The sequence below is a fragment of the Toxorhynchites rutilus genome, chromosome 1 (assembly GCF_029784135.1).
Source record: "Toxorhynchites rutilus septentrionalis strain SRP chromosome 1, ASM2978413v1, whole genome shotgun sequence".
NCBI lineage: Eukaryota > Metazoa > Arthropoda > Insecta > Diptera > Culicidae > Toxorhynchites > Toxorhynchites rutilus.
The window spans coordinates 129,530,955-129,675,133 of record NC_073744.1 but is presented as its reverse complement, the minus strand read 5'-3'; the positions used below and the strand labels follow the sequence as shown (position 1 = coordinate 129,675,133).

At 38.3% G+C, this 144,179-nt stretch overlaps 2 protein-coding genes and 1 long non-coding RNA gene across 5 annotated transcripts in view; 1 reads left to right on the top strand and 2 right to left on the bottom strand.

Moving 5' to 3' along the window:
* Positions 1 to 55,022, bottom strand: part of LOC129763501 (low-density lipoprotein receptor-related protein 4) — a 99,632-nt gene extending 44,610 nt beyond the window's left edge. For 2 of the 3 annotated variants that reach the window (XM_055762625.1, XM_055762627.1), the window contains exons 1-6: positions 54,624 to 55,022; positions 44,405 to 44,990; positions 13,469 to 14,357; positions 1,460 to 1,910; positions 1,276 to 1,400; positions 1 to 1,213 (exon numbers count right to left, since the gene is read on the bottom strand). The exon at positions 1 to 1,213 is cut by the window's left edge and continues 936 nt beyond it. In XM_055762625.1, the coding sequence (XP_055618600.1) occupies positions 1 to 1,213; positions 1,276 to 1,400; positions 1,460 to 1,910; positions 13,469 to 14,357; positions 44,405 to 44,531 (2,805 nt within the window). In that variant the 5' untranslated portion in view covers positions 44,532 to 44,990; positions 54,624 to 55,022. Of the gene's footprint in view, positions 1,214 to 1,275; positions 1,401 to 1,459; positions 1,911 to 13,468; positions 14,358 to 44,404; positions 44,991 to 54,619 lie in introns of all 3 variants that reach the window. The other variant, XM_055762626.1, reaches the window with a different exon arrangement.
* Positions 55,023 to 67,500: 12,478 nt separating this feature from the next.
* On the bottom strand, positions 67,501 to 143,713 carry LOC129765058 (gamma-aminobutyric acid receptor subunit beta-like). The gene is made up of 9 exons (XM_055764893.1): positions 142,748 to 143,713; positions 127,772 to 128,460; positions 92,479 to 92,582; positions 91,832 to 91,899; positions 91,295 to 91,685; positions 81,901 to 82,016; positions 81,440 to 81,827; positions 81,151 to 81,375; positions 67,501 to 81,096 (listed from the first exon to the last, which is right to left on the bottom strand). Exons 2-9 carry the CDS (start codon positions 127,831 to 127,833, stop codon positions 80,924 to 80,926), a joined length of 1,527 nt encoding a protein of 508 aa, XP_055620868.1. The 5' UTR covers positions 127,834 to 128,460; positions 142,748 to 143,713; the 3' UTR covers positions 67,501 to 80,923.
* Positions 120,091 to 120,674, top strand: LOC129765064 (uncharacterized). Its single transcript, XR_008741347.1, has 3 exons — positions 120,091 to 120,121; positions 120,178 to 120,359; positions 120,441 to 120,674. It is a non-coding gene; the product is annotated as an uncharacterized LOC129765064 (long non-coding RNA).
* Positions 143,714 to 144,179: the final 466 nt, after the last annotated feature.

Sequence of the window (144,179 nt, the reverse complement as noted above, 5' to 3'; positions counted from 1 at the left end):
CCCAATGGGACAAGCACATCGTCTGTGGTTCCGATTTGGCAAACAAAGATGGGAACAGCCACCATGGCGGCCCTTCACATCCGGGAGACAACGATTCGGGTAATCTGGTTGGCGCGATGGATGATAGCTTTGGATATCCATCGGGAAGTGGAGGCCTTCATGCACAACGCGGAATCCTCGACCATTGATTTTGTTCGCCGTCGAAACGGTCCTCGTGTGCCAATCGGTCCAATACATGTAGTCCTCGAAAAGGGTAATCGCAAATGGATGCGGAAGATTATTGCCGAGAATCTTTCTACGTCCTTTCCCATCGAAGTTTGCACTTTCGATCACATGCTTCGCGTCCGCCCAGTAAATTCTATTAGTGGTGTAATCAATCGCCAGCCCGTTGGGCCAAAATATTGACTCGGAAACAATGGTTTGCCGTTCGGATCCGTCCATGTAAGCCTTCTCGATTCTTGGGACGGTGCCCCAATCGGTCCAAAATACAGTAGCTTTGCCCGGATGTACAGCGATTGCGCGTGGTTTGTCCAGATCATTGGCGGCGATCACTGCCCGTAGCTTCCCATCGAAGGTAGACACCTCCACCCGCCGAGTTCCCGAGTCTGTCCAGAACAACAAATTATGAATCCAATCAACCGCCAAACCACCTGGGGATTCTAGACCCCATTTGATAACATCCCTTATCCCGGTTCCATTCAGGAAAGATCGCTTGATCACATCGATCGATACATCGGTCCAAAAGAGAAGGTCTTTCTGGTAATGATAATCCAGTGCGATAGCATTCGGTAAACCCTTCACAATCGAAGTGAATTGATTGTTGCTGAGCGCTACCTGACGAATGTCGGCTCTGTTAGCCATAAGTAGTTTAACTGCTCCGCCGGTTGCTTTACAGGTTCGTTGATCCGGTCGCAGACTATAACCTGGCTTACAAGAACATCGGAAGCTTCCAATCGTGTTGACACAGTCCTGAGAGCACACAGGATTGTTTGTGATTGTACATTCGTCAATATCGGTACAATTGTAGCCATTTCCGTGCAAAAGGTATCCCGGACGACACATGCACTCCTCGCGGCCACTGTACGCGGTAACACACAGCTGTTCACACTCTGCGTGAGCATTACAGGGATGCACAATCGGACAACGGACTTCGTCTTCACCCTCGACGCAATCCTTGTGCCCATCGCAAACGTGTTTCTGGTTGATGCAGAGCCTAACAAAGAGATAATAATATACTATTTGTTTGAACTGTTACAAAATATCATGAGTACTTACGAATCACGAGAACTGTTTCGGCTACTTGATCGACAAGCGAATTGGTTGATTTCGCACTTGATGTCGCAATCCTGTTCGTCCTCTCCCCGTTTACAGTCCGCACTTCCATCGCACACCCAAGAACGCTGTGGAAAAGGAAAGATATTTTAGCTACCGAGCAATGCACCGTTGAAGCCTATCTTACCAGAATACACTTTCCGTCCTTACACGTATACTCATCCGGCGAACAGGTTCTCCCGCCCAGCTTATCCACCGGGCAGCCCTTCTCATCCTCGCCATTGTTGCAGTCCTGCTTGTCATCGCATCGCCACTGCACCGGAATGCAGTCTCCATCGTCGCACTTGAACTCGTTCGGGGTACACATGACCTGCTTCTTCGGGCATCCCTCCTCGTCACTCCAATCGCCACAATCGTTGTCCCCATCGCAACGGAATCGCATCAGCACACAGCGCCCTCCGGGTCCTCCCAGTCCACCGAGTGAACCCTTACACTTGAACTCTCCCTCCGGACAGGTCTGCATCGTGCGGTCGCAGTTCAACTCGTCCGACTCGTCTACGCAGTCCGCTCCGCCATCGCACTCGAACAGCGCCGACAGACAGGAACCATCGTTGCAGCGGAACTCGTCCTGGGTGCATCTGAAATAGTAGATTGATACGAATGAAGATGATCATTAAATCTCCAGATTTAAAAAATATGAATGATCACGATTTGGCAGTTTAGAAATTTTAAAAGCCCCAACACATTTACGTTGTTTTTAGTTCATTTAGGTTCAAACATACAACGGGTCACTCCATGATTCGTTACGCAGCGCCAGCCTTGATTTTGAGCACGTCCTGTTTGGAAAAACCACACTAGCTCATGTGGAGAACAAACGATCGATGCGTTTTCCAGTATAGGTCTCACTAAAGAATAGTATAACGTCTTCAGACAGTGGGGCCCTTGAAATCTCTGATGAACTTCGATATAAAGCTCAGTTGACAGTCTGTCTTAGAAGATTGACGGGTGATGAAGATCGAAGCTTAATTTCGAGTTTTGAAGAACACTTAAGTAGCAACGTTAATGCAATAGTCGTAAAGTATTGGATTCTTCGAGTGGTGGAATATTTTAACTGCTCTCTTTGGGACAGAGAGATTATGAGCTTATTGCCACGACACCAGTCCATGAACGAGTTCAGTAAAGCTGCAAAGACGAACAAATCCTCGACCGAGTAAACTATGACGTATAACCTGAGATCATCGGCATATACGAATTTGCTTTATATTCCCGTCGAACCTGCTGCGTTATTGAAGAATAACAGTAGGAGCCACCGATTACTTCCCCCGGATGTGCTATTGCACGCGGAAGACACGCAAGATCCAAGTCGCGTTCGAAGGGCTCTTCTGGTCAAGTATGGTCGTAACCAGTGTTTTCATCTGTACCGGAATGGGAAAAAAATCTTTCTCATCTGTACTTTTTCCTCCAAAATCTGTACCATCGATAATACTGGATGCAGAGAAGAATCTGTTTTATTAGCATGAAAAAATACTCATTTAACTTCTACAAAATATTACATTCACTTACTACAAATACTACAATTGGTGTTAATGTACATCAACATTTGCAAGGCTCGCATCACTCCTGCGTTCGATAATGGTTATACATAGTCTTTTTAAATTTGGATTACATACAGTCATTCAATAAAATTTTCGATCTGCCGCCACGATATTCAATCAAATCTTTCGATCTTAAAACGTATGTCGAGGAGTGAGGCATAGTGAGATCATTAGAAACAACAACCTTGAGAGTCGGACCATTAAAACCAAATCTTTTTGTCATTTGCTAGATCAGCTACACGAAAAAACTGCATAAAATATCTTCAAAAATTATCTACCTTCGCCAATCATTGTTCTGATAGTTTTTCCTGCTGCCATCCCAACATAAATAATATTGACGTGTTTCAACTGATGTTCAAATTCAGTAGCATTGTACATTGAAACACCGCAACATTCTTCGCGGGAATAAAGGGAATGGCATACAATTCCATCTGTTGATCTGGGGCAAAATATACTCCAAAAAAAGCAAAAGCAAAAACAAAGACAACCATTGTAGTCTGTATTCTGCAAGCGGTGTGATTTTTGTCATAGTTATATCTTCTTCATCTGTGCCATTTCTTTCAAAAAAGTGTATCACAATCTGTACCATTCAAAATATATGTCGATAGAAAAATCTGTTGAAGAAATAGCACTCAAGCCTCAAATTATTCATTTTTTTGATGATAGTTATACACACTCTTTCTAAACATTGACTGCATCAGTTGTTAAACGTTTCGAGCTACCCTATGCTGTGTGATCAATTGTTTCGAATTCAACATTGTGATCATCGTATCGTTGCTTTGTCGATTTCAATGTATAGTTTTGTTGTTCTTGTAATCAGAAAAGAAACCATCGACAGTTGCCGAGGAGTGAGGCCATCTACACACTAGGCAACCTAGGTTGGAAACCAACTTAACGAATGTCGCAAAAAAGTGAACCCTATTCCCTAAGTGTATTCAAATGGGAGCATACACACTAGGCAACTGTCAATTTAGGTCGGTCCAACTTTTTCGATTCAACCTAGCATGTCGAGTCGCGCGCGATTTGTGTCGGCAACCTTTTCGTTCAATTGCTGTTGACATTTCGATTTCTGCGTTCGTTGAGTTTTAATCATGGATGCCAGGTGGTTTTTTCAGATGTTTTCATATGGTACGAAAAAATGTATTCAAATGCCTTCACAATCATATTGAAGGAAACTAAAATGCATTACTTAATATTGAACCATGCTTGATAGGTTATTCATGGTTTATAATTATTATTTTATAAGTTCAAAGTTTAAAGTTATATTATCGAACAAATATAATGATGGCGTCAGATATATTTTTTTACCACCCCTTCAATATGGGTATCAATTGAAAGGGTTTGGCTAGTAGAACACAGTTATTTATGAAAAAGGCAAATCCAAGATGGCGGCCGCTACAAAATGGCGGATTACATATTTTCTCAGCACCCCATCATTATGGGTATCAAATGAAAGGGATTGACTAGTAGAAAACAGTTATTCATGAAAAATGCAAATCCAAAATGGCGAATTACATATTTTCTCAGAAGCCCATCAATTTGAATATCAAATGAAAAAACTCGACTAGTAGAACACAGTTATTTATGAAAATGCAAATCCAAAATGGCCGCCACCACAATATGGCGCCATATTTTTTTTCAAATCCCCATCCGTATGGGTATCAATCGAAAGTGCTCGACTGGTCCAAATCCAAGATGGTCGCAGTTGCCAAATGAACAATTACTTTTTAATGGTTTCATTCAGCTTGACCTGTTTCTATGCATGTTTGAGTGTTTATAGGGTTATCCTACATTAATTGAAATTTGAACCCGTTCCTGATCACTGATTGATATGAAATTTGGAACATACCTGTAGTTCTACTGTCGTTATAAAACTGCGTATTCCATGATCTTGAAAAATTCAATTTGGCCCCTAAAAAATGGCTGAATGGATTGACTTGGAGAATACACTATATTATGAATAACATAAATTCGAAAAGGTCACTGCCACAAAATGGTCGATTATGTATTTTTTGCAATCTCCTCAATATTGGTATCAAATGAAATGATTTGACTAATAGAATACTGTACATCATCAAAATATTCCGAAGAAAGCTGGGTAAGAAATAAAAATAAAAAAAAGTTGAATGGCTATATTGTAGAGAAGTATACTAATGATACAGATAATTTACTAAAAACTAGAAAATAAAATGAGTTAAAAAGCTTTTTAAGTTAAACGGATTAATGCTAGAAAATAATTAGGCAGTAAGTAGCAGCTAGTAGTTATCACATCCGTCAATTCATTAATCTAGCGTAATGATGAGACTAAAATTAAGTCGTGGGGTATATGATGAAACAACTAACTGTGGATAATGGAAATCCAACGTTTATTTCTTACCTAATTTTATTCGGAATATTTTCATGATGTACTGCATTCTATCAGTCAAATCATTTCATCTGTTATCGATATTGAGAGGATTGCAAAAAAAATACATAGTCGACCATTTAGTGGCAGCACCCTTTTTGAATTTATGTTGTTTATTATGTTTTGTGTTCTCCAAGTCAATCCATTCAGCCATTTTTTAGCGACGACCAAATTGAATTTTTCAAGATCATGGAATACGCAGTTTCATAATGACAGTAGAATTAAAAGTGTCTTCCAAATTTCAGATCAATCAGTCAACAGGAACGGGGTCAATTTTCTATTAATGTGGGACCATTATCGGGGATCACTAGATGCGATTGACATCGCCAACATAGATAGTGTTGCGGTTGCCCAATGTGTAGAAGGCCTGAGTCATAGTAAGATTATGAGAGCGACATAGATTTCTTCACAGAACAACGTAGGACTACGTCTTTCATTAGGTGTGACAAATCAGAAAACCGGACACCGGTGAACGGAATTTGACGATTTCCATACCAATCGAATTGGAAATTCTCTAAGATTTTTTTGATATGCTACACATTACAGTTCCATAGTCTGGAACTGGTTGAAATTGATGAAGATTGGAAGCAGTGGCGTAGCGTGACCGGGTGACACCCGGGCGGGTCACTAGGGTGTCCCCTCTTACAAACTCATCTAAACATGTAACGTATTTATTATAATATTAGATAGGACGAACAAGATTTACATTTAAGTACCTATTCTATCAAATTCCATTTAAAAATGTTATTCAAATTGAACTTTGGACTTTTTTTTGGCACAATCCCAAATGAAATGAGAAAAGAAAACAGAAAGAAATGTCTGCTCGCATACATACAAACCATTTTTAAGCTTTTAAAACAGCTCATTATTTACGCATTTGACTCTCCAGCACACGAAATGGCATTATTTCTGCCGAAGATGAAATGTTTTCTGCCAACGCTAGTTTGGGTGCAAAAAATAATAAAAAAAACCCACTCGTATTACCATAATAAGTACTATTGTCTATATCTGCCCTATATCGAGTTCAATGAAAATTCAATTTAAATTGCATGCGTCGTGTACAACTTCTTTATAATGGGTATTTCAATAGGGACGCTGCAAAAGTAGCCCGATAGGGACAGAAACGACGCCATATTTTTTCCCGCTCTCTTGTCATTTCTCTTCAGTAAGGTTTGCCATTTCAAAATGGAAAGATATACGATCCAACAACGAGTCGAGATTATTAATATTTACTGCCGAAATTCGGAGTCACTGGCCTCACTTTTAAGAGTGTAACGCCTAATTTATGCTCGTCATAATCGTCCTGCCATATCAACAATTGAGCGTCTAGTGAAAAAAATTGAATCCACAGGCACAGCACAAAATGTTCCCGTGCCAGTGAGACAAATAAGTGCCCGTAGTGTCTTGACACTAGCGCATCAATTGAGGAAGACCCAAATCAGTCTCTCACACGTCGTTCTCAAGCGTTGGACATCTCTGTGACGTCGTTGTAGCGAATTTTGCGAAAAGACTTTGGCCTACATCCTTACAAGATCAAATTGACGCAAGAGCTGCAGCCTCTTGACCACCAGAAGCGTCGTTTGTTCGTGAATTGGGCTGAGCACCAACTTGAAAATGTCGGATTTTCATCGAAAAATCATCTTCAGCGAGAAGGCTCATTTCTGGCGGAATGGCTCCGACAATTAGCAAAATATGCGTTATTGGTATGGCAGCAATCCACACGTATTCCATGAACCACCATTGTCATTGGGCCGTACTTCTTCCGTAATGATTAAGATCGGCACGTTACTGTGAATGAGAATCGCTACCGCTCAATTATAACAGAATATTTTTGGCCCGAATTGGATGATATGGACTTGGACAATATGTGGTTTCAACAGGACGGCGCCACAAGCCACACAGCGAATTTGACAATAGATTTATTGAAAACCAAGTTTGGTGAGCGTGTTATCTCACGAAATTACCCAGTCAATTGGCCGCCTCGGTCGTGCGATTTGACGCCGTTAGACTATTTCCTGTGGGGCTACGTCAAGTCTATGGTCTATGTCAACAAGCCAGCGACGATTGATGAACTTCGTACGAACATCGAACGTGAAATTGCAGCAGTATCGGCTGATTTATGCTTGAAAACCGTCGAAAATTGGGTTCAGCGTCTGGACATCTACAAGCGTGCCCGTGGGGTCCATGCAAAAGAAATCGAGTTCCATGCATGATGGCATCAAATGTACTTTCACATGAATAAAGAAATTGATATCCAAAACCGTTTTTGTTTTATTAAAAAAAAACTTTTCTAGCGCTCTGATTGAGAAAACCCGGTATAAACCTAAATTATGAGACTCTTTTATAAAAAAAACAAATTAGATCACTCCTGCAGGAAACTAAAAAAGCACAGACGTTTTAATCGTGCAATGCTTTTCATTAATAGCCATGCACGGGCGTCAAAGCATAAAATGATGGCATACAAAAATGCCACATCAAATGATGATTTTCCGTCTTTCGCCATCTCATTCACGGCTGTCGAAGGAGAATCCGTTTCGTGCGAGAGATGTTGAAGCTTTTGTGTGAGCGCGCACATAAAACATTGAACTTTGAGAGCGAACGAATCGCTCTCACTTGGTGTGTGTGTGTGTGTGTGTCCCGATTGCATACAATTTCCCTCTTGCGTGCAATTTTGGAAAAAGCTTCAGGTGAGAGAAAAATCTCGCTGAAAGAGTGAGAGGCTGCATTGTCTCAAAGCCACCGCCTATGTTTTTATTTTTGCGATAAAATGTTGATTAAATGTATTCTTGTTCCACGATTTATGCGCATTCGAGTCAACAACTGGTGGAAAAACAAATTCATAACCAATAAAATCATTGTTTTATCTTTCCCCTCATTTGTGCCAAGCAACACCCACGTAATGAAAATTTTCGTTGAGCTTCCACAGTTTGCGAGAGCACTTTTGAGGGAGGGGGGTCGAACATTCCTATCTCTCACGGTAAGCTTACTTCCTTGGGGCTGTTAGACTTAGTGCGGAGGTGGTTGAAGAAATCTCGCACCGTTTTGCACACCCATACATGCTTCCGTATATTCGAGAATGTCAGGATTACTCCGAAATTAGAACCCGCACACAGACTTTCGCTTCCAGTTCATTGAGCGTTTGGTTGGTATTGGTGTTGGTGTTGGTAAACTAACCATCCCCCCCCCCCCTTCTACACCCCTCCAAAAAGGGGCGATTGTCGTTGTGATTAAGTTGCCCCAACTCAACACATAAACTTGGGCCTGATTGCGTCTTTTTATCTTCTCTTCTGTTGAACATCATCCATCCTCCCACCCTTTTGGTGGTTGTTTGCTTCTATTATTGCATCGCAGTATTTCACGCCCACGCACTCCGAAGAAATGGTCCAGTGTCTTCGGAGTGTTATTGCGAGATCAGAAGAAGTGCGTGTGCAGCGGTGGGTGGTGGGATGATGGTGGAATGCTAGGAGACGCGCGCGCCAGTCAATCGATGGCAATTTTATGGCTTCATCGTACACAGCAAACACACTCTGAGCTATGCTACACTGTGCTGTGGAATATGGGGGGTGCGACATATGTCGTGGGAATTTTGCTGGAAGTGTGTTTGCATATCCTGAAATGTTGACGCGTTAGTACCCTTAGTTAGTGCTTATCACGAGACGCAGAGGTGGAAAGGTCAAACGTTATGAATGAAATTATCGCTAGTGGCAATCGTGGGAGAGGGTGGAACGGGAGATGGTATGTGTCACAAATAGATGACCCTTGCGTTTCACGAATTTACACATTACATTGGAAGGGAAGTTTCCCCACATAGCAACACTGGACAATAGAATTGTAGTCATAGGCAGTCTTCAGAAAACATACGCAACGCTGCGCTTGGTACGAACGCAACGTATTCTCTCTTGGTACGAAGTGCACAAAACTCATAAACACGACAGCGAAAAATGTAGGGAAAGTCCGGGCAAGACGCCCATGTTAAGCAAACCAGGATGAACCATGTATTTTTACTACATATTTCAACGTTTCTTCACATCCACAACGTAGCCACGTCTGTTTTCTTTGTAATGACATGAGCAAGAACGATTACGAATAGGTAAACCAACAACAATAACGAGAATTCTAAACGCATTCATATTACACGCCCTTAGGCCATCCATATACTAATACACAGTATTTAACTGTCACTCGAGAGAACTGCCAAACTCACAAGCTGGTGTAAATCAAAGCGCTTAACATACTGCCAGGTGGGTCAAAATGTGAAAACCACTCTATAGCCACGAATTTACAGGATGAAATTAACACACTTCTAAAATGAAAATAATTCATGCAAATTTACTTTTTGTGTATCGAATACGTATTCTATGCAATACAGTATTGCGAAATAATATTGAACTGAAATTGTGTCTGTCGAGTTTTTGTAAATGTTGTGTGTTATGAAATATATAGTCAAATGGTTAAGTAAGCGTTTTGTTTCAAGTAATCGAATAACTTAAGAATCTCCATTGAAATTTTAAGATTGCAAAACTGGCTCCTTTCAATTTTCGCGAATTTGACGATTATTTCGATTTAAATATGATTTGCGAATGGGCGCACCTTGTTCCATAGATCTGCCTTGAGCTCACCGAGTAGTTTGATAGTTTGGCAATGACAGCTAAATTTGCAACACATCTTGACTCGCGGATCATATCCTCTTGGCCGGGGCCTGATATTACACCATTCTGAACTAAGCGAGGTAAAATGCCCATAAGCGTGTCCAAAATGCATCACAACAACGGGTCAAGATGTCAAACGACATCGAAGCGTTTATTTGGGATAATTCTTTATTCGTTGCTTTTGCCTTCCGCTTCCATTATGTTCTCGAATTTTAGAGGCGTTTTTGTTGTCGAACCGAAAACGTCGAGGAATTTTGAATACAATATTCGTGTTTACAATCGTATTACTCGATTATCTGGAGTATTTTATTTTTGATTTTCGGAAATTTTGAATAATTTGTATTGAATAGCTAATATGGGTATCAAAAGAAAGGGGCTTGACTAGTAGAATGCAGTTATTTATGAAAAATGCAAATCTAAGATGGCGGCCACTACAAAATGGCGGATTACCTATTTTCTCAGAATCCCATCAATATGGGTATCAATTGGAAAGGCTTAACTAGTAGAACGAAGTTGTTTATTAAAAATGCCCAAAAATGTATCAAAAGAAAGTTCTCGACTAGTAGAACATAGCAGATAATGAAAAATCCAATTTCAAGATGGCCGCAGTTCCCAAACAACTAATTACTTTTTGAATGGTTCTTGAAAAATTCAATTGGGACGTATATAAAAAAGTATCTATCCTTTTTAACTTTTTTATCACCGATACAAATAAAAGTCCAATGTAGGGGAAGACGGGGTAAGACGGAGCACTTATAGTTTTATAAGAAATCCTCAGTATTTTGGCAAATATGCTATACAAGAAACATTAATAACACATTTTTATCATTTCCAAACACCCTGCAATTAGTGATCCCCGATAATCGTTCGATTAATCGATTAATCGAATACTTTCTACAGAAATCGATTATTAATCGAACGAATTTTACACAACCAATAATCGAAGCGAACGAATATTTCACGTCGATTAATCTATCCAAATCCAGAGCAAAAAAACCTATGGCTGCTGTGGTTTTATCCTAAAAATCAATCATTATCTTTGACGCTACCCTAAACTCCTAAACGAAGCTCAATGCCGTCAACGCGAATTGAGCTTCGTTTACGAGTTTAGGGAAGTTTTGAAGATAATAATTGATTTTCAGGCGGAATGAATCCTTTTTTGCTCCCAAATGGCTTTCTAACAAAAGAGAAATATAAGTCTAATTATTATTTCTCTCAGTGTGACAATTAATCGATTATTTGGGCGATTAATCGTATCGAATAACAAACTGCTGAAATGTATTCGATTAATGGATGAACGATTAATTTAAAAAATCGGGGATCACTACTTGTAACACTTGAGCGCATGTTGTAAAAAACCAAGTTTTCGTCCATTGCGGTTGCTAGTTTTCAAGGTAACCAAAATAAGGATTTCTCCAGCAAAAACTGTATATTCCGTTAGTTATGCTGGAATGTTTCGCGTCTGAACACAACAATAAAGTTTAAATGGCCATTCTTTTAAATGAAGATAGTTGTTATATCCTACACTATATACTTTGATTCAACCGACTTCTTACATATCTCTGGAACTCAGGAAAAATGAGTGGTTCTATAGTTGTGAAACGCAGTGTATCCGTTGGCATGGAATGACTGTATATGAATATCTTATTGTTTGGTTTTATTCTCGGTTTCATTCACTCAATATTTTTTTTAAATAGGTTGTTGTTTTGTTTTTGCGAACGTGTCCCGTTTTCAGTCCGGAACTATTTGGTCAGCCTAGTCAAATGAGTATGAAAAATCATCTTTTTCAAAAGCTTTGGAATGTTTGTATGAATGGAAGCGGACATCTCTTTATTTTTTCATCTCTTTTGGGATTGCACCCAAAAAAAAAGGCTCATACGATGTTAACGGGGATCGAACCAAGGGCGGCTAACATTCAAGGCTATTTCACAAATAACAAATGCTATACCAGTATTTGAAAGTCATGAACGGTGCCGAAAATATTCACGTTCACAACATTCAAATACGACGAATTTCAGTCTACCTGCTCAAGCGAGAGTCGATAAATACGAAACAACACTATCAGTGAACACCAGTGGAATGAACATCAACATCAACTTACCATGAAGTTCATTTTTCATTTGCTTCTTCATTTTCGTCATGATATTCGAAACGTTGAAATTGAATATCATTGCGTGTTAGTGAAAATCAAAACCTAAAATTCAACGTCAACCAGTTGAGAGTGAAATCGATTAATGGTAAAGAATGGCCATTCATCACACAAAACTCTTATTTTTAGAGAATTCGACAATGGAGTGAACAGTATAACTCTGAATATGTTTTATGAATCTACTTTCGATTGGCCGGAAATGGCATAACATCTATGGGCAATGGGTTAAAATAACAGACGAGCCGAAAACGAACATAATCTTGTTTGGATTTCTGGTTTAATGATACTGGTTCTAAATGACCAGCCATGTTATAAATCCCCTACAATATGGGCATTGGATGAAATGGCGGTAGTAAAAGAGTATAGAAAGCGGAAACGGAAATGGAAACGGGAACGAAAAAGGAATCGGTAACGGAAACGGAACGCTCAACCACACAACGGTCAACGCTCTACGAAAACCAATGTTGTCTGTTCCGGATTCCTAATCCTTTCTTTTGTTCTAAATACGGAAATCTAAATACGTTTAAAAAAAAATAATAAAAATTCACTGCAAGGGATGAAGATCGACTTAACATTCGTGATAATCACCTGAAATTATTGACAGTAATGAAAGTGCCTGAATGCAGGCTTTTCGATATTCATTCATGCTGTTTTCGTTCAATATACTAAACAAAGTTCACGCGTCTCGACTCTTGTGTTATATTAATTGTAACAGATAATGATTGTGTTTCAACAGAAGAGAATTCATCTGACACTGGGAAAAAGCTAACTCCTTCATTCGTGAATAAATTTTGATAATTTGTGGCACTGGTCATGACATTTTCTGTTATTTTTAGGCTCATGTAAGAAATCGGGACGACAAAACATGTGCTCAATTTTGGGTGTATATGTTACTCTATAGGACATGTATCCATATATAACCATTCTATACCAAACCGATGTAGTTATTCTCAGATTTTCGTGAATAGTGGTAGTTTTGCAAACACTAGATCCGTTTTTTTTATTTTTCAGTTTAGCGTGGAATGGCTGTATAACGGGTGAGTCATAAATAGCGGGGCTTGATTCATGTCACGTTTTCCGCCCCACGCGCTGGGGAGAGACAAACAGTTTTGTGAGGTTTTGTTCTCCTATTTGTGGGCGTTGTTCGTGCTAAGTGTGTTTTCGTTTGTTTGCGATGAAGGTCACAGAATCACACAAAGAACTGTTTGCGCAATCCTGCACAGATAATTTGTAAAAAGCAGCATAAGAATGAAAATATTATGGTATGGTTATTACGCCATTACGCGAAGGATTGGTTGACTGCTCATAACACAATCCCCCAAACGTACCATAGGTTTGGTCAATCGAGTAAACAAGTAAATTGAGTAAATCGATTTAAACATCTCGTGATCATACTTACTTTCTGCTACAGTTCAGCTCATCCGACAGATCGGTACAGTCGTTATCGCCATCGCAGACCCACTCCGGTGGAATACACAACTCATTCTGACACTTGTACTTTCCCTCCGTGCACTCGTGCTTGTTGCCGCAGTGCGTCTCGTCGGTGAAATCTCCACAATCGTCATCCCCGTCACAGAGCCAATCCCTTGCGATACATGTGCGAGTGGTAGCGCACAATACGTGCGTTCCGCTCGCTTCACAACTGTCCTTCATCTGCTTGGCCAGCTCCTGGTGGACAACTTCGCAGTTTTGTTCATCCTCCGAGAGAATGCAATCCGCTTGTCCATTACAGTGCAAATCAGTGTGGATGCACGCACAACTCTTGTCACAACGGAACTCCTTCGGTTCGCACTTGATGTCGCAGTTGTCTATCCCAGGCGAAGCGTCTCCATTGCCGGCGCCCTCGTTCAGCAGCTCGCCTTCCGGAATGAAAATCTTCTCCGGTGTGTACTCGTACCCATTGTGGTGGAAGCGGTAGTCCTCGGTTCGTTCACCACCCGCGAATCGAATGATTCCCATGGTGCCAAACCCGGGCGGAACGTAGATCGGGATGGGTCGTGTACGCGAACCGCTCCGCACATCGGGCACCTCCAGGCTCACATTGTACACGGGTGCTAGTGGCCCCGGTGCCAGCTTAAGTTTCCCTTGCGGCAGCGGGGTTCGGACATTTGCCTTCGCTTTGGAGTTTGATTTTGCTTTGATCAGTCTACCCTCGGAGGATTTCACCTTACCGGTGGGATAAGGCTGACGAGGTCCGGTGATTTGTGGTGCACCTGGATATTGAATTGGCTGCGAATGTCTGCGATGATTGTTCAGTGGGTTGGGCGTTATGTCTTCGTCGCACACCACTGCAATAAGAAGAATGAAAATTTGTTAGTATTTCATCATTCATTAGTATTCATGTTAACACCAGAAAATTTGTCAATAATAAAAAAATATATAAATTGAACTATTTATATATTTTTTATTCAATTAATTCTGATGATGATGATTGCAATTATGCAAAAAAACATAATTTATTCGTAAAATCTATGTAGTCGACATATAGTTATACAACATGGCTTGTAGGATAGGATAGATTAGAGCAGGGGGTTTCCGATTTTTTTTATGGCAGAGCACTATTTATAGCAAAAACATTTAACGGAGCACCTGCATTTTTTAATGAACAAAACAAATCCTATTTGCATTGACATTACCCAACTGGGAACAACTCTATTTCGATTGCTCGTCACAGTTACGAAATTAGATTAAAGATTTTTTTTTAAGGTGGGCTTTGAAGTGGGAGCATTTGCTATAACTTCGCGGAGCACCATTTGAAAACCCCTGGATTAGAGTATAAACATAGCGTAGATAGATATAAACTTTGTATTGCCTTTTCCTTAGAATATTTCCTTCGTAAACAATATAATCTTTCTTTCCCTACACATTCTTAAATAAACAAAACCAGCATAAGCAGTTATCTCCATCCTGCTGTACCTTCTTATTCAGGGTTTACATTGGTGCACCATTGGTGGAATAGAAATAAACTAGTATTATACGATCATTTGAATGCGACAGTCTTTTTTTTTATCCCATTTATTTATTTCTTAGGCTCATTAGCATTTTATCAGTAACAGAGCCGAGTTTTTATCGTGTACATGTACATATGTTTATGTTTCTATAAATTGTGAATCACACAGTAGTAGTAGTAGAGCCATTTAGGCGTTAGGTTTTTCTGTTCCATTACATTATGGTAAATTACACTGTAGTAGCCATTTAGGCGTAAGGGTATTCTATCTGTTCTTCCATTGTTCAGCAAACCGGACAGCGGAGACAGTTGATATTGATCATTGTTGGGTTATTTGTAGAAAAGCAGCCCGATGTTTCTTGCAGAGCAGAGCAGTTGTATGGATGAATCGATCTTATTTCGACTAGAGATGTGCCATCCGCTCATGAGCTGTTCCAAAGAGTCGACTCTTTAAAGTGAGTTGATACGGAACAGCTCGCAAAAAAAAACGCACAGCTCTTCAGCTCACTTTGAAAATTATGCAATGGTAGTAATGGTGATGGTTTTCGCTGGGTGTACTGTTGTAGAACTATAGTTGTGTGGCGAAGTTGTTGAGATTGTGCATCATTCGCCAAACTGATATCCATCGCTTCCTGCGCGGAACCTAAAAAAATGTATCATAACAAAAATAACAAACATAAAACATAACAATAACAAAAATAAAATACTTACCTCCGAATCGATTCCCTTCCACTAGAGAAATGACGAATAAAGAAAGAGACTAGAGAAATGACAAAAATTTACGATAATTTTGCTCCAGTACACACGCAGTAACATTTTGTTTTCCGATGAGTATAGCGTATTGACAACTGAGCTGAAGAGCTGTTCATAAAGAACAGCTCTTTTAGGTGAGCTGAACTGATCTGAACTGTTCACCATGATGAGCTGGTTTGCACATCTCTAATTTCGACCGTGGATCGTTCTCCATCGCTGATGATGGTTGCGTGGACGTAGTTATTCTATAACAACACAAAGATGGTCAATTGAGGGCCCTGAGTTTGAACTCAATCGCTTAGTAAGCGAATGCGTAACCAAGTGTTTGTCAGCAAAAGAAACTTCATTCCGCGAATGACGGTATAATTATATATGCACGTGCTTATATAATTCTTATGGCATGGACATCTTTCAATGAAAATCAGTCATAAAAACGCATATCACAATGAAATTTTTCTTTAGAATCAAGTTTTGTACCAAAGAAACAGTATTTTGGTTTGGTTTTTGCTCATTTTCTGTTAAACCGGAACTTGCCACTTAGAATACCTGCAAGTTGGTTATTTGGCATAAAAGTCTCAATCAAGTACATTTTTTTAATACAACTATAGAACTTTATGTTGGTCGTAAAATGGACGGTGAACGCGATGAGTTTCTCGAGCTGAAACAAGGTTTTCGTGAAAATTTTGCACAATTCACAAGTGTTGTGCTACTGTCAGTCTCTTCATAATGAAATGACACATCAAACCAAACAAAATGTTTAACAACATTTCTGAGCAATTAAACTCGAGAAAGGGGTTTCAGAATGTTAGAGGCCTTTTAAATGAAAAAAATTATAGAAGGTTGTATCCAAGACACGACAGTATTGTTGACGTAGAACTACGCTGTTATTTTATTCAAGTCGCTTGTTTTAAACTTCGGATATTATTTAATAATGCTGTGAAATTTTAGAACTAACTGTTTTGTAGAATGGTTTGATCGTTCTGAAATGGGTTTTTTTTTCATTGTAGAATCAATTGTCAATAGTTGATTGATGATTCATTCTTGCCCTCGCAGAATACACTAGCCCTATCGTATATCGCAATTTGTTTCTTGTCAATTCATTGAAAATTTAACTCGAACGCTATTCCGGTGGCATTTTTCGCAATTGTTGCACCAGTACCATTATTCAACATCTTATAACTACATCCATATATCTTTGGAACCGTATAGAAACAACAAACAATGACAATATTTTCAAGTATCAATTATCATGCTACCTCAGTGGAATCGCACCTCTAGGAATCGTTCGTACAACGTAAATAAAGAGCCAAACAAGCGTTTGTCATAGCATGCATACAGAACCTACATTACATACATTGGTGGCTCAAAGCTACTAGAAATATAAAAACTTCTCATCATTTTGCGCTATTCTCGAAAGAAACGCTTCTGTTAATTTTACTGGCCTCGAAAAAAGTTGCATTACTATCTCATGCTCACGATAAGCGCAGGTCATCCTTAGCGGAGAAAGTTTTGCTACTGGTGAGCGAAACCAAAACATATACAAAATTCCAGAACGAAATTTACTTTCATGGTGAATAAATAAACGAACGAATATCTTTCTGTTAATCGCAACAACCTCGAAAAGAGTAGCATTGTTTCATTATGATCAAGATTAGCGCAAATGCAATCCTAGTTGAAGTTTTGCGACTAGCACGCGAATCCAAATAACTTATAACATTCCAGCACGACATTCAAGATCCTTGGTATTCCCCAAATAATCTTTTGGTGAACAACCTTAACGCCTGCTTCGTCATGGCGTCAGTTCAATGCATTGATGCAATGTCAAAGACACCAACGAAGCGTTTATGATGACGGAAAACAAACAATGTTAATAGCTTGAAGCATCTAAATATACACACACTTATCTCCGTTTTGCGCTCTTCTCAACGAAAGCCCTTTCTATTAATATTGCCTGTTTAGATTAGCTTTGTTGTTATCCTTGGTGGAAAGAGTTTTGCTATCGCCATGCGAAACCAAATCACAGGCAGAATTCCAGAACAATTATTTTCTTGGTGAGCCGATGATAGCCTATCTAGCCTAGCAACGGTGTTTTCCAATTGATGTCCTCACGATGAATGAACGTTTACCTCAGCGAGATCCACTGTTTATACTGTAGGCAAATATTCCCATTCGTTATTCACCTTCTTTTCTTTTGGTCACGGACACTTCAAATCTTACGATTTCCTCTTCGTTGCTCGTTATTGACAGCTCTGTTCGGGAAAGCACACAAATGGACAGAACAAATGTATGGGGAAATGAGATTGCTTCCAATTTTCATCAATTTAATCCATATACAGACTATGGGATAGTAATGTATAGCATATCAAACACATCTTAGAAAATTTCAGATTCGATTGGTATGTCGTTAAAATCCGTTCACAGCAAAAATAGTTATTAACGTTAACTTTATTTTATAAAAACGTGGCCTTTTTTCTGATTTAGCACCCTTAATAAACGACGTAGTTCTACGTCAAAAAATATGGTTCCTCCTCGAAATATGGTCATGGGATGATAACATATGGTCTTTGAAAAATGTTTTGACATTCGATAACATAAAAAGCCCTGCGAAAAATATTCGCAAGAATTTACTCTCATGGGCCTTTCATATTCTTCTAGCAACTGAAACCACCTGAGACATAAACGTCAGAAACGAAGACATGTATGGAAACATTGGAACATTGTGCAACTAAATAGAAATAATGTTGTTCATATATGGTGACCCTAATCAAACTAAAGCACCAACAACGATAATGAAAGCATTCTACTTCATGTCGTCGGGAAGAATGAAACGCTATATTTTACATTCGGCAAAGTAGAATTTTTCGGTCTCAGCCAAATAAATCATGGACAAAATCGCAGTAATAGAATACTCAATTTCTATACAAAACTAAACAACTGAAAATCGATTAGTAGTATAGAGAAGTGCTGAATAAAAAGACAAAGACGGATTGAGACAGTTAAATGTAGGCTACAATCAATAAATTGACAAAATGTAATGAAATGCAAAGCGTTTAAACTGCTAAACAATTCAGAGATCCGAGAAAAACAAATTGGGATAGTTATCATTCCAGACTTCAGGAGAAAATTTTGATATCAGTGGAAGGTATTTCTTCCACTGAACAGCTTGAAATAGTTTCATCAGAATTTGAAACCAATATTAAATCCACCTTCGAAAAAAACTGTCCACTGAAGCAAAAAACTTCAAGGAAGGACGCATCTTGGTGGAATAAAAAACTTGAAAGGCTTAGAAAATTGTCTAGAAAACTTTTCAACAAAGCAAAAATTACCTCTGATTGGACAGATCACAAAAACTGTCTAACATAATATTACATAGAAATCCGTAAATCTAAGAGAAAGGATTGGAAGTTCACCTGTGAACAGGTAGAAAGTTTACCTGTTGTAGCAAGGCTTCATAAAGCCCTTTCTAAGGATCATAACAACGGACTTGGTAGTCTGAAAAAAGGAAATGGTCAATATAACATTCCCAGGAAACACTTATTATTAACACATGATGGAAACACACTTCCCAGGCTCAATCCAATTGATTTCCGGACACGCACAGGTCTTCAACACAGCTCAATCTTGTCTAATCAGAGCCGAGAATAGAGCTAATGAATTGGCTAGGGCGGTCTTCACGAAGTCAAGGGTTGAATGGGCAGTGGATTCCTTGAAGCCCTTTAAATCTCCAGGACCAGACGGGATTTATCCGGTGCTGTTACAAAAAAGCAAGGATATCACTGTCCCTCTTCTAACGGAGATGTTTAGAGCTAGTATGGTAATAAGCTACATTCCTAGTAAATGGTGAGAAGTCCGGGTTATATTTATTCCCAAGGCTGGCAAACGTGACAGGACGACTCCCAAAGCGTATAGACCAATTAGCCTAACATCTGTCATCTTAAAAATGATGGAAAAGGTCATTGATCTCCATATCAAATCATCATATTTGAACAGGAGACCATTGAGCAAATATCAATTTGCCTACCAAGCAAATAAATCAACTGAAACAGCGTTTCACACGTTAATTTCAAAAATAGAGAAGTCTTTTGATGCTAAAGAAATCTCACTTACAGCTTTTCTTGATATTGAGGGAGCATTTGACAATGCATCCTACAACTCTATAAATAAAGCTATAAAAAAATGTAGTTTTGACGGTGACCGGAATAAATCGCCACAGTAAACAACTGCAACAGAAACAACCGCTTAGAAAAAGTGTAGTAGGCTAGAAATATTTGGCGCGGGAAAAACATCATGTGCCTCACATTTCTATTATAAATTTATTCTCTTGTTCTCGTTTTTCGAAATTTATTCTGAGGACAATGTAATGGGGACGAAGTCCCCATTTGGCGAGGATAAGGAATCGAGGCGGCCCATGCCGCCAAGATGACGCAATCCGAGTCCACCGCCGACCCGCCGTCGGAAGCGGCGGTGTCTCGCACGCAAACCTGGGATCCACTGATTGCCCGGTTAGTTTGAAACATAGGATACGATCCTTTAGCAATGTCCGACCGAGCTCTAGCGAGCGTCGGACGGTATACGTCTGCCCGGGGCGTTACGTTTGCCTGGGGCGATACGTTTGCCCGGTTAATTCTTGTTTTGAAATACAATACCGCGCCACAATATTTATAGCCTACTACACATTTTATAAGCGGTGGTTTCTGTTGCAGTCGTTTTCTGTGGCGATTTATTCCGGGAACCGTTTTGACATGTGCATCTCCAACTGGATACATGCCATGTTAACCAACCGATTAATAACAGCTAAATTAGGAGGATCTACTCTAGCAACGAAACCTACTAGAGGTTGCCCTCAAGGAGGAGTTCTGTCTCCTCTGTTGTGGTCCCTAGTTGTTGACGATCTTCTTAATAACCTAGCTAATTTAGGATACGAAGTCATTGGTTTTGCTGGTGACATAATCATCTTAGTGAGGGGTAAATGTGAGTATACTGTTTCCAATAGAATGCGAACAGCCCTTAACTACACACTCAAATGGTGCAACTTGGAAGGACTTAGTGTTAATCCTTCAAAAGCAGTCATAATTCCATTTACCAGAAAAAGAAAGTATAAGATTCTACCTCTTAGATTGGGAGGTGTACAATTGGAGCTTTCAAAACGAACCAAATATTTAGATGTCATGCTTGACCAAAACTAAATTGGAACGACCAACTGGAGTATGTAATATCTGAAGCCCAGACTGCTCTCTGGAGTTGTAGTAGTATATTCGGGACTAGTGGGATTTACTCGGCAATTGTGATACCCAGACTAACATATGCTTCGCTAGTGTGGTGGCCTAAAACTACACAAATATCAGCTCAGAAAAAGCTCGATAAACTACAACGTCTGGCATGCTTATCAATAACTGGAGCAATGACTAGCGCACCTTCCAAAGCCCTAGATGCTCTTTTATACCTTCTTCCCTTGCACCAATATGTGCAACTTGAAGCGGAAAAAGGTGCTCTTAGGCTGAAACGTATAAAACATTTTCTAGAAGGAGATCTCACAGGGCATTTGCAAATCCTGAAAGATTTTCAACTGAACACTATAGTAAGCATGAATGAAGACTGGATGGAAACAAAGACTAACTTCAGTGTTCCCTTCAAAGTGATTGAATTCAATCGCAACGAATGGGAAGAAGGTGCTCCCAAAACTCGTCCAGGATTACTCTTGTTTTATACCGATGGATCTAAAATCGGTAAATCTACGGCAGCTGGTGTTACTGGACCAGGAATCGACATGTCAATTCCAATGGGACAGTGGCCTACAGTTTTTCAAGCAGAATGTACAAATATTTGTTTGACTAGAAAATACAGGTATGCCAATATCTGTATCTTCTCAGATAGCCAAGCAGCTCTTAATGCAGTAAAAGCATACACATGTCAGTCAAGGCTAGTTTGGGAATGTATTTTATCCTTAAAACAACTAGCTATTACTAACGAAGTTAACCTATACTGGGTGCCTGGTCACTGCGGTATAGAAGGTAATGAAAAAGCCGATCTCTTAGCAAGATTAGGATCTTCAACTAAATTCGTCGGGCCTGAGCCATTTTGTGGATTATCTACATCATGCATGAAATCGGAGCTCAAAACCTGGGAAATATCAATGATTGAAGCCAACTCTATCAACACCAAGACAATCCAAATTATTCATTGCACCTTGTAACAGAATAACACGCCACCTACTCAGCTTGAATAAGGCAGATTTGAGTACATTATCCTGTCTATTGACCGGACACTGTCCGAGCAGATATCACCTTAAAAAATCGAAAAACTGGCAGATGATAACTGTCGTTTCTGCAATTTCGAAGCTAAGACTTCGGAACATTCACTGTGTCAATGCAGTACACTAATTCAGCGAAGACTGCGAATTCTTGGAAAGGGCATTCTTATGCCTAACGAGATTTCGTCTGCTGAACCAAAACGGGTAAGGAACTTCATAAAGGAAGTCATACCTTCGTGGGGGGGATATGCAAAGTCCTGGTGCGACTATCACTTATTCCCTGAGTGATGGAAAGAACTGACACTGCATACATAGCAAACTGGAGTGCACTACAATAGATCAAACTAATGGTCGCAGTGGTACAATGCTCCTATAGAAGAAGAAAAAAAAACTGCTCAACCGGTATGGAGTTCATGATACGCGCAGAGATGCCAACTTTCCTGATTTTTCAGGATTTCCCAGACTTTTTCGTAAGCTCCCTGATATCCTGACGGACACTCAATTTATCCTGATTTTTCTGAAATGATCCTGGTTTTTCCTAATTTTTATACTCTTTACATTATTCGTAATAAATATACTGGTTTCCATGTCAAAGTATTCTGTCATGATAGTTCTCCGGTTCGCACTTGTAAATATATATCTAACATCAAGTTAAATTCTCTAGACGCAAAGCTGTACTTAACTTTTTTTTATCTCTACTCAATTGTTTCGAGGCTTTCCAAAACAGTGGTAGAAAATTTTATGAAACCAAATTGTCTGATGAATTTATGAAATTATAACAAGATTTGAGGAACAACATTGCTTTGTTGAAGATAATGTGTATGTAGATGTATCCCCAGAGTTATTAGTGTATGAATACATTTCAGAGTCTAAAAGAGAAAATGTTTAAATCCACAGTGAATATAGAAAGATTTTATGTGTTCTTTGTTCGTCTGATTCAAAATAGAATCAACTTTAATGATGGGACTATGGTAAATATATGTATAACCGTACTAATTATCATAAAAATTAGGAAAAATTCAATAAATCTTCCACTGCTGATATGCTTTCCTCATTTGTTGAGTAAAGATTCATTCCAAAGCATGGATGATGAATTCAGTGAAAATTTGAAAATTGATTTCTCTGCAATTGACTGTAGTGATGTTGTAGGTTTTTCGGTAAAAAACATATACGATCAAAAGGTCAGGCGAAACACTAGCATTTCCGTTTATGCGAGTATTTATACCATGCTTATTAATTCTTCTACATATCAGGTCTTCGCCCGTAGAAAGATATACTCTGTTTCTGGTAGGATTTGGAATGGATTCTGTATTATGAGCTGAAACCAAGCAACGTGTTTCTCACATGTATGGCTCGCAGCAGCTTTCGACGAGGAAGCAAACATCCTTTGGGAGGATAGAATATTTAAGCTGTGTGAAAGATGACAAAAGATTGTGAAACAGAACTGTGGATATAAAATTAAATTATAATGCTTTGATTGAAAATTATATTTTTGTTTTCCCAAAAATCGACATGAACTTTTCGGACAACCCATTATGAGCCGCACGCGCCGTATCCGTGCCAATAATCGTTCCAGGACACTTTTGTAGAAGACCACATTCACTGTTTGCCCTGGAGGCACAAAATTTGATGGCTGCTCTCTGCTCCATAATTAAAATTGTGACGCGACAAAAAATCACTGCGTTACTCTTATCAGCCAAAACTAGCTACTGAATCAAGATAACGGTTCACGGTGGAAACGGTAGCTGGTCAGAAGTTGGCGGAAGGTAGTTCGCGCATTGGAGCAGAGATAGCGCCACTTGCCGATTTGAGAGCCCGGTAGTCCCGGAACTTTTTGAATGCACTGTGTATATCCCAAGAACTACCACGCACACGAAGTCAAATCATGTCCAGAGGAGAAGCAAATGCATCTTGACGAAAATGGAGGGAATTCAGCATGCAAAAAAAATCAGTTAACTAATTGTTAGAATATGGGTTGCATTTTGAACTAATAATTCACTGTTTGTTATATTTTTACACGGATATTTAAATTTACTCGGTTTATTTTAACGCGTATTTTAGAATTGACGCGGTTTTCTTTTATGCGGTTTTCGTTTAGGCGGAACATATCCTCCGCGTAAAAAGCGACTCCCGTAAATTATCAGCTGCTGGATATCCCTCAAACGGGGATGGTAGAAAGGGCTACGCGATCAAAATACTGTTCCTTTTTCTTTGATATAGTTTTTATTTATTTGAAAGAAAAAAAGATAAATAGATAGATAGATAGATAGATAGAGTGAGAGATAGAGGGATTGACGAATTTGACTGACGATGTTTCTATCAATCTGAAATATACGGCAGGTCTGCACGTGGGTAGTTGGCCGTTTTTATGCGTCCACCCTTCTTGACGAATATCGATATGCTCCGGCACTGTTACTGTCGAAATTACCTCTGGCTCTGGGTGGTCAGAGTATTCTCGCTGCTTTTCTACAAAGTTTCATTATACCGAAGGAGGGGGAGGGGTCTTCGTAGCCATATTGGTTGCGGGTTCGCTTACTAAGCGATCGATCGTGAGTTCAAAACTCAGGGCCCTCAATTGGTCATCTTTGTGTTGTAATAGGATAACTACGTCCACGCAACAATCATCAGCGATGGAGATCGATCCACGGTCGAATGAAGATCGATTCATTCATACAACTGTTCTACTCTGCTAGAAACATCGGGCTATTGTGCTATTAATAACCCAACAATGATCACTAACTGTCTCCGCTGTCCAGTCAGCTGAACAATGGAAGAACAGAAAGATAAATGGCATAAATGGCTACTACTGTGTAATTTACCATAATATAATGGAACAGAACAAAAAACTCTTACACCTAAATGTAAAATTTATAAAAACATGTGACATGTTCACGATTAAAACCCGGCTCTGTTACAGCTAAAATGCTAATGAGCCTAAAAGAATAAATAAATTGAATGAAAGAAATACTAGGCCGAATGATGTGCCGATCAACCAGAAGCTCGTCAGTGGATCAATGAACGAATATTCAAGCTTTCATCCTTTCTACCGGACTCTTCGACAATACATTCGTCACGCCCCATGGCTTGATCTAAGGAGCCCTATTTTCAATGGCGGATTCCTTTTTGGTCGATTCTATGTAGAGCGCCTATTTTCTCCAATCTATCGATGACCCTATCTCGCAAATCTTGCGACATTCTACCTAACCTCTCAAATATTCCATTGTTCAGCGTGTCGGGAGCCTTCCGCGTGGACATTTTTACACTCTCCCTAATTGGTATAAACTTATTTGTTTTTCGCTTGATCGCTCGTTAAGTTAAGCTAAGTTAACAGAATCTTGTATATCGAATGAAATCTTATGCTTTTATTATTCAACTTCAATCTGTCACTCAACAAACTCAGAACTATATTACAGGATTACAGAATAACTTAAAGCAGATATGGCAGCAGAATAAATAAAGCTGAGAAAATTTGCCACTTCATTTTCCACAATTCGTTCTTTCAAAACAAATTTCTATCTTGACGCAATATTTTCGCAATTTTAAACCTCTCAAATTGAACCATCAAAATGATAGATCAAAGAACGAAAAGCAAAAAAAGAAATTGATAAATAATGGGGAGTAAATCATAAAACTAAAGTAATCGTGGATTTGTAATAACCATATCAGAAAAAAATAATGAAAAAACACATTCCTTTCTTAATTTCTCTTTCAAATTTTGATAAAATTGCACTGAGTGGTTAATATAAGGGCAATATAAATTTGGAATAAACTTAAGTAAAATGAACATGTATATATAAACCTTCCCATCTTATCATTCTTCATTAAATACCTTGCGTCAAGACAGCTAGAAATACATACACTCACGAATCAAGTATGCCTGAAAAAAATTTATTCTTCATGTAAACAAGGATTGAAAATGTGGACACTTTTTAGTCAGTGAATTGTATGGAGTTCCGCTGCTGTGCTATCCATCTATTATATTTGGTCGATGTTAACCCTTTAAATATGGCAGTGTGCTCGGCCGGAGTGCTACCGCTGTACTGCTGTACTGTACTGAGCACTGCGCCGAAAAGTATGCACATCGCGTTGGTGTGATCGATGTGCAGTATCACTCTCATGTCGTCTATAGACGACGCTCGTAGCGAAAGGGTTAAGTCAGAGGGAACCAAGTCGCAAAATTGAAATTTTCGAGTTATTGATTACATTTGGTTAAGCATTACGTATGCTACATACCACATTTATCAGATTTGGAAAATCACGCATACACCAGGAATAACGGATCGAAATGGTTATGATTGATAAATGAAAACCGCTCATAGTATGCAGTCAGAGCGGACCATGTGACAATCATTTGTATATTGAATTTAAACAATATCCAAGCGCCGAATTCAAACCAACTCGTTGGTGTAAAATGTGCACATTCTGAGTATATTTAAAAATAAACCTGGTCCACTCCGACTGTACGGATCAGTGAAAAATGCTGGTCTTCGGTGCGAATGATCGCAAAATGTACTATTTCAGAGAAAATTGCAAAGCAATGAACTTTATGTTCGTTTTTCTCGAAATCATATAAATGTCACATGGTCCGGTCTGACTTACCACCGGCCATTTGTCCATTCACTTTTGTTTGGTTTAGATTGGTCTTATTAAAACTGGAAGTGGGTTATATCTATGGTATAACCGCAAGGGTGACGTAGGACTATCGTTGATTTAGTGATCATTTGTTTGAAATTGAATCTGAATCCATTCTGAATGAATGAATAAATGAATATTTGAGGGACTTCGAAAACGAGAGCGTTACGTTGGAGGCACAAGATTTTAGTACACCAATATTGGATACGAAAATATTCTACTGATGGGGAAGAATAATATTCGGAAGCTTTCCTGATAACTGCACTTGATTAACCCATTTTAGGCCAAGCGTTCGAAAAATCGAACAGCAACTTTGATAATTTTTCATGTCTTTGGACAGGAACCATATGGTAATGTTTTTGCACCAAAAGATAGCTTCATTTATTAGCTACCACTTATATCGATTTCATTCAATTTTGAGTAACTTTATTGGATAATAAATTCGATTTAAAGCAAGTATGTTTTCAATTTCACTTAAAAACCTCAATAAAATACAAAAATATGTGAAGTTTTCTACAGTATTGCTTTGATAAAAGAACATACATTGTGATATAGAGCGAAAATCATTCGATTGAGCCGCATACAGGAAAATAACAGCCGGGGAAATTGAGTGTTCAAAAAATCGGACGTTGGCCATAACGAACATTTTTTTTCTGCTGAATCAACACCAACACATCTAACCTCTGCTGCGCATTTTGATTTGTTTACTTTAGAAGACGGAAGGTTTTTCATTTATTCTTGCATTTTCAGTTGTGAATGTTTGCAAATATCGATTAATTTAGCAAATATTATTGAAAATTTGTATGATTTTTTGTCCGTAACAACCTTAGGTGATGGCGGCCCGTAGAATTTCTTTTGTGGGGGAGCTGGAGGAAATGATCAGTACGTGTAGCGAGGATTCTAATGAGATTGTTTGTGTGACCTCCCAACCCTCTATGTCATTGTTTTTTAGCTCTGGTACTTTACAGGTTTTGGAAAATGTTCAATTTTTTCGGGAAATAGATAATTGGAGAGACTAGTTTTTAAGCATTGACATTTCTCCACAGTTAACAATAAAAATAACAGCATATGCTTTCGTTTGAAAGAAAAAGCCTGTCAGTAATAAGTTAAAATTACATGAAATAAAAAATGCCACATCTCACCTTAGGTGGATTAATTTGGATTTATACTTAGATACCTCCATTCTCCTGTTCTTGTTCTTCCGGGAATCCAAAATTGATGCATGTATGAACACGTATATTTGCTCATTGAAGTGACTTTTAGTTCGCAGTATGTTCGTACTTGCAAAAACAAAAAAGTGCGGGTTTCGGCCAATGTACGATTCTTCGAACAGTCATTCCCCGGAAAATGGAAGATGGGAAAAAAATAATTCTTGAACATTGGAATTCCTTCAGCGTTAATAATCGAAAATACAACAAAGGCTTTCGTCAAAAAAATAATTTTTACAGAAATTTTTCGTTAATGGGTTAAAAAATTACAAAACCAAATGTATTTGGTCGCAGTATTATATCGATAGAAAATATTAAAATAAACTCTTTCGCTTGAATGTAATTTTCAATTCCTAGGGTAACTGGCATATTATTTTGCAGCAACGATCACATCTTTCTGGATTCTGATCGATAACCAGCCAACGAAAAGAGTTGCGCGCGTGTATGTGTGTGTGCGTGTGTCGCGGCTGCTCCGATACCTCAAGCGGAACCAATTTTCGATGCTGGTACTTTCTTGGTCGCCTTTTCAGTGACATCACTCTCTTCCTAATGGATTCCCTTCTGGCCTAAGGTGCACAAAATGGCTCTTGGTGACACCGTTCATCAGCGCTTTCATGATGAACGAAGTTAGCTTCACCACAACAGCGACAACATGCTCCAATCGTTGTTCAATTATAACTGAGTGGATTTACAAGCGGCGCTCGCTAATATAACGATTGGTGATTTCAATAGCCTGTATTGAAAGCGATTTTAAGGCTATTGAAACAAGTTTTTGGATAAAAAAGTAACAACTATATAACGCGTAGACATTTTATCTTTCGAATGAAGTGTTTATCGTACCATTTCGTTCAGTTGTTTAGGAGCTATTAACGTTCAATATCTCGGTCTCCGGCGTAACGCTTTCGTTTTCGAAACTTTGATTTTACACCCCGGTATAGAAATGAAAGACGTGGTCCTACGTTAAAACCACATATCGTCTAGATCCTATGCTTGCTTTTGGAGTAAAGAATTCGATAACCTTCGACTACCATTGACTGTAGATTATTAAACTGTTTCAAAAATTAAGCGAAAGGCTCGTCCAAGAGCATTACATTTTGGCGGAATGTATCAAGGAGAGAAAATTCTAAATCGAACAGGTGTAGCGTTATATGTGGCGTCCGTCTAAGCAATAGCTCAATCCCAAATACACTGTAAAAACTGTAGAACATGAAGAAGACTGCATAATGGTGTGAGCTGCGTTTTCTTGGCATAGCGAAGATAATGGCAGAAATGAACGTATTCCTCGGGAACTTTTGGAATTCTGAAGAAAACCTACCGTTAAGACGTCAATGGTTCAAGGCATACATCCATACAGCGATAACCTTAGATCATATTGGTGCTCCACTCAGGCCACCTGATGTCCATTCCATTGAGAATGTGTGGCACGGCCTCGAGGAGCATATCAACATGAAAAAAAACCAACTATGTGACCGACCTTTGTGAACATTCCCAAAAACGATGGTATATATATATATATATATATAAATGGATTTCTGTCTGTCTGTCTGATTCTTATGGACTAGGAAACTACTGAACTGATCGACATGAAAATTGGTATGTAGGGGTTTTTGAGGTCGGGGAAGGTTCTTATGATAGTTCGAGACTTCTCCTCCCTCTGTAAGGGGAGGGGTGGGGGTGGCTTGCTGCCATACAAATGAAACACAAATTTCTGCATTACACGGGGATTAACCAAACAAACGAAATCAAATTTGGCATGTGGAGGTTTTAGGGTGCAATAGATGTTTCTATGGTGATTAGACACTCCTCCCCCCTCTCTAAGGGGAGGCTGCAATAAATAAATGCAATAAATTTTTTTTTTTCTGTATTATAGTGACTTTCAACGCTTCTGGCTGGTTCGTCACTTTTACCTTCCATTTTGGAAGAATGTCGGGAGTGAGAATTGAACTCGTGATCTTGAGCGTGAGAAGTATGGATGTTACCTCCACGCCAGATCGGCTCCCTAAATGCAATAAATGTTTCTATGGTCTATGGTGGTTCGACACACTTACCCCCTCTCTGAGGGCATGGGGACTACCATACAAATGAAACACAAACTTCTGCATAACTCGAGAACTAATCAAGCAAATGAAGCCAAATTTGGGATGTGAGAGTTTTTGGGTACGAGAAATGTTTCTATGATGGTATGACACCCCTCCCTCCTCTGGAATGGAGAGGGGGTCCCAGAAAAATAATTCACATATTTGAATATTTGAACATATTTCAATAAAACATGACAATTGAAAATTTTTCGTAAAACTCTGAAGGAAAATGGGAAAATTCGAAATGTTCTACAATTACACATTGACAAGCGTTGTTAGTCCATTTGATGTTTGTGCTAACGAAATTAATCTTCGTTCGAAAGTGGAAATGGATTTTAATGTGATAAAACGCACCTTTTTCTATCTATATAAATAAAAATGGATCACCGAATGTGTTGATAAGAGCAAAACTCGAGAAAGGAATTGTCCGATTTAGGGCTGTCTTCATTCTATCATATTTTCTGTATCAAACATTTGTTCCTTGTAACGGAGAAACATGTTATTTGCAAGTGGTTGAAAAATCTTGAACGAGAATTGTGTCTGAAAATAATCTGATATTATAATGACGAGTTTTGGTAGAAGTACAAGGAATTTTATAGTAAAAGATAATTGTAAAGGGTAGACGAGAAGATCGATCAATGAACAGTTCTGCGATTGGACTCACGAACATGCGCGTAATAAGAAAACGTGGATGTGATAACGAAAATAAATTTTTGGCGGGACTAAGTTTGCCGGGTCAGCTAGTTCCAAATGAGAGATGCCTACTACTCGTTGAAAGTCTACCGCTGCGATTGGGGGGGGGTCTAGCTCAGAAAGAATCCCACTAAGTCCTATCCATAGCAGGAAACCAACACTCAATTCTCGTTTCTTTTTCTTCATCATATTTGATTAATCAAATTTGGCTAATTTTTCTGTCTTGAAAAGGCCTCGTTATTGAGGAGTCGTTATAAAACGTCAGATAATGATAAATAATTAATACTGACACTTCTTTTATGGCTGGAAAATCTGAAAAAAAATTTGCCACATTTTTTCAAAATCGAGAGGAAAGAGAAAGGTAGAACATAATATGTTAATGAAATCTTCGGATATCAATGTCGAAATATAAACGCTAGTCCAGGCAAATATTTAACAAAATTCTCGAAAATTTCATTTTCTAACCTCCAACGTTTTCGCAAACAGAATTCGAAACATGTTTTCACGAAACGTCAAGTGTGCATACTTGAAACAGGTGATTCGGTCTGAAGTTGGAGAAAGCTCTCACCAAAGCTCTTTGGCTCCTGGTCGTGGACTTTCCATGCGGGGAAGCGAAGGAAACAGTGATCTCCGAGGGTAACCGAGCGTATGCGCAGTACGCGCGAATCATTTTCCATTCAACTCCGTATTATTGCATCCAAAATTTCATTCGAACGATATTCCGTGCACTGTGGTAATTACACCAACTCTCTGAATCTCATAATTGTTTCAATAAGCAAAATTGTTCGAATTGTTCATTTTCCATGGCGTGTGAATTTTTGCGCTACGGTCAGTTCCATGTCACGAACCGCAAGGGGGAAAACCGTGCGTGGGTGTAGTCTTCTGTGTTCATTCAGCCTGCTGACAGGATTTTTCGTTACTCCGCAGTAGGGCTCGGCACGGGTAGCGAAGGGTCACAGGAGGGAACTATTTGCGGACCGACATTGGCACAAACAACAAAATTGCAACTGAAAATTTATGCGTCCAATTTATTTTTTTCTTTGTCATTCTGAGAAAAGCAAAAGCAAACATTTATATTGATCCGATTGAAATTTGATTGGTGATTTCGTTCTTAACAAGTGAGACTAGAAACTGGAATCCCTGGATGTGATGCACAATTAAATTGAATTAAAAATTCTCTCTTCCTCACTGCTAGGCTAGTAGATTTTCATACTCGTGCATCAAGCTGCACATTAAAATAGTTTGATAATCACATTTGTACAGTGGCAAATGTCGGGTCTCTGGTCCACACCGTCACACACTGTGCGCGCTGGAACAATGCAATATAATGCACATTAGCGCACATGATGTAGTAACAGCATCCAATCAAGCTTATGCTGCGGTTTTATTTGATTGAGTGTGCAATTCTAAAATTAGCAAATTGACTTCTGGGAACACTGAGAAGAAGCGAGAGCAGCCACACCACTTGAGTCATCTAGCTCGATATGGCTAGGGTTCGCTAGTGCCAAACAGGGTGCTGCTACAGAGAGGACACTTCCGAGCGATGATAGTGATGGCCCCACGAAGGGTGGAGCGAAAGAAAGGGGGGGGGGGGAACTGGCATAGATCATGTAACACTGATGATGCCAAATTTGAATTGTTTAATATTAGATTGCAGATGATTGGCGTGTGTCTGCGTGGTTCAAGTGCAGTTGGTAAATGTACTTTGATTATTTCTACGAATAGGTGGGAAAACTGTGGTTGGTGATTTAAATATAACGAAAGCAACAGAAGTTTCCGAGTAACTAAAAGCAAACTCGGCCATGACAATTGATTGTATTTGAAGATAACTATCAGAGGAGAGAAATTTTGCCATATACTATCATGATCTTTTTAACAAATGTACAACACGATCAATAGATCTTTCAAAAATAATCGTAATCCAGAATCCAGATGTCTGATTAGAATGTGATGTTTGACAAAGTTGTTGGAAAATAAATGAATTATTTAGAAAAAAAAACATTTCAAATACACTGTTAGAAAACCTTCATTAACAAAATGATTTTAATATTAAAACATTTTATATATTAAAACTACCCTTCTTTGATATTTTTTGTATAGAAAAGTTCAATGCCAAATCAGTCAGTCGCTGACTCGAACCTCTGCGTTTTTTTTTAAACTTGATACTAATGATGGAAACTATCCAAAATCATAAATAAAAATATCATATGACCAATTACCAATTACGACCGATGTTTTCAAAGGGCATAGTCAAAATCATATTAAACATTATTTCTTTCAAAAAATTTTCAATCTCAAATTCTAGATTTAAAATATGTATGACAAAGTTTCTGGAAAACCAATGAACTATTTAGGAAATATAAAATTTTAAATACACTGTTAAAAAATCTCATTCATTTTATTTAACATTTAAAAAAAATATCTCAAAACAACACCTTCGCTATTTTTATAGATTTTGCCGGATATACTCATATCGGAAACATTTTGGCTTTTGAACCGTTTGGCCGATTTTCAATCTGTTTAAAGCAAAAGAAATGTGTGTACATGTATTTTGTAGGAAAAAAATGATAGACTGTGTCTCGAATAGATATTATAGGCTCAAAACTTTCGGATTTTTTTTATTTTAGACTTGTCTCACTTTCTTAACTAGGCCAGAGAGATGTAGGAGTACAAAAAACAGCAAAATTTGTCGCGAATTCTTCGATTTTATTGAAACTTGGTACTTATGACTTATGACGGAAGCTACCCAAAATCACAATTAATAATGAACATCATATGACCGATTTAAAATACCACTAATTTTTATAAAGACTTATTCTAAATCATTGATATTTTCAAAAAAAAATGTCATAAAAAACGTAAGACCTGAGCTTTCAAGAAAAAAAAATTAAAACATAGCGCCCTATGTCTCGAAACCATGTAAATAATAAAAACAAATCAAATCAATTATAATATATCTAATTTTTTTGCGAGTGTATGTTTTTTCAAGGAAGAGTAGCTTATTGGATGCAATGTGATATGTTGATCATCCGAACCGGTCGAGCAGTTCAAAACAGGAAAAACATATTTTTTGGACCTCCCTAATATGGAAATGGGCACCCTAATGAAAAAATAAAAAATCTCCAATCTAATGCTTTGCGATAAGGAACAAAATTAAAAATTTTCACCAAAATCTGAGGACCACTATAACGGTTTGGAATGGAATTCCAAACGTATGCGTAGAAAAATTTCAAATCAACTGATGCAAACATATTTGCGATCTATATAGAAAGGGTCGAGTTTTAAGCATTTGATATCTTCCATTATTTCTTACACTTCTTGTCAGACGTGATTCCACGTCAAAATCTGCACATTTTACAGGTGTCAGTCGATTCATGATGAAATAACAAATCGAACTGAACACAAAACGAGCGACAGCTGTGAAATAGCGCTAAAAAAGATTTTCCAGCTCAAAATTGTATATTTCTAATCTATCCTATCTTATCATGAATAAAAATGCTTCCATTACTTCTATAAAATTTTCAACTTCATTTTCAGGTTCAGAGATTCTAAGTAAATACATGATTATCCTAAAATAATCAAATAATATGGAAAAGAAATACTCTTTCTGTAAAATTTAAATGATTTTGAAAAGTTTCAGTATCAGTAAAAAGAAAAAACAAATAAACAAAAAAATATATCCATAATTGCTATTTTTTTCATAATGAATTCAGTTCATATTTTACATATTTGTTACACACATTCATATTAAATATACGTAGCGTCTACTTCCTCGGTAGTTATAATATCGCAAACTGAAAAAAAAACTTTGAAAAACTTTCGGATGTTTGTTTCGTTTACTCGTGCATTTTGAAGATTAATATTTTTTCGAAAGCTGAGACTTTTTTGTATCAAAAATTGAAGGAGGCATGTCTTTTGTTTCTGAGGTATATTTCGTGACATCATAGTTGGAAGAAATCTTTCAATCCATGTTGCTTCATTATTTCGGAATAATTTATTCACCCATTTTCGGGAACCAGATCGGATTTTAAAAACTGATCGGATTTCGTAATCCGATTGAGATTGACTTCTGCATTCTGCAATTCGTTCGAGATTCAACCCCAATGGATGTATGGAACATAGCCTTAACACAAAACCAACGTCAAAATAATTCATCCGTATTTGTGAAATAATATACTCTCTATCAAATTAGCAGGCCCATTGCGACACGAAATGCAACACGAAGATCGATGTCGTCAATGTCGAATTGTGTGGCAAGGTTGCCATATTGGCTCAAACCGATTGGATTTAACTCGATTGGATTACAGAATACAAAATTGTGCTAGTTTCAAATCCGATCGGGTTCAGGAATAAAGGTGATTTTCGTTACAGTTGAATGCGGAGTTGATTGTTTCCAACGGATGGGCTTTGCCAAATTTCTGCTCAACGATTTTTTTTTTGCAATTTTACAACGATAAAAGACGATTGTGTTCCCAAACATTATTCAAATTTATGCGAAATTTAGTTGAGTCCACGTGCAATGTGGATAAAGTAAGGATTTAATGTTTGCAATACAAAATACAATCCTTGCACAATTACATTCGTCTAAATCCAACGAAGTTCCTGTTTTCATTGAGTTTGCTAGAATTGTCACCACATAACACGTGACATGTTTGTGTGCTGGAAGTCTTCGTCTTTGTTCATTTACAGACAGGAAAACAAAAAAAGGGTGTAATTTACCACAAAGCATTTATTCATTTTCGTCAAACAAATGTAGACTACATACTTATATATTAATGTTACAATATTTTCTTAAGTTAAATATTATTTCTACGGTACTTGTTTCTTTTTAGCTGTTTTTGTTCATTGTTGTGTCAATTAATTCGCAGTGCTGATTGTATATACGCAAGAATTTACAAGGGAAATCCCGCTTTATCAGATCCCCGGCCACGACCTGCAATTGCGATCCCGAGCTCTAGCAACTGCGCAAACCCAAGCCTAATTCTAGCCAATACTTCAGGCCCATTACTTCTTCCAAGGCATGTCAAGAAAGTTTCCAACCCGAAAAAATCCTTGACCGATTAGTAATTGAACCCAATACCTATATCAACATAAGCCTTGAATTTACAAAGGAATTCCCGCTTTACTAGATACCCGACAACGACCTACTAATGCGATCATTTTCGAGACAGCTGAGCAAACCTATGCCTAATTCCAGCCGATACTTCAGGCCCTACATTCAACCTGGAGTAAAAACGTATCAACCTGAAACTGCAATGAAATCTGCCACAACACAGAAAATTTTCGTTATAGTTATTACGTGATTTACGAGTATTCCGGTTGAGCTATCCCTAGCTTCACTCTGGTTTCCACATTAAACCCCTTGGAATGCTTTTATACCATTCGCGAAGAACTGCTTTTGCTCATATATGGAAAAGTTCATTCGCTCATTTCTCCACACCATTATAAATCACTCTTGTATCTGTTTGGAATAATCATGGCGAAACGAATGCAGCAAGCGATCGTGAGATTACACGATGAATCATTTTTCACTCTCCGACCATCTTCATTCGGGACTGAGAGTGAACATAACAAAACATAGAGTGGAAAACAACATTCAATGGATGATTACTCTTGTGGAAGGATCGCACGAAACAAAATAATCAGTGAGTCAAAATAGACTCAATCTGCGTGTATGTATGATTTTATTTCCCCTTGTACTCTTTCACATGAATCTACCTCCCTGCTCACCAATAACCAATAATATGGTCTTTTGCGTTGGCTTGGATCAGGGGTTCTCAAACTATTTTGGGCGATAGACCCCTTTTCCAGAATGAAGTGATGTAGTGATCTTGTATGGTTTATATACATTGGTCTTCAATCAGAAAGTCAACGGAGTTTTTATGTTTCAGGCTGTTGAAAAACGTGAGTATTAAGAAATCGATTACTAAAAATAATAAAAATAATAAAAATGAAAATAGGCGCCGCCAATGAAGATTCAATGAAAATCGCAGTCGTGGATGCAATTCAAGACAACTGTAATTAGTTTATTTCCACTGAAACGCAGAATACACGCACGAGTAATGTCGTGAGCTCATTTGGGGAATCTCCCTCAGCAAGTGGTAGACATGATCCCATGAAACTCTAGTGCTCTAGTGCTAAGCTCTGTCCGCATATGTTTCCGGACCGTGGAATGGTACCAAAGATGCAGCTCAGCAGAACTAAAATGAGCTACCTGATCACATACGGTATTGAGCTATACTTTTTGAATGGCATCCTTCGTTTACTCGAAAATTACAAGGATATCGTTATCGGATTCGACGAAACGTTAAATGAGATTTCACAAAAGCAACAGATGGATGTTAGCGTCCGTTACTGGAATGTAACGAAGGAAACAGTGGAATCCAGGTACATTGGCTGAGATTTTCTAAGCTCAACGCGTGCACTGGACTTGTTCGACGGATTGAAGAAATATTTTGAAGCTAAACCTAGTTTGAAGTGGATTAACTCAGCATTGACAGTATGTTAAATGGAGAGTAGTGAAGCAGCTGAATGAAGAAATTCGAGAAATCCGAAGCAGCCAAAACTACGAGCTCACGAATATAGGTAGCTGCAGTTTGCAAGTTTTGACAATTCATTCAAAGAAGGAATGAAAAAGACTGTTTGGAAAATTGATGAATTCCTCCAGTGCTTGTACAGCCTGTTTGAGAACGTTCCGTGAAGATGTGCGGAGTATTCTTGAACTATTGGATCGGCTGAAGTTTTGCGGAGTAAAATGGATCGAAAACCAACCGATGGTATAAATAGCCCTTGACATGCTGCCGTACTTTAAAACCTACGTAGCCGCAGTCTAAGCACAAACAAACTTAGGTTCCTAAGTACAAAGATACACATCCAGATTTCCGTAGGAGCTTTGCTGCTGTTTTCATAGTACCTTTAGAGTAGTTGCAGAGGCTTTTGAGAATAAATTGTTGGGGGCTTTTCTTAACATCAGCTGCTGCAGTTGAACCATTTATGACGAGCTTTCAGAGTGACGAGCCTATAGCACCTTTTCTATTCGAACTGACGAACCCTTTTGAGCCAGTAATGAATAAATTGATCAAGCCAGCACGTTCGAGAGGGAATATGAAGTACCTTATAAACGTTGATCTTTCCGATGATTCGTTTCTGCTAAGCAGCGGCTGAAATTGAATTAGGATTCGCTGTAAATGTTGCAATCAACAGTGTTGTGGAAACAATCAAGTTTATAAGATAAATATCTTGATTTTTGACAGAACTGTAAAGAGTACTACATTTAATTTCTCCAAAAAATGAAGGAACGATCATCTTTGTCGTATTCACGACAGAGACACGACACGATATATTTCTTGTATCCAGCGTTTATAGTTTGCAAAAAAGCGCATGAATTTCGCTCTTGAACATTTCGTCGAGAAAAATAGAATCAGTGGTACCGTGGCGAACAAAAATAAAACAGGAATTCTTCGAGTTTTGTGATACTTTGGGTTCGTGCGATATGCTAAAAAACTATCGTCGAAAAGAAGAACGTTTGGACCTTTTGTGGGTGAAGAAAATCATAGGCGCAGCGGGATCAAAGAGATCGTCATTCTGTCGCATGGCAATGCTACATTGGAGCGAGGTCCTCCATGAACAAAGTATGTTTGGTGGTAAACCAAAATGATCCGAACTTGGTACCTCAGCGCATTGTTCACAATGAATTCATCTTATTTTGCAAACAACTTGCAACCTAAATGCAAGCTTTTTATGTTTGTTTGGACTTGAATTCGTTCGTTCTACTAAAATATTAGTCATTATTGTAACGAATTGCTTCACGTAATACAACTTATACAGTATCATGAAAGTTTCAAACAAGAACAAGTGTCAATTAATAAGGGTCGATGTTCAGACCTCGTCGAACCCCAAAATCAATTTTCGTTTGTGTCGACCCCTTGGAAACCGAGATTGACCCCAAAGGGCCTTGATCTTTCATACTAGAAACAAAAAAAAATGCCATTGCAATAGTGCACGGGAAACAACTTGATTTCAACTATCTACCTATATTTTACTGCCGCGATCGAGGCTTCATTGATTGCTATTTGAGTGAAACACGAATGATTTTACAGAGATACTCGCTGGCTCAAGCAAAAGTTTCCAATTTGATTCTATCACCATCTAACGTCATTCCGAGAGGCAAATGAGGAAATGCAAAATTTTCTGAGAATAGATGAGCGGAATCGAGACAATATTTTTCCGTTCTAATCGAGAATGAACTTAACGAAGAGGATAGGTGAGTGTTTTCTGTATCAAATAAAGTGAGGCATAAACGGAGAATAGAAGGGTGAGTTTTATCTGTGAATGAGTGTTGTTGAACGAATTTCGATGCGATTTTGCCCATACCTGCTTTTGCTTATGTTCGATCTCAAGTCTTTCTATGCATAGCAACGGGCGCGGGCTTAAACTATTACAGACTTCACTATTTTTTAAAAAAATGAATAGAAGAACTAAAATGAAATTAAAACAAAACCAATCATTACCATCATCATCATAGTCCTAACATAAGAAACACAAATATCCGTTATAAATTCTTCATCTTACATACTAACAATGGTTAACATTGATTCTATACTGGGTTAAAAATCTAAATCATACCTCAAAAACTCTTTACAAATACTACGGAACATCCGAGGGCTTGCTGCTGTCTTTGCTTCATTTGGTAATGTGTTGTATATCCTTTATAAAACAGTGAGTTTTGGGTACACGACATTCGAAAGTTCATGGTTCTGAGGTCACTTACTTGTCTTGTGTTATATCGATGCATATCTCTTTCATACGTTATCGCGTTTTGTAGATAATTCGGTGTCATGCCGTTGGTCATCTTATATTAGGCTGTCAAAAAAGTCCTGCGGTATTTCCACGAGGTGTCGTTGTAAGCGCGTAGTTCTAGTTGTATTTATTGTATCGAGTCATACTATAGCTTTTTGGAAAGGTATTTTTACGCGCTATAATATAGTCCTTGACAGTGTTTTGTTTGGTTAAGTCGTTCGTGAGTTATAGTGTCGCAAATATGGAGCAAAATAAAGAGAAAATCCGACATATTTCACAGTACTACTATGACAAAGGCAAAAATGCATCTCAAGCTGCCAATAAAATTCTGTGCAGTTGTGCAGCAGAAGCTTGGATTCACAAAGAAGCTCGATGTATGGATGCCACACACGTTGACGCAAAAAAAAACATCTTTGACCGTATCGACGCATGTGAATCGCTGCTGAATCGCAACAAAATCGACCCGTTTCTGAAGCGGATGGTGACTGGCGATGAAAAGTGGGTCACTTACGACAACGTGAAGCGCAAACGGTCGTGGTCGAAGCCCGCTGAAGCGGCTCAGACGGTGGCCAAGCCCTCATTAACGGCCAGGAAGGTTCTGCTGTGTGTTTGGTGGGATTGTCAAGGAATAATCTATTATGAGCTGCTTCCCTATGGCCAAACGCTCAATTCGGACCTGTACTGCCAACTTAATTCGAAAATTGTTTCATTCAATCAATAATCTAATCAATACAAACAAATGATTACTACGTCTACGATAGTCCCACGTCAACTTTATGGTTATATCTTAGATATAACCCACCCATTTTTTTATGCCAAATGTCTTAAAATGCATGAAATGTCGAGATCTAGTGTCATCTCGAATAATTTTTTTTCGTCAAACATCGACACTCTGGGACTTAGTTTTTTTTGGAATACGAGACGAAACGTATGGTTTTAAGTGCCAATAAAAATAGTTATCTGGATTTTTCATTGGGAACTTGTTGCGAAATGTTGATTTGCACGATAATATACCCTATGCAAAATATTAGCTAATTGGAACACGAACACGAATGACACGTCGAGATTTACAGTTATCTCAGAAAAAAATTTGTCAAAAATCGACTTTCCAGACGGAAAAACGACAAAGTGCCAGAAAAAATTTTTTTGACAACTTTTTTTTCAAGATAACAGTAAATCTCAATGAGTAATGCAATTTTAAGACATTTGGCACCAACAAGTTTTTTTTAAAACCCCGATTTTCGGTGATCTTTCGTTTTTCAAAAAACTCTAATTTTAACGTCTGTGACACTAAAAAAAGAAATTCGAATGAGCTAGTATTTTGCATAGGGTATATTATAGTGCGAATCAACATTTCGCGGCATGTTCCGAATAAAAAGTCGAGATAACTATTTTTATTGGTACCCAAAACCATACCTTTCATCTCGTATTCCGAAAAAAAAAAAAGTCCCAAAGTGTCGATTTTTGACAAAAAAAAATTCCCGAGATAACACTAGATCTCGAAGTTTCATGCAATTTTAAGATATTTGGCATAAAAACAAAAAAATGATGTGGCGAAACATCGCTTGTTGAATTTATTCAATCGGTTTCTGAAACATAATATTGTTCCGGATGATTGGAGACAAGTACGAGTTATAGCTATTCAAAAACCCGGAAAACCCGCGTCCGACTTCAATTCGTACCGCCCAATAGCAATGCTGTCTTGTATACGGAAATTGTTGGAGAAAATGATCTTGTTTCGCCTTGATCGATGGGTTGAAACAAATGGCCTACTTTCAGTTACACAATACGGGTTCCGCAGGGGCAAGAGGACGAATGATTGTCTTGCGTTGCTTTCTTCAGAAATTCAAATGGCTTACGCCGAAAAAAAACAAATGGCTTCAGTATTCTTGGACATAAAGGGGGCCTTTGATTCTGTTTCAATAGGTTTTGTCAGACAAATTACACTCTCGGGGTCTGCCGCCTCTATTGAATAATATGTTATATAACTTGCTTTGTGAGAAACATTTGAACTTTTCTCACGGATATTCGGCAGTAAGTCGGGTCTCTTACATGGGCCTCCCCCAGAGCTCATGTTTAAGCCCCCTTTTGTACAACTTCTACGTAAGCGACATTGACAATTGCCTTACACAAAATTGCAGCCTAAGACAACTTGCAGATGATGCAGTGGTGTCTGTCGTAGGATCAAACGAATCCGACCTGCAAGAACCCTTACAAGATACATTGAACAATTTTTCAACCTGGGCCATTGGGCTAGGGATCGAATTCTCCACGGAGAAAATAGAGATGGTGGTTTTTTCTAGGAAGCATAAACCAGCAAAACCAAAGCTTCAACTTTTGGGTAAACCGATCACTCATGCTATGTCATTCAAGTATCTTGGGGTCTGGTTCGACTCCAAATGCACTTGGGGGGCCCATATTAGGTATCTGAATGAAAAATGCCATCAAAGAATAAACTTTCTCCGTACAATTACCGGCACATGGTGGGGAGCCCATCCAGAAGATCTCATAATGTTGTATAGAACAACTATTCTCTCAGTGATGGAGTACGGCAGTTTCTGTTTTCAATCAGCTGCCAAAACACACTTCATTAAACTCGAGCGAATTCAGTATCTTTGTCTCCGTATTGCTCTGGGATGTATGTCCTCAACGCATACCATGAGTCTCGAGGTTTTGGCAGGCGTACTTCCACTAAAAGATCGCTTCAATTTATTATCTCTTCGGTTCCTCATCCGGTGTAAGGTTATGAACCCATTGGTGATCGGAAACTTTGAACAGCTGATCGAACTAAATTTTCAATCTGGGTTCATGAATTCATCTCCATATCATGAATTCATCTCCATGCAGGTTGATCCTTCTTCGTATATTCCCAACCGTGTTTGTTTTCCTGACTACATCAATTCCTCTGTGCATTTTGATCTGTCCATGAAGCAGGATATCCATGGAACATCAGATTATCTTCGATCGAGGATCGTTCCAACGATCTTCGATGCAAAGTATGGGGATATGAATTGTGATAATATGTACTTTACTGATGGGTCCTCTTTGAATGATTCCACAGGATTTGGAGTGTTCAGAGCATTTTTTAGCACCTCCCACAGTCTTCAGAATCCTTGCTCTGTGTATATTGCTGAATTGGCAGCGATACACTGGGCGCTGGACAGCGTCGCCTCACGACCTGTTGAACACTATTACATTGTAACGGATAGTCTTAGCTCTGTCGAAGCTATCCGTTCAGTGAGGCCGGAAAAGCACTCGCCGTACTTCCTTGAGAGAATACGAGAAATTTTGAGTGCTTTATCCAGACGCTGTTATGTCATTACCTTTGTCTGGGTCCCTTCACATTGCTCAATTCCGGGTAATGAGAGGGCTGACTCATTAGCAAAAGTAGGTGCAATTGAAGGCGATATTTATCAGCGTCAAATCGCCTTCAATGAATTTTATTCTTTAGTCCGCAAAAATACCATCGCTAACTGGCAACGCAAATGGAACGAAGATGAATTGGGCCGGTGGCTCCACTCGATTATCCCTAAGGTTAGCCTCAAACCATGGTTCAAAAGTCTGGACTTGAGTCGGGACTTTATTCGCACCTTCTCCCGACTCATGTCCAATCACTGCTCGTTAGATGCTAGATGACTCTTTCGTATTAATCTTGCCGACAACAATCTTTGTGTTTGTGGCCAAGGTTACCACGACATCGAGCACGTTGTTTGGTCGTGCGAGCTGTATCTTGTCGCCAGATCGAATTTAGAAGACACCCTTCGGGCCCGAGGAAGGCAGCCAATGGTGCCGGTGAGAGACGTGTTGGCTCGGTTAGACCTTGATTACATGTCCCAAATATATGTATTCCTTAAAGCTATCGATCTTCGTGTGTGATTGTCCTTATACCCTTAGTTTTTCCTTTTCCTTTTCCTTTGTGAGAGATCGGATCCCTTCTTAAGAATAAGATGAAATGTAAATACATATTAGATATAAGATAGGTTTAAGAATTGAGTGTGATGAGTGTGATTGAGTGTGTGAGTGAGATCATTGTCAATATATCATCATATCCCCTCCTTTTCCTGAAGAAAATATGTCACCCTTCTAAACTCGAGTCGATCGCGAGTAATCGGTTTCCTATATTATTAACATTAGAATTAAGGAAAAATGTATATATACTAGTAACAATACAGTAAGGAGTTCGGCTCCTTTAAACCTATGTAACTGAGCCTGTAAAAATAAACGATTTAAATAAAAAAAAACACTAATAAATGAAGTTCAAATGAGCTAATATTTTGAATAGGGTATATTATCGTGCAAATCAACATTTCGCAACAAGTTCCGAATGAAAAATCCAGAAAACTATTTTTATTGGCACCTTTAGTCAAATTGAGGTGATATTTGGCATAGGGTGTTTTTTCGAGGTAGTGAACATTTTTATGGGGTAACTTTTTGAAATTCATTGGCACCCCATGATGGTGCTTAAAAAAATCTTAAAAATGGTTTAGATTTTTAAGTTATAAACATCAAGCAAAATCGAAACATTTTTCTCGGTAGATCCTTTTTTATGAAATTGTTCTATTTCTAGCCCATTTTTGTTTGTGGTATCTCGTCGTCTCCCAGAAGGTGACAGATATTTATCCAATAGAACACGCATTATGATGGTTTTTAAAATGAGGAAAGTGTAGTTGACGTTTGCAATTGAACGAGACAAAACATAACGATAACATAATTCCACTCAAACAAAAATATCCCTCCGCGGAGCATCGTTCGCGCGAGAGCAATCATCACAAATCCTACGCTCTGAGAGCAGCAAATGGTACAGCAGGATGCTGAATGGCGCTGCTTTTGTACACAGTTTCTCAATTTAGAGAACGCCCTAGTTCGACCGTAATTGTGCGCTCTGAACTCGGAGAGCGAATGACAGAAACTTTCCATTGACAAATTTAGCAGCAATTGATTCAGGGGATAGTACATGTAGGACCTGGATACTTACCGACTCCGATTACGAGCAGTATGGCCGAAAGAGTGGCAACCGTACCAATGAACCGTCCCAAAACACTCCGAATAATTCCACCCCGAACGCGGTCGCTCTGCCCGTTGCTTTCGGCGTTGCTGATCATGATCGCTCGTCTGGTCTCTGGCCCAAATGTCGGTTCCACTGCCGTTCGATTGTGTGTCCTGATGGTGGTGTGCCCTGTGGTACGTTAAGTATAATCCGGGTCGGTCGTCACAGCTAGTGTGATGCTTTGCTTGATAGATTTGCTGTGATTGCCCTAGTTAGGCAAATTTCTTAGATTTTATGTTACACAAAATTTACACTATAACCTTGGCGCAAAGTTTTCTTTTTCTTCACAATACACACTAGGAAAATTACGAACACATCGCAAAATTTTCACCGATTTCCGCTTGCGGGAGCACTTTTTATTCCTGACATTCGTTTATTCTTCGCTTTCGAACTGCTCCACGAAGGACTCTCCCAATTTGCGTGTGTTGCACAATTTTCTAAACGGTGAAATCGGCGACTAGTTCCAGAAGGAATCTTCTCTTATACCCTTGCTTCATAGTTCCTGCCGTTGGGACTGTCGAAATGGGATGCAGAGTTATAACATATTGTAACACTTGAATATCCAGCTAACAGTTGCCGTTCCGTTCCGGAACGGAACAAGAGCCTCTCTGGTTCACATGTTCTCGAAGGTCTCGGTCTCGTCTCGGCATGGGTGAAAAAAATTTTCCAACAAGCGAAAAATTCGATGAATGAAAGTATTATTTGCGAAGAGAGTAGATGCTTTGGAAAGAGGATGTGACCGCGTTCGCTCGCTGATGGCAGGGAGATTGAGAGCGCACCCGAGAGAGAAAAGGAGATTCAGACTGGGACGGAGGCTGCGTTGATATGGGCTTTTTAGAGTGATGCTGGTTGAAATGACTGCATGGGTAGGTAATTTTGCGTGAATAAAATAAGGTTTTATATTCAATCTATCACATGCACGGGCTAATTTTTGTGCATTGAGTCCAATATACACTGCGTTTCACAGCTATAGAACCACTCATTTCGTCTCATTTCCAGAGATGTGTAAGAAGTCGGTTGAATTGAAGTATATAGTGTAGGATATAACAACTATCTTCATTAAAAAGACTGGCCATTTGAACTTTATTGTTGTGTTCAGGCGTGAAACATTCAAAAATGAAAAAAACCCAGTGTTTCATAACTATAGAACCAGATGGAAAACTCTCACTCCTTTACAAATATCGTCAATTTCACATGAATTACAATAAGTTTCTAATTCGTAGGTAATCTTTAGTTCTCAATCAGTTCAAATAACCCATTCGGGGTGGTTTTGACCAAGCTGCGCCATGTTATAGAGTGTGTCTTGTTCTACGCGGAGGATACTGGTCGATTAAGCTCTTCGAATAACTCATACTGCGTGTAAGCTGCATCTACTATTCTTACGATCACTCCTCATAAGTTCTTGATAGGGTTTTTATCTTGTAAACAAGCTGACCAGTCCAGGATATGAAGCCATTATTCATCAAACCATGCCATGACTTTCCGGATTGTATGAATTGATGCCAAATCAGGCGTCGTGCACAAATTACATTACGCGTTAAGGGGTGGGGGAGGGGGGTCGAGGTTGCGTTACTTTCCGTGTATTAAAGATAGGAAATAGCGTTACGTGGGGGGGAGGGGGGTTTGGTTCACAATCCGGATTTTTAGCGTCACGTAATTTATGCACGACGCCCTACCCAATTATCACATTGTTTTTGATGTAAAAACAAGAATAAATGATTCTGAAGTACTTCTTCGCACTTCTGACTGTTCATTCGTGTTGATGGTAAGCTACCCAAACCAGGCCTTTTTGAGAAAATTCTCCCCAAACCAATCTAAAGTTTTAATCTCTAAAGCTGCGGGTTCAAAACTAATGTGTAAGCTAATGCCATGGGTTTCACTACTTCAGGAGAACTTCTCTGATAAAAAGAAATCCAACTTGAATAAAATTTCTTCATGCTGGATGGAATCACGGAACACGTCATGTAATTTTTCAACTCGTAACTTTGCAGGCGGCAGTTTGATGGTTTGAGGAAAATATTTTCAAAATGGCCTGGTTCAGATAGCTTTTCATCAACACCAAATAACAGCCAGAAGTGCAATGAAGTACTTCAGAATCATTAACTTTTGTTTTTGCATGAAATACACCGTGAAAATAGGGTAATTTGCCATCAATTCATAACATCCGGAAAGTCAAGGCATGGTTTATTGAATAGGGGCTTCAGATTCTGGACTGGTAAGCTTGTTTACAAGATCAAACCCTATCAAGAACTTATGAGGAGTGAGGACGAATAGTACGAATAAGTAGATGCAGCCTACAAGCAGTATGAGTGATTTGAAGAACTTAAACGAGTAGTATTCTCTGCGTAGAACGAGATACACACAACAACATGGCATAGATTGGTCGAAACCACCCCGAATGAGTTATTTGAACTGATTGAGAGCTAAGGATGACCTACGAATCAGAAACTTATGGTAATTCATGTGAAATTGACGTTAATTTTGTAGAGGAGTGAGAGTTTTTCCATCTGCTTCTATAGTTATGAAACACTGGAATTTTAGTTTTATGAATTTTTCGCGCCTGAAAACAACAATAAAGTTCAAATGGTCAGTTTTCGAAATGGAGACAGTTATTATATCCTACACTATATACTTCAATTCAACCGACTACTTAAATATCTCTGGAAACTAAGACGAAATTTGTGATTCTATAGTTGTGAAACGCAGTATATTGTAGCTGCATATATTTGTGCAGACCGGAATGTACTTCCCTAAAGCAGACTACCAAACCGAGAAGTTTGGGTAAATGGGAAACTGGGGAATAAACAGTTGGTGCCTCAAATGCATGTATAACAGTCACATTGAACGAGTTGTTGTCTTACAGAACATAAGGTAAAGCGGAACGGTTTTCATTCATGTCAGTGTCATGGGGCCGCGTGATAATCAAAGAGGGTCGAAAGGGTGAACCTCTGAACATTGATGTTGAAACAAGATAAACAACTGTGTGGTGTATAAAAACTGAAATCTATATATATATATATATATATATATATATATATATATATATATATATATATATATATATATATATATATATATATATATATATATATATATATATATATATATATATATATATATATATATATATATATATATATATATATATATATATATATATATATATATATATATATATACTAGCTGACCAGGCAAACGTTGTTCTGCCAAATAAATTATTTCTAGTGAATATTTTGGGTGTTGAATAAAACACACTTATTTATTGTAAGTGTGTTTGAATATTTTAACGATCTTTAAAATAAATCGAATGTGACCGATAAAAAAACGATGTTTCTTGGTGTATCTCATTAACGTAACTGACATGTTTGATCTCTTAAAAGTTAAACGTCAACTGAAAAAAGTAATATAAGTTTGTCGTAAAGTAGAAAACATTAAATATAGAAAATCTATATTTTTGGCTGGCTCCTTGTTAGAAAATACTTGCATGTGATTTTCAACATGGCTTAGTTTATAACAGCTTGGTCTCGTTCATAAATTGGCTTGGTTCAAAAACAGCGATACGCCAGCTAACTTCAATGGAGCTGATTAATCGGCCTGTTTGGAATCGCGTTATTTTATCGTTGTCATTCAATCGAGGAGTATTCACATCGGTAATCTAAGTTTGAAACACAGCCATATTGCTTCCTTTATTCATGGATGTTTTTATTACTCTTCACCGATTTGCAGAACTCAATATTCGTATATGCATATGAGTGATCGGATTTTACAATTCGATCGAAATCGACTTTTACACTCTTAAATTCGTTCGCCTTGTCGCGAAACAATGGTCAAAATAAGTCATCCGTATTTGTGGTTCAATTTACTCTCTATCTGATCGGCATAATTCCGGAAATAATTCTAAATTGTTGAAATTTGAATGAAAATTATTATTCGATTTCGTTTGGATGCTAAATTTGTTTTGAATTTGTTTGAATGCTAAATTTTGCGTGTTTATTCCACCCGAGAAACCATTACTATTTTTGCTTCATAGAAATGGAACATGGAGACCAATGTTGTTTACGTCGAATTGCGTGGCAAGGTTGTCACATTTGCTCAACTCGATTGGACTTGAGCTTGAACAGAATGCAAAATTGTGCTTTTTCCATTCAACAGAATACAACCAACAATATGTGGGGACGAATACGATCGAACTTCATTTTGTGTTTGAACACACGCGCAATGTCATGACAATGCATTGCGCTTTGGCCTGGCTATAACTAAAGCTGTGTCGGCGTTGCTCATGATAGTGTCTCGCAAGTGAATGTATTATTCCTCGCACCGCTTTTGTTGATTGTGTAGTAAGAATTGCAGTCGTTCCATCTCTACTTTCGCGTATATGTCGACCATAAATTGTTGGCACAGCTTACGATATCTTGAATTGGCGTTTCTTGATCATGTCAAATCAGCATATGATAAACATAAAAATCCTTCGAGCGCGCCCTCTGTTTGTTTCGTCGCATGTTCATAAATATTAAATCAAAATGAGAAATGATGTTCATAATGAATTAAGTATCTGTGACGGGGTCTCGTTGGTCTAATGTTTATGCAAGAGATTTTTCGTTAAAGAAACCCTTCTGACTTGCACTGTAGTCACGCGTATTCTTGAGCTTGCCACTCCAGAATACATTCAAGGCGTATTGTTCGTCATAGAAATCTCAACTATTTACTAACAAAAATGACGCAAGTAGTACTACGTTGAGAAGGCAAACCTTGGGAACGTTAGTGCCATTGAAGAAGAACATAGCGAGGGTCGTATGAACGGTGTGTGTCAACGATGAATTCCAGATTATTGTTTTTTCTTCGCATTAAATTTCTCGTGTCACCGTGCTATCATGATTCCAGCAGCGCTTGTGCCTTGGATCTACACACGTGCTCTCCAGCTGATGTTTTATAAGGGTTGATGGCAATAGCGTGATTGTCATTTTGTAATCCGAGCTAATGTGATTTGAAGAATTTCGGTAACTCATTGTGCTCATTCGAAAAGGCTTCCAGCTCGTCGGAGATGCTCCCTGCTTTAGATGAATTGATGTTAATGGTGTATTTGTGGATGTTCAATAAAGCGGACGTTACGCCATCACTCATTGAACAACTTAAATGAATTCGTTCTGTTGAAAAAACGAACAACGGTTAAATTATTAGAATATTTTTGACACAAAAATAATAAAATCGCAATTAAAAATAGGGAATTATATAGAATACATGTTTGATACGATTCGAGATTCGCTTTTCTTAGATAAATACCTATAATTGTCTACAAACAAATTGCATGATTTCATTGTCTGATTTCTTGAAAACACAAACAGTCTACATTTGATAGAAATATTCGAGAGTAAATTTATAAGTGATATTTTGATATGGAGATAACGTAAATGAAATTTGGAAGAAAACAATCAGCTTCCCGGACAATGTTGAAAAAAAATCGAAGAATTTAAAACAAATCGTTTTTAATTATATGGGTATCATATTTATCAGTAAAAACATGGAATAGAAAATAGAAACAAACTCGAAATTAAATTTAAGCGAAAAATAGATTTTTTTTTCCAAAAACTGTAGGAATGTTCACGTGAACAACAGGGGGAAGGGTATAAGGAATGTCCTCCACGGTTGGGGAGGGGGCTGTCCGAAATCATACTTTTTCTGTCCACGTGGTATGTGGACAGCCCCTTATGTGAAAAATACTCAGCTTTTCAGGAAAAATATAAAAAATATAGCGCCCTTGGTTCCGAGACTATGAAAATAATAAAAAACGAATAGAATCAATAATAACAAGAACAAAATTCGAAATTGTGCACTGGTCATTTTTAGGGCCAATAAACATAATTTACATGGTCGTTTCTTTAAATTCGATAATTATTTTTTTTCCATACCTTCATTGCCTCTCAGGCCCAAAAGATCGATTTTCAGACATTTTCTTTACTCCCCCCTTGATAGATTTTCGACGCTTTGACGCACTCCTAAATCATATCCGATTGAGCTGAAAATTTGCACCGATCACGTTTTGGGCTCATAAACAAAATGAACATGGTCGGTTTTTGAAATTCGATGATGAAATTTTTCCCATACATCCATTGCCACCCTGATCTATATATTAGGCTGTCAAAAAAGTCCTGCGGTATTTTTTTTGAATTTTCATTTGTTCATAAAATTAGTTACAATCATCTGTTTTAAGTCAAATATGCGCCGTTTTGTTCGATGACTTGTTCCCAACGAGATGCCAACTTCATAATACCCCTGTTATAGAAGCTCGCTTCCTTATTGGCAAAAAACTCGGATAACCAATTTTCACAGGCCTCTTTTGTGGCTAACTTCTGACCATGTTCGCCATGGACAAAAACATGTGGTAGTCACTTAGTGCAAGGTCCGGACTATACGGCGGATGCAAAAGAACCTCCCATCCGAGCTCCCGGAGCTTCTGGCGCGTCACCAAAGAAGTGTGTGGCCTGGCGTTGTCCTGATGGAAGACAATGCGGCCTCTGTTTATCAAAGATGGCCTCTTCTTCATGAGTGCTACCTTCAAGCGGTCCAGTTGTTGGCAGTACAGGTCCGAATTGAGCGTTTGGCCATAGGGAAGCAGCTCATAATAGATTATTCCTTGACAATCCCACCAAACACACAGCAGAACCTTCCTGGCCGTTAATGAGAGCTTGGCCACCGTCTGAGCCGCTTCAGCGGGCTTCGACCACGACCGTTTGCGCTTCACGTTGTCGTAAGTGACCCACTTTTCATCGCCAGTCACCATCCGCTTCAGAAACGAGTCGATTTTGTTGCGATTCAGCAGCGATTCACATGCGTCGATACGGTCAAAGATGTTTTTTTTTGCGTCAACGTGTGTGGCATCCATACATCGAGCTTCTTTGTGAATCCAAGCTTCTTCAAATGGTTACTAACGGTTTGATGACTTATCCCCAGCTCTTGGCCAATGCTACGGCTGCTACTATGCCGGTCTTCCTCGGCTAATTCAGCGATTTTGTCGCAATTTTCGACGACAGGCCTTCCGGAGCGTGGCGCATCTTCGACGACCTCTACACCAGAACGAAAACGTTGAAACCATCGTTGTGGGGTGGAAATGGAAACTGTATCGGGTCCATAAACTGCACAAATTTTATTGGCAGCTTGAGATGCATTTTTGCCTTTGTCATAGTAGTACTGTAAAATATGTCGGATTTTCTCTTTATTTTGCTCCATATTTGCGACACTATAACTCACGAACGACTTAACCAAACAAAACACTGTCAAGGACTATATTATAGCGCGCAAAAATACCTTTCCAACAAGCTATAGTATGACTCGATACAATGAATACAACTAGAACTACGCGCTTACAACGACACCTCGCGGAAATACCGCAGGACTTTTTTGACAGCCTAATATATAAAAATGGGTTTCTGTCTGTCTGTCTGTCTGTCTGTTTGTCTGATTCTTATGGACTCGGAAACTACTGAACCGATCAACACGAAAATTGGTATGTAGGGGTTTTTGGGGTCGGGGAAGGTTTTCGTGATAGTTTGAGACCCCTCCTCCCGCTCTAAGGGAAGGCTGCCATACAAATTAAACATAAATATCTACATTACTCGGGAATTAATCAAGCAAATGAAACGAAATTTGGCATATGAAGGTTTTAGGGTGCAATGAATGATTCTATGGTGGTTAGACTCTCTACCCCCCTCTCTAAGGGGGGACTGCCATATAAATGAAAAACAAATTTCTGCATTGCTCGAGAATTATTCAAACCAAATGAAACCAAATTGGGCATATTGAGGTATTAAAGTGCAATAAATGATTCTATGGTGGTTAGTCTCCCCCCCCTCGTCTCTAAGGGGGGCTCCCATAAAAACGAAACACAAACTTCTGCATAACTCGAGAACTAATCAAGCACAATTTGGGATGTGAGGGTTTTTGGGTATGAGAAATGTTTCTATGATGGTATGACACCACTCCAAACATGACAATTGAAAATTTTCCGAAAACTCTGAAGGAAAAAGGGAAGATTTAGAAAATTAAATTCCCATATGTTCTACAATTACATAGTGACAAGTGCTGTTAGTCCATTTGATGTTTGCGCTAGCGAAATTGATCTTTGTTCGAAACCGGGAAATGGATTTTAATGTGATGAAACGCACTCCTATATCTTCTTCTATCTATACCAAAAAAAGGATCGCCGGATGTGTTGATAAGAGCAGAACTCGAGGAAGGAATTGTCCGATTTAGGGCTGTCTTTTCTCTATCATATTTTCTGTATAAAACATTTATTCCATGTAACGGAGAAACATGTTATTTGCATAGATTGAAAAATCTCGAACTAGAATTGTATCTGAAAATAATCTGATATTATAATGATGAGTTTTGTTAGAAATACTAGGAATTTTATAGTAAAAGGTAAATTCAAAGGGGTCGATTGAAAGATCAATCAATGAACAGTTCTGCGATTGGACCCATGAACTTGCTCATAGTAAGAAAACGTGAATGTTTGAAGGTATTGATAACGAAAAAACAAATTTTGGGCGGGACGAAGTTTGCCGGGTCAGCTAGTCTATATAAATAAAAATGGATCACCGAATGTGTTGATAAGAGCAAAACTCGAGAAAGGAATTATCCGATTAAGGGCTGTCTTAATTCTATCATATTTTCTGTATCAAACATTTATTCCATGCAATGGAGAAACATGTTATTTGCAAGTGGGTGAAAAATATTGAACGGGTATTGTGTCTGAAAAAAATCTGATATTATAATGACGAGTTTTGATAGAAGTACTAGGAATTTTAGAGTAAAAGGTGATGTCAAAGGGTAGATTAGAAAATCAATCAATGAACAGTTCTGCGATTAAACCCATGAACGTGCGCTTAGTAAAAAAAAACGTAGATGTGATGACGAAAAATAAGTTTTGATCTGAACGAAGTTTGCCGGGTCAGCTAGTAAGACATAATTTTCAACGAAATAAATATGGTGTGAAATTAGACAGGTTTTTTTAAAATATTATAACTCCAGATAACTCCAGTCAGATAACCTTTTTCATACATTGTAATCATTAACTCGGCATACTCCCACTATAAATTGAATGATATGGAAACGTGTGTTTTATAACATCCAACTTAAAAACATGTTTGTCTCCTAAACCAATCACAGGAAAAATATCAAAAGCTTCAGGTTCAAGTTCCCGATTGTCGTGTGGGTGTTTACCCAGCGACACAGGGCGAAAAATTGATTTTTGTCGGGCGACCAATCAATGATTCTATTGCATCGAATGGTATATCATTCAATGAAACATCGGTTGAAATACCCGTAAGCTCGATGTCTCCTCATTAGGAGCACATCCAGTTTGCATCGGGTGGCGAAAATGTTGCTCAATATGTCGCAAACTCTCTAACCAATGATCGACCATCACCACACGTTGTGTCGATGTGAATCAATCCAGTTGGATAAACTCAATGTGTGTTCTAACAGCCATCGCTAAAATAAGTTGCGACAAAATCGCAACATCGCGTTTTACCACCACGTAGCAAACCTTTTCCATTCCATATCCGAGGCCTCGCCGTAATGGCAAGTGCCAAGATGGCCGACCCTGTTCGTCAAACAAAATACAGTGGGAAAAAAATTCCTCAATGAACGAACGAAACGAGCGAAACCATCTGGGAGGGTTGGTTGCTTATTGGAGCGAGACAAGCTGGAACCTCTCCTGCTGTGTGTGCCCTCTATGTGCACACTCACTCACATGCCATGCCTCATCATGACTCGCGTGTGGTTCCGAGCGCTGCGAAGGACGAGGCTCGAAAATGCTACGACGAGAAGAGGATCTTCGATTCCTTCGAAACGGTTGGCTACGCGCTGGTCGATCAACGAGCGGACGGTTTCTCTTCGCTTTCCAAAGTCTCGCGCCATCGCTCGCAGGAAGATCTTGAGAGTGAACGCACAGAGAGCACACAGAGACAGATGAAAACTGCAACAACAAAAATTTAATGGGTGTGTTTTTCCCGAGCTAGAATATCGGATCGAAAAATTGGGTCGGAAAATTTCCATCCACCGGGCGAGGTCCCGAGATCCCGTGGAAGCCGCGACCGCGAGAGGCACATTATCCAGGGAACCAGCTTAATCGGACACGTAAATTACACACTTTATCCTTCAGGCTGGGCCGATTTTCCACGTGGGCGTGATGTTGGCTCCTCTTCACTTTGCACTAGGATTTCATCCATTTTTAAAATCCATTCGGTAGATGGTGACCTGATATGGGGACAGATTTCTAATTTTGGGGTCCATTTTGGAGCCACATTTCTACACTTTCGAAACACTTCCGGCGTGAGCCAACGATTCTTCTTTCTTTTGCAGAAAACTGCGTATGTTCACTTTGGTTTGGATTCACACTTTTCCACAGCAGCCCATAAAAGATGGTGGAACACCCTTTTTGCACTTGCACTATATTCTCTCCTGTCTCTGTGTGAGGTGAAATTGCGTTTCGCCCTATGGTTACGTGCCCGGATGCTGGATGTTACTTTTGCTGGTGCTTTTGAACGTGGCCGACTCTAGACTGTCGGGTCGGCGCGAGATGAGAATGATTTTCTGCACTGCCAGCCTGCGAGCGATTTCCAGAGTGAGCTTTCGCCCCATTTCTGGCTCAGATGTGGATGTGAATACGGGTGGAACGCGAGAAGGGGGGATGCTGTGTAGAGTTGGAATTCACAGCATCTCGGCGGAGAGTTGGCGAATTGAACGATTGCGTGTATACGAGAGATAAGAGCATAATCGCAACGTACTCTGCTAGATAATCCATTTTCGAAACGCATCATAGATGTCTATTTGAAAAATATATTTTAAAATCATTCTGTTTATTTCAATGCTGTGCTCTGGTTGAAACACTCGAGAGAATCAATTAATTAAAATTAAATTAATAACCTAAACATTTACGCAAATTCACGTTTGAAAATTCATAAGATTTTATCGAGTTGCTGAGTACCTATGTCAAAAAAGTTTTAGTTTATTTCTTTTGAAAAGATCTGATTGAAGCCTCTAAAATCAACGATGCCATGTGTCTCCGCCCAGAGAGATTTCTGAGCAGAGTTCCGAAGTGATGAAGAGTAGGGTAGACAAGATCCCTACTCCGCCAAAAATGTCTCCGCCCAGAGAGGTATCTAAGCGGAGTTCCAGAATGTTGAGATGAGGATAGACTGGTTACCCGTTGAATGAAGAGATTAAATCGAATATAGTCAAAAGCTTGATCTATACTGATCGGAGGTTTTATTACGACTGACTCTGTTCTTAACATTTTGTGCCCTATTTATATGATTGATCCAATAGTCATTTGAATAGTGCAATTGTTATATGGGTTGCGTCTGGAATATTCGCCATAAACAATTACACTTTGTATAGCGGGTTCATTTCCATCTGTTCCATCCTTCCAACGAATTGTTCGAGATATACCACAATATAGGTGCGATCTTGATTCCGAGTTTTCGATGGTAGAATTCTCACTTGCTCTGCTTTCATGTAACAATTCGGCTCCAGGATCAGAAAAAATTAAGTTCAACTTGCTGAAAAACCTCCCTGATGTGTTGAAACATCGCTTGTTGAATTTATTTAATCAGTTTCTGGAGAATAATGTTGTTCCGGATGATTGGAGACAAGAACGAGTTATAGATATTAAAAAAACCCGGAAAACCCGCGTCCAACTTCAATTCGTACCGCCTAATAGCAATGCTGTCTTGTCTTGTATTGTCTACGAAAAATGTTGGAGAAAATGATCTTGTTTCGCCTTGATCGATGGGTTGCAACGAATGGCCTCCTCTCAGATACACAATATGGGTTCCGCAGGGGCAAGGGGACGAATGATTGTCTTGCGTTGCTTTCTTCAGAAATTCAAATGACTTACGCCGAAAAAAAAACAAATGGCTTCAGTATTCTTGGACATGAAGGAGGCCTTTGATCCTGTTTCAATAGAGGTTTTGTCGAACAAATTACACTCTCGGGGTCTGCCGCCTCTATTGAATAATATGTTATATAACTTGCTTTGTGAGAAATATTTGAACTTTTCTCACGGAGATTCGGCAGTAAGCCGGGTCTCCTACATGGGACTCCCCCAGAGCTCATGTTTAAGCCCCCTTTTGTACAACTTTTATGTAAGCGACATCGACAACTGCCTTACACAAAATTGCAGCCTAAGACAACTTGCAGATGATGCAGTGGTGTCTGTCGTAGGATCAAACGAATCCGACCTGCAAGAAGCCTTACAAGATACTTTGAAAAATTGTTCAATCTGGGCCATTGGGCTAGGGATCGAATTCTACACGGAGAAAACAAAGATGATGGTTTTTCTCTAGGAACCATAAACCAGCAAAACCAAAGCTTCAACTTTTGGGTAAACCGATCACTCATGCTATGTCATTCAAGTATCTTGGGGTCTGGTTCAACTCCAAATGTACTTGGATGCCATATTAGATATCTGAGTAAAAAATGTCAACAAAGAATAAACTTTCTCCGTACAATTACCGGCACCTGGTGGGAAGCCCATCCAGAAGATCTTATCTGTTGTATCGAACAACTATTCTCTCAGTGATGGAGTATGGCAGTTTCTGTTTTCAATCAGCTGACTAAACACACCTCATTAAACTCGAGCGAATTCAGTATCTTTGTCTCCGTATTGCGTTGGGATGTATGCCCTCAACGCATACCATGAGTCTCGAGATTTTTGCAGACGTGGCCAAGGTTACCACGACATCGAGCACGTTGTTTGGTCGTGCGAGTTGTATCTCGTCGCCAGATCGAATGTAGAAAACTCCCTTCGGACTAGAGGAAGACAGCCCAATGTGCAGGTGAGAGATGTGTTGGCTCGGTTAGACCTTGATTACATGTCCCAAATCTATGTTTACCTTAAAGTTATCGATGTTAGTGTGTGATTATCCTTATATCCTTATATCCTTTGCGAGCAATTGGTCCCTTGCTATAAACAGTAGAATAAGTTGAAATGTAAATACACGATAGATAGATTATAATTGAGTGTGTGAGATCATCATTATTGTAACAATTTCCTCATATCCCATCCTTTTTCTGAAAAAAATATGTCACCCTTCTAAACTCGAGTAGACCGCGAGTAATCGGTTTTCTACATTACTTACCTTTTTTTTATAAAATAAAAATTTATTTTTTTATGTAACTTTTTAATTTAATGAAATGTTCATGTATAGTAATAAAAATATAATTAAGAATTCGGCTCCTTTAAACTCATGTAACTGAGTCTGTAAAAATAAACGAATTTAATAAAAAAAAATTAAAAGATTGATATTTTTTTTTATATGGTACAGGTAAGAAAAAGGTTATTAATAACGTCATTGCGGGAAACTTTCAACAGATTTAAAGAAAATTAATCTAAATTGCAAAATTGGATTTAACTCTTTTGCATCAATGCGTCCGAAGCATTGCAAATTTTCGAGTAGTTCAGGAATTCATTTGTGCAGTCCATGAAAATGTAAACCTAATGCTTCATAGTCTCAAAAAATATCAAAACCAAAATACTGTTACTTTCGTGAATGTAAAAAATGACCAACAATGGACGAGTCTGATAAATGGTTTCTAGAAGAGTAAAGCTCGCAACGCAATTTAATTGAAAAAAAAATTAAAATGAACAATGAATTTCTACTGATCAATGCAACATAGAAATTCTTGTAAAACCGGTTGATGAATTTTTATTGTATTTTGACGTAGAACTACGTCTTTCAATAAGGGTGCCAAATCAGAAAACAGGTCACGTTTTTATGAAATAAAATTAACGTTGATTACTATTTTTGCCGTGAACGGATTCTGGCGATATACATACCAAACGAATCGGAAATTCTCTAAGATTTGTTTGATATGCTATGCATTACAATCCCATAGTCTGTATATGGTTTAAATTGATGAAAATTGGAAGCAATCCTATTTGCTCATACATTTGTTCTGTCCATTTGTGTTCTTTCCCGAATAAGGCTGTCAATAACGGGCAACTTATCGAGCAACGAAGGAGAAATCGTAAGATGTCTCCGTGAACAAAGGAAAAGAAGAAGAACGAAGGGGAATATTTGCCTAGAGTATAAACAGTGGATCTTGCTGAGGCAAACTTCATTCTTCGTGAGGACACCGACTGGACAACACCGTTGCTGGGCGAGCTGGACGGCGGGGGATCGAATGGTTTTCTCAAGGCAATGAGGGTGGAGGAGTAATATGAGAAAAGAGTAGAGTTTTCCAAGGGCCTTTCTGAAGGCTAGAATCGAATGAACTGAAGGAGTTTAAAGTCTCTTTAATTCAACAAAGAAAAGAAGGAAAGGCAAACTTTCAGTATCGTTCTGGATACGAAACAATGAACATCGCTTGTTCTTCCTTGTTTTGCGCCATCACATGCCTTCGTTTCGGACTGAGCTGCGGACGCGACCAAATTACTTACTCGCTGATGTCTCTGGCATTGAATTCATTGCATCAAACTGACGCCATTGCATTGATGTTTTGAGATACACAATTGTATGGGGAATTATCAAGCTAGGCTATCGTCAGCTCACCAAGAAAATAAATGTTCTGGAATTTTGTCAGTGATTTGGTTTCGCATGACGGTAGGAAAACTCTCTCCACAAAGGATGACAGATAAGTCAGGGTATTAGCAATGAATCTCTGCTGAGGCAAATATTCAGCCTTTTTCCAAGCAGTTAACATTGTTTGTTTTCCGTCATCATAAAGGCTTCGTTGGTGCCTTTGACATTGCAACAATGCATTGAATTGACGCTATGGTGAAGCAGGTGTTAAGGTTGTGCACCAAAAAATTATTTGGGGTATACCAAATTATTCAATAAATTATAATAAGTCATAAGTTATCTAGTCACCAAGAAAGTAAATGTCCTTCTGGAATTTTGTATGTGAACTACAACGTAGTTCTACGTCAACAATGCGGTCGTGTCTTGAACACAACCTCCTATAATTTTTTTTGTGAAAAATTAGAAAAATTATTTACTCATGATTACATTAAAACACAACGGTCTACGTTTTTTAACAACATAAAAACTAATTTGCAAGAAAATAAGGTTGTTGTGATTTGGGATTTAAAAAAAAAATCACTTATGCATCAAGATCAAATTTCAAGTCTACACTCGAACAATGATCAAGCAATAATCGTTCTTTAATATAGAGTTGAAAAAGGTTCTCCAGCAAATTGAGGCTTTGCAGTTATATCTGAAGTTTTAAGACATCACACAATAGCTGTGCAAGTATTCATTTCTAATTTGTTTACATTTTTGAAACAACAAATGTTGTACTCTAACGACAATGCAACAAGTTATTATAATATTTATAGAAAAATAAGAAAATAATGAAAAAATTAAATGATATACAACAAAATTGTTAGTTATGGAAAAGATTTAAAAATTAAGATTAAAAATAAATGCTTAAAATTGTAGTGCTATTATTACTATTTCTTGAACTCCGAAAAATATAGGAATTATGTTAACATATTGTAGAGCTTTTTTTTTCTTTTGTAAATGTTTGTGTTCTGCTGGCGCAACATGTATAACATGTGAAATGGTCGTATATGAGATAATTTTTAACATCTTTATCATTCACATTATTTTTCTTGAATTGATTTTAAATATACTTCATTATCACCCCCCCTCCCCTTTTAAACCCCCTCCTCCACGGTAGGTGCAATAGGACATCCCATCCGAGCTCCCGTAGCATCTGGCGGGTCATCAAAGATGTGTGAGGCCGAGCGTTGTCCTGGTGGAAAACAACACCATTCCTATTGATCATTTCTGGCCGCTTCTGGTCAATCACCTGCTTCAAACGGTCAAGCTGCTCACAGTAGAGAACCGAGTTGAGGGTCTGGCCAAAGTTGAGCAGCTCATAGTGGATGATTCACTTCCAATCCCACCAAACACACAGCAAAACCTTCCTGGCCGTCAATCCGGGCTTGGCGACTACGACTTTTTTCGCTTTAGATTGTCGTACTTGATCCACTTTTCATCACCAGTCACCATCTTCTTCAAAAATGGGTCGAGTTCGTTCCGTTTCAGCAGTGCATCGCAGGCGTTGATTCGGTCTAAAAGATTTTTTTGCGTCAACTCGTGTGGCACCCATACATCCAGTTTTTTTGGAATCCATTCTTCTGCAAATGGTTCCAAACGGTTTTATGGTCTATACACAGTTCCTGGCCAATCGAGTGAGTGCTCACATGCCGGTCTACTTGGATGATTTCAACGATTTTATCGGTTTCCACGACGATTGGCCTACCAGTACGGGGTGTATCTTCGACAGCCACTACACCAGAACGAAATCGATTAAATCAACGCTGTGCTCTGCGAATCGGTTCCATAAACTACACGATTTTTTTCGACCGCCTTCGTTGCAGTTTTACCTCGCAGTTAATAAAAACGTATAATATGGCGAATTTCTTGCTTGGTGGACTCCATCTTTGAGCCGCTATAACTTGAGACTGAAATGGACAATCACAACACTGTCAAAACTACACTTGTAGCACAGATTGTCGTCTTTAAATAGCAGTATAGTATGACCCGATGCGATAAGTACAACATAATATATGTTTAAGTGTCCCCAACCCAATATATATATATATATATATATATATATATATATATATATATATATATATATATATATATATATATATAAACATATATATATATATATATATATATATATATATATATATATATATATATATATATATATATATATATATATATATATATATATATATATACACATATATATCTTTCTATATATAAAACTAGCTAATTGGCTTTTATGTCGTATTTCTGATCGAAATTTGACGCTTTATTTAACATACTTAAAATTATCAAATTTAAGTCAAATATGTGCCGTTTTGTTCGCAAACTTGTTGCCATTTAGAAGGAAACTTCATTATCCCCCCCTTTATATACCCCCCCCCCTCCTTATTTACAAAAAACTCAATTTAGAATCACCAAGAGCGTTTCGCATGGACCGGAGGAGACGATAATTACTTGGAGCCAGGTCCGGACTATACGGTGGGTGCAGTAGGATATCTCATCCGAGCTTCCGTAGCTTCTGGCGGGTCATCAAAGATGTGTGAGGCCGAGCGTTGTCTTGGTGGAAAACAACACCATTCCTATTGATCATTTCTGGTCGCTTGTGGTCAATCGCCTACTTCAAACGGTCAAGCTGCTCACAGTAGAGAACCGAGTTGAGTATCTGGTCATAGTTGAGCAGCTCATAGTGGATGATTCACTTCCAATCCCACCAAACACACAGCAAAACCTTCCTGGCCGTCAATCCGGGCTTGGTGATGGTTTGGGTCGGCTCACCGTGCTTCGACCACGACTTTTTTCGCGTTAGGTTGTCGTACGTGATCCACTTTTCATCACCAGTCACCATCTTCTTCAAAAATGGGTCGAGTTCGTTCCGTTTCGGCAGTGCATCGCAGGCGTTGATTCGGTCTAAAAGATTTTTTTGCGTCAACTCGTTTGACACTCATACATCCTACAAGAGCTACCAGTACGGGTTGTATCTTCGATATATATAAAAATATATATAAAAGGAATTTCTGTCTGTCTTTCTGATTCTTATGGACTCGGAAATCACTGAACCTATCGACGTAAAAAATTGTATGAATCGCTAAATGTGTTGGTAAGCGAAAAACTCAATTTTTTTCTATGAAATATGAACTCCATGTAACGGAGAAAAATGTCATTTGCAAGTGATTGAAGAATTTTGAACGAGAATTATGAATGTTGAGAATATTATAATGACGAATTTTGGTAGAAGTACTGGAAAATTTATAGTAAAAAGAAATTGTAAAGGGTCAATTGAATGTTTGAATTCACGTTCTATCGCATGAACCAATAAAAATACACATTTTTTAAATTGTGCTATGTTTAGAAAATTTAAATCTTTTTGAAAAACGCGTCAATAGACATTTGTTCTAGTGGCCGCCATTTTGTCAGAATTTTTTTTTAGGACTTGTTCGAGTTTCATGCCGTGGTGGCATCTTTATTGATTCAGAATCTACTCAATTGTGTTTCAGAAGGGCAGGAATCGTGTACGCCATGGCATGATTTTTTTTTTCAACTGCCACACTTTACCAGCTTGTAACTAGTCTAATTTTGAAAATATTTTTTTTTTCATTTAGTTCTTGTTGTGGTAAAGAAACATAATAAAAATAATGAAATAATGGATACTAAAAATATTCTTTGTTTTGTTTATTCAGAGCTCGAAACAACGTACGAAATTCATGCCTCCACACTAGAATAACCCTTTAATTGAGATTCCAATCTTGAATAATGCGCCCGAGGTCTTCTTAGGGTGGTATTTTCAATAAGGTGTGGTGCACAAATTACGTACCGATAAAAACGAGTATTTTGGACTAGTGAATCGTGAGTGTAGTACATATACACTACTGGTATCAAACCCAATTCTTATTTATTTCCACTACTGATGACAAGTTCCCATAATCGCTCACTCTGCTATATTCTGGAGGATACGCGTGGTTGTTAATTGCAATTTCAAATGAAATCGACAAATGATAAAACATGAGTATTTTTTATTTGAACGAAAGTTTGTATTCCGTTTGGGTTGGAGGAAATATGAGTTTTCCACAGCAATTGGGGATATTTTGACTAAAGTGTAACTTTAAGTAAGGGCATATCGATTCCAGTAGGAGAAATCTCTCATCATTTCTATCTCAAAAACTATGAGTCGTACCGAAATAGTGTCTTAGAAAGAGTTGTATAATATTTATGTTCAAATGAAATACATAAATATACAATGAAAAAAATTGTACTCTTTTTTTAATTACGAAAACAAACTTCAATTTGCAATATCTAAAATATGGATTTTTATTTTTCTTTAGATTTTTTTTTATATAAAAAAGAAGTCATGTAGAAAATTCAAAAAATAATTCAAAGATGGTAAAAGTATTTTTGACAAACGTTATGGAACATCGAAATTTTATGAATTTTTTAAGCTTAAAATTTTTGGATGTTAATAATCAATTTTAGACACAAATTATGAATCCTAATGTAATTTAAAACAAAAAAAAAACTCATTATCTCCTTTTAAATGCAGCCGTTCTCGAGATATTTAAAAAAATATTTCAAATTTATTGTATTTTTCGTAGTAAACTAGCTGACCCGTCCCACCCAGAATATATTTTTAGTTATAGGATATTTATAGTAAAAGGAAATTCTAAAGGGTAAATTAGAGCGTTGAACGTTCGCTTATTATGAAAACGTGAATTCAAACATTCAATTGACCCTTTACAATTTCTTTTTACTATAAATTTTCCAGTACTTCTACCAAAATTCGTCATTATAATATTCTCAATATTCATAATTCTCGTTCAAAATTCTTCAATCACTTGCAAATAACATTTTTCTCCGTTACATGGAGTTCATATTTCATAGAAAAAATTGAGTTTTGCGCTTACCAACACATTTAGCGATTCATTTTAATTTATGTAAACATCAAACATTAAATGGACTAACAACGCTCGAACTACCATAAAAACCTTCTCCGGCCCCAAAAATCTCTACATACAAATTTTTACATCGATAGGTTCAGTAATTTGCGAGTCCATAAGAATCAGAAAGACAGACAGAAATCCCTTTTATATATATTTTTATATATATCGAAGACACACCCCGTACTGGTAGCTCTTGTAGGATGTATGAGTGTCAAACGAGTTGACGCAAAAAAATCTTTTAGACCGAATCAACGCCTGCGATGCACTGCCGAAACGGAACGAACTCGACCCATTTTTGAAGAAGATGGTGACTGGTGATGAAAAGTGGATCACGTACGACAACTTAAAGCGAAAAAAGTCGTGGTCGAAGCGCGGTGTGCCGACCCAAATCATCGCCAAGCCCGGATTGACGGCCAGGAAGGTTTTGCTGTGTGTTTGGTGGGATTGGAAGTGAATCATCCACTATGAGCTGCTCAACTATGGCCAGATACTCAACTCGTTTCTCTACTGTGAGCTGCTTGATCGTTTGAAGCAGGCGATTGATCAGAAGCGGCCAGAAATTAATCAATAGGAATGGTGTTGTTTTCCACCAAGACAACGCTCGGCCTCACAAATCTTTGATGACCCGCCAGAAGCTAAGGAAGCTCGGATGGGAAGTCCTATTGCACCCACCGTATAGTCCGGACCTGGCTCCAAGTAATTATCGTCTCCTCCGGTCCATGCGAAACGCTCTTGGTAATACTAAATTGAGTCTTTTGTAAATAAGGAGGGGGGGGGGGGGTTATAAGGGGGGGGGGGGATAATGAAGTTGCCTTCTAAATGGCAACAATTTTGCGAACAAAACGGCACTTATTTGACTTAAATTTGATAATTTTAAGTATGTTAAATAAAGCGTCAAATTTCGATCAGAAATACAACATAAAAGCCAATTAGCTAGTTTTTTTTTTGAAAAAATTACACTTTTGCCAATTAATTGAATTCTAGTCGCATACATCAAGTCTAGTCGCATAGAAATATTGAACGAAGACTGAAAACATGTTAACTTTGAAAAATCATAACTTAAAAACGAAAAATAACACATCTCTGATTTTTGGATGTCATGTAGAAAAACCTCAGCTTTCAAGAAAAAATATAAAAAAATATAGCATCCTTGGTCCCGAAACCATGTAAACTATAAAAAAACTAATACAAACAATTTTTTTTCGCAAGTCTAATATTTTCAAAAAAATACTATCTAATTGGCTTTAATTTTATGTGTCGATCATCTGAATCTACTGGACCGATCAAAAGTTATGAATTTTTGTGTTGGAAAAATCATAACTCAAAAAGGGAAAAAAACGATTCTCCGGTTTCAACATATGTTATGTGAAAAATTCTCAGCTTTTCAGAAAAAAAATATAGAAATATATAGCGCCCTTGGTCTCGAGACTATGAAAACAACAAAAAACGAATACAATCAATAATAACGAGAGCAGAATTCGAATTTTCTGCAGGTATAGTAGTTTTTTCGAAAAAGACCAGGTGATTGGCTTTAATTTGATATGTCGATCATCTGAATCGGTCTAGTAGTTTAAAAATTATAATTTTTTGAAAAAAGTCATTTTTGGAAAAAGGAGCAAAAGTTGATTTTTTTGACAACCCTGAAATGGAAACGGTCACCCTAATGAAAAAATAAAAAAATACGGGTCAAATGTTTTGCGATAAAGAACAAAACTACCAATTTTCACGAACATCTGAGAACCACTATATCGGTTTGGCATAGAATGGCTTTATATTAGGGTGCCAATGAGTGGGAGCGATCTGGCGTATTGGTAACATCCATACCTCTCACGCAGAGATCTGGAGTTCAATTCTCACTCTCGACATTCTTCCAAAAATGGAAGTAAAAAGTGACGAACCAGCTGGAATGTGTTGAAAGTCACTATAATAGAGAAAAAAGAAAAGAGAAAGAAAAAAGGGTGCCAATGAAAATGGTCATGTCTATTTTCAAAAAGTTACCTCATAAAAAATGTTCACCACCTCAAAAAACATCCTATGCCAAATATCAGCTCAATCGGACTTAAGGGAGAGTGGCGCAAAGCGGCCAAAGTTTGAGTTTTTTGAAAATCGAAAAATTGCCCAAGGCTGGAGTAAAGGAAATCAAGGTTATCGAAAAAAAATTTTTGATGCCAAATGTCTTAAAATTGCATGAAACGTCAAGTAAATTAGAGTAGCATGAAATCGCAAATCGTATCAGATGTACAAAATCCTACGCGACTCTCACAATGTGCGATTCCTAACTTTCGTTTTAATGAGTTTGTGGGTAAAGAGTGCGTGTATGTGTGGAAATGCGTATGAATATCTATGAGTATCATCACAATATTTGTACCTAGAAATGCATGAAAACGAAAGTTACGAATCATTTCGTTCTGAGAGTCGCGTAGGATTTTATACTTCTCCTTTCATGCTCCTCTAATTTACTCCAAACTTTGAAAAAACGGCTGAACGTATCAATATGAAACGTTCACAGATGTTTACGGAATACACTAGGCTGCCTGCAAACATTAGAACTTACTGCGATATTTGCAGAATTACAGTGAATTTTGTAAAGCACTATAAAAATCCTGTTTTTGGCACTTTTTTGAAATCGATGATAAAAATTTTTAATTTTATTTTTCATCAAAGTAACAGATTGTCCTTGTGCATAATTTATTGGAGTTTTCAAAACTGCTTCTCGAATTCGGTGCGATGGTTGTTTATTGAATTATTCATCATCAAAGACGAAGGGGTAATCTTTCATTCAAACTGAATTATCTCTGTGTGGGAAGGTCCTTCAGGAACTTTCTTGGAACCAAATAAAAGCTGCTTGGTAAGGTTAATTGTATTTGCTGTTGAGTTGGTTAGCAAAAAATTGTGTTAGTCCAGAATATTCTTGAAAAAAAAATAAAAATCGATTTTTCATTTCTTCCCGATATTGTTGCCCTCTACATCTACACACACCAAGATAAAAATATGTATGTAAAATATTCTAATACCTTGTAGCTTCAAAATGATGTGCATCCCATCGAAATGAGTTGATTTTCCACGAAGTTACAGCATGTCAAAAATAACTTTACATTCCCGACTTCGCACTCTGCTCATCTAATTTTTTTGTCGAGTGTAGAATCAAGCACATCAGATTTGGAATAAATCGGTTCAGTAGAGCATGATATATCGTGTACGCTAGCATGAAAAAACCAGATTTGAGAAAAACGTATTTGAAGTTTTTTGTCAATGTCTTGCTAGATTAGATATTGTATCACTAAAATGGCTACTATTCGATAAATAATGGGATTTTTGAAAAGTCCTTTCTAAGGTATATTCTTGAAACTCAATTTCAGGAACGTGAATAAAAAATCCGTTTTTTGTTATCAATTTTCTAGACTAAGTATTTATTAAAAATAACATCAGGGCTTCTCTCCACGATGTGTAGCCTATCTGGCCGTCTCCATGGTGGTGCGGTTCATGGTGAACAGACGATATTTTGTGGAATTCATTTAGCCTTACCCATTAAGCCTGCACCGCGTTCAAGAGTACTCTGCATGATATTTTATTTGGTCAAGTTTATCTATCCTAGTCGCAGAGAGCAAATAATAACAACACAACTTAAAAACTAGTACAAGCACTACACATGTTTCAACCAACCGAAATGCGGCACTTACGAAATATAGATTATAATCGTGTATCAATAGTCCAAGTACTATTACTATTACTACTATACTTTTCGAGTCGGTCTGGTCAGTCATGAATCGGTAAGGAATGAAAGCGAATCGGTTGGAAAGGTCAAGTTGTTCGATCTCCAACTCAATAACAAGAAGTAAACTCGAATCACCGAAACTTGCACAATGAGAATGATTTGTTACTCCCAAGCATCATTCAGTGTGTTTTTGTGCAATTCCACTGGTTCAGGTCAATCACGGAGGGCAACTACGACGTGTACAGTCTCAAGCTCAAGCTCCAAATTAATAACAAGAAGTAAAAAACGGCTTCGTAAAATTCAATCATTTCATTTATTGTAATTCACAGTACGTTTACAACTATAACCCCATCTAGTTGCGAATTACTCTATCGCATTAATTCAGTTGACATGGATTTAATTTAATGGTTTACTCTATTCTTCGATTTTCTGTTGTTGATTCATCTATGGCTTCGCTTCATAGTTCCTAACTGAGTTTATTTATAATATTTGTATTCTGTTTTTTTATCTTTCCTGTCAGGTTTTCTTCCGACGAGTTTAGTGCGTATACTGTTTGAAATTATGCTACTTTTTGTTATTGTGTTAGCTACTATCCTTTGCATTTCTCAGTTTTTCTCTCATTCTCTCTCTGCCAGTGAACACTTTTCTTGAGTTGCTTAGGTATGGTTATTTTGCATGTAATTCCCAAACTGTGATAACTCATTTCAAACGGAATCCATCCACTCAGCTTAGATTTTCTTGAGCCTCATTAATATAATGGGGAATGGTCTCTGGTCTCGCTGCACTTGAGTGGATGATGAACGTAGATTAAAGACTAGGTCTTGCACCTATCTCTTTTTCTTTTTTTCTGAAACCGAATGAATTTGGATTTCCACTGTAAAAAATCTAAAATTAAAACGCAAAAAAAATTAACCACGGGAAAAACTGTTTTTGCTTGTTTCATGGTTTCTTTCGATTGTTGGAGTCTTAAATAAATTCTCATCTTAACACTTTGACGTCCGCACGGTTCGTAAAAAAATATGCGCTTGGCGCCGGCAGCGCTAACTCGGATTACTTGGCTTGTCGCCGCTCGTTCTTGACATTATCGGGAAATTAGAAATTGAAATAGAAATAGATCTAGATCTAGATCTAGAAATAGAATTTCTAATCTTATCGTTAGTTTTCATAAGTTCTCAACCCTATTCCCCTAATTTCACGAAATTTCGAAGATATACATACGTAAATATTACAAACATGTCCGTATTCCCCCACTATATGTCAATGCAGATAATCATCGAATAAATGTTCTACTTTTGGGTCTGTTTTAATTTTATTAAAAACATTGAAAAACCTTCGACCGATTATTTCGAAAAACAGTACATTGAAATGCAAGAAACTGCATTTAAGTTTGGTAAAACACGAGTTTCGAAAGATATAATAAAAGTTCTTCTTAATATGTCCATTTTTCCCTGTCTTCCCTACTTATAAAAACATTAAAATTGATAGTCTGTGTATGTTATTGTTACTTAAATCAAACCCCAACAGAATGCAAATGATACTCAATTGCCGGCCACTGAGATACTATGCGCACGTAACCACTGTGGTGTCGCCGGCAGTCAGGCGCTAGTTTGCGTGCGTAACCACTGTGGTGTCGTCGGACGCCAAAGTGTTAAGACGTGTCTCACGTGTATAGTTGAGGAATTAATAACTCCAAGTCTGCTATGCCTAGATAGTGCAAATTACGAGATCCTTTCTTTCATCAGCTATTTTCTTTCGCGACGGAATCCGTAAATTGTCAAAAAGATGCAAAACGTATCGATGGGCAATACTTTGAATAATGTATTAATTCGAACGGAATGTAAAAGAAAAACGGCTTAATTCACTTAATTGCACACCATCTACATCCTAAGATAGCTGAGTGATTCAACAAGGTTCTACGTGACGCACACTGCCTTTCTGAATCCGCCTCCCCGGGGCCTTGAAAAAATACAGACCGATAACATGCCTATCGTGTTTGTATGAACTATTTTTCGTCAAGACTGCTAAAGTTTCTGCTCACTGCGAACAGTACAACATCCCCGCAGAAGAGTAGAAAGGATGCAAGAAAAATACGCAACAGTGCAAAGACCAGGCCATCATCGACGCAGCTGTAGTCGGACAAGCAGTGCGCTGTTTGTCCTTCATGTCTTCAACCAATGGAATCTCAGTATGGGCTATATCGAAATATATCGGAAGGCTTATGGCTCTATACCGCACTGGTTTTTCGTCCGGGTATTGAAGATCCATGAAGTAGATCTCGCTGACGTGAGGTTCCTGTAGTATGCGATGGGGCAGTGTAGCATGTCTCTGCACCTCAGTAGTGGAATAAAGTGGAAGCTACGTGGTCGCCACTCCGACTGAAGACTCCTGAAGACTTTCCTGAACGCGGGGTGCAAGGTAGGCGCGATCAACACTTTCACGGTTTTCCTGCTGACCTTCGGTTTTGGAGCAGTCAAATTGAGCGAAACTGGCCTATAAGATCTTGAAAGGAGGTTTCATACAGGAATGCACTATCCTCAATCGGAGAGAGTAACACTATCACGTAAAGAAGGGAGGCTTCATGCACTGAATGATGCCCAAGTACGAAAAATGCGCGAGTACTTCGCATGATGCGTCAACCAAAGTGTGCTATACCGAGCAGTCTGCACCACGGACATAGGATACAACGCTCAGCACCTAGCGCAAACGGAGTATCAGCTTAATCACCATCATCGATTGTTCCAGTAGCCTCTCTGGAATTTTAACTGTCTCGAAGACGGTTATGGAAGTGCAAAAGGCGTTGAACATGGAGAAGGTCTCATGTTCCCCGCGCGATTGTCCGACAATTGCCTGGCCAGGATAGAAGAGAACATGACCATGGATATACACTCGTCCAAATTCTATAACACCGCCCTAATTCCATTTTGTTGCAACACAAACAGTTAGAATTTCAACAAGATACATTCATACATTGTTGAATGCTCAGAATAAAGTGCATTTAACGTCAATTTCGTTCAAAAGAGTTGTTTGTTTATTTATTGTGCTTAACCCATTAACGGCCAAGTTGTAAAAATTTTGTAAAAATTGTAATTGACGAAAGCCATTGAAGTAATTTCGATTATTGACGTTAAAGAAACCCCAATGTTCAAGAATTATTTTTTTCCCACCTTCCATTTTCCGGGAAATTACTGTTCGAAATATCGAACATTGGCCGAAACCCGCATTTTTTTTGGCAGTACAAACATACTGCTAACGAAATATCGTTTCAATTAGCAAATTAGCAAAGTTTTCTCTCCCTCTATTTTTTTTTATTTAGTTAATAACTCAACTGCAAAAACTTTCCAATTTAAGTTTGCTATAGAATCCGATAGATGAGGTTTTGACCTATTTTGGTAAATACAGCTGGGAATGTGTTATGACCCAAAGAGAGAGTCGATGTAGAGAAATCGATCAAATCACTTACACCCCTTTCATTCTAAGCCCCTCAATTGAAAGCATGTGCAATAAAAATGTTGGCCGTGGAGAATTGTCAATGCTTAAGGATTATTTCTTCTCAATTATTCATTTCCCGTAAAATCGAACATCTCCCAAAACCTGCTCTGCCATTCTACGCATAGTTATCCCATGTTACTTTTTGGTAATTTTCACTTTTCTTCATAAAACGATGTTTTTACACCTAATCTGCCGGAATAACACAAAAAAACTTTTAGTTTGTTCACAGCTTCTAAAAAAACAACAACAATCTCAATTGTCCCATGTTGATATTCTAAGCATAACTGTACCACAGTCATTTCTGGTTTGAAAGAACGAATTAATTTTCAAACAAATAAAAAAAGTTTAACAGTTTAACAGTTATGCATACTCTTTCGGAAAACACAAACGAACTTATTGTTTGTCTCCGGTATTTCAGAAAACAACATCAAGCTCAATTGTCCCATATTGATATTCTAGGCATAAGTATCCCACCATGAATTTTTAAACCCGTAGCTAAGATGGATGGATTGAGGAAATTTTATTTTATTAAACAATAGTTTTCTGCTTATAAAAAAAAACCCAGTATATTGCTAAATAGGAAAGCTTCAAGGTTTTGGTAGACAAATATGTTAGAAAATTTTGATTGCGTTTTTCTCAGTTGCTGATTTAGGAACATGGGACAACTATGCGTAGAACAGCAGTGCAAAGTACCAAAATGATGGGAAAAAACAATGGCATAGAGGGTTGGGAGGGTATCATTCGGTCTGGCGGAAGAATATTTACACCAGCAATTTCATTAGAATCCTCGTTACACGTACTGATCATTTCCTCCAGCTTCTCCACTCACGAAATTCTACGGGCCGCCATCACCTAAGGTTATTACGGACAAAAAATTATAGGAGGTTGTGTTCAAGACACGACCGCATTGTTGACGTAGAACTACGTTGTAGTTCACATACAAAATTCCAGAACGACATTTACTTTCTTGGTGACTAGATAACTTATGACTTATTATAATTTATTGAATAACTTGGTATTCCCCAAATAATTTTTTGGTGCACAACCTTAACACCTGCTTCACCATAGTGTCAATTCAATGCATTGATGCAATGTCAAAGGCACCAACGAAGCCTTTATGATGACGGAAAACAAACAATGTTAACTGCTTGGAAAAAGGCTGAATATTAGCCTCAGCAGAGATTCTAATACCCTGACGTATCTGTCATCCTTTGTGGAGAGAGTTTTCCTACCGTCATGCGAAACCAAATCACTGACAAAATTCCAGAACATTTATTTTCTTGGTGAGCTGACGATAGCCTAGCTTGACAATTCCCCAATTGTGTAGCTCAAAACATCAATGCAATGGCGTCAGTTTGATACAATGAATTCAATGCCAGAGACATCAGCGAGTAAGTAATTTGGTCGCGTCCGCAGCTCAGTCCGAAACGAAGACATGTGATGGTGCAAAACAAGGAAGAACAAGCGATGTTCATTGTTTCGTATCCAGGACGATACTGAAAGTTTGCCTTTCCTTCCTTTCTTTGTTGAATTAAAGAGGCTTTAAACTCCTTCACTTCATTCGATTCTAGCCTTCAAAAAGGCCCTTGGAAAACTCTACTCTTTTCTCATATTACTCCTCCACCCTCATTGCCTTGAGAAAACCATTCGATCCCCCGCCGTCCAGCTCGCCCAGCAACGGTGTTGTCCAGTCGGTGTCCTCACGAAGAATGAAGTTTGCCTCAGCAAGATCCACTGTTTATACTCTAGGCAAATATTCCCCTTCGTTCTTCTTCTTTTCCTTTGTTCACGGAGACATCTTACGATTTCCCCTTCGTTGCTCGATAAGTTGCCCGTTATTGAACGCCTTATTCGGGAAAGAACACAAATGGACAGAACAAATGTATGAGGAAATGGGAATGCTTCCAATTTTCATCAATTTAAACCATATACAGACTATGGGATTGTAATGCATAGCATATCAAACAAATCTTAGAGAATTTCCGATTCGTTTGGTATGTATATCGCCAGAATCCGTTCACGGCAAAAATAGTTATTAACGTTAACTTTATTTCATAAAAACGTGACCTGTTTTCTGATTTGGCACCCATAATGATAGACGTAGTTCTACGTCAAAAATCATACAGATTTTCAATAATTTTTGCTAAACCTATGAAAAACCTTCCGTCTTCCAAAGTAAACAAACCGAAATGCGCTGCGAAAGTGAGATGTGTTGGTATTGATGTAGCAGAAAAAAATGTTCGTTATGGCCAACGTTCGATTTTTCTAACACTCAATTTTTCCGGCTGTTATTTTCCTGTAGGAGACTCAATCAAATTATTTTTGACCTATATCACAATGTATGTTTTTTTAATCAAAATAATAGTGTAGAAAAGTTCACATATATTTGTATTTTATTGGGTTTTATAATTGAAATTGAACACATCTTCCAAACATACTCGCTTTATATCGAATTTATTGCCCAATAAAGTTATACAAAATTGAATGAACATGATAGTAAGTGATAGACAATTAAATTAAGCTTTTGGTGTAAAAAAAATTACCATATGGTTGCTTTCCAAAGGCATGAAAAATTATCAAAGTTGCTGTTCGATGTTTCGAACGCCTAAAATGGGTTAAATATGATAATTTCAACTGTCCAGTTTCTATAAGAACATTTCGAAATTCATAAGTATTATCAATGAAAAAATCAAAACTACACCAAAATTCCTGGTTCAAAAATACTCTGACTTCTTCCGTAAATCACGCCAGTACCCGTTGAAACCATCAGGACCCTCCAAATTGAACATTTTTTCGTCAGTGAAGATAACCTATACATTGAACAACTTTTCTTCATGGTATGTAGCATAATGTATTCTTTTGGAAACATTCTTTGTCACAACATACCATGTCCCACTGTCGGTTCATGCGAGCTTTGAAGAAACCTTAAGCCCTATTTATGTGAGGATTTTCTCACCAAAACTTGACGAATTGTCACCCGAGCAACATTTGAATTGAAATATTGCTTTATTTGCATAAGCGATTTTAAGGTATTCGAAGCTGTTCTAGCTATTTCCTGCTTATCCCGGTCAGAGAAATTCGATTATCGTGGAGCTGTCTTCTTCTTACCGTATCCTTGAGGATTCGCCAAATAATTGAGCACTACTTGATGGGATCGTCCAATCCGACGAGCAATTTCTCTGACACCAACATTTTCTTGTTGAAATGCATCGATTTGCCTTTCTTCTCTCTCCGTCAGCACTTTTCCTTCGGCTTCCATATTTATTGATCGAAACAACTAAAACAACGGAAAATGTAACTGGTCTTATAGAAACTTAACGCATGAAAAATACAAAAACATTCGTTTACGCTCAGCGCTTGCACACATACATATGAAAATCATGGAATGTATGGTAGGCACCAATACCTACACACTTGAATATAAATTGAAACATTTGCCTCCTTCATCTTCATCTTTTGCGGGACCTGGCCTCCGTCCATTACGCGAAGAAGTCGCTGGAGGAGATAAACCACTTGAAGTGTTGTTCCGAAGTCTGCCAACCCTCCGAACATAACGTAGCTGCGTTCGATCTAGAATGTTTGAACAAGCCTGAAACGGAGGGTCTACTCCAACAACTTCGTGGTGAAAACGGAAGAGGAACTAATAAATAAAGGTAAGAAAAATTTGAAAAATATGCCAACATGCAAGGGGCTGTCCACATACCACGTGGACATAAAACGCACGATTCTAGACTCCCCCATCCCCCTCCGTGGACAAGCGTGGACATTGACCACACTCCTCCCCCTGTTGTCCACGTGGACATTCCTCTTTGAAGAAAAAGACAAATTAATCAACGGATTGAGGCCTATTCATTCACGAAACTTTTAATACAAGACAACCCTCAAATATTGAAGCGACAACTAGAACATGTCATCGATGAAAACAATATTTTGAATTTGTCCAAAAATGCTCGAAAACTCATAGAAAAATATTTTCATAAAATATAAATTCCACTAGTCTTCTAGTTGCATACAACTCGTACGAAGTTATAAATTTAAATGCTTGATTAATATGGGTATTCAAACCGTGGATTTTGAGTTTACAACAAAAGATTATAGTATTACACACATATCACCGCCAAATTATGATGCATGACGACGGTTCTGATCATATTTAAGTCCCCCACCGATTATCTGAAAAATCCACATCCCATCAAGTTAATCATGTCTAAAGTACATTGCAACTCGTATTCTAGATATTCTATTTTTCATTGCAACTGAGCCCTAGATTTTGGATGAGGAATTCATACACAGTACTTCGGGTACTTCGAAGATAGCCAACATACCAGGTGTGCGAGTTGAAATTGTCGTTTTTTTTCGATGGAGAAAACAATTTCAGTAATATCACTTTCCTGTGCCGTGAGTCCATTCCAATCTTTTTTTCATCAATGCTAAGTTTTAATTTACAATTTGTTGTCAGTAGCGATCTTTATTCGCTGTTTCATCCGGTAGCTCAGGGTATACCGCACCCTTCTGGTCCAACATACACAGAGACGTATTTCGGTCGAAACATCCAAGGTCCCTCAGATCGAGATTACCTCTTTTGAACTACCGAAATCATCTCTCATATGTTTTCATTGCAAGAGCATGTTCACCAAGCTGCCAAAAGCAAATGATGTTCTTCGACCGCTTTTTCCTTGAAATTAAAAAAAAACAAAATAGCAAATACTCTTCATTCGGAACGAAACTCGACATTTTTTCTACACTGAATATGTTTTACAGAACTTTAATATCAAATTAAATCATATATATATATATATATATATATATATATATATATATATATATATACAATCGAAGGACTGTATACAACCCTGCTTGAAACATCTATAGCATGAACCGGTCAATTTCAATTTACCTATCTGGTATACCAAAAGTGATAAAATATAACAAAATTTCTCTGGGGCTGTAATTAAGAGAAACCTTGAATACAAAACGCTAAAACGATCCCTCTACTTATCTGTAAGTGATTTAAAAAAACAGACAAACTTAAACATGATACATTATTAAATTATTATTATATTAATTTTTGATGTCTTTGTCTCTGCTGTGTCAAGTTTTCCCTCACGTAGTCCAGGGCTTGGAACATATATTCAGTTTATGCGCTAATAGAAGGTTGCTCAGAAATTTACGTTGCTCGAAGTTGGAAGCCACTCAAGCGAAAGATTGGTTTTCAGTAGCCTAGCTATGTTACCTATGTAGAAAAATAAAAATATACACATCAGGTTCTAAAATCACTAAAAATCTATGCTCTCTAATGATCTGTTATGTAAATTTTCTACTTCAGCGTCAAATCTCTTCGATTTATGTGAATTAGTTTAAGGATACACATTTTAAATAAGAAGTTCAATTATGTGAAAAAAATTGGATGTTCGACCGGATAGCTAAACCCCTTTTTAAATAAATACGTATTTAGGGTGGATAGAAAATTTGAACACTCTTGAAAATGCAGAACATCATTCATTTTTGAATATAAATGTGAATGTGTTTTCCAGAATAATTCATTGAACCTGTTCCTGTAGATATCTGCAGAACATAAATGCAGAACTGATTCCATTTTGAGTATATTTTTTCGAACATATTTATTGAACGTGTCCACGTGGACTTATTCTATACCCCCTCCCCCCTCACCATGGACAAGCGTGGACATTTGCATTACCCATACCCCCCTAAAGTTGTCCACGGGGTATGTGGACAGCCCCTAAGTATTCGACAGCAATGGCGAAAGTTCTGACCAACTGTCCATTTTTTCTAATGCAAGCGTTAGTCCTCGTTTGGCATTAATCAGTACGGTGGCAGGTGAAATTTCCAGGCTAGATTTAGCTAGTTGAGAAGTGTCGAATAAACAAATAAGAGTAAATAAATAAATAATCAAAATTATATAAATTATATAATAATATATAATAACAAATAAATAAATAAATAAACCACTGTTTTTGCATTTAAAACGAACTGATGGATTATAGAAAATGTGCCTCGCCGCACCAATAATTTTACGTTTCCATCGCCATTCCCTAGTCCATAAATTATTCATTATTTGAGGACTAGGCAATAACGATGTACAGCATATCAATGTTAGAGAAATTGTAAGGGTTTACCACTTCGAATATTATTTTAGAATACATCGAAATTTTTGTAATATATTATGTTCTTCGTTACAAAAAAATTAGATGAACGTCCTTTTACCTTTGATATGATGCCTAGGACTACCAAAATATGTGAACGGAAGAATTGTCAAACGATCACATTTCCCTCTGAAATTATTGAATATCTCATGCTTACGTAGTTCTCGAACCGCGAAAGTTCATTCACCTCTAGTATCTGAAATGACGCTTTTCCCAGGCTTCTCAGTTTAGAAGTACGTTTTAGGGAAACATATTCCGGTCTGCACAACGACAAGCGAGCACAAAAGTACTCCACACCGAAAAATACTCCCGACTTGCATGTATTTGCAAAGCAGATTCCCCCAGGCATATTGATTTTGAAGTCCGTGTTAGGGATGTATATTTACAAAGCGGATTTCCACAGGTACATCGATTTTGAGATCAGTGTTGGGGAAACCGTAAATCGGTAACGTTTCACATTTTACAGTTATTCAATTGCTCATCTCATGAAGAATAACATTTTATTAATTGTGATAGACGCGTAGAAATATTTCCTATCAATTGATGCAAACATCTTTCCGATCTGTTAAGAAATGTTCGAGTTAGAAGCATTCAAAATACGAATAGGGTTAGCATACAAATCGGTATGGGAAAAATAGAAGTTCCTCCAGTTTTCATGAATTTAAACCGTTTAGAAATTAGCGAATTGTAATGTATAGCATATCAAACAAATCTTAGAGAATTCCCGATTCGATTGGTATGCAAATCATGAGAATTCGTTCACATTGAAAATAGTTATTAACGTTAACTTTATTTCATAAGAGCGTGACCTGTTTTCTGATTTGCCACTTTTTATGAAAGACGTAGTTCTACGTCAAAATTCTGATTTTTTTTGTATGCAAATAACCAAAAGCCTATTGTAAAAGTAGTTATCGTCGTTAAAACTATTTCGTATGAAAAGTAACATATTTCCTTATTTGTCACCCCCAATGAAAGATGTAGTACAGGGGTTTTCAGATTAAACACTCACGCAAAAAAATCGAATAGCTACTCTTAAAAAATTTTTTCGCCTTCGCCTACTGCTCCACCTCTATATGTACCTCATTGGGTAACACTGCATTCCACACTTCGGGACGATAATATTCGACTACTATTTCAGTCTGATAGGATGGGTTTTAGTGTCAAGATGTACAATTTACAAGAGCGTGTATTGTTAGTGCAATCGTATTACTCGTCGTCGATTACTTCCTCTGGAGGTAATGATGATGTTGAATTAAAGAGGCTTTAAACTTTTCAGTTCATTCGCCTCTACCTCTGGAGGCATTCTTCCATGTTTCACAAAAAACACTGCGTCCGGGATAAACATGTCCACGCTGCTATTTGCAGTTTTGTGTTTGAATACAAACATGATTTTTTCGTACCTATGTTTGAAAATGTGACATGTTTGTATTCGTAGTATGTTTGGACATACGATGTAATTAGCTATTTGAACAAGTACTAAAATTGGATAGAGCGTGGCGGAGATGTTTAGTTACCCACAACAAATTTTGATTACAATATTTCTATAATTTTAATCGAATATAAAGTACCAAAATTATTCAGCAGTGACATGTTAGGCGTGACGCTAATCACTCGACCACGGGAGCAACAATTTTGGCTGTATCTTTGAATACAAATGGCCAATACTGCTTGTGCGCGGCGAACGCGACCCGAGCTATAAAACGAGCGAAGAAGAGGAGAAGAAAGGATGATGCAATCACATGCACACATAGCATATGTAGTGTAGTGTAAGTGTAACTTCAAGTTTTTTCCTTCATTCAGTTTGTGATAACATCGACAAATTAGAGGTGTGTTTTAGCCGCTGAAATATATCTGCTGTGTGCCGCTGAAGGTTGCATCTAAAACTAATTTTTGGGTATTTATTTTTTTGGTCAGCATTTGTTCGACGTCGCCCGCTGTGCAGTCGGTTCCCCAGACTTCAATTGCCAACATGCACACGAAAAAATTCTCATAGAAAGCTTCTTTCTATTCAGAGAATGTTTTCTTTGCACGAAACTAAGGATTATTTAATCAGACTTGCAAAATGTGCATGAACTCATAGCCTTTTAGTACGTGCAACTTTTGTAATGCGAACTAAATTTCAAGTTCGTTTCTGTGAAAAAGTATTCTATGAAGAGATGTTTTGGGATGAATAATTTCTTTCCGTGTATGAAAAGAAACGAGACGAAAGCAATGAATACTGCGGCATCGGGTGATATGTTTGTACATGATGTTCTTGAATTATAAACATCGTGTTTGTTTTCACATGTTTATGTTTGTGAATCATTGTTTGTGTTTGGGATAGACATTCAACATTAGCGAAAATCATGTTCGAATTGAAACAAAAACATGGAATTTTCACATCGCGTGGACATGTGTAAGTGTTTTTCGGAAGACTGTCTGGAGGAACGTGAAGAGCCGTTGCTATGTTAATAAGCCACAAAATTTGGAAGAACTTAAAGAAGAAATAACTCGGATTTTCAACAGCATCGAAGTCGTAATGTTAGAGTTGTGCATGAAGAATTTTGTTCACCGTTTAAAATGCGTTATCGAAAAAAGGGGTGAGGTCACATCAAAAATGTCCTAAAATTTAGATGTTATTAAAATTTGTTGCGTGAGCGTTTAATCTGAAAGACCCTGTTCACGTCAAACAGAAAACGGAGTTCTCGAAAAAGCTCCTCGTTTGGCAAGTTGCTGTTGCTGGTAGGAAGGTATGGAGAAAGACTGAAAAGATGTGTTTATAATAAACACAGTTTTTCAAAACAAAATTTCCATAGCATTTGAGAAGTAATATGAAAAAAAGCAGTGCCAATAACGAACCAACCATATTCACATCAATTTCATCTAATTCTGACCCCTTTATGCTTATTTTCTGATGTTCTCACTATTCTTCCATCACATTTGTTTTCGTCGGTTGACTTGAAATGAGCTTACATAAAAATATCTTCAACATGATTCATAATTAGATGATGGAGCTCAACCTCAACTTCTCAATTCCTAACGTTCTTCGCTTTCCGATTCTGTCAGCCAACAAACTAAAACCTATATACTCTAAATGACTCTGAGTCTCGCATTCGGTCTCTAATTTTGTGTTAGGGTTGTAACCATTGTTATCTAAATTTGTCCTTAAAACGCAGCTACCATTAATTTATGACGGATATTTTTGTGCTTTACATGTCGACATGCTAACCATGTTTGTGATCTCTGATTTTTTTTTTCTTATGTTGGGATTTTATGTCCATGATCTCCTACCTTTGCAGGGTAGCTTATAATTTTTTCAATTGATAAAATTTGGTTTTCGACTAAATCTAAGTGTCCGAGATTCTGAACTAACCGGATTCCAAAAAACGAGGTACAAGACACTCACGAGAACTCAGAGAATAGGAGGATGTTCCGGGTCGCCGTTTTGGCTCAGCGAGGAATGGTTAAGCTTGCTACGATGCACACGATACACTTGTCATGGTAACTACGGGTGTTATCGTCGCAAACTGGATCCCATCGCGACTCGTGTTACTTCTACTGGCTTCGGTGTCTTACTACGCTTCCGGCTAGTTCACTGAAGGTCACTCCAGAACGTAGAAGATCCAGTAGCCGGCGTTAAATGCGGCAAAACTCACCGGGAAAATCACCCGCGAATATTTGTCGATCACGTTGACGTCTTTGATTTTTGGGATAGACGCCTTGAGAACCGATGCGCCACGCTTGATTGCGTGCAGCATCTTGGGTCGATTGTGACCTGGAAGGGAAAGGTGGTTAACTGATTACGATCGAAGGAAACCATTTGACAAACCTCTGTTGCCCCTGTAGCGTAGCCCACTCGATCGATTACTCGATCCGTAAGGGCGCGCGATTCGGAAGCTGGGCGGAAATTTTGCTAAGTCTACACCCTCTCCACCCGTCGAGGAAGTGGTATTGGAATAGTGGCGATTTCGTAGCGACGCGATCGGACTCATCCTTACGTCTTGTAGCTCGATAATGTCCTCGGATGAGCAACCGGCACTATTCTCCTGTTTTCCTTTGGAGACATAAAGACCTTAGATTTTGATCTCATCACTCGTGAAACAATGAGTTCTACTCACTTGAAACCTTCTTCTCCGCTTCTTTATTCTTTTTACTTTTCTTCTTGGCTCGCGCTCCCCAATAGGTGTAGTTGACAGCGGCGTATTCGAGGAGCGCCGCAAACACAAACACAAAACACATGACCAGATAAATGTCTATGGCCTTAACGTAGCTAATCCTAGGCAGCGAACTCCGCACTCCCGTGCTGATGGTGGTCATCGTGAGCACCGTTGTGATGCCCAATGCAACTCGGGCCGAGGTGGCTTCATGGTTGATCCAAAATGACACCCAGGACAGCATCACGATCAGTATGCTGGGCAGGTAGGTCTGAAACACGAAGTATCCAATGTTACGCTGCAGCTTAAACGATAGCGACAGCCGCTGGTAAACTCCGGTCGCCAATTTTTCCTGCAACCAGAATGGAGAAATAAAAACAATAAAATAAACTAAACTGAAATTTCGCACATCCAGCAATACTCACTTTCCTATCATTAGTTTCGTAACCTATTATAGTGAACTGTGGCAGTTCCGCTTCCTCCACGCCTCGGATTGGTGTTGAGCGCCAATACATCACCACGTCCGACACCGTGTAGCCATCTGTTGGGATAGGGGGAGAAGTGAGGCGAAAAGTCATAAAAATAAGCGGGTAAGAATGGGGGGGGGGAGAAAGGAGATTATTTCAAAAATTATATTTGCAAACCACATCGTATCTCAGTCAATCAATCTGAAACATGCTGCTCCCAAGGTTTTTCCCCTCTGGCAGTGGGGTGTGTTTGAGCAAGCTGACCACAATCTTTTAATTTCGATGGTTAATGACAGCGTTTGTAGGAGGGAACGAATTTCGGGGGAAATCAGTGGAATCTAATGGCATAAAAACTTCAAATTTGAATATTTACATTAAAACATAATTGTTCATCCCTTAGAAATATTTGTTTACGTAATGATGAAAGCTCGATTATCATCAATACATAAGAACTCATTACTCGTGATTTGTAAATCTCTAATTTATAATAGTGAAATATGATCTGCAATGAATTATGAGACAAGATTGATTCATGAATTGATTATCAATAACTCATTCGAGACAACTAATGTAATACATGTAATATTAGGCTGTCAAAAAAGTCCTGCGATATTTCCGCGAGGTGTCGTTGTAAGCGCGTAGTTCTAGTTGTATTCATTGTATCGAGTCATACTATAGCTTTTTGGAAAGGTATTTTTACGCGCTATAATATAGTCCTTGACAGTGTTTTGTTTGGTTATGTCGTTCGTGAGTTATAGTGTCGCAAATATGGAGCAAAATAAAGAGAAAATCCGACATATTTTACAGTACTACTATGACAAAGGCAAAAATGCATCTTAAGATGCCAATAAAATTTGTGCAGTTTATGGACCCGATACAGTTTCCATTTCCACCGCACAACGATGGTTTCAACGTTTTCGTTCTGGTGTAGAGGTCGTCGAAGATGCGCCACGCTCCGGAAGGCCTGTCGTCGAAAATTGCGACAAAATCGCTGAATTAGCCGAGAAAGACCGGCATAGTAGCAGCCGTAGCATCGGCCAAGAGCTGGGGATAAGTCATCAAACCGTTATTAACCATTTGAAGAAGCTTGGATTCACAAAAAAGCTCGATGTATGGGTGCCACACACGTTGACGCAAAAAAAACATCTTTGACCGTATCGACGCATGTGAATCGCTGCTGAATCGCAACAAAATCGACCCGTTTCTGAAGCGGATGGTGACTGGCGATGAAAAGTGGGTCACTTACGACAACGTGAAGCGCAAACGGTCGTGGTCGAAGCCCGCTGAAGCGGCTCAGACGGTGGCCAAGCCCTCATTAACGGCCAGGAAGGTTCTGCTGTGTGTTTGGTGGGATTGTCAAGGAATAATCTATTATGAGCTGCTTCCCTATGGCCAAACGCTCAATTCGGACCTGTACTGCCAACAACTGGACCGCTTGAAGGTAGCACTCATGAAGAAGAGGCCATCTTTGATAAACAGAGGCCGCATTGTCTTCCATCAGGACAACGCCAGGCCACACACTTCTTTGGTGACGCGCCAGAAGCTCCGGGAGCTCGGATAGGAGGTTCTTTTGCATCCGCCGTATACTCCGGACCTTGCACCAAGTGACTACCACCTGTTTTTATCCATGGCGAACGAGCTAGGTAGTCAGAGGTTAGCCACAAAAAAGGCCTGTGAAAATTGGCTATCCGAGTTTTTTGCCAATAAGGAAGCGAGCTTCTATAACAGGGGTATTATGAAGTTGGCATCTCGTTGGGAACAAGTCATCGAACAAAACGGCGCATATTTGACTTAAAACAGATGATTGTAACTAATTTTATGAACAAATGAAAATTCAAAAAAAATACCGCAGGACTTTTTTGACAGTCTAATATTTGATATTCCTCAATATTCTGTATTTAAACAATGGGAACTGTAACAATTAATCTACAAAGTTGAGCCAATTATTGTTGGATTTGGAAACCGTTATGCGTGATAGCATTTCAAGACACCCGGTTTCAAAAGAATGAAGTTTTCAACTTTGCGCCGGGAGGAGGTTGAGGAGATGTTCTGACCATATTTATACATCTGATACCAGAAATTGTTTCCAATAACATTTGCATTAAAAAATTATAGGAGGTTGTGTTCAAGACACGACCGCATTGTTGACATAGAACTACGCTGTAGTTTAATTGAAGTCGCTTGTTTATAACTGCGGATATTATTTTATAATGCTACGAAAATTTTGAATTAACTATTCTACCAGTTTGGTCGCCCTGAAATGTTTTTTTTTTATTGCAGAATCATTTGACGATAATTGTTTGATTCATTCTTGTGATCGCAGAACAATACATGTTCGAGATAAGCGCAGCTGTCATCCTTAGTGAAGAAAGTTTTACTACTGGCAAGCGAAACCAAATCACAAATCAAAACTCCAGAACGCCATTTACTTTCTTGGTGACTAAATAAACGAAATAAACTATATCTGTTAACCTCAACAACCTGGAAAAGAGAAGCACTGCTTCGTTAGGATCAAGATTAGCGCAAATGTAAACCCAAATAAATTAATAACTTAATATAACTTATTGAATAACTTGGTATTCCCTAAATATTTTTTGGTGCACAAACTTAACACCTGCATCATTTCAATGCATTGATGACAGGAAACAAACTGCTCGGAAAAAGGCTGAATATTTGCCTCAGCAGAGATTCATTACTAATACCCTAGCGTAAATATTTCCCTCCCGCTATCTCCCCTCCTTGTTTATATTTATCATTACGACTGCATAGTTTGCAATACCAAACAATCGTCAATCACAGCATAAAACAATTAGGCGATTGTTGCATCGTTACAGGGCCAAAGCACACGGGAGCAGATACAAATGGGGTTTCAACGTAGCAAAGATGCACTATTTTTACGTACGGGTTATAAAACACGCATGGACGCATACAAATATCCATATATCGATGGCTTGAAGCAACTTTGTGGAGAGAGTTTTTCTACCGTCATGCGGAACCAAATCACTGACCAAATTCCAGAACATTTATTTTCTTGGTGAGCTGACGATAGCCTAGCTTGATGATTCCCCCACAATTGTGTAACTCAACCCCTTAATGCAATGGCGTCAGTTTGATGCCAGAAACATCAGCGAGTAATTTGGTCGCGTCCACAACTCAATCCGAAACGAAGACATGTGATGACGCAAAACAAGGAAGAACAAACGATATCCATTGCTTTGAATACATAACGAGACTGAAAGTTTGCCTTACTTCCTTCTTCTTCTTCTTATATGGCACTAACGTTCCTAGAGGAACTTCGCCGTCTCAACGTAGTATTACTTGCGTCATTTTCATTAGTACTTAGTTGAGATTTCTATGCCAAATAACACGCCTTGAATGCATTCTGAGTGGCAAGCTCTAGAATACCCGTGACCACAGTGCAAGTCAGAGGAAATTTCTTTGAAGAAAAATTTCCCCGACTAAAACGGGAATCGAACCCGAACCCCCGGCATGTTAGGTTTGACGCTAACCACTCGGCCACGGGAGCACGCCTTACTTCCTTGCTTGAGACTTTAAACTTCTTCAATTCATTCGTCTCTAACCTTCAAAAAAGTTCTTGAAAACTTTACTTGATCCATCATATTAATCCTCCACCCCCATTGCCTTGAGAAAGGCATTCAATCCCTCGTCGTCCAGCTCGCTCAGCAACGATGTTGTTCAGTCGATTTCCTCACAATGAACGAAAGTTTGCCTCAGCGAGATCCACTGTTTATCCTCTAGGTAAATATTTCCCTTCGTTCTTCTTCTTTTCCTTTGTTCACGGAGACTTTACATCTTACGATTTCTCCTTCGTTGCTCGTCGATAAGTTGCTCGTTATTGACAGCTCTGTTCGGAAATGCACACAAATGGACAGAACAAATGTATGAGGAAATTGGAATGCTTCCAATTTTCATCAATTTAAACCATATACAGACTAAGGAATTGTAATATATAGCATATCAAACAAATCTTAGGGAATTTCCGATTCGTTTGGTATGTAAATCGCCAAAATCCGTTCGCGTAAAAAATAGTTATTAACGTTAACTTTATTACATAAAAACGTGACCTGTTTTCTGATTTGGCACCCTTTGTAGCACTAGTTTCTGCGCACTGCTCACCGCGCCCGACTGGCTCAGTACTTTGTAGTACTCTGCGCGAACCCCTGTTGTACAATCAAAACCGCTATGTTGAACTTGCCCCTGGAAATTTGGCGAATAAACAAAACTTAAGTGGGGTCGGTTCGACATAAGCGGGACTTAGAAATTAAATAAGGGCGCTACACCTTAATGAAATACGTAGTTCTACGTCGAAAATCAAAATTTTGAGAGTTTTGAGGCACCCCTAAATCATGTCCGATTGAGCTGAAATCTTGCACAGGTAATTTTTTTGGGCCAATAAACAAAATCTACATGGTCGGTTTTTGAAATTTGTCATGACCATTTTCGCTACCACCCTATAATACGTACTAAATAATCATCTGGTGGTTGATTAAAAGTTAGCTCAAATTACACCAATAGAAGGTGGATTTTATAAACCTTCAAAACATCTGAATCCGTAAAAATACCCTATAAAACTACTGCAAATCATGAAAAAGACTATTTTATTTATATGTTTGGATACATTTGAATACCTGATTTGACACAGGTGCGCTGAACTAGAGCATTCAAAAAAGTGGACAAACCAAAATCATTTACCCTATACAGGTCGGACTCGATTATCCGGAGTATTGATTTTTTTTCACTCCGGATAATCAAATCCTTCGGATAATCGAGTCAAAACAATTTTTTTTTCTTTATTTGTTTTTTTGCATGTATTTTTGGTTTTTTGAAAATAAAAGAGGAATTTGATTTTTGATTCATCCCCTTAAAGTCAGAAAACACCTTGAAACATAATTTATGAAAAAAATAATTTATCCAGATTCTCTCAGGAGGTGATAGACGATCATATTTTTTGAAAAAATCCTCCTACGCATATGTTCGAATTTCAACAATGACAGAGTTACGGAACTTTTTTTTTGTTTCGGACTCTGTTGCTTCAAACTTGCTCTACATTAAAAAGTACGCTACGGAAGACGATTCTGATGCTTTCATTTGAAAGATGAGAAAATTTAGTACAGAATATAGTAGTGGAACAACTAAATTAGTGATTTTCAATAACATTTTGGAAGTGAAACAAAAGTTAATAATTCTTAATGTGTTATTATTAATTTTATCCTAAAATTTATATTAAACTAGATTGTTTCTATCAATTAAAATGAAATTCTTTAATCGCTCCACAATTTGTTCTTTGACGCACATCTTCTATCTTTCTTAATTTGGCTGCAATATCGATATAAACAAAAATTCAAAAATCACAATTTTTACCCCACTGTACATGTAATAGCCACTTAAACTTCACCTTAACGTTGGAAGGTTACATTTATCCATGAAATAAGCCATATTTGAAATATAAAAAAAAAATATTATTTTCAAAACTGAATATAATCGAGTCCAAAATTGTATATAATCGAATCACATATAATCGAGTCCGACCTGTACTGTATTCTATTTGTCAAATCAATTCATTTGATACCAATATTGAGGGGATTGCAAAAAATACATACTCGATCATTTTGTGGCTACGACCTTTTCGAATTTATATTGTTCATAGTGTAGTGTATTCAACAAAACAAGTCATTGAGCCATTTTTTGCGGCGGCCAAATTAAATTTTTCAAGATCATGGAATACGCAGTTTTATAATGACAGTAGATTTAAAGGTATGTTCCAAATTTCAGATCAACCAGTGATCAGGAACGGGGTCAAATTTCAATTAATGTGGGACAACCCAACAAACATTCAAACACACATAGAAACAGGTCAAGCCGAATGAAACCATTAAAAAAGTAATTAGTTGTTTGGGGACTGCGGCCATCTTGAAATTGGATTTTTCATTATCTGCTATGTTCTACTAGTCAAGAACTTTCTTTTGATACATTTTTAAGCATTTTTCATAAATAACTGTGTTCTACTAGTCAAGCTCTTTCATTTGATACCCATATTGATGGGGTTCTGAGAAAATATGAAATCCGCCATTTTGTAGTGGCCGCCATCTTGGATTTGCATTTTTCATAAATAACTGTGTTCTACTAGTCAATTCCTTTCATTTGATACCCAGATTGATAGGGTTCTGAGAAAATATGCAATCTGCCATTTTGTAGTGGCCGCCATCTTAGATTTGCATTTTTCATAAATAACTGCATTCTGCTAATCAAGCCCTTTCTTTTGTTACCCATATTAGCTATTCAATATAGAATTATTATACAAATTATTCAAAATTTCCGAAAATCGAAAATAAAATACTCCGGATAATCGAGTCTAAAATTCCGGATAATCGAATCCCGGATAATCGAGTCTCCGGATAATCGAGTCCGACCTGTATAATTATTCTGCCATTCCATGCCCAACCGATATAGTGGTTCTCAGATTTTCGTCAAAAGTGGTAATTTTGTTCTTAATCGCAATACATTAGACCCGTATTTTCCTATTTTTTTCTTTGGGGTGCCCATTTCCATTTGAGGGTGGTCCGAAAAATCATTTTTTTCCACTTTTTCCTAAAAATGACTTTTTTATAAAAATCATAATTTTTGAACAACTGAACCGATTTAGATGAAGCTAACCTTCTTTGAAAAATATATCACACTTGCAGGAAGATTGAATTCTAGTCGCATAGGTCTAGTCTAGTCACATAGGAATATAGAACAAAGACACAAACAAAGAACAAAGAAACATGTTAAATTTGCAAAATAATAACTCAAAAACGAAAGAATAGCATCTCTGATATCGAGATATGTTATGTGAAAACTCCTCAGCTTTCCATAAAAAAATATAAAAAAATATTGCGCCTTCTATCTTTAACCGAGAAAACTATGAAAAACTAACTCAATCAATAATTACAAAAACAAAAATCCATATTTTTCGCAAAAGTGAAAAAGTAACTCATAAGCTCAAATTTGATATGTCGATCGTATAAATCGGTCCTTAATTTTTGTAGTGGAAAAAATGGGAAAATAATTGTTTTTTCAAACCATCGATTAACTTTGAAAAATCATAACTCAAAAACAAAAATAAAATTATATCTGATATCGAGATATGTTATGTAAAAATTCCTCAGCTTTCAAGAAAAAATATAAAAATATACAGTGCTCTCTAGTCCAAAGCCATGAAAAAAATTAAAAACGGCGCTTTTCCATCTCCTCTTGAAATCATTAATGCCATTCGCTTTCTTCTAAGTTTCGAATAGTTTCCTCTTAATCAGAGCCCAGTACTTTTCCACTGGGCGAAGTTCTGGACAGTTCGGTGGATTTTCTGTTTTTGCATAGTGACAAGAGGCCAAATCTGGCCAAAACAAGTCGTGGCTTCTTATGAATGGTAGCCACCGCTTCTGGAGACATTCCTTCTCGTAGACATCTTTGTTGATAGTGCCGGTAGAGACGAAAGATTTGGATTTTCGGCCACAACTGCATATGGCCTGCCAAACCAAGTACTTTTTTGGGGAATTTAGACTGCTTCTTGGTCCGGAAGTTTCTTGGACCCGGAAGCTGTTTGAAGCCTTCAAGAACATTAGTTTCATCGTCCATTATGGTGCATGAACATTTTTGCAAAAACTGGGTGTAGAACACCCAGTTTTTGCAACTGATTTAGTCGATCGACATATCAAATCAACTGATATATTCGATCGACATATCAAATTGAAAAATTAAAACTTATGATTTTTTTTTACTTTTGCGTTAGTATTTACTTTTGCGAAAAATGTTAATTTTCGTTTTTGTAATTATTGATTGAGTTAGTTTTTCATAGTTTTCTCGGTTAAAGATAGAAGGCGCTATATTGTTTTTATATTTGAGGGGCTGCAAGGGAAATGCAAGGGGTGTAAGTGACTTGATCGACTTTTCTACATCAACATTTTATTTATTAAATAACTCAACTGCAAAAACGTTCCAATTTAAGTTTGCTATAGAATCTGATAGATGAGGTTCTGACCTATATTCCACATTGTCAAATACAGCTGGAATGTATTTGCAGCTAAGTTATGACCAAAAGAGAGAGTCGATGTAGAGAAAACGATCAAATCACTTACACCCCTTTCATTCTAAGACCCTCATTTGTTATGGAAATTTTAGGATTAAGATTAATAATAATAGGTTTTTTTACATAACATATCTCGATATCAGAGATGCTATTCTTTCGTTTTTGAATTATTATTTTGCAAATTTAACATGTTTTAAGTTTAGAGCACGGCTTTTTGCAGTGAAATATTGCTTATCATCACGATTGGGCACCTTTTTCACTTTGTACGCCTTCAGTCCACGCCTCTGCTTCACTTTTTGTACATATGATTTTGATTTTCTGACCTTTCGAGCCATATTCTAGCTGAAAGGTTGGGATGTTCCTCAATAATAACACCTACTTTTCGGTCCAGATGTCGGGAGCATACTTTTCGATTTGTTCCGCTTCCAACCTTCCGATTCACAGTTAAGCGCTGGTCAAACAATTTGCACACACTAAACATGGTACTCTTCGGCAGTTTCAGCTTTTTGGTGAGATCGCGTACCGACAGTGCCATTCGCCATTCGCGCAAAATGCGTTTGCGTACTTCCGCTTGATTCGACGCCATTTTACCAAACTGAAGAAGAATGTAAACATGTTGGACATCGAAATAAAGAGGAGGGTTTCAGCTGTCATGTAAGTGAAATATTTCATAAACTACACTGAAAGAAAAGTGTCCTAAATTTAACGTGGACAGGCCGCCGCTTGTGTCGTCGATTTCGACCGATCAGATCAACTGGGTATTTCCGTTTGATTAAGGGTTGATATTTTTCAATGGTTCGATATTTAGTTACATGACATATATATTGTTTTCTTCAATTGTTCTGGATTGCCCAAATCGACTGACGTAGAAATCTCATCAATTCATCATCAAATGACTAAGTAATAAGCTTTTGAAATGGAACTATTTTCACGATACGCTCGATTTTTGATTTTAAATTTGTACCCCAATATGTTACCGAAAAAAGTAATCCTACGTCAAAAACGCGTGTATTAACTCGAACAATTTTTTGTTGTGTTCAACCTTATTCAGTTGCATAAAGCTAGAATTGGGCTTCACGAATTACAATTTTGAAAATTTTGTAAAGGTTCCACAGTTGTACAAATCCACATTTTTATCAATATTTCAAAATGGGCTGTTACAAATTAGTATGACAAGGAACGATGATCCACAAGAAGCTTCTGAAGTCACACAACAGTTTACTCCTGCTGAAAGGCTCATCATTTGCAATTTTTCCTCATACTCACAACTCTCGATTTCCACGGTGCAATTCTGGGAGTCCAACGGATAGTAGTGCAGATCCATCATGCAAGCGAGCGTTGTGGTGAATCGCATCCCGTAGGTGACGGCACCGTCCCCGGCCAGCCGCACCAGCTTGTTCCGCTCGGTCACATCGTGCAGGAAACTGTTCTTATCGTTAGCGAAAAACGTATCCGGCACCCAGATCTTCTCCGCAAAGTCCCCCGACAGTGTTATCACATCGTTCGCGCCATCGTCCTCAATCACGATGTCACCGTTCTGATCGTACTGATTGCCACCCGTTCCTCCCGTCCCCGTGCCGCCCCATATCGAGTAGGCGTTGAAGGCCAATCGCTCATCCTTCCAGTACTGATTTAGGTACATCGTTATCGTGTAATCCTGAAAATAGAACGGGTGGGAAACGGATCGCGAATGTAGGTGTGTGCGAAGTGAGATAAAAGCATTATATGCACGTAAATCATATTTGCGTTGGCCCATCACTCGAGCGGGCGACAATAATTGTATAACTGAATCATAAATCTCACCATATTAACTTCTGAAATTGCATCAAAACTAGCTATTGTCAGATCCATTCCTACGGTTAGTGGCTCACCTGAGAACAGAAAGACTGATTAATTCAATTTGTATGAAGGTAAATTAAAATTACACTGCCTTCCGGAATCACTCATTCATCAAACTTCAAACTTCATCCCCTAGCCTCGTCAAAAAACGTCAATTATTCTCTTGTTATCTTGCATGAGAGCACTGGAACTGATTTGCAAGTCGAGCTCTGTGCCAAAAAAACGGTGTGGTTGGGCTGCCATATGCAGCAGTGGCGAAACCGTGGGTGTCTGTCAAGTACTATGACAGCTCCGGGTTTGGGGTCAATCCAATTTCACGTGACCGGCACATGGTCCAACGGTCACGGAAACGGTGCGGAAACACGAAACAAAACAATGAACAAGAGAATATTCATAACGTCAGGTTTTCCGCCAAGAACTGTTCGTGAAATATTTCAAAATCATTATACAGTGGAAATCGATTGATCCGTCGGTCACTCTGTCGGATGGCAAGAATAGTTTGGTCATTTCGGTACAAATAACCACACAATGAGTTTTATCATTTCCTCTTTCTAATGTATGCACACATGTACCCTGTTCGGCAGCATGTGGGTGGGAAACAGAATACGTACCGCCAAAATTGGGTCGCAACCGGATGTCGTAACCTTCCAATATCCTAGATATAGTTTGTGTGACATTCTCCAATCGGCCGGCTGCCATTGATTTCGAGTGTCCGCTGTGAAGGAAAAATAAAATAAAAAAACACGTGAGCGAATGGACCGGCATAATTAATTTGAGGATTTGCCATCCGGTAAATTGGGACAGTAACACATGATTACGATGGCTGTTGCAACCGCAACGGAAGAGAAACAATTTTCCGGTTTTTTAAACGTTTATTTCAATACGCAATACAATGGCGATGGCGATGACGACGACGTTAAAAAATCCCTACCGTAGGTATAAATCAATACATTAAAATGGTTCTATTGTACATAGTAGTTTTAGGAATAGAAGTAGTTTTAAATTGTGCATATTAATTTTAAGGTTTTTTACACTATCATAAGTTTTTCTGTGTTGCAGCTAGATTTAGATTTAGAGAACTTACGTTTAGTGTCTCGTTTGTTTAGTTCGTTGGAGGTGGGGTTATTTTTAAGAATCTTCGTTCTCTCGATTTGCAGAATAATATAGGATATACAATTAAGAATAATTAGGCTTAACGCTTTTATAACAATCAATTTAGGACTTTCTTTCACTTCTGACTATTTGTTTTTGAATCATTGAATCATTGTTGTGTTTTCTTTTGATTCTCGGTGAAACACAGTAGCGCGCCGAAAGTGGGAACGTTTTATTTCTCTCAAGGTGTTTGGGAGCAGGTGCGTCGCAACCGCACGTTGCGACACTCTCCCCCAGTGCATCAGGGCCATTGATCCTATGTACTTACGCTTGCACCTACGTCCAACACAGCGATCTTCACGACTGGCCTCTCTAGCACTCCAGTCGAGGTCTGTACCAGAGCACGACGAACCTGTCCATCCTTGGACCGAATTTCGTGGACAACTCGACCTTTCGGCCAGCAGTTCCTCGGCAGAGTCTCATCAACGATGACGACGATGTCCCCTTCTGCGATTGACTTGACGTGGCTAAACCATTTCGTCCTCCGAGTGAGAGTTGATAGGTATTCAGCTACCCAGCGACGCCAAAACCGGTTTGCGTAGACTTGGGAGGATTTCCAGGTGTGTTTCAGAGCGTAACTGCTGTCGTCAAACGTGAACGGGGGCTTTGAACCATCTGATGACCCGATCAGAAAATGATTCGGAGTGAGAGCTTGGGAAAGCTCGTCATCTAATGGCAATTCCATTAGAGGTCGTGAGTTGATGATTAGTTCGATCTCTGAGAGCATGTTCTTCAATAGTTCATCGATGGGTGTGCGTGTGACTTGGAGTTGCTTCAGGGTTTTCTTCACGGATTGAACAAGGCGTTCCCAGACTCCTCCGAAATGTGGAGATGCAGGAGGGTTGAAAGACCATTTCGTATCAGTGGTGACGAAGTGCTCTATCAGCTTTTCGTGGTCCATTTTTTGCAACGCTTCTTTCAATTCTCGACTTGCTCCGATGAAGTTAGTACCGCGATCGCTTACTATCTCCAGAGGGGTACCTCTCCTGGCGATGAAGTTTCTGATGGCGAGAATGCATGAGTCGGTTGTGAGGCTGTGAGCAACTTCAAGATGTATCGCTCGCACCGTTAGGCATGTGATCAGCACTCCCCATCGTTTCTCGGTCCTCCGGCCAACAACTACATGTATTGGACCGAAGTAGTCGATACCAACGTAGGAAAATGGACGACAGAAAGCCTTCAGGCGTGCGGGTGGCAGAGCTGACATTTCCGGAGCAACTGGCTTCGCCTGGCGATTCTTGCAGTGCTGACACCGTGCTCGTACGCGTTTGTAGGCCGACCGCAGCTGAGGCACGTAAAATCTACGCCGAATCTGGTTGAGTGTAGTCTGGTGATTCATGTGACAGAAATGCTGATGAACACTGGATATAATGAGGTCGGTAACGGGATTACACTTCGGCAACAGTATTGGGCGCTTCATACAATCATCGACGTCTTCACAACCATCTATACGTCCTTTCATTCGCAGCAGCCCCTCTTCATCCAGAAACGGACTGAGTCCATACAGCGAGCTACTCTTGGGCAATGCGTTCTTCCAAGGTGCGAGCTTCGGTTTCTGTAATGCAGCTATCTCTGCAACGAATTCAGCATTCTGCACCAGTTTGAGAATTAACAACTCTGCTTTTCGAAGCTCTTCTTGTGTCAATGGGCCGGTGACGATGGGCTCCTTCGATAATTTCTTGCGCAGATTCGATGGATACCGCTGTACGAATGCAACATGACGCAGCAGCCGCTTCCATTTAGGGAAATCTTCCCACCTAAACAGGACACGCTTGACGGAATGATGTAGCACATTGGGTCGCTTCTCTTCTGCGGTGTAATCGAAGCTCGATACTGCAACAGGCCACTCTTCCTTTGCCTCCCACAAGAATTGTGGACCACGGAACCAACGACTAGCAGAAGAAAAATCCGGGAGTTTCTGCCATTTCGTCGCATCGTCAGCAACATTCAGTTTCGTCGGAATCCAATTCCATTCGTTAACCTCGGCCAACTCTAGAATTTCACTGATCCGCACTGCGACGAATTGATTGTATCTCCGGTGATCGGAATTCAACCAGCAAAGAACGTCACGCGCATCCGTCCAGAAAAACTGTTTTGTTGGTTTAAGCTGGTGAGACATCATGATACCTTTCGCCAAACGGGCACCGATAACTGCTGCCTGAAGTTCAAGTCTGGGAATCGACACGAATCGCAACGGAGCTACTCTTGTTTTCGCGCCGCCGAGCGCACATTCCACTTCGCCATCTTCTTCGAACCGGAGGTAGGCAACTGCGGCATATCCGTTTTCGGATGCATCTACGAACACATGGAGTTGGATTTCGCTTTGACCGCCTGTACTCGTTTTTATCCGGTAACACCTGGGTACACTGACGGATTCCACTTGCGGAAGAACTTGCAACCATATTTGCCATTTCTCCCACTGTTCGCTCTTAATGGGTTCGTCCCAATTTATGCCACTACGCCAAATTTCCTGGAGCAGGATTTTCAGGAACATTAGGAAATTCGCAAGTAGTCCAAGTGGGTCGTAGATCGTCATCAGCGTACTCAAAATCTGCCTTTTGGTTGGCACAATATGACCTTGCAGTAGATCGACATTTCTCCTCGAAGACACTTTGAAGGTGAAGGTGTCGGCTGCGGTGCACCACCACAATCCCAGAACTTTCTCGGTTCCCATTTCGCTCAACAGATTCAAGCTCTTCTCTCCTGGATTTGCCTTCAGCTCCTGCAGTACTCGATTCGAATTTGACAGCCAATTCCTTATTTCGAAACCTGCCTCTGTGTGAATGAATCGGACATCTACAGCTAGCTTAATCGCCTCATCTTCTGTCTCTACACTGGACAGCATATCATCCACGTAATGCTCTCTAATTATCGCCTCCGCTGCCCTCGGGAACTTATCCTGAAATCGTTGCGCATTGTGGTTCTTCACATATTGTGCACAGCTGGGTGAGCAGGTTGCCCCGAAAGTCATTACCTTTGTGACATAGACATCTGGGCTACGATTTGATTCTCCGTTCCGCCATAGAAACCTCAAACACTGTTGATCGCGCCAGTTCATCAACACCTGAAGAAACATCTCTCGAATGTCGCCCGTTATGGCAATGCGAAATTCTCGGAAGCGTTGTAAAACGGATAGAAGAGAAGTAAGTTGATCTGGTCCAGTTAGCAGGAACGAGTTCAGCGAAACACCCGCCACCTTTGCGGCTGCATCCCACACTATGCGCAACTTTCCCGGCTTATTGGGATTGACAACAGGGAATATTGGAAGGTACCACACGCGTTCGAATCTCTCGGCTAGTTGGTTCTCCGTCAGTTTTACGATGTACCCAGATCGCTCGTAATCCCTAAGTTTCTCCTTCAGAGCTTCAGCTAGATCAGGGTCCCGTTGCATTCGCTTTTCCAGACATATCAGCCGCTTCATTGACATTGATTTGCTGTCTGGCATTCGAACATCATCATACCGCCAGAGTAATCCAGTTTCATAGCGCCCCTTGTTCACATTAGTCAGAGATTTCAACAATTTCTCGGCTCGCTCGTCGTCCTTCGACATCAGTGGTTTAACGGAACTTATTGCGATGCTGTCTAACGAAAAGTACGTTTTTACTGCGTTGTGTAGCTCTGCGTCGCTCTGTTCGGTACATGGACACACATGAAGACTGTGGTGTGCGACTAAACTAGTCGCTGTTTGGGATGCTATAGAGCAAGGCCCGAATACTATCCACCCCAGGCGTGTTTTGGCAGCGATTGGTTCGTCCTTTCTTCCTTCTCTGCTGTCGAGCGCGTGGCCCAAGCGGCAATTATCCATTCCTATAAGTATCCGTGGTCGAACATTGCGATAGGAATCAGCCGGCAAGGCCGTCAAATGATGAAAATGTCGCGCTAATTCCTCCATCGCGAGAGTTTGCTGGGGTAGAGCGAGACTGTCCACGGTGTGCACTTTCGGTATCCAATATGTACTCATGTCGTGCACTCCGGAAATATCTACCGCTAACTTCACAGAATTCATTTCCTGACGTTGATAATCCCCTGTCCAGCCCAGACACAAGGGATATGATTCACCTTGAATGTCTAGCTCCTTCAGCAAACTGTGTTCCATCAGCGTCACTGACGAACCGTCGTCCAAAAAGGCGAATGTGCGTACAATCTTCCCTCGTCCGTGAAGTAGCACCGGCACGTATCGGAAGAGAATCTTGCTAACATCGTTAATGTGAAAATTACAATTCTCGGTAGGTGTAATTGCTTCCGCCTGTAGACTCGATATCTGAGGATTCTCCATTCGCTGGTATCTGGAATCGTCGTGTAGCAACCTGTGATGCATGTATGAACATCCGTTTCTACCACAGGCTTGCTTTACTGCACATGCTCCGAAATGTTTCGACAGACACTTCCGACACAATTTATTCTGTTTCAGCACTGCCCATCGCGCCCCGATATCCAATTCTTGAAACCTTTGGCACAACCCTACACTGCTGCATTCTCCGTGACAAATAACGCATTGCTTGCTGGCTGGTTTCGACATACTTTTGGAGGACATCGTAGAGTTTGGAAAATGATTTGAGTCGGACTGAATGTGGACATTAACTTCCTCCTTTCGGACACGCTTCTCAGTTCTACCAACGTACATACTGATCGTCGATGGAATCGTTACTACGCAAGCTGCTTCCACTAGCGTGCCCAACCAGCTACTGAAACCCGATAGTGTGACCGCTGACATTGTTTGACGATGCTTTGCCCAGTCGAGCTTCACAGTAGGTGGTAGTCTCTCAACGAGTTCTTGAAGGAGTGCCACGTTGCATAGATGCTCGTTCAAACCACACGCCACAATCGTTGCGCACATGTTCTGGACTGCTACGCCGAAATCTATCAGAGTTCCCAATTTCTCCGCCTTTGGCGCTGGCATTTCCCGAATCTTGCAAACTAACGAGTGAACGATGATTTCAGGACGGCCAAACAGCATACGAAGCGTATTGATGACACCATCAAGTCCTGCTGGATACAACAACCGACTACGAACTGTCTCAAGAGTCATCTGTCTGACGATTCTCAGTTCCCAACGTTGTCGAATTTGCATTCGGTGGATGAACAACTACGGGAACGCTCAACTCCTCTCGTATCTGCTGTTCTCTTTTCTCCATACGACGCTGGAACTGGGACTGCAAATCCTTAATCGCATTCTGCATTTCGCGGTCCTTTTCCCGAAGCAGCTTTTCGTATGCCTGCTGCTGTTCTTCGAACCTACTTTGCATTTGGTCCATTCTCCTCTGGAATTCCCTGAGTAGCTCAACTTGCCCCTGGTTATCCACTGGCCTAGGCTCCGCTTCACTCTGTGCATGATCTGTAGTGATGACCGATGGGATCTGGTCTGCTCGTTTCGCCTCACACTCTGAACAGCTCCAATCAACTTCTTCGATTCTCTCAGTTACACCCACGCACACGAAATGGAACCATTTACCGCATTCGTCACAACTAACCATCCGGCTGTTGTCGAGATCCTTGCACAGCACACAACTCACACCTGGTTTTGCCCGATTATTTCTCGGCATTATTGCAACCTCGATAAAGCTTCCCCGATCACGAACTAAACGGATTTTTTAAAATGTTGCAACCGCAACGGAAGAGAAACAATTTTCCGGTTTTTTAAACGTTTATTTCAATACGCAATACAATGGCGATGGCGATGACGATGACGTTAAAAAATCCCTAAATGGTTCTATTGTACATAGTAGTTTTAGGAATAGAAGTAGTTTTAAATTGTACATATTAATTTTAAGGTTTTTTACACTATCATAAGTTTTTCTGTGTTGCAGCTAGATTTAGATTTAGAGAACTTACGTTTAGTGTCTCGTTTGTTTAGTTCGTTGGAGGTGGGGTTATTTTTAAGAATCTTCGTTCTCTCGATTTGCAGAATAATATAGGATATACAATTAAGAATAATTAGGCTTAACGCTTTTATAACAATCAATTTAGGACTTTCTTTCACTTCTGACTATTTGTTTTTGAATCATTGAATCATTGTTGTGTTTTCTTTTGATTCTCGGTGAAACACAGTAGCGCGCCGAAAGTGGGAACGTTTTATTTCTCTCAAGGTGTTTGGGAGCAGGTGCGTCGCAACCGCACGTTGCGACAATGGCATTTGGTCAATGTTAAGAGTAATAAGTTGTAGGCGGAAAGAGTTTTATCCAAATGACATTTTGTTTTTACGCTTGATTAATTTCCATAGTTCTATCTCCATCATATTGAAGGTCAATTACCTAAGCCAGATGGGTGTATCCATTTATCGACCCAATCAAAGCCATCAGAACACACACAGCTTCACTTTTCCCCCGGAAGAAAGCAGGCCCAGCGCTTCTCCCCGGATGTTTTGTAACTTAATGCTCTTTAGATTTGATTAAATTTCACTGAAGAAAATGAGCTAAATTTCAATATTATGGCGTGTAGTCTTGTCATTTTTATAGGTTTCTTAGAAATTGAAATTTCAATCAGATTTCAAAACGATTGCTGTTTTCTAATAGGTAATTGGAAAAATAGATGCATAACTACACTCTGTCCAACTTATATAAGACCGGTTATAATTTCAACAAGATAAATTCATACGGTATTGAATGCTTAGAATAAAGTATATTTAACGTCAATTTCATTCAAAAGAGCTGTTTGTTTTCTCTATTGTGCTTAAATATGATAATTTCAGCTGCCCAGTTTCTATTTCATTGATAATATTTATGAATTTTGAAGACCATTTCAAAATTCATAAGTATTATCAATGAAAAACTCAAAACGATCGGCTGATTTACATGTCAATAATTGGCTATTTCGGTTATTAACCTGGAAAATTCGTGTTGAAATACTACTTACCAAATCTGCTGAACGGATTTCTCAATATTTTTACATGTTTTCGAAATTGCGACCTTGAGCTCTTCAACCTTGGGGTTCCCTCAGTGTAGATTCTGTGTACAAGGATCCCCCTAAGATTTTCAACAGGATTCAACTCTGGAGAGCGAGCCGGCGAGTCCAAAAAATTAAGTTTTTGGTCCTTAATCCATTGCTTAGTTTCCTTGCTGGTATGAATAGTAGCATTGTTTTGCAGGAATATGACAATATCCACGCAAAAACGATAGGAGGGAGGATTCCAGAACATGTATGTCATCCTTGAATGATGTGAAAGCTATCTTGAGCATTCCGGTCGCACAGAATCCCACCCAAACCATGCGCGAGCCTCCACCAAAATTCCTGGTTGAAAAATACTGTTCATTCGTCCGTAAATCACGCCAGTACTCGTTGAAACCATCAGGACCATCCAAATTGAACTTTTTTTCGTCAGTGAAGATAACCTATACATTCGTTATGGTATATACCAAAGTGGATTTTTTGGAAGCATTCTTTGTCACAACATACCATGCCCACCTGTAGGTGTTAATGTGAGCTTTGGAAGAACTCAGACGTCTTCCGATGTGAGATGGTGTAAGATCAGGAGCTTTAACCTTTTAAGCCCTCTTTATGTGAGGATTTTCTACCAAAACTTGACGAATTGTCACCCGAGTAACATTTAAATTGAAATACAGGTCGGACTCGATTATCCGGCATTCGATTATCCGGAATTTTAGACTCGATTATCCGGAGTATTTTATTTTTGATTTGGGAAATTTTGAATAATCTGTTTGGGAAATTTTGTTCTATATTAAATAGCTAATATGGGTATCTAACGAAAGGGCTTGACTAGTAGAACACAGTTATTCATGAAAAATTCAAATCCAAGATGGCGGCCACTACAAAATGGCGGATTACCTATTTTCTCAGAACCCCATCAATATGGGTATCAAATCAAAAGGCTTGCCTAGTAGAACACAGTTATTTATGAAAAATGCCCAAAAATGTATCAAAAGAATGTTCTCGATTATTAGAACATAGCAGATAATGAAAAATCCGATTTCAAGATGGCCGCAGTCCCCAAACAACTAATTACTTTTTGAATGGTTTCATTCAGCTTGACATGTTTCTATGTATGTTTGAATGTTTGTTGGGATGTCCCACATCAATTGAGATTTGACCCCGTTCCTGATCACTGGTTGATCTGAAATTTGGAACATACCTTTAATTCTACTGTCATTATAAAACTGCGTATTCCATGAGCTTGAAAAATTCAATTTGGCCGCCGCAAAAAAAATGGCTGAATGGCTTGTTTTGTAGAATACACTACACTATGAACAACATAAATTCGAAATGGACTCCGCCACAAAATGGTCGACTATGTATTTTTTGCAATCTTCTCAATATTGGTATCAAATGAAATGATTTGACTAATAGAATACAGTACAGGTCGGACTCGATTATATGTGATTCGATTATATACAATTTGGGACTCGATTATATTCAGTTTGGAAAAAAAAAATTATTATTTCAAATATGGCTTATTTCATAAAAAAGTGTAACCTTTCAACGTTAAGGTGAAGTTTAAGTAGCTACATGTACAGTGGGGTAAAAATCGTGCTTTTGAAGATTTTGCTTGAATTTTCACCAGGAATTGATTATATCGATATTGCAGCCAAATTAAGAAAGATAGAAGTTGTGCGTCAAAGAACAAATTGTGTAGTGATTAAAGAACTTCATTTTAATTGATAGAAACAATCTAGTTTAATATAAATTTTTAGGATAAAATTAATAATAACACATTAAAAATTACTAACTTTTAAGCAGTCTTCCATGTTTCACAAAAAACACTGCGTCCGGAATAAACATGTCCACGCTGCTGTTCACAGTTTTGTGTTTGAATACAAACATGATTTTTTCGTACCTATGTTTGAAAATGTGACATGTTTGCATTCGTAGTATGTTTGGACATACGATGTTTAATCCTAATGTTTCACATGATGTTCGAACATGGTGTACAGTTTCTCTTGCATTTTCACCCCAAGCACCGGCAGTGCGTAGAGTAGAAGAAGCGAATCGGAAACCACACCACCACCACTCAACGCGTGGTGTGTTGGTATGTTGACATGGAAAAAATGCTTTCCTTTCATGACAATGGGTGCTTCATCAAAAATATTGGGCAAATAAAACAAACCTCTTTTCCTGTTCTGAACAAAATAAACATCGATTGATATGAGAGTTTTTCACATTTGATATCATTATTTAGTGCACGCATCAATTTATATATTGAATTCATGTAACATTCGCTATTTGCTATTTGAACAAGTACTAAAATTGAATTATTCAGCAGTGACATGCTAGGCGTGACGCTAACCACTCGACCACGCGAGCAACAATTTGGGTGCATCTTTGAATACAAATGGCCAATACTGCTTGTTCGCGACGATCGCGACCCGAGCTATAAAACGAGCGGAGAAGAGGAGAAGAAAGGATGATGCAATCGCATGCACACATAGCATATGTAGTGCAGTGTAAGTGTAGCTTTTTGTTTTTTCCTTCATTCAGTTTGTGATAACATCGAGAAATTAATGGCGTGTTTTAGCCGCTGAAATTTCTCTGCTGGTTCTGCTGTGTGCCGCTGAAGGTTGCATCTAAATCTAATTTTTGGGTATTTATTTTTTTGGGCAGCATTTGTACGACGTCGCCCGCTATGTAGTCGGCTCCCCAGACTTTAATTGCCAACATGCACGCAAAAAAAAATAGAAAGCTTCTTTCCATTCAGAGAATGTTTTATTTGAACGAAACCAAGGATTATTTAATCAGACTTGCAAAATGTGCATGAACGATCTATAAACTTTTACTTAGTCGCGGCAATACATACACACACTCTTCACAGATACACGGGCCGAAGGTTGTGCAGTCCACTGATGATTCAACAAGAGCCAAAGGTTGTACCGCTCATGACAACTCTACACGAGCTGATGATTGCGCCGGCTAGTGATCATTCTATCCTGGATTCCTCGAGTCGAATAAGACGCACCAAGCTAGATATAGGGTGCAGACTAGGGGGTCGCTGCTGATTAACGGTCAGCTGCATCCCAATAAGAAGTATCCCATGTCGGGCACACGTACAGAGCACTGAAGACTGCAACATTCCAATTATGAGAACACTTGTAATACTAACCTCGAGCCAACCGCGAGTAATCGGTTACATATTAGGGGAGAGTGGTACAAAACGCACCATTTAAGCAAATCAGTCATTTACCGCACTTCTTGTAATTGATTCATGCTGTTTAACATCTAGAATACTTCTTCCATCACTGCCAATTATATCTCTGATGTAATTTGATATAACATACTCGAATTTGCAAGGATTTTTTAATATTTCCATCGACAGTTCAGAACATAGGGTTGGGTGAGATGCCATAATCCATGGACAGAACGCATCATAACAACTTGGTTAAACGTTTCAAAACAAACGAACACAGCGCACACAGTGGGCTTGCAGGATGCCCGAAATTTCAATATTTTTTTTTTATCGATAAGCTAATAAAAGTACTTCTATTTGTTATATTTCATAAAAAAAAACATATTCGATGCTAGACACAGCTTATTGAAAATTCATTACATGGATAAAATTTCAAATAAATTGTGTAAAACCAATAGACTTGTTGCAATTTTATCACATTATGCAATCAATTAGACCCACTATGCAACTAATATCATCAAAGCGAAGAGAGAAAGTCAGAACCAAAGGGCTGACATCCCTATCCCAACCAACACAAATTGAGCGTAGGCTGCATAGAAAGGGCTCAAGCGTACAAGTTTCTTTTGTTCTTCTCGTAATGTGATTGTGGTCAATTCAGTCGTGCTGTCAAATTCCTTTTGTTTGTTCCGTAATGTGAGTGCGGCTTGGAGTAATTACTATGCTTATGATTTTCTGTGCGAACCACAAAAAAATGGTTACATGCCAGGGCATTGGTCAAAACGAACGTTTGTTTTTATAACCTATGTAACGAATATTTTTTCCTGTGCATATTGCCCCAATTATTGCTTTCACAATTTTTGGCAAAATTCTTGTAAAATATGACATGTTGGTGTGATTTTTAAGTGTGATCATAAAGTTCAATGATTCGTTGTGGAGGTAGAGTGTAAATATCCTGATATTTAAACATTGACTAACCGCAAAATCTTACCAAGCAACCATGAATATTTATAGAAAAGGCAGATGCATTAGTTTTTCTCAATTTGTATCTTATTTTATTATGATGGGCATGTTTGTGTACTGTGAATATGTGGAAGAGATTACTGCGAACTGAAATGAGTAAAGTAATATATCATTTTACATGACTAATCTAAAGATTTTTCACAATTGATGGCTTGGGCCATTTTACCTCACCGGTGCGTTTTGTACAGTTTTGTACTAACATAGATGTAAGCAAACATTGTCAAAATATTGAACTCCCGGCCCCGTTAGGCTGACGCCATATTAGCCTTAATAAAAATATATATTTTGGTGCATGAACTTATAGCCTCTTAGTTCGTGCAATTTTTGAAATGCGAACTAAATTTCAAGTACCAAATTTTCTCATCTTTCAAATGAAAGCATCAGAATTGTCTTCCGTAGCGTACTTTTTAATGTAGAGTCAGTTTGAAGCAACAGAGTCCGAAACATAAAAAAAAAGTTCTGTAACTCTGTCATTGTTGAAATTCGAACATATGCGTAGGAGAGAATCTGGATAAAATTTTTTTTTTTCATGTGAGAAAGGTGTTTTCTGACTTTAAGAGGATGAATCAAAAATTAAATTCCTCTTTTATTTTCAAAAAACGAAAAATACATGCAAAAAAACAAATAAAGAAAAAAAAATTGTTTTGACTCGATTATCCGGAGTGAAAAAAATCAATACTCCGGATAATCGAGTCCGACCTGTATTGCTTTATTTGAATAAGCGATTTTGAGGTATTCGAAGCTGTGCTAGCTATTTCCCGCTTATCCCGATCAGAGTAAGACCGCCCCCCTAAGAAAACCAATTTTTAGTTAAATGTCCTTCAGGATTTCGCCTATGTGTTGAGCTGCATATCTTTGAGTATATAATAATATACTACTAAAAATGTGAAACTGTTGATTATATAACTTTTTTGGGTTTTTTTTTATTAATTTTTGAAATGATAAAAAAAATACATTTTATTTTGCTGGCGGGGTAAAGAGGACCACCCGCGGGGTAAAACGGACCATTATGATATAAGACGGAGCGATGCTATTTTCAAACAGTTTAGTCTAGTATAAATAACAGGAACAGTGTTGTCTAAGGTATTAAGTAGGTAGGTAGGTAGGGTTCTTCATAAACTACACACAAACTTCTGGAAAGGCCATCCATATGCCACGTGCAGAGTTTTGAAAATATTCGTGAAAAATTAGCAAATTTTTCGAATCTATAAGGACAATTATCTACGTGGGTCTTAAATCTCTCAAAATCTGTTCACGTGAAGTCTGAATGACCCCGAAGTAGGCATTTCTAGTTCCGATTCGTTATGTTGTTTCGTTCAGCCAGCTCGAATGTCAGTTCCTTGACATCTCGCATTGTGATGGCGTAGAATCAATTCTCCAGCTGCAGCAAATGCTCCACCAGTTCTTGTTCCAGACTAGTGGAAAAAACTGGATCAATGGATCCGAGCTTCATCGTCGGTGATTTATTGCCTTTGATTTGTTGGTGGTTTTAAGAATTCCAAAACTGACTGAAGTTGTCCTGATAGACATGCCGTCATCCACTGCCGCTTTAGCCATATTCAGCTTATCCAACGTCCATTGCATCATTCTTTATGTACATTCGAGACATTTGTGTGTAAAGAGACGAGAAAAAAGATGGTATTTCATTTGATATGAAAATCATTCAATATCACAACGGGCGGCGCTTTTACCCCGTCGAAAATTGTCCGTCTTCCCCCGAGAACACCTTTTGCATTATTTTGCACTTTACGCGCATTTTATATTATATTTTACATACCTCTTCACGCAGGTAGAACCGGAACAATCTATTGAAGGACTGGTATACTGGCAACTAACGGAATATACAGTTTTTGCTGGAGAAATCCTTATTTTGATTACCTTGAAAATTGGATCGTTTGCAACCACAATGGACGAAAACTTTGTTTTGTTCACAATTTTTATATCTCGTGCGCTCAAGTGTTGCAAGGTGTTTCGAAATGACAAGAATATGCTATTAATGCTTCTTGTGTGGCATATTTGCCAAAATACTGAGGATTTCTTATAAAACTAGAAGTGATCCGTCTTACCCCGCCGGGCGGTCTTACCCCGTCTTCCCCTATATGAATAGTGTTTTGTTTCGTTGTAGACAGCTCTACATTGTCGAATTTTTCTAATTAAAGATAACGTGTTGTCATGCTTTTGAACATGATGGGAGAAAGAAAAAATCAAAAATCATTGTAACGCTCACTTGCAAAATCCGTGCGTGAACTACCGAAATGGCTGAATGTTCTCATATGCCGAGTTCTACTGTAACACTTCAGCATTGTTAACGTAGGACTATAGAATAAATTACGGTGAAACGAACATTATATGAATTTAACAATTAGATACAAGGTTAGTATAAGTATTTGATAGCCCTGACAAGGGCCAATGACATCGAAATTCCTCCCAGCCAGTGTTGCCACACCTTCATCTGTACCGAAAGGGGTAAAACTTATTTTCATCTGTATTTTTTCTTCCAAAATCTGTACTTAAAATCTGTGCCATCGAAAATATTCATTGCAAAGAAAATTTTGTTTTATCAGCATGAAAAAAAACCCATTTATTTTCTACAAAATATTGCATTCACTTGTTACAAATACTACATTTGCCCACCATTGTTCCCCTACTTTCTTCTGCTGCCATCCCATCATAATTATTATTGTCGTTTTTCAATTTCAGTAGTCTTCAAATTCAGTAGAATTGGACACATTGAAACCACCAGAGTCCCCGAAGATTTTAGTGAACATGGTTCAGCCTGGAACAAACAATCCATCCTGTTGATCTGAGAAAAATATATCCAAAAAAGCAACAAAGGTTAGATCATTGAGTCTTTGAGGGCAGTCAGTTCACTTGTATTATTTCTTTCAATAATTTGTATCTCAATCTGTACAATTCAAAATATGTGTTGCATAGAAAAATCTGTTGAAAAAATAGTACTCAAGCCTCAGGTTACTCATATGTTTGATGATTGTTATACAGACTCTTGCTAAACTGTATCGGTTGTTAAAAACTTTTGGCTGCCCTATGATCATCGTATTGTTCCTTTGTCCGATTTAGATGTATATTTTTGTTGTTGCTATAGTCAGAAAAAAATACTCGACAGTTGCCGATGAGTGAGGTATTTCTTTTCAAGCAACCGATTTGTTTTTTCATTCATCTGAACCTTCGAAGATTTACATTGTAACGGATAGTCTTAGCTCTGTCGAAGCTATCCGTTCAGTGAGGCCGGAAAAGCACTCGCCGTACTTCCTTGAGAGAATACTAGAAATTTTGAGTGCTTTATCCAGACGCTGTTATGTCATTACCTTTATCTGGGTCCCTTCACATTGCTCCATTCCGGGTAATGAGAGGGCTGACTCATTAGCAAAGGTAGGTGCAATTGAAGGCGATATTTATCAGCGTCAAATCGCCTTCAATGAATTTTATTCTTTAGTCCGCAAAAATACCATCGCTAACTGGCAACGCAAGTGGAATGAAGATGAATTGGGCCGGTGGTTTCACTCGATTATCCCTAAGATTAGCCTCAAACCGTGGTTCAAAAGTCTAGACTTGAGTCGGGACTTTATTCGCACCTTCTCCCGACTCATGTCCAATCACTGTTCGTTAGATGCACTACTCTTTCGTTTCAATCTTGCCAGCAGCAATCTCTGCGTTTGTGGCCAAGGTTATCACGACATCGAGCACATTGTTTGGTCGTGCGAGATGTATCTGGTCGCCAGATCGAATTTAGAAAACTCCCTTCGGGCCCGAGGAAGACAGCCCAATGTGCCGGTGAGAGATGTGTTGGCTCGGTTAGACCTTGATTACATGTCCCATATATATGTTTTCCTTAAAGCTATAGATCTTCGTGTGTGATTGTCCCTACATCCTTAAACCCTCCTTTCCTTCCTTTGCGGGTAATTCGTCCCCTTGCTATAAATAGTAGAATAAGTTGAAATGTAAATACACTATAGATATACGAATAGATTTAAGAAATGAGTGTTCATCAACATTGTTACAATTTCCTTATATCCCATCCTTCTCCTAAAAATATGTCACCCTCCTAAACTCGAGTACACCGCGAGTAATCGGTTTTCCACCTTACTAACCATAGATGTAAGAAAATAGTTTTAAAATTATATTTAAGAATTCGGCTCCTTTAAACTTAAGTAACTGAACCTGTAAAAATAAATGAATTAATAAAAAAAAACCTTCGAAGATAAATCTGTAGGTGTGGCATCACTGCTCATGGTTTGCTTGGATCGTCGGTGGCGATAACGTCACGGAATCCGCTTTATTAGTCTGTGTTAGGGAAACGGATTCCAGGCTGCACAAATATATGAACGATCTCATCAGGCTCCTAAGTTTTGCATTCATGATCTTAGCCAAATCTCCATATTTTGACGTGGGACTACGCCTAACCGGAATATATGAGGGGTACAGTAAAAAAATGAAATGAAATGAAAGAAAAAATTCAGGAAAAAATTAATGATTTCGAATGCTTATGACTCGAACATTTATTGATAGATCGGAAAGATGTTTGCATTAATTGATAGGAAATATTTCAACGCGTCTATCACAATTAACAAAATGTTGCTTCTCATGAGGTAAACAATTAAATAATTGTGGAATGTCAAGCGATATCTAAACGCCCTAACTGCCACATTTTGATTGGGCCGATTTACGGTTTCCCCAACACAGACGTCAAAACCAAAAAGCCTGGGAAAATCGGCATTGCAAATACATGTAAGTAGTGGGTACTTTTGTTCCTACCGGAATGTGCTCCCTAGCAAAACAAAGACTTCAATTCCAAGGTGCCTGGGATATCCGCTTTGCAAATACAGTGCGGACTCGATTATGTACAGTCTTCGATTTCTTTTCACTGTAAATAATCGAGTCAACAAAAATTTTTTTTTATTTGTTTTTATACACATATTTTTCGTTTTTTAATTACAAAAGAAAAATTTAATTTTTGATTCATCCCCTTAAAGTCATAAAATACCTTTTTCATATAAAACATCCTAATTATTTCAGAAGGTGATAGAGGATCACATTTGATGATAAAAATCCTTCTACGCATATGTTCGAATTCCAACAATGACCGAGTCATTGAACTTTCTCTGTTTCGAACCCTGTTTGCCTCACTCCAACCAAACCAAACCTCATTATGCGGAACGTTATGTGTTTCTTACTACGTTTTTGTATGCATCAGAACATTCAAATTGAGACTATAGGTGAATAGGCCAAGCATATTTCATATATGTACTTACTACATCAAATATGATTTGAACAAATTTGGACGAAAAAACGCATAAATCTATCCCATTTAGCTTGATATGTGTGAGTGACCCCACTAAGTGACCACTTTACCTCCAAGCAAAAAAAAAAAAATAGATTTTTCACCTTTTTTTCATCATTAGAATAATAGATGTGTGTACTATTTTTCAATTTTATAGTAAAAGCTGTTTACTATCTTGAAGAACAAAGAGTTGAACTATAATATTCTTGAAGAAACGGGAATTGAATCGGTATGTGGACGCTGGAAATGGACATATTCCTTAGGGTGACCACTATGCCCCCACGTCCTCTACTGTCGCAGTTTAGTCGTCAGATTCCCGACTCATACATCTTCCTCGCCGCTATGAAGGTTATCCACATTTTTTGGTCTTGAAAGAAAGAGAAAGGTTGAATGATATCGGAGAACAAACGTAAACCCACTCTCGTGTTCACATGATGATTACAGTGATAGGTCAGGAAAATGACGAAAATGTACACGAGCTAAATTGGGAACTGCACCCACCGACCTTTCATTCCCTTTCCGTTATGGGATGAACTCTCTAGGGGGAGTATATAAGAAACAGCTCAAGATCATATCGAATTTCGACTGTGTTATTCTTCGCGCCGAAATGTGTTTTGTTTGATTATCTCAGAACCGGCAACTATGTTATTAGATTATGTTGAATAACCTGTATGTGTTGTAGTGGGGGCATTATCCAAATGCTGCTGAACATGCGTAAGTCCGAGCAGACGATCAGATCAACATTTACATGGCGTGAAAATTTGAGATAACCCTCCACAATGGAATCATACAACAGAGACACATGTAAAATGGAGCAGGATTACTAGGGCAATTGAAAGGAAACGCGAAAAAAGAAAACTTTACAAGGGCATTGCCAGCGTTAACCGATTCAGGTTTCGCATTCAGCCGGCATTCTACAGCATATGGTTCCTTGTGGAATGCACGTATATATTTTAAACATTTGTCCTCCTCACATCGGGAATATCCGTACTAGGGTTTTTTTTCGCAGCATCTCACTAAGATCCCCCACTCATAGTAACCACGTTCTGCGTCGTTTTAAATCCACTGAAATCCACATTTTGTGGTTCTTCAAAGACCTTCCATGCGTGCCCGGAATGTTATGTGGCATTTATTAAATTTTTTTTGCTCCTTACTGTCGAGGAGTGGACCGAGGAGATGGGTGATTTTTCATCATCGGGCATGACGTGGACAGCAATGTAACACAAATATGTAATTGTTCCCAGGATTCGTCACAATAAATCATGACACAGATATAACAAGCATGTTATGAACATTAATTGCTAAAGCTATTGGTTATATTGATAATCGAATTTTTTTTTTCAATGAATTTATTACTTTTTTAGATAACAGTTATTGAATGTTTTTTTTTTAAATAAGTTGAATGCCAACTATGACGAATTTTATGCCAACTCGACTGGCCATTGGCAGTAACATCTTAGATTGCAGTGAAACGTTGTGAGTGTAATGATATTGAACATTTAATCAACTTTGCATACTTCAAATCTTTGAAAAAGAATTAGACTACTTTTTGAGAAGAGCCAAAATTGTTTTCATGATTTTTTACAAAAAATTATAACTCTAAAACTATTATATAATATTTACGAAATTCTGGTCCAAAGATGAAATGTCGGAAATTATTTGAATTTTCATAAAACAATACCAATATATAATATATCAGCCATTACATGCCGATTCCGATATACTCCGATATTCTTTACCGCAAAACATTAGACCCGTGTTTTTCAATTTTTTCAGTAGGGTGCTCATTTTCATTTTAAGGTGGTCCGAAGTATCGACTTTTCCCCCTTTTTTCAAAAATTCATAACTCGTGAACTACTGAACCGATTTGGCTGGTCGACATATCAAACAACATTGTTTGCATTTGCAAAAAAATCAGTTCTTGACTTTGTGTGATTGTATTTGTTTATTATAGTTTTCATGGTCCCGGGACCAAGGGCGCGATATTTTTTTTATATATTTTCTTGAAAGCTGATGTTTTTTCACATGTCCGAATTTCAGAGAGGTGTCTTTTTTCGTGTATAAGTCATGATTTTTCAAAGTTAACATGTTTGCAGTTTTCTTTCAATATTCCTATGTGACTATACTACATCTATGCAACCAGAATCCAATTTTTACGCAAGTGTGGTATTTTTTAAAGAAAACCAACTCATAAGCTTCAAATTCATATATTGATCATCTGCATCGGTCCAGCATTTCAAATGTTATGAATCTTTGAATTTTTTGATTTTTTTTGTGATTTTTGAGAAAAAAGGGGATTTTGAGACAAATGATTTTTTGTACCATCAGTTAACATTGAAAAATTATAAATAAAGAACAAAAAATAACAAACTTTCCGAATTTTGGATATGAGATGTAAAAAAGCCTAACCTTCAAGAAAAAATATTTTAAAAAAATAGCGCCCTTGCTCTCGAGACCATGAAAACTATAAAAAACAAATACAATCAATAATGACAAAATCAAAACCCAATTTTTTTGCGAGCGGATGAACCGCGGTGCGGATTATTCGCGACAGCGATTACCATAGTAAATTTTTAGACCTTCCCGGAATTTGTCGGTGAATGATAGGTTCATGTACCTTTGTTTTGGTCATGGCCTTCACATTATCTATCTTCTGGTGTACAGAACCTTGTAGATGGTAGTTTAATGATTTCTGGATTGATAAATACAGTTTTTATGCTGCAATATCTTTTCTTCGTGTTTGAAACCCATTTTTAGTCCTTTATTGCGTTATCCGCGATTTTCGTTTTTCGCGGTGAGCTAACCAGACTATTCCGCAGATAATTGGGGTTCTACTGTACAACATTCTTTCAAGAAAGACTAGCTAATTGGTTTCAATTTGATATGTCGATCATCTACATCGGTTCAGTAGTTCACAAGTTATGAATTTTCGAATAAAAAGTCATTATTAGAAAAAAGGAGAAAAAATCGATATTCGGACCACCCTTAATCCTCCTGTACTCGCGTGCAAAATCATAACACGTATACTCGCGCACGGTGTCACAGACCGAAAATTGAACTTCTCTGTAATGTTGACATTGTGTATTTTTCAGGCTTTATTGACATTTATTTGAAGAAGAAGGTATGATTGAATGAAAAAACTCAAAAAACTATGTTTCCTTCGTCTTTATTATGTTTTAATAGTCTTCTAATTCAGCCTCCTCAAAACAGAGTAATTTTCGATACTCTAACACAAATAACGAAATTCAAAATTTTCACTGTTTTTAATCAAATGTAAGCAACTGAATATAATTAATAGAAGTATAAGGAGTTATAAAATAACATAAAAACGTATTAATCGATTATGGTTTCATTGGAGTATGAATCAGAACATAGCATAACTGCATACTCGAAACAAACATATTTTTTACATTTCATGCAGTTGTTGCGTATTTTTCGGGTCTTTTATCGAAGAGAAGAATGTATAACGACCTTCCAGATAATTACCAGATGATAAAGGTTCTGGAATATGAAGTTTGCATATTCTCCGTCTCTGTATTCTTGGTAAACTAAGAATTAATGTCTTTTTATAGATGGGCATAAAAAGATGATATGAAATGATTTCTAGGAACTTCCTTTTCTTTTTCTTGTTTTCTTGTTGATATTGTCCATTATAAAAAAAAAGAACCTTTGGTGTTGTGTTGTTGTTATCACTCGATATTCTTATCTTGTTCGGTTAAACCTTCCTGTTTAGCTAATGCGTTTACTACTCGCCACAGCTTTCACAGTTGGAAAATTTCTTCCGGAGAAACACTTTACCACTCATTGAAACTAATTGTTGCCTTGATGAGCGCCGAACCGAAGCTGCTCTGTTCTTGATGCGGGTTTTCTGATTGTCGTGAGCAGCTTTGCAAGCCAACTCGAGCACTCCGACGGCCGAAACTCTATAATCGCTGTTAGGTATACTGGTGCTCCGGCACCAATCCGTTCGGCCTAGTTACCCTTGCGGAGCAATCAGTGAATGCGATCAGCAGGGAACTGGAGACCTGCACGGTTCGAGTGAGACTTTGCCTTTCCCTTAACTTGTCCTCCTTTGTTACGTCCACGATGCCGATGCCGTACAACCACACGGTACACACTCACAGGATAGAACCAAAACGGCAGACTCAGCCAGAGGGGCGAGTCCAACGAGACGAACGAATGAGTGTTAAAAGGGAGCGATGGCAAAAAAATACATTCATTACGATTTGTTCGCTCGTTGGATTCACATGCAGGCTAAAAAGGGTCCTTTTAAGGATCACAACATTATCTTCAATCTAAAGAGTTTATTGTTTTGTTATCACTCGATATCCCCATCATGTTCGGCTAAACCTTTCTGTTCAGCGATTGCATTTGCCACTCGCCACATCTTTCACAGTTGGAAAATTTTTTCCCATCCAGCTTTGTGACATGTTGTACAGTAAATTACATTCAATGCGACGTGCCGAAGCGCCACTCAGTGTCGCATTGGAGGCGATTTTAACCTGTAACATTTGCGATGAAAGTGGCACAGTGTCGACTTTCAATGTGGGGTCATAATTTGGATCTCTATGTTTACAAAAATGTCCAACTAAATAAGTCGCATTACATGTCCGTCCAATTAGCTAAATGTCGAACTAATAGTAAATTACTGTACTTTCAATCTGGAAACAATTTAAGAATTGGTGAAAATTGAATAATCAGGAAAGTCCCCAACTATCAATAAGCTCAGAACAACTGCCAAATTCACATACTCATCAGATCCTGGCAAACAAATTATGAAAAAATCAATTTGTGTTTTATTATTATTTTGGATAATGTTTTAGAAAGCATTGAACTGTATTTCCTAAACTCTTTTTTGGAAGGTTTAATGGCCCTGAAAAGCGCCTTGTTTTATGGAATGGTTCCAATTTAGAACACTTAATACTCGTGGTTTTGAAAAAAACCATTTCGAACGCCCTCGATGCCGCCTTGTTCTGGATTTGCCGCCAAAGCAGTTTGTATAAAGAACAAACTTTTTTCTTCTGCTACCTGATGCCGTTTTGCGATTGCGTTTGCCACTCGCCACTCGCTGCAACTGCCTGTTGTGTTGTCTTGATGTCCACCGAACCGAATGTGTTCTGTTCCGAATGCGGGTTTTCTTATCGTCGCGAGCAGCTTTGCCAGCTAACTCGATCACTTCGGCGGTCGAAACTATATAACGCCGGCTAGGTGGACTGGTGCACTGGTACTAACGCGCCCGGCCTAGCTTCCCTTGCGAGGACTTCAGATCAACACGGTTCGAGCGGGATTTTGCCTTTCCCTTCACTTTTCCTTCTTTACCATGTCCAGACATGGCTGCTTGGGTTGGTTTGTTGATGTGTTGTGATGCGAACCGATGTGGTGTACGGTTTGAATGAGAATGATCGTTACGGCAGCGGAGCGGGGATTTTTAAGCTGACTGGCTGGCTCGAGAATTACGCATGTGTGAGACTGCGACCAATGTTTCGTTCATTTTTTTCTTTTTCCTTTCCAATCGTGCTTCATTCTATTTCGCTGCTGCTCTGGTTGCCCGTTTTGGTCGGTACGATTTGAGGAGCACAAAATGGACCAATCAAAAATGGGCACATAGTGCATTTTGACAATGCTTGATATTTCCTAATTATTCAATTATTTATCTCAAGAAAAATGAAATGTTATTCGTTATGATAGATGCGTAGATATATTTCCTATCAATTGATGCAAAAACCTTTGCGATCTATTGAGAAATGCTCGAGTTATAAGCGTTCCAAATCTTGCATTTTTTCCTACTTGTTCAGTGCCTAGATTTCCATTTCACCCCCTATATCTTCCGGTTAGACGTAGTCCTACGTCAAAATATCCCCGAAACTGTAACGGTTCAAAATTACCATAAGTCACCGTTTAGTTTATAGCTTACTGTTTACAATTCTTCCACAAGTGAAATTCTTTCACAAGTGTGTATATGTATGACTATTATATTTAGCAAATAACTATACGAAAGTCAAACATTTATATTTTGCTTTTGAACGTATGAATCTAACGACGAATATATCGACGAATAGTTAATATATGGATCCGTTCAACCCAGTTACAAAAGGGACTGAAATCAAATAAGAATAGTCGTGAAATCTTATTCATTATATTCAATAAATATTCCACGCCACTAACATTAATTTATACATTTCATTCAACAATATTCTAGAATATGAAAAAAGGCACTTGTCCAAAAAAGTTACTCCTATACTCGCGTCGGTGTGTCAGACCGAAAGTGTTAAAAAAGTGGCACACGTCTCCTTTGTACCAACACATGTGATACGCTAAACGATGACGAACGACGAATAACGAAGCTAGAGAGAATCACAAAGTCGTAGTGTTGATATTTTCTGAGAAATGAACGAATTATTGATTTCTCGGTCTGACATGCGCGAGTATAGGAGTGTTAAATGAAAATGTTCACCCTATTGAAAAAATAAAAAATACGGTTCTAATATTTTGTGAAAAGGAACGAAACTACCACTACCACAGAACCAATATATCGGTTTGACATTGAATGGCTAATATAATAGATATTTTTTTAGAGAAAAATTACAGTGAAAAAACATTATTTCAAAAATTGAAATTAATTTTTTTTCAAAAGCGTACTTTTTTTAAATTCTCAAAAAATAATGTGAATAGCCCAAGTCACCCATACATCGGAAGCTGGGTACATGTTATGTTTGAAAAAATTGCTATTAATCCTGATTTTGTTTAATGTCAAGATAGCGATATAGTGTATTCGACAAAGTGTTAGATCGCATTGAAATATGAATATGAAAACACCAACTTTCTATCTTTTATAGCATTGGCATTTTTGTATGGAGACTCCTGAATAATATTTTACTCGTAACATTTTCGTGTGTAAACTCTTATATTTGACATGCTCTTGACATGTTTCTAAAAAGGAAAAAAAGTTTTCAGAACATGTAAATCGCGATGATTTATAAATAAAAATGTTACGAGTTGGACATTAATAGTATTTTTTCAAAAAAATAACACGAAAAAGTGAAATATAATTTTTTTTTGAAATTCTGAAAAAAGAGATATGAATAACTTTTACAATTTCCAACAAGTCGCCTATATATCGGAAGAGAGGCACTTTTACAGAGAAAGGGGCTTCCCAACAACAACTTTTTCATTTTTTTTAATTACTAATAATGTTTAACTGGCAATACTTGTATAAGGTACACCAGGGCAAGTTGAAATTTTAGGGTAAGTTAAAACGGAAATCATAACTTTCACTAGGAATGATGGATTGACGCGATAAAAATATATAGAGTAAACATTATCCTTCAGCCCACCTTATGAAAGCCATTACCAGAATATTGGTAATATAGATTTTTAAAACATTACTGCAGATGTTATTTGTCGAAGATTGCTGTATGAATGATAATAAATTTAAAAAATATGAATCATTTATAGGTTGTTCCTCAGTATGTTCTACATAATTTCTGAATACACAGACATAATACAAGTGAAATTTGTTAGTTTTGCAAGCATTACGTAACGCCATTTTTTACTATTTTAGACTCCTTCTTCTCATCACAACATGAAACAAATCGTCATTTGCATAAAAATGTTTCGATTTAGTTGGATTTATTCCTAAACAATTTTCGATAAGCCACCCCTCCCCCCTTTTTGAGTGCGTTACGTAATATTTGAATATTTGAATGATCCCATAAACCTCAATAGTGGCCATTTCGAGTGGCTCTACTCTGACATGACCGTCTAAAATAGTATTCTTGATGTTATTGTTTCGCATAATTATTCCTAGTATGTTGTATCCATTTTGTGTGTATTAGACTACTTCCCCACATCTCACGTATACCAAAACCCTTTTTTCCAAATGTGGAATATGGAATTCTTTTAATTTTTTGTTTCATGAATCAGTTGTAGATAGTTCGAGAAGCAAAACCGCACATTAAACTCATGATAATTTCGCGTTTCAACTTACCCCGCTCTACGAGACAACGGGAAACAATGCATATGAAATTTTCAAATTTGATATTTTTCGGAGCATCCAATTTGAATCCCTATTTTTTATCGAAAGTCATCTGTTATACCTTGTATATGCTGCAAACAAATTTAAATTTAGCGATCTAGTGATTTTTAAAGATGACTTTCAAGTTGAACTTCGAAAAAAACGTACCAACTTGCCCCGGTGTATCTTATATAAATTATCGCGATTTACAGGGGAACTTCGATATAACGTACCCTCGATATAACGTCACTCGAATATTTTTTTTCTGAAAGAACAATAAATTATCTGTATTTTGATACTGAAGCTTATTTTGTACCTTTAACCAATCACGAAGTACAACTGTTTTGTGATTCCGGATTCTAAATGAATCAAACTTCAATCAACAGCACGAAGGGGGACATCATGAGAAAGGTTGGCTTCGTCTTCTAGTTGAATTTATTCATTAACCTTATTCAAACAACAACACATTAAGGTAATATAAGCAACGTTTCTGCGTTCTTTATTATGCTTCGATATAACTTACAATTTTGAAAGTAAAATGTACGTTACATCGAAGTTACCCTGTACATGCTTTGCAAACTTTTTTCTGTTTAGAAACATGTCAAGAACATGTCAAACGCGAGGATTTACACACAAAAATGTACCGAGTAAAACATCATTTTTTCGGAAGTCTCCATAAATTCCAGAAACTATAATAGATAAAAAGTTGATGACTTCGACAAAAGTTCACATTTTGGACCATTCTAAAAGTATTCGCGGTTGTTCGTCGGTAACTGATGGAATTGTGATTTCACCCGAAATATTGTTAAAAGCAGAGGAATAAATTTCGGAAAAATCACACACTATTATTTGACCAATTCAATATTTAAACTTTTTTTTTTCGTTTGTCCAAAATAAAGAACTGTTATGTTTCAATATGATCATGTGTTCTGCCGTTCTACGCATAGTTGTCCCATGTTCCAAAATCAGCAACTGAGAAAAACGCATTCAAAGTTTTCTAGCATATTTGTCTACCAGAAGCTTTGAGCATTTCAGTTTAGCAATACATCAGGTTTTTTATGAGTAAACCCGTTTACCGTGCCGGTCATCACGAAGGGGGCGCTCCGCTTTCCGCAAGAGCAGATCGCTTGCCACACCATGTACTTTTTGGCAAACTTGGATAATTTCTGCTTGCGAAATCTCCTCCGGAACGCTGAATTTGTCCTCTGCGGAGAAGAACAACAGGCCCGGCAGCTGACGAAAGTCCGCTTTGACGTAGGTTTCGTCGTCCATTACCAGGCAATGCGGCTTCGTCAGCATTTCGGTGTACAGCTTCCGGGCTCGCGTCTTCCCTACCATGTTTTGCCTTTCGTCGCGGTTAAGAGCCTTCTGAACCTTGTATGTACGCAGGCCCTCCCGCTGCTTGGTCCGCTGGACGAATGAACTTAACAAATTCAGCTTATTGGCGACATCCCGGACCGAACTTTTCGGATCACGTCTGAACTGCTTAACTACGCGCTTGTGATCTTTTTCACTGACGGAGCATCCATTTTTGCCGTTCTTCACCTTCCGGTCGATGGTTAGGTTCTCGAAGTATCGTTTTAGTACTCTGCTGACCGTGGATTGGACGATTCCCAGCATCTTACCGATGTCCCGATGTGACAACTCCGGATTCTCGAAATGAGTGCACAGGATTCATTCACGACGCTCTTTTTCGTTCGACGTCATTTTTCCAAATTTACGAAAAATTCACAGTGAAGCATGGCCAACGTGAACTATACACTCTTATCTGATTATAAGCGAAAGCTGAAGATATAATTCCTGAAAATTAAATTTCTACAGCGTTTTTTCCGTGATGCAATTTGATGTGACACACCCTTTATTGTCTAATGAAATGTGAAAAGTTGCCCTCACTTAAATCAATCAAGCTTGATTATAAGTTTAAAAATGCACAGTGGGACAGCTATGCCTAGAATATCAACATGGGACAATTGAACTTGGTGTCGTTTTTTTTAAAAGCTGAGAACAAACAATAAGTTTTTTAGTGTTTTCCGAAAGATTATGCTTGAAAACATAGTTTTATGAAGAAGAGAGTGATCTGCAACACCTTTGTATAATATAAATCACATTGTTATTAGCTATTCACTAACAAGGTGCACACGTGTTCTGTTAATTTCTTTTTAGTTTTTTGAGAACTAGTTCGTTCTTCCAAACCAAAAATGAGTGCATTAGCTCTGCTAAATGCGTGGCATAAAATTCTTGTACTTGAAACGATTTATTTATTATGGATCTACAGAAAATACATGGCGAGACAGTTATGCCTATAATATCAACATGGAACAATTGAGCGTGTTGTTGTTTTTTCAAAAGCTGGGAACAAACAATAACTTTTCTGTGTGTTTTGCAGAAGATTAGTTTATGCCTAATCATCGTTTTATGAAGAAAAGTGAAAATTGTCAAAAAGATATATAGGACAACTATGCGTAGAACGGCAGTGTTACGACTACTTAGGAATAACGGATAACGGTAAACGAAATGCTGCCATATGATTCCCACAATCCAATCGACGAAAAAAACATCGACCTAACATAGACCGTAACGCTCTTTCTTGGTCGAAAATAAGGAACAATTTATGAAACGAAATGGCATCACTGGTGATTGATTTTTTTTCTCCGCTAAACTGTCATCTCACACCAAAACAACTAGATCATACAACTAGTGAGTACGGAATCTATTTTTGCTTTTCATTTAATAATGATTTTATTCTGTTTCAGTTATGAATCGATCGGTGAGTGAGGAAACATGATTCCCCCCATCACAATTCCGCAGCTGGTGCCAGCACCGAGAAAGAGAAATGGGGCTAAAGTCCAGTCGAATGTGAACCATAATCGATACCTGAGAGGATAAAACTCGTGAGATGTTTTTTTGAAAGTACGGCGGATTATGATCCGATCAAGTAAGTATGCTTCTGATTACAAACTGCCTAATTTAAAGAAGTATTTGCTCCGATTTTAATCGCACTGTTTCCATTCGGTAGATATCGTAAAATTCACAGGACGTAACAAACCGCTGAAGTGCCCATCAATTAGTTGTCATAAGCCCGGAGAGCAGCAACAGCAGCGGCAGGACCTGGCCGTCGATGATATCTCGAAAACTTTACCCATCGGAGGTCCCGCGCTTTACGCAAAATCGAGAATCCTCAGCCACACATATGTATCAAGGAGAAAACTATCAACGGCAAGGAGACATTCATCAACATTCTCTGCTGATCTTGAGTGACCTGTATGGTGGTTATAATGATTTGAAAATTTAAGAAACTTATATATATTTGTATTATATGTTTGTAATAAAATGTTATTTAGTCATGTGTTTTCGTTTTTATATATAATTTTATTCCAATAACAAACCAATACAAACAAGCAGCAAGCAGTGCTGGAAGCAGCGCTGCAAGCAGGTCGACGCCTTGCACATGTTGGCGAAAAAGTGGCGTCAAGTTGTTCGATGAATGCATATGAAAGGTCGATAACTCGATTGCAAGGTGGCAGCATTTGAGGTCGATTGTTGACATTTCATCGACCCGATCTTGACAGGCAAAACGGAATGTGGGTTACCATGGGATAATTGATGTTACGTTACGTTACGTTTACCTTATATCTGCATCACAATTTACCCGCAACTGTCTTTTTGACAGTTGACACAAACTGTGGTCACGGGCGATTGAATATTTATATATCCACTAGCTGACCCGGCAAACTTCGTCCCGCCCGTCCCGTCCAATCGCAGAACTGTTCATTGATTGATCTTCTAATCCACCCTTTAAAATTATCCCTAAATCGACAATTCCTTTCTCTGGTTTTGCTCTTATCAACACATTCGGCGATTCATTTTTATTTATATAGATAGAAGACGATGTTGGAGTACGTTTTATCACATTCGAATCCATTTCCTCTTTCGAACGAAGATCAATTTCGATACCGACATCAAGTTGACTAACAACGCTTGTCAATATGTAATTTTAGAACACATGCGAATCGAATTTTTATCCCATTTTCCTTCAGAGTTTTCCGAAAATTTTCAATTGTCATGTCTGGTTGGAATATGTGCATTATTTTTATGGGACCCCCTCTCCTTCCCAGAGGAGGAACGGGTGTCATACCACCATAGAAACGTTTCTCGTACCTTAAAACCCTCACTTCCCAAATTTGGGTCCATTTGCTTGGTTAGGTCTCGAGTTATGCAGAAGTTTGTGTTTCATTTGTATGGCAAACCTCCTTTAGAGAGGAGGGAGGAGTGTCGACCTATCATAGAAACGTTTATCGATCCCTAAAACCTCTATATGCTAAGTTTGATTCCATTTGTTTGATTAGTTCTCGAGTTGTTCAGAGAGAGGGGAGGAGTGTCTATTCACCATAGAAACGTTTTGTGTCCCTTAAAACCTTCGCATGCCAAATTTGGCTCCATTTGCTTGATTAGTTTTCGAATTATACAGAAATTTGCCTTTCACTTGTATGGCAGCTCAGAGAGGGGGGGGGGGGGAAATCTAACCAACATAGAAACTTTTATTGCACCCTAAAACCTTCTTCTTCTTGGAATGGCATTAACGTTCCCAGTGGAACTTTTGCCTCCTCAACATAAGTATTACTTGCGTCATTTTTATTAGTACTACTTAGTTGAGATTTCTATGCCGAATAACACGCCTTGAATGTATTCTGGAGTGGCAAGTTCTAGAATACGCGTAACCACAGTGCAAGTTGGAAGAAATTTCTTAGGCAAAAAACCTCCCGGCCAGAACGGGAATCGAACCTGAACCCCCGGCATGATAATGTGGGACGCTAACCACTCGGCCACGGGTGCCTCACCCTTAAACCTCCACATGCCAAATTTCGTTTCATTTGCTTGATTAATTCTTGAGTAATGTAGGAATTTGTGTTTCATTTGTATGCCCCCCTTAGAGAGGGGGATGGAATGTCTAACCACCGTAAAAACATTTATCGCACCCTAAAACCTCCACATCCCAAATTTGGTTTCATTTGCTTGATAAATTCTCGAGTAATGCAGAAATTTGTGTATCATTTGTATGGCAGAAAACCACCCCCCAACCCTTCACTCTCCTTAGAGAGGGGGTGGAGTGTCTAACCACCGTAAAACATTTACAAAACCTCCACATGCCAAATTTGGTTTCATTTGCTTGATTAATTCTAGAGTTATACAGAAATTTGTGTTTCATTTGTATGGAGTGTCTAACCACCATAGAATGATTTATTGCACCCTAAAACCTCCATATGCCTAATTTCGTTTCATTTGCTTGATTAATTCTCGAGTAATGCAGAAATTTGTGTTTCATTTGTATGACAGCCCCCTCCTTATAGAGGGGGGAGGAGTGTCTAATCACCATAGAAACATGGATGGATTATTCCACATTTCTTTTAAGAGGCATCCTGGTCTGGAAGGTCGGAAATTTTGAATTTAATATTTTGCATTTTTGGCAAGCTTATACCATAACAAAAGTTGTCCTTAAAGGATCGATATTTGATATCATTAGAATGTTACAGCCAAAAGTGTGGGGTAACCTCAAGAGATATAATATTGCTGTACGAATTTTTCAAACGCGTTTCGATATCTCAGGATCTACTTGCCCGATTTGGCTGGTTTTTTTTATCAGCATTTTGAAATGAATTATCTAAATTAACGCTTATAGCCGTTTTTTGCTATCTCATTTTTTTCGATTTTTCAAGGGCTTCTAAACAGCGATTTTTCATGAAAAATAACTCATTTTTTCTTCGACACTTATTGAATAGGCGAACCTAGACAACAAATTCCACCTGCCCCGGGCTTCCTAATGCCAAAGGGGGACTAGGCTTTGCGGAATACACATATCTGCATGCACGTGCACTTTAGTCCTGACCAAGGAACTGACGGACAATCGCGCATGTGTTAGGGACGACCGATCTTTGGATGCCGACCAATTCCTTCAATTCCTTTGGTGCTTCCTGAAGCGTCTTCGGGACAATTCCAGTTCCAAAGAGAACGACTGGAACAATTCTTAGGTACTCCCTCAGCCCCCACAGATCTTTAAGTTCGACGACCAATGGTTATTATCAAATTTTCCTTAATTCTAAAATATTAGCCGAAGTAATAAACAAGCGAAATGAATGACATAGTTTCGTAGTCCTACATCAACAGGGCGGTCGTTTCCTGGCCACCATTCTTCATGTAAATTTTTCGCAATTTGCACTTAGTTGAGATGCCAACTATCACATGGAATGTATTTTGTATGCCAAGTTCGTTATGAGAGTAATCTGACAATATTCTAGTTCTAGTCTAGTAGATCGGAAATTTTATCGCCCTGACGATTCATGAACTTGAATTCAAGACGTTTTTTACATTGGATAATTCTTTAAATTCGAATGATCTGATAAGGCAGGTTTTTTTCTTTTTAGTGAAGAGACTTTCAGCCGAAGGCTGATTCATCTCTGTGAAGCACATTATGTATCCGGGGGTCTCCGTAGCCACATTGGTTGCGCGTTCGCTTAGTAAGCGATCGATCGTGAGTTCATAACTCAGGGCCCTCATTGACCATCTTTGTGTTGTTACAGAATAGCTACGTCCACGCAACAATCATCAGCGATGGAGATCGATCCACGGTCGAAACAAGATCGATTTATCCATACAACTGCTCTGCTCTGCAAGACACATCGGGATGCTGTTCTATAAATAACTCAACAATGATCATATCAACTGTCTCCGCTGTCCGGTGGTCTAACTGGATAATGGAAGAACAGAAAGAATACTCTTACGCCTAAATGGCTACTGTGTAAATGTACCATATGCAATGGTATAGAAGGAATACTGGATGGCAACTGTGTAATGTGCTATAATTATAGATATGATAACCATGTGACATGTACACGATTAAATTCGGCTCTGTTACAGCTAAAATACTAATGAGCCTAAAATAAATAAATGGGATAAAAAAAAGCACATTATGTTCTGTTTAGAACAGGGCCCGAAATCTTCGAGGGTGAAAAATGAAGACCAACTCTAGTCTCAGTAGCTTCGCTTCGACTAGAACTGCTCCGGCAGTCCCCCACAACAAAAAATGACTTGACTAGAAAATGAATTGACTAGCGTTAACTAGCGAGGATGACTGGTGAACTAGTCCAGTCAGTGGTTATTTTAACTGACTCGACTAATGAATAAAAATCTGTCTGTTCAACTGACTTCAATCACATTTCTACCCCCCTAGGAACGAAATTGTTACCAGCATACGCTATTTAATTTTTACGTCCATTTAAAGAGAAACGAAAACATGATTTCTGAGGCAAAAACGAAGTTACCCCGTCAATGTAGGGTTTATTTACATTCCACCTAATCTAGTCAACGATCCCAGTATTATCGACCGTCACATCGCTCTCCTGGATCACCTTGCGCATGAAGCCGAAAGACAATATCCTCATACTCGGTGATTTCAACATGCCCGGTGTCAGTTGGACGAGAAGCACACAAAATTACCTTTTCCCAGACTTTTCATGTTCCTCAATCAGCACAACATCAATGAGATTGCTAGATGAGTATAGTACTGCTGGATTATGTCAAATGAATGACATTTGCAATGAAAACAATCGTATACTTGACCTCTGTTACATAAGTCATGAATTAATACCCAACACTATCATTACTGGAGCACCATCCGTTCTTGTGAAACGATGTCAACACCATCCTCCGCTACTCGTGACCTTTACCCAGCCTACAAGGGAGAGTTTTACAAATACCGCTGAATCAATTTACCACAATTACCAGTATGCGGATTTTTTATCGATGAGCCGCTTCCGTGCAACTATAAAATGGGATGAACTTTCGGAACAAAATGATGTTGATGCAAATGCTACGACTGTCTCACATGTTCCACTATATGCCATTGACCAATTTGTTCCGAAGAAACGGAAGAAAGAACCGGTTCACCCACCCTGGTTCAACACTACCCTTCACCGATTGAAGATTCAAAAAGTTTTTGGAAACACGTCGACACACAGAGAAACGAATCCGGTTTGCCATCAGTCATGATCGACGAACAAGACGAAGCCTCTACGATCCCTGGTATAAGTGAATTGTTCCGTCGGCAATTTAGCCGTGTTTTCGAAACTGAAGCTACGAGGATCGTTGTAATCTCATAGAATTGAATCTGCTTAGCGAACGACATAATACAGCAAAAGTTCTGTTTGTTTTTGATCTCATCCAAGGAAACATCGATTGCCCGAATTTACTTCGACAGATCAACTTCAACACCCGAAAAATAAATTTACGAAATGACGATTTTTTTCGCCTTCCTGCAGCGCGTACTAACTAGTCTTACCATGAGCCTGTTGCAAGCATGACTCGTGCATTCAATAAACATATCGAACTCATCGACTTTAATGTTCCGAGGGATGTAATAAAAAGGTACCTTCTCCGTAAGCTCCAGCAAGTTAGAATAATAGTTCTTAGAGGATCATTAGGGTTTTTTCAACCTGTTGATTGTTGTAAATAAATAAATAAATAAATAAATATTGTCTAGCCATCGTGAACTCAAACCAATGAACTTAGACATTTATCCAGTATGCTATAAAGGTCCTCGCGTTAGTATTAATGGGTGTTAAATAAAAAATGAGAATTTTTTCAATACCTTTCACTAACTCAAATAAAGAGCGTAAAATTTTCTCTCTCCAAGAAAATTGCTCTTTGGGCTCCCTAGAAACAGTAGGCGTGTTTGGTTTTGCTAGTTTGAATTCAGTCAAAGCAAAGATGGCGTCTAAACAGCACGTGATCCGCGAACGCATTGTACGTTTCTACGAAACGCATTTCCAGCAAGGAAAAAAGTTCACGGTGGCACATTTAGGGAATAAAATGTACCTGTCAGTACGGTATATCGTATCCTGGGTTCCCTGAACATAGAGCGGAAGGTCGGAAGTGGTCGTCCGGTGACGATAATGACGAAGCAGAGGAAGACATCGTTAAAGAAGCTGTTTGACAACAAGGACGCAACCAGTCTGCGTGACACCGGTCGGAAATATGGCGGCTCCCACGTATTGATCCAGGAAGGAAGGAAGGAATCGTCTGCAGGAAGAAGACGAGGTCGCCGGAGTACACGGAGGAGCAGATTGAGACGGTTAAATCACAGTGTCGGTGGATGACCAAAAAATACCGCGGGACGTCTTTCGTTCTGGACGACGAAAGCTATTTTTCGCTGTCCAAAACGCATATTCCAGAAAATGATAATTACTACTCCAGCGACAAGTCATCCACACCACCTGAAGTGAAATACAAGTTCAAGCACAAGTTTGAAAAAAAGGTTATGTTGTACATCTCCGACCGGGGCATTTCAAAGCCTTGGTTTAAGCCGAGCGGTCTGGCAATCAACCAACAAATCTATGGAGAAGAGTGCCTCGATAAAATCCTGCTGCCGTTCCTGAACGAGCATCACGCGGATGGGAAGTACGTCTTCTGGCCGGACAAGGCGTCTTCCCATTACGCCAAGAAGACGCTGGCGTATCTTGAGGAGAAAAAGATACCATTCGTGCCGAAAGATCGTAACCCAACTAACTTGCCTCAGTGCCGCCCAATAGAGGATTTCCTTGGCTCACTCAGTGGTCTAGTGTATAAAAACAATTGGAGGGCCAAGGACACGAAGCAACTGACTACAAGAATCCGAATTGTATCCGGAAAATGGACGTAAGTGCCGTACAACGTTCTTGAGAGAGCATCGCGACAAAGTTGCGTCGAACAGCAGACCACAGTCCTTACTCAAACATTCACTGGCATTTTTTTGAAGAAAAAACATTATGTTATTAATAAAAAATACTGAAATCGATTAAAAAAATAATTTTTTTTATATGTGATTGAAAAAATTCTCATTTTTTATTTAACACCCGTTAGTAAATAGCGTGCAAAATAGCACACACACACTGCACGCTATTTCATACGTGTGAGTAATTTTCGTGTACGATACAAAAGAATCTAGCTCGCCTGTAGCATATGTCAAACCACGTTGAACTCAAACATCGATGCATGCACACGTACATGGGAGAGAGAGAAAGATAGGAACCAATTCGATTTGGGGGAAGTAGCTCAAAATGCAATGAGGACAATTTGACTGGGAAGAATGAAATGATATAGTCGAGTCGGTAGAGGGAGATAGCAACTAAACGCCCGACTGACTGTTTAGTCGTTTTGGCGGAGAAACTGCGTGAAGAAGCTAAATGTCATTACTAACAGAATACGGATATAGTCAGTCAGATAGTCAGCTGACTATGACTATGCAGAGCCCTGGTTTAGAAGGTTCGGTTTACTTTGGTCAAAAAGTCTAATAAAATGTTACCAAATCAATCTTACCTTTTTACAGCTAATCCAATTTGTACTGCGTATAGAAAAATGATCGCTGTCAGCTGCCACATCTTCACTTCGAACAAACACACCCACCACTGTTTGGATTTAGTTCGTTCGACTTCGTTCTTAAGTCGACCTATACGAGCGTTCGCTACACCTCATTGGCCATCAGGATTAACTTTCTATTCAATGCCTCTTCCATCATCACTATCATCGTCATCATCATCGTTAGAAAACATACAAAAGCACTATAACAACTACTTCCAACTACTCACAACTACTGGAACAACAACTACCCATCAAGTCGCCATAGTGCCGTTAGATTACTTTTTCACATCCTGACACGGAACTGGACCAGGTGCAGACCACCAAATTGACACAACAGTGTATCCTTCCCACATTGCCTTGCCTTGAACTGTTTTTTTGGTTTGCGTTAAATATTTGATTTTCAATCAAACCTCCTCTCGAAAATCGATCGATAGGTGCGACATAAATCCAAGTTTGACTGCTGCTAGTTCAATCATCTCCGTTTGGCATTTCGGAGGTTGATTCCCGCCTGACACTCGACTCGCTACCGTTACTAATTGTATTGCCAAAGTGCATTAGTACTGCCTCCATCATCCGAGCGCGAAGCTTCCTCCCCTCTTCGTGTGTCGTGAAATGTTCCTTGCCATTGGATTGAGGATGTTCGCGATCTGCAATGAGATGACGGGAAAAACAGTGTTTTGAGTGAGATTTGTTTCGTTTCTCACAGGTTTACACATTTAAAATAATTTATAGCAAAACATTAGATATAGTTTCTGAAACGCCAATTCAAAAAAGAATCGAAATGGATCATCAAACGAGGCTAAAACAGGATATAATAATGTCAGACCCGCTAAAACTATATCGCATCTTTTCCTGTTCAGCTGTTTTTCGTCATATGTTATCTTCTCGAGAAACACAAAAAAACTAAAATCAATAAAAGCTTCTCGTTTCAAAATGGGAAAATATTTGCTTCCCATAGTTTGCCCATCGAAGTACAAGTAAAACACCGATACAACATATGCGGCATCTGCAGCCAGAGCTCATCAGTAACTGCTGTACCATCACCGTGCCATATAATAAGACATACTTCATCAGTTATTTCTCTCTCGAAACATCCGGGGAGAAAATTTTGCACAAACATCAATATTCAAATTATGCTTTCTCGGTGGTCCCAAAAATGGGCTCACTGCTACTGCCAAGTCAGCATTAGAGTGCAGACTTGCACAGTCCTCCTGCTCCTTCGCAGGCCGACCGGCCGATTTGCATATAAATTCCACAACAACCCAAAACCAGACTGCTATCCGCACTGAATAATTCAAATTTATCTGTTGCATAGTTTTCCTACTTAGTGGTTTGATATGATTTTTGACCTTCACTTTGGGGGAAGAAAAAATGCTGCAAATACTCTAACAAGCAATCCTGTCTCGGTCGTTATTATCGGCGTTGAATGCTTAGAGGAGAAGAATAACATGTACAGACTGTTTTTGGATTCCTCAGGTATTACATTTTTTGGAAGATTCCGCGGTTTCGCTTTTATGAGATTATCTTATTTATTTGATGACTGTGTTGGGTGATTATTTTTATGGAGAAGGGATGAACTTGTATTTACTGTTCGAGTATTATCTACGTTAGACATTACGAGTATTCTATTGATAAGCATATTTCGGTGCTTATTTTGCAAATTGTGCCAAAAGTATTATTTTATACAAAAGTCGAAGGTATTATAAAAATTATGGTTTTCTAAAAGTAGCCCCACACGATGCCACTCTGCAATGTATGTATCCCGCTGATTAAAATCAGTGTAAACATGTCATGCAATCTGTAGCTCAAATTGTACATTATTCAACTTCTGTTCATATCCCATTTCAAGGAGCAGCCAAAGCAGACAACAAACACCAAAAAAACGTGTCTCCACCATCTCAATACTGTTCAGTGCGAGATGATGAAGCCTCCCTCTATATCTCGAAATCGATTCGAGTAAAATGTTACAAAAACGAAATCAGACAAAATACATCCGGACTCCCGGAGCTGTCCCAGATAATCGTCACAATTCTCAGCCGGTGAACACAAAAACTGGATCACACCTCCAGAAGGCAATCCCGTTAACTAACGACCGTTCTCATTTCCAGTGGCACACAGACACAAATATGTTGCGGACACAATACCAAACACCAACAATGGAAAAAAAGGATCAAAGGAAAGCATTTTTTTCGTTTCGCCTTTTTTCTTCTGTGGAATGTTGGCACGGCGGAACCGGAGCGATCACGCGGTCTAGTGAAATACATATATTTGTGGGAAGCCGTTTACATTAAACCTGGGATTCTCAAACTATTCCGGGCAAAAGACCCCTTTTCCCCAGAATGAATTGATATCTCAGACCCCCATAGCCAATCATACTTCAATCATACGAAACACTTAACAATTGAAAAGCTTTGCTGTTGATTAACCCTTTAGAATGCCGTGGAAACTAGGCAAGGAATCGACTCAAACTTCAGAGGACATAAATTTTAGATAAAAAATAAAGTATTGAAACAGTTGGAAAAAAGGTGGCAATATAGTTGCCACTGCTCGTTAACCCCAAAAAATTTTTCATCAAATACCGTAAACCGGGAGCAAACTGATCACGATTTCCAGAAAAATGTTTGGTTGGAAAATTAACTTAAACGTTAGTTTGGAAAATGTACTGATTCCATTACCTACGATCAGCTAAATTATAATTCAAAGGTTTAACGTTTCAAGATCTGATTCAATTCTCCTAAAGGTATAGTTCCGCTCATATCTCGAATATATCTAATTTTTAGGTTCGGATTATTCAGACGTGGCATCTTGAAATGGTCAATGAGCTAGTTTTGACAAACTATGAAGTTCGTTATGTCACATAATGGGATTTGATTCTGTTCATAAAGTGATCACTTTCCTCGGAAACCTGATCCGGAACAAATCCGGGTTACGTCAATGAGGCCACATCGGCTTGAATTCATCACGAATAAGCTAGTGTGGAAAAATCGTGAAGTTTGATACCCCAAATGGTAGCGGGTTTTGTGTTGTTTTGGGTTCTGGAATCTATGGTCCCTGAACTTGTTCCGACCATATCTCCCGAACCCATGGACCGATTCCGAGAATACTTTAAAGGGTTCTTTCAAATGATATCGCGTCCAATTCGGTTTCAGCTGCTTGCGAGAAAACTGAGCCGCAAGACTAGTTGTCTGGTCACTTTACTTTAGTTCACTTTAATTAGTTATGTAATCACTTTGTAATCGCATGAACTAAATTAATAGATGAGTTAGATGAGTTCATTATTATTCGAGCTCCAATGAAGCTTCACAAAGCGTTCTCACAATATGCACAATAAAAACTGTACAGTAGTAAGCTTGCTTTCGCATGAATTTCGACTTAGGATTACGTCTTTCTTTTCTGTACCGGTTTGTAAGTTAAAAGCTTCAAAAACAAGGGGTTACTTCGGAGGTGCAAGGTTTCGAGCGTTAATAACTGTTTGCCGGCTGAACGAAGTGGTATGATAATCCAAGGTAGGGAGCAAACAACAGTCTGCGGTTTTTCTGGAAGCCTGAAGAGAATCGAAACATTGCGTCGCAAGGCCCACCCTCTCCAGCCATTCAATATGGATATACATTCAACAAAAACATTAAAGGAACAGAGTCCGAAGTCGAAAATATTGAGTGATTTTTGACATGCTGTAACTTTATGCAAAATCAACAAAACACCAGCTCGAGTATTAGAATATTTTACGTACCGTCGATGGGGATGAAAATGGGTCAAAAAAGGTAGTTTTCGAACTTTTTGTTGAATAACTATCGTGAATTAGAGTAAAACACAATTCTGATTATGTAGAAATGTTCTCTAATGATGAACACTCGTACGTGTTTACGGTATTGTTGAATAATATTAATTTTTCACTGATCTACGATTAAATGAAAGTTAACTCAATCTCACCCCTTAGAGGGGGTGACAATGGGTCAAAGTAGTGAATATTACTTTCTATTAGGAATTGTGTTTAGAAATCAATTTCTCAATAATTTCAGGATAGTATAACAACATGTAAGTGCCTTGAATGATTATTTGAGTTACGAAAATAGTGTCAATCCACCTAGAAGTGCGATGGAAATGTTTATATACAGCCATTCCATGTCAAACCGATATAGTGGTTCTCAGATTTTCGTGAAAAGTGGTAGTTTTGTTCTTTATCGCAAAACATTAGATCCGTATTTTTTATCATTAGGGTGATGATTTCCATATTAGGGTTACCCAAAATATCTTTTTTCCCATTTTTTTCCATTTGAACTTTTGAACTACTATACCGATTCGGAAGATAACGGGTGTTAAATAAAAAATGAGAATTTTTTCAATCACATATAAAAAAAATATTTTTTTTTCATCGATTTCAGTATTTTTTATTAATAACATAATGTATTTTCTTCAAAAAAATGTCAGTGAATGTTTGAGTAAGGTAAGGTGAGTTTGGCCGTGGTCTGCTGTTCGACGCAACTTTGTCGCGATGCTCTCAAAAGAACGTTGTACGGTTCTACGAAACGCATTTCCAGCAAGGAAAAAAGTTCACGGTGGCACATTTTAAGGAAGAAAATGTACCTGTCAGTACGGTATATCGTATCCTGAGTTCCCTGAACAAAGAGCGGAAGGTCGGAAGTGATCGTCCGGTGACGATAATGACGAAGCAGAGGAAGACATCGTTAAAGAAGCTGTTTGACAACAAGGACGCAACCAGCCTGCGTGACGCCGGTCGGAAATATGGCTGCTCTCACGTATTGATCCATCGGACCCTCAAGATGGGAGGAATCGTCTGCAGGAAGAAGACGAGGTCGCCGGAGTACACGGAGGTGTAGATTGAGACGGTTAAATCACAGTGTCGGTGGATGACCAAAAAATACCGTGGGACGTCTTTCGTTTTGGACGACGAAAGCTATTTTCCGCTGTCCAAAACGCATATTCCAGGAAATGATAATTACTACTCCAGCGACAAGTCATCCACACCGCCTGAAGTTTTGAAAAAAAGGTTATGTTGTACATCGCCATTTCCGACCGAGGCATTTCAAAGCCTTGGTTTAAGCCGAGTGGTCTGGCAATCAACCAACAAATCTATCGAGAACAGTGCCTCGATAAAATCCTGCTGCCGTTCCTGGACGAGCATCACGCGGATGGGAAGTACGTCTTCTGGCCGGACAAGGCGTCTTCCCATTACGCCAAGAAGACGCTGGCGTATCTTGAGGAGGAAAAGATACCGTTCGTGCCGAAAGATCGTAACCCAACAAACTTGCCCCAGTGCCGCCCAATAGAGAATTTCTTTGGCTCACTCAGTGCCCTAGTGTATAAAAACAATTGGAGGGCCAAGGACACGAAGCAACTGATTACAAGAATCCGGAAAATGGACGTAAGTGCCGTACAACGTTCTTGTGAGAGCATCGCGACAAAGTTGCGTCGAACAGCAGACCACGGCCAAACTCACCTTACCTTACTCAAACATTCACTGACATTTTTTTGAAGAAAATACATTATGTTATTAATAAAAAATACTGAAATCGATGAAAAAAAATAAATTTATATGTGATTGAAAAAATTCCTATTTTTTATTTAACACCCGTTATACATATTAAATCAAATAGTTAGCCATTTCCACTTTAGGGCGGTCCAAAAGATCATTTTCCTTCTTTTTTTTTTTTTCCAAAAATGACTTTTTTTAAATTCATTACTTTTAAGCTACCGGGCCGATTCAGATGATCGATATATACCAATTTTGATACCTATTCATAAAAATTGGAAAATTGGATAGATCGAGCAGGTCTCCAGTCGCATAAGAATATTAAACCGAAAACTGAAAACATGTTAACTTTGCAAAATCACTCGAAAACGAAAAAAACACGAAAATATTCGAAAATATTGAAATTCGAATGGAAAAAATGATGTTCAAAATCAGTAGCGGCTCATCTGGCAAGACTTCAGGAATCATTCTATCCATTATTTGCTATTGAGTTGGTTAGCATAAAATTGTGTTAGTCCAGAAAATCTTTGATAAAACAGAGAAAAATAGCTTTTTCATTTCTCCACGATATTGTTGCCCATTACACTTACACTCACCAAGATAAAAATATGTACGTAAAATATTCGAATACCTGATCTAATATTCTAATTTTAGCTTCAAAATGATGTACATCCTATCGATATGCGTTAATTTTTCACGAAGTTACAGCATGTTAAAAATCACTTAAAATTTCCGACTTCGCTCTCTGTTTCTCTAATTTTTTGTCGAATGTATAATCGAGTCTGTATATCATAGAGCCTGATCTGTTGATTGGTTTCAAGATTCCATCTTTAGTATTACAACGGCCTTTAGGTGCCCTAGCCGTTATCTATGAGCTTTTAGGTATTTTTGAATCTTCATGCATTCGTAAATCTATAATCTTTTCTATGAAGGAGGGTCACTCTACGAAAAATGTAACAAATCATTAAAAGATTTCAAATGCATATTACGCAAAATCGTTATTGTTATATATGTTATATTATATTATATATTATATACTACACTAGCTGACCCGGTAAACGTTGTTCTGCCATTTAAATTTTCTTTAGAGAATATTTGTTAAATAAAACACAAATAATGTATTTCAAGCGTGTTTGAATGTATTGACGATCTACAAAACTATTTCAACGAAAGTTTGTACTATGTTTCACGATGCAATGTATTTCATTAATGTAACTGATATGTTCGATCTCTCAAAAGTTAAATGTAAAGAGAAAAAAAGCCATCGATTTTTGTCGTAAAGTTGAAAAATGAAATAAAGAAAATCAATATTCATATCGTTCAAATGCTGCCTCGTTGGAGGAAAAGACGCGCTTCTCTTTTTCAATATGCACGGCTAAATGTATAACTGCTGGGTTTCGTTCATGAATTGGGAAACCAACGATACGCCAGACAACAATGGAGCTGATGTATCGTTCTTATTTGAAACCGCATTACTTCGTTGTTCACATTCAATCGAGGAGTATTCACAGCGGTAATCTAATTTAGAATCACATCCATATTGTTACTTCCTTTATCGACGAACTTGCAAATGTACAGGGTTTTCCATTTTTGGCTTCCGAAAGTATACAGCCCTGTGATGACAACCGTTTGACATAGCAGACATTCAACCAAAGCGTCATATCGTTAGTTGAATGTCTGCCATTTTACAATATGGATCGTTTTAGCATCGCACAACGTGTTAGTTTTGTTAAATTATACTATAAAAATGATGAAAAACCGGCAAATGTTTTTCGAGCATTACGGACGGATTTTGGTCGTCATGGACGGCCTACAGAGCACACAATCGCTAATGTAGTGCGTAAATTCGAACAAACTGGATCCGTAGCGGATATTGTGAAACCTGTGCATCATCGTAATGTGCGTTCGGCCGAAAATATTGCTGCTGTTGCTGCCAGTGTGGAGGATGACCCGAATGTTTCGATTCCACGGCGTGCTCAGCAATTGGGCTTGTCAAACACATCATTGTGGCGAATTTTGCATTTGGACATGCACCTACATCCATATAATGTCCAACTGGTACAAAAATTAGAGCGTGGTGACCATGGAATGCGTCGGGCATGCGTCGATTGGGTGAACGAACAACAGCAGCAAAATGCTGAATTTTCGCATCAAATTTTCTTCAGCGATGAGGCACATTTCGAGCTCGGTGGCTATGTGAACACCCAAAATTTCCGTATATGGGGCTCAGAAAATCCACACATGATTGTTGAGAGGCCATTGCATCCGCCAAAAGTCACTGTTTGGTGCGCATTATGGTCTGGTGGAATCATCGGGCCGTATTTCTTTGAAAATGAGGACGGCGAGACGGTAAATGTGAATGGTGAGCGCTATGGCCGCATGTTAACCGATTTTTTTTGCCACAAATTGAAGATATGGATACGGATGACATGTGGTTTCAGCAGGACGACGCCACGTACCACACAACACGACCGAACATGGCCATATTGCGAACGAAATTTGAAGGACGCATAATTTCGCGTTTTGGTGATGCCAATTGGGATTTGAACCCGCTAGACTTTTTTTTTGTGGGGTTATGCGAAAGACCGTGTCTATGCCAACTCTCCGCAAACTCTTGAAAATTTGAAAGACAAAATTCGTGAAGTTATGACCGAGATACCGCCCCATATGTGCCGAAAAGTCATCGAAAATTACCTGTTCCGGATCAAGGTGTGCGAGGAAGCCCTAGGTGGACATTTGAATGATGTTGTATTTCACACATAATGGCATAAACCAAACTTTAATTTGAAATAAAAGTTTCATCGAAATTCGAATTCTAAGTGTGTTTTATTTCAATTTACTTTCGGAATTTAAAGATGGAAAACCCTGTATTAATTGCTCTTTGGCCAGCTGAGGGGAATATGGTACTACTCAACGATTTACAATAACAATGTCTGCGTTGTTGATATTTTTGAATGACATTATCAGTATTTTTTCGTTGATATATTGGATATTCGCCTACGCTTACGATCGTGTCGTTGGTGAAATCTCTAGGAAAACTCTTTGTACATATTCCATCTACCATGCAAGACGATAAAGGTTTCGAATCACCGCATGGATCATACACCATTATTGTGGTAACAGTATCGAACAATTATTCTTATTCCGGAATCCGATTGGTTTGAAACTCGATTAAATTTCACGATCACTCGATATCATTTAAATACAGGGTGGGCCATTTAAAGTGGAAGCATCTGGCAACCCCATAACTTTTGACAGAGATGTCAGATTAACAAATGTCATACCGCGTTGGAAGCGTCATTTCAGTACAATTTTAACCATGGAACAATACACACCTAAACAACGCGCTGAAATTGTTCAGCTGTACATTCAAAATAACTTCTCAATTGTGTTTACTAAACGTGCGTGGAAAAATAAAAATAAAGTTAAAACATCGCCTGGAGACAACACTATACGTCGATTATATGCCAAATTTATATCGTCTGGTAGTGTTGGTAATGCCAGTCATCTGTCCAGACAACGACCAAGACGTTTCGACGAGATTATCAGATCACCATCGTTCGCAAGAGTTAGGCATCTTTTTATTGCCATTTGTTCGTGAAAATGAATTGGACAATTACTGGTTCCAGCAGAACGGCGCTACATGCCATACAGCGGCTGCCACGACCAAATTATTGCGCGAAATGTTCCCCGGAAGATTAATATCGAAAAACGGCGATTATGACTGGCCACCGAGATCACCTGATTTGACGCCTCCTGACTTTTTTTTTATGGGGATATTTAAAATCCAAGGTATATACTGGTAAACCAAGGACCCTGGCTGCGCTGAAAGACAATATCCGACAAGAAATTGCTGCCATATCGGCCGAAACATTGGGCAAAGTGATGGAAAATGCCGAAAAAAGGGCACATTTTGCGGTCAAGGCCAGAGGCGGTCATTTACGAGATATCATAATCAAAACTTTACTTTGCTATTGCAAAAACAAATCCTTCCACTTTAAATGGCCCACCCTGTACATAGAAGACATAGTCCTAACCCTAACTTTACATTTTTGTCTATAAATTTCCTTGCATTTCCTCCAAACCTTTATACAAAACATGAAATCATCGTCAGACACAATTTTCCCACATGTTATTTCGTGTCGGACAAGGTGAGTCAAAGTATATTGAGAATTATTTTACATTTGCCGATGGTAAGCACTTATTATTCCCAAAGTTTCGACGAGAGATTGGATCGAAGGGTTTAACGTTGATAAAGATTTTATTAGAAAAGTTGGCACATCGTGTTCGATGCTCGTCTCTATCATATAGAATATCATATTGAGTAAGATATTGTGGCCCTTGATTCGGGCTGAATTGAAGACGCAGCAAGAACAGTTTAACAGGTTCTGCATGACCTCAGAACAGGGTGTGTGAAAATATGTGTTTTTGGTCTCAAAAAAGTTTTTTTCTCAGAAAATCTCCATCGAAATCTGTATTAAATTTATAAGTTCAATTTTGAAGCGTAATCTTAGCTTTGCATTGAGAGGCATACTTATAATGAATTTGACGATGTTGGTGGTATCCACGTGTACAAATACAGATTTTTCTGTAGATATGGTAACCCTGCCTCAAGCCATGCTTTCTTCATTTCTTCTACATTCTTCACCACTTCAGGTCGTTTTAGAATCGTCACGGAGGCACTACTGGAAGCGCTAAAGGTGTTGAACATGTAGAAAAAAAATTGACACCCGAAATTCTATCATCCTTGGCACCTGTCCTTAGCACATTGTCCAGCAGCCCAGCAAACAATCAACTGTATAACTAGCATATTCTAAGTCGTATTTAAAGTGGGACAGAATTCTAATCAAATAAAACGTCGATCGAAGGACACATTGTGTATATTTAAAATCGTATAGGATGCGAAAAACACATTTTTTTTGCCACTACTGATTAAGGTGTAATTCGGTATAACAAACATCGGTTTCATGATATACACTATTGTGAAATCGGTCCACACGACATTATTTATGCATTTCAGGCAGACTTTTGAGTTTGTGAGTGGGAAGCAGCAGTAGCTCGTGAGTGGGAAGCTTGCTCAAAAGTTATCAATTCAAACGAAGTGTGAATAGTGTGAAAAGTGAAAAGTGTGAGCCAATATGCTAAAATTTGGATAAGCCAAATTTTCATAGCAGGAAGTTTAATGAAAGAACGATACGTTATTGCAGACACAATTGTCATTAAGGACACTGAAATACATTCCAATAAGGGAATTTCAATCTCATCGAATAACGCTATGGACGAATTTCATGCCAACTCGACTGGCCGTTGGCAGCACCATCTCAGATAGCAGTGGAACGATGTGGGTGTAAAGACATGGGTCATTTAAGCAACCTTGCACACAGGAAATATTCGAAAAATAATTAGACAACATTTTGGAAAAAGCCAATATTTTTTTTCTTAAATTTTTACAAAAGTTTATAACTTAAAAAATATGATATCTACAAAATTCATGTCAAAGGACGAAATTGTTAAAATTTTTACGAAAAAATACCAAAAATTTTTTGGAAAAAAAATTTCGCTGAAAAAAAAGTTATTTTAAAAATTAAAATTCATTTTTCTCAAAAACTTATTTTTCTAAAATTCCCAAAAAACATATACACTCGACAAAAAAATAGAGGAACAAAGTGCAAAGTCGGAAAATTTGAGTGGTTTTTGACATGCTGTATCTTCGTGAAAAATAAATGCATATCGATGGGAGGTGCATAATTTTGAAGCTACAACTTTCAGGTATTGGAATATTTTACGTACATATTTTTATCTTGGTGTGTGTAGGTGTAGTGGGCAACAATATCGGGAAGAAATGAAAAATCGATTTTTCTTCCTTTTTTCAAGAATATTTTGGACCAACACAATTTTTTGCCAATCAACTCAACAGCAAATCCAATTAATCTCATCAATCAGCTTTTTTTTTGGTTCCAAGAACGTTCCTGTAGGACCTTTCCACACAAAGATATTTCAGTTTGAATAAAATATTACCGCTTCGTCTTTGATGATGAATAATTCAATAAACAACCATCGCACCGCAAATCGAAAGGCAGTTTTGAAATCTGAAATAAATTCTGCACAAGGATGTCTTGTTACTTCGACGAAAAAAAATTATTTAAATTTTTTGCATCGATTTCAAAAAAGGGTCAAAAACAAGACTTTCATAGTGCTTTACAAAATCCACTGTAGTTCTGCAAATATCGCAGTAAGTTCTAATGTTTGCAGGTAAATTTTTAGCCTAGTCCATTCTCCAACATCTGTGAACGTTTCATATTGATACGTTTAGCCATTTTTTCTAGCCGATTTTTCAAAGTTCGGAGTAAATAAGAGGAGCATTGATTCGCAATCATATCAGAAGTACAAAATCCTGCGCGACTCTCAGAACGAACGATTCGTAACGTTTCGCGTTTGTGGGTACAAATATTGTAAGGAGTGATGATACTCACACATTTTCATACGCATTTCCACACATACACGCACTCTTCACCCACAAACTCATAAAGACGAAAGTTACGAATCGTTCATTCTGAGAGTCGTGTATGATTTTATACTTCTGATACGATTGCGATTAAATGCTCCTCCTATTTATTCCAAACTTTGAAAATTCGGCTAGAAAAAATGGCTAAACGTATCAATATGAAACTTTCACAGATGTTGAGCTAAAAATTTGCCTGCAAACATTAGAACTTACTGCGATATTTGCAGAACTACAGTGGATTTTATAAAGCACTATGAAAATCCTGTTTTTGACCCTTTTTTGAAATCGATGCAAAAAATTTAAATAATTTTTTTTTCGTCAAAGCAACAAAATATCCTTGTGCAGAATTTATTTCAGATTTCAAAACTGCCCTTCGATTTGCGGTGCGATGGTTGTATATTGAATTATTCATCATCAAAGACGAAGGGGTAGGGGGTCTCCGTGGCCACATTGGTTGCGCGTTCGCTTAGTAAGCGATCGATCGTGAGTTCAAAACTCAGGGCCCTCATTGACCATCTTTGTGTTGTTACAGAATAGCTACGTCCACGCAACAATCATCAGCGATGGAGATCGATCCACGGTCGAATAAAGATCGATTCGTCCATACAACTGCTCTGCTCTGCAAGAAACATCGGGCTGCTGTTCTATAAATAACTCAACAATGATCAACAACGGTCTCCGCTGTCCGGTCTAACTGGATAATGGAAGAACAGATAGAAAACTCTTACGCCTAAATGGCTACTGTGTAAATGTGTATCATATGCAATGGTATAGTAGGGAATAGTCTAACGCCGAAAAATGGCAACTGTGTAATGTGCTAATTATAGATATGATAAACATGTGACATGTACACGATTAAAATTCGGCTCTGTTACAGTTAAAATGCTAATGAGCCTAAAATAAACAAAAAGGGATAAAAAAAAAAAAAAAAAGAAGGGGTAATTTTTCATTCAAACCTCAAAATCTCTGTGTGGAAAAGTCATACAGGAACGTTCTTGGAACCAAAAAAAAGCTGATTGATGAGGTTAATTGGATTTGCTGTTGAGTTGGTTGGCAAAAAGTTGTGTTAGTCCAGAATATTCTTGAAAAAAAAAGGAAAATAGATTTTTCATTTCTTCCCGATATTGTTGCCCACCATACCTTCACACACCAAGATAAAAATATGTACATAAAATATTCTATTACCTGAAAGTTGTAGCTTCAAAATGATGTGCATCCCATCGATATGCGTTTATTTTTCACGAAGTTACAGCATGTCAAATATCACTTAAAATTTCCGACTTCGCATTCTGTTCCTCTAATTTTTTTGTCGAGTGTATATGAATAGCCCTTACAATTTCCAACAAGTCGTTCATACATCGGAAGATGGGCACTTTTACTGGGAAAAAAATTTTCTAACAACTTTTTTATATTTTCTTTGAAAAAATTACAACTTATCCCAATTTTGTTTAAAGTGAAGATAGCGATATAGTGTAATGGACAAAGTTTTAGATCTTGTTAAAATATAAACTTTTGTCGGAGACATCAACTTTCTATCTTTTATAGTTTTTGGAACATATGTCATTTTTGTATGAAGACTCCTAAAAAAATAATGTTTTGCTCGTAACATTTTTGTGTGTAAATTCTCACGTTTGACATGTTTTTGACATGTTTCTAAATAGAGAAAAGTTAGCAGAGCATTTAAAATGCGATAATTTATACAAAAAAATGTTACGAATGGAACATTAACAGCATTTTTTCAAAGAAAAACATGAAAAAGTTGTTGTTCGAAAAACTTTTTCCATGTAAATTCGCCCATCGTCCGATGTATGGAAAAGTTGTTGGAAATTTGAGGGGTATTTATATCTACTTCTTTCAGAGTTTTGAAAGCAAATGTTCTCGAGAGAAATGAATTATAATTTCCAAAATATTTTTTTTAAATAAATTTTTCTCTATTTAGAAACATGTCTAAAACATGTCAAACGTGAGAATTTGCACACAAAAATGTTACGAGCAAAACATATTTTTTTTCAGGAGTCTTCATACAAAAATGACATATATTCCAAAAAGTATATAAGATAGAAAGTTGATGTCTCCGACAAAAGTTTATATTTGAACAAGATCTATAGCTTTGTCCAATACAATATCGGTATAAAAATGCGATAATTTATACAAAAAAAATTTAGGAATGGAACATTAATAATATTTTTTCAAAGAAAAACATGAAAAAGTTGTTGTTCGAAAAACTTTTTCCGTGTAAATGTGTGTAAATTTCAGTCAAAGAATAGAATGTAGGAAATTATTTTGGAAATTATAATTCGTTTCTCTCGAGAACATTTGCTTTCAAAACTCTGAAAGAAATAGATATAAATACCCCTCAAATTTCCAACAAGTTTTCCATATATATATATATATATATATATATATATATATATATATATATATATATATATATATATATATATATATATATATATATATATATATATATATATATATATATATATATATATATATATATATATATATATATATATATATATATATATATATAAATATTTTTTTTTTGGGAATCTAAAAAAAATTTTTTTTGAGAAAAATGAATTTTAATTTTTGAAATAACTTTTTTGTCAGTGAAATTTTTTTTCCAAAATTTTTTGGGAAATTTTTTGCGTCCTTCGAATAAGCTCTCTACTAATTCCATTATTGTGAAAGTTCTATTGAATGATAATTCAAAAAAACATGTGCTATGAACGTTTCTAAAATAAACCGTTGCCCGAAATGGGTAACAGCTCACAACGGGCAACTGTTCATGTTGGAATTAGTAGTTTTTTAAAATTATTTTTACGTATAGAGTTTGAAGAAAAGAACACATCCACAAAGCGATATGTTGATGAATGAATATGAATGAAGTGTTGATCAATACAACATGCTTTCAGTTTAATACATGTATACCAACCAAATATGTTTTGTTGGACAAAACGTTGTTGAGCACGAACAAAGGGTTACTGCCTTAAACACCATCGAATCATAATATTCACATCACGACCGCTTCCAGAGTAGGCATCCTCCATTCAAAGATAGCAAATAACATTCATTACATAGCACTTCATTACTGAATATTACACCACACTGTGATTTCTAGGTCACAAACATTTCCCCAAAACAAGCAACCGTTCGTCCAAAAGTGAGCAAGTTCGGAACAAAGAAAAAGGGAACGATGGAAAATCAAACGACGAGCGTCAGTAATAATGAGAAGTCCTTCATCCCAACTAGCTTTCCCCCTTAACCCTCAGTCAAACGAGTGCTACTTTCTCATTTTTCAATCAATAACTTTATTAAAAATTCACACTCGCGCACTACTTGTCATCCCTGAAGGTTATGTGCCTATTACTCGACCCTCGTCCTCGGTGACCAAACGCCATGGATGATCGTCGAACTCGTACCCGACTCAAATTAGTTAATTAATTCGAAGGCATAATTATTTGTAAAGTTTTTTGAGCTTCAAATGTCCATTTTCATCATTCACTTCACATGACTGCCTGGGCGAATTTTCAATTCACAACGTCGCTCCCGCAAAAAAAAATTATGAATGTCAAACTATTAATATTTTTCTGCCTCCCTCACTGTTAGCCACAGCACACATACATGCACACGAACATGGAACTCTTATTTTCATCCCTTCCGATGGTTCAAACTTTTAACAAATTGGTGCTCAGCCAATTACAACCTGAAACTAGAGGATGATCAAGAGGGTAAAAGAACCCAAAAGCACTGCTGCACCTGTTCACCAATTCGTTCGATATTGGTTAATGTTGCCAATGAATCTATCCGACCAAACACGGTTTATTACACCATTTTTGCTTCTGCGGAAGGTACAACACAGCAACCGCTCCACACGGGTAGCAACGACTCGGGCACAGCATCCACTTCCAGACGGAGCACACCGTGCGAATTGTTGTTTCCACGATGCTGCGGGATTTCGGGGGGAGCAATGAAAACATAGATAGCATCACTGAAACGGTGAACGGGAGCAAGAGAGCATCCTGTCGCTCATTATCTAAGATGCTCACGGGATAAAACGGATTCTGTTCTTGACAGTCAACAAACTCGGAGTTCACCACTACCAGCGCCGAGGTTTGGCCCCACACAAGTTCACACGGCAGCTGATGCGAGGAGATAGGACAAAAAGTAAGTGTATGTCGTGATGAAAGGATGCTGCGTGGGTGCCATCTGGATGTGAGGATGGAAACTTGTGAATTGTGCCGATGAATTTATTTCTGATTCCATACTTCGTTTGTTAATTACCGTCCGTTTCCATCGTTTTGAATTACTCCCAGAGTTTGTGATAGAGCAGTTTCACGCCAGCCGATTTTGACCTAACTCTCTCG

What these genes read in the sequence shown, in the direction of transcription:
- LOC129765058 (XM_055764893.1), bottom strand. Translation starts at nt 127,833, where the DNA reads ATGTGGCAGCTGACAGCGATCATTTTTCTATACGCAGTACAAATTGGA. An exon ending in ATTGGATTAGCTGTAAAAAG is followed by an intron (nt 92,583 to 127,771) that starts GTAAGATTGATT and finishes TTTCCTTCACAG; the next exon opens with CGGACACTCGAAATCAATGG. An exon ending in ACGCTACAGGGGCAACAGAG is followed by an intron (nt 81,097 to 81,150) that starts GTTTGTCAAATG and finishes TTTCCCTTCCAG; the next exon opens with GTCACAATCGACCCAAGATG.